Raw genomic sequence first — 144,179 nt, forward strand, 5'->3', positions numbered from 1 at the left:
AATAAATCTTCTGGATGTCAAGTTAATCCTGGAAACTTGAAGCCTACATGTAAACGCGGAATTAGGGGGGAACTACAATGATTCCTTCTTTTCCAAAATTTACTGTACACTGCTTGTCTCCCCTTCGTCCCTGTTCAGTCAGCGGTACACATTGAACTTTTGCGACTCGTGTTCTAGGGAAGGATTGGAACGTCTTGAAAACTGATCGTCTGTCTTTAAAAAAGCAATACTTGTGCAGTCAGTAAGCATAAATGTATCCTTTCTAAGTCATCTTCAGCTCACTGTGGAATTATGCATATATCTAAGCCATCCATTCTTCTTTTGTTTTTCTTTTTCGTCTTTTCCTTTTCCCTTCTTTTAGCTTCCTTTCTTTCCTTTTTCCCATTTCTTTTTCCTTTTTCTTTCTAGCGTTCTTTTTTCCTCCATTTTCTTTTTATTTTACTAGTTTCCTTTTTTTTCCTTTTTCCTCATCCTCTTCTCAACTTCCCGTGGCCTCGTAACCGAAACAAAACGTGAATAAAAAAATACTGACCCATAACGAGGACACACCGTACTGTTATTTTTGAGATGTGCGTTGTCTCTGATCTCTCTAGAGTGATCTGTTATACATCTTCCCTCAAGTACAATCAGGTGCGGGGATGGCTTCAGCTTCCTCGCCAGTATTTATAAGCTTCTTTGGCCCGTATTCTTGTCAGCATAGGAGGCTTCCGAGCACCCCTTTGTCAGCGATTTATTTTGAATACTACACCTCAGTATTATCTCCCATGCTGGTGTATTATCTTTCATGTTATATTTTCTTGTAGGCTTCGTAGCACCTCTATCTCGGCGATTTATCTTGAATATTATCTCAGTATTATCTTCCATGCTACTGTAGGCTTTCTAGCACATCTTTCTCAGCTATTTACCTTTAATATTGCGCCTAAGTATTATCTCTCATACTCCCACAGGCTTCCTAGCACTCTCTTCTTGGCGACTTATCCTGAATATTGCACCTCAGTATTATCCTTCAAATTATTTACTTCATTTTAACACCGGCATAGATTGCATAAATAAAAAACAAGAATATATTAACGCGTCGTAGGCTGAATTAAACTTGTAAGGAAGGGGTGACAAAAAAGCCTCCCAAACTAACGCTAATATGGGCCTGTGTGTACTACTTTTTAGCTCCCTGTAACACCTTCAGCCCGATGATGTCTCGTGTTAGTCTTGCAATTTCCAGACGTTCTCTCTCTCTCTCTCTCTCTCTCTCTCTCTCTCACTTAGGAGACACCTTTAAAATTGGAGAAAATGAAGAGAACGTTTATATTCCTTTCTCGTTACCTCCTGACGATTTAATGCAGTTTTGGCGGGAAATTTGAAACTGGAGGATAAAGCTGAGATTTTTTATATTCTCATCTTGCTGCCTTCAGACGATTTTATGCAGCTTGGAAGGGAGTTTTGGAGCTGGAGGGGTTAGATGCAGCCCCCGTTAACCCAGGAATACTAGAGAAAGAGAGAGAAGGCCCTAGCTTTTTTTTTTCTTTTTTTTTTATTGCTACCAGATAGTTGTTCATAAGTTCAGTAAAGCTGTTCAATTTAGTAAAGCACCTTAGTAGTAAAGGGGTTAATGAAAGCCTCGTTTAAACGTGAAAAAAAAAAAATCGTCTGGTTGTGGCAAGATTAATAAAAGAAAAATGTATACTATGATCGAAAGGGTTTATACCATGGCGTCATTTATTATCATCATTATTATTATTATTATTATTATTATTATTATTATTATTATTATTATTTCCTTTCTATCTTGAGACGATTTTGTTCACATCCGTTGTCCATTTCATTCCATACCTTTTGCCCATTTCATTCCATACATTTTGTCCGTTTCAGCCCATACCTTTTGTCCATTTCAGTCCATACCTTTTGTCCATTTCAGTCCATACCTTTTGCCCATTTCAGTCCATACCTTTTGCCCATTTCAGTCCATACTTTTTGTCCATTTCAGTCCATACCTTTTGTCCATTTCAGTCCATACCTTTTGTCCACAGTTAAGAATATTCCTCTGAAGGCGTAACAAGCAGTAGCAATTTTTACATCATCTTGGTGAAGGGATCGTCTGCTTTAACCCTTTCCGTGTGACGTGTGATTTTTGTATATCACTCTACTCATAATTATCCCCAGACGATTTTATTCAGCTACAGAAACCCCCCCATAGCGAGAGTGTAACCTGCTGACCCAAGTGAAGTATCATCTTAGTCTTGCCATCTTCTATATCCTCCATTTCATCTTACTCTCGCGCTCTCCTTACGATTTTCCTCAGCTTAGGGTAGGCCTTTCGAACTGGAGGGGTTAGTTGAGGCCTCAGTATACCCCCTCAGTACGCCAAGGCTTTCCAGAGCTGAGCAAAATCGTCTGGAAGCAGCAAGAGGAGATAAAAAAGACTGTCACCTGCGTTCAGAGGATTACTATCTGTTTTAACTCAAGTAAACTGGAGACTTTTTTCGTTAATTGACTTTTTTCGTTAATTTTACTTCTAACAGACGATTTTATCCAAATAGTCTTCCCTAGACTTTAGAAAATCGTCTGGAGAGAGAAAGAGTAAAATAAAAAAAATATGCGTCCTCGTTGTGGTTATGCTGTCACTTATTCATGCTGTCCCCATACGATTTTATTCAGCTGAGAGAGAGAGAGAGAGAATGATGAGGATTACAAGCAGCCATCATTAACCCCTGTATTGGTAACTAACTTCCAAGCTAAATAAAAATCAGTTTGACGTTAGCTAGAACAAAAGACGCCGTGGATCTGAAGTGGTTGCTCTCACCTTCTCTTACACCCTCGTCTGATATTACACCCCCACTTAATCTTCCGTGTTCACCTAATTTCTAACACACCGTCACCTAATCTTGCTTTTAATCTTACACCCTCACCTGACCTTACACCCTCAGCTGATCTTGCACCTTCACCTGATCATGCCCCTTCATCTAATCATCCTAATCTTACACCCTCAATTAATATTACACCCTCTCCCTAATCTCACACCTTCACCTGATCATGCCCTTTCATCTAATCATCCCAATCTTACATCTTCAATTAATTTTACACCCTCACCTAATCTCACACCTTCACCTAATCATGCGTCTTCGTCAAATCTTTTCTTTCGCTCTCATTTAAACTTTACTTACACTCTCAACAAGTCTTTCATTCTCACCTGATATTTTTTGCACCTTCATCTGATCACACCCTCACCTGATTTCACACCTTCACCTAAACATGCCCATTCGTCTAATCTTCCGTCTTCATCTGAATTTACTCACCTACTGTAAGTTTACACCTTCACCTACTTTTACTCCCTCACCTCGTCTTAATCACCCCACAACGATAACTTTTACAATTTCAATTCTTGGTATCTTCAGACGATTTCATTGATCGTAGGAGAGGCTTTAGAACTGGAGGGTTGGATATAGCCATCATTAACCCTTCAAAGTAATGCCTTCTTAAGGTTGAAGAAAATCGTCTGGAGATACTAGAATTAAACTAGACCAAGATTTCACCTATCGTGTTCCCCTTCCTCTTTTCAAATCTTACACTGTTATGGAAGGTTGATTTTAAAGGTTATATGCTTAAACCCAAAATTGAAAAATGTAATGCAAACTCCCAATTATTGAAGATCATTTTTGGAACGCATGTGGTCATTAGGTGTAGTTAGCCTGCATCCCATATTACAGAACGCATTTAGCCGCCATATAGGAAGGCCAGGTACGTTCCTTCATCATCATGCAACTCTGAAATTATCATTAAAAAATATTTGGTTCTGCATCCCACCGCGATTTCACGTTTTAGCATACGGCCCTTATTATTATTATTATTATTATTATTATTATTATTATTATTATTATTTTACCTCGGGTGACATCCCTTTAAACTTAGTCATGCTTCCCCAGAGGCTCCTTTACTCAGTTTAGGGAAGGTCTTATTTTGGTAGAGGTGAATTTGAGCCATATCATATCCCTCCAGTTAGAGAAGTGTATCCTAAGTTAAATAAAACCGTAAAGAGAATGGAAAAATGCAATAAAAAAAGACATCCTCGGGCTCTGGTATTTCTGTCGATGTATTTTTCTTTTAATTTTTACTCTATTTTTAATGACTTGTTGAATTCTCGTTCCCCACTAAATTTTCTACCCCCTTTTCCCCAGGGTACTTTAAGAGTCCACTGTGATCCTCTTAGGAACCCAGTGTTTTTAAGATGTATTTTTGTATTTTTATTCTTGTCCATATATAAACCATGTGATGTAAGTACTTAGTTATCTCATTATATTGCGGTAAAGAGAATAATGTGTTGCCATGAATGTAATCGTGAGTGATGGGAGCAGCATTTGTGAGGCTTGGGTACTTTTTATCATTAAGTTTTTATCTTCTGGGAATGTATGTGTGTGTGTATATTTCTTGAGACCTGGCGCAATACATGACCCGAGGCCTCTCTTTTGATGCTCCCATCACGTCATCTCAAACCAGTTGTGAATCTGTTCCGGCGCCATTTTCTTCTGGCTTCGGTCGCAGTAACTTATTTGGTTTTTTATATATTATGCTTTTAATACTCTGATTCTCAAGAAAGACAACAAAGGCTCTGGGTAGGATGCAGCCACCAGACACTTCCACTATTTCCTGTAAACTATAGTCCAGTTTATGTGTCCTGGCGAAGATGCCTCGCCCCTCCATGCACCTGATTGGCTGATAGATTTGAGGGATAGGTAATGCTACAGCTCTCCCTTGCTTTTCTTATATTTCATTTTATTTATTCTTTTGCGTCACAGTAACCTGCACATCACCATCTAGTTTATCTCTATATTCTCATGAGACGAGAGACGTGAGTTACCGAGTATGTTGATGGTGAAAATAACGGAGGTGGGAAATAAGTGTCATATACTTGATGCGTGTAGCCCCTCAAGGTTCGTCCAGTCACGGCTCAGCATGCAGATTGGGGGTGTGGCTTAGTTTTGCCAAGGTGAAATAAACTGACTGTACAACTTATAAACCACATTACAGTCCTCTGCCCTTCCAGATGTCTACGAGTATGGCGTTGCTCAGACACTTTTCTTCAATAAAGGAAAGACTTTTTGTTGCCCAATTTTGTGTAATGTTATATTATTAAATAAGGAATTTTATACCGTGTCCTACGCTGGCACATGTTCCCCACAACATGGTTGTTTTTGTGTGTTCCTCCATAATGGATGGTACCATCGTGTTGTATAGTTTATCTGTCGACTTGAAATAATTTTAATGCTAAAGGATGCCATATGTAGATTAATAATAAAAAATCTTAACTAGGAACATGTTTTTGTAAACCACTAATATAAACACGAACTCCCATCACAAGAATATAAAACAGGATAACAGCAGTGGGCCGACTATCATCACCATCATCATCATATCATCTTCAAAGACCAATTTCCTACTGTTACAATGGAATGAGTAGCATCGATATCGGCACTAATTTAAGTTAATCACCTTTTTTGTTTTTTGTTTGTTTACAAAAGACAACCTTAGAAGAGCAGACCATATTTTAATAACATTTTTCACCAAGTTGACGTCTGTTTTATCTTACCCTTGCTATCTCCAAACAATGTTATTCAGCTTAGGAGAGACTTTTCGACCTGCAAGGGATATAATCTCTTCAGTGGTAGGTGGTGGCGACCATCATCCACTCACTTAATGTAGTGCTGCCTATCTGATCCATAGGTGATTCTACACTCAGTGACAAGCCTAATGGTTTCCTGTAACCCAGGAAGTCATTTACAACGCTGGATGGTAACTATATAACTAATAACGGGGTGATGTAGAACCTACTATGATGCCCCTGTTAACTGGATGGAGAGACGCAAATGTGGCATCCATCCGGGAACCAAGCTTCCACACTTCCTCGAGCCTCTCGCTGTTGCATGCAGCTGTTCATTGCAAGGGGGAACATAGGTTCCCTGAACAGGACTACCCTGCAGAGGCGACTGCTTGCCTGTGGTTGATGGGTCTGCTCGGCTAGACAGACTGGAGTTTACTACAGTACTACTCCCACTTACCGCTTCATTACTAGAGGGCGCTCCTTAACTGACTGTAGAGTTGTAACGAGATTATCACTACAATATGATGCTAGTCACAAAGAAGTGCCATGGAAAGGATGTAGAGCTGTATCATTGTCTTGTTCTGCCACTGAGCTACGTGAAATAAACTGTAAAGAATGAAAATCTGGGCCAAGTTCGAGTAAAAGGAGTATAATGAAGGTGTTTGCGGTGACTATCTCATAAAGTTCTTTTTTTTTTTTTTTTCAAGCTGAATCATGTATTCTAGCAGCTGTAAGGATTAAATAAAATAATTGTACAGGAGTTTAAAACACACACACACACACACACACACACACACACACACACACCTTTTTCACACCATTTTACGCGAAACTAAAACCCCAAACATCAATAGTTTCAAAACTGCGTGGGAAACTGAAGCCCAGGCGAAGAAAATCCACACTGTTAGCCAATTTTTTACACAAGTTTCAGCAAAATTTACCAGGGAGGTCTATGATGACACAAGGTCGCTTTTATCACGTTATCAGTAATTTTATATTCCACACAAAATTACACCATCAAAAGCTTTTATTTGTTACCACGATATCCCATGCTCGTAATTCACAGGTGCTTTCACAAATTTATATATATTTTACTTGGTGTGTTTGTTAAGTTGTTTTGTGTGTGTGTGTGTGTGTGTGTGTGTGTGTGTGTGTGTGTGTGTGTGTGTGTGTGTGTGTGTGCGTGTGTGTCTTCATTCAAGGGTTATGACTCGAATTTTTGTTTATACTGGCTCGTGGGCTTAAGTGACTCAAAAGACCTCCTTAGAGAGATAGATAGATAATTAGATAGATAGATAGATGGGTTTTAGAGAGAAATCGTGGTACGGAGAGGGTTAATGGAGACTTTTAAATCATTTTCATTACCCTATGCTAATATAATCGTCACGGCATTCAAGCACTCGCTGGCCAACTCTTCCTAACATTCTGTTTAAAGACTAATTAAGTTTCCTTTTTTTTATTTTTATGCAAGGAAGAAGGAACCAAAGACCAGAAGGTGACTTACTATACCTTTAATTACATTTTAGTACACTTCTGACCCTTTCATTTATCATTTATACTGCTGATTGTAAGGGAATTATAAAACTACTGAATTAAGTATAATGTATTAAGTATTCATTAAAGAACATAAACAGTATTGAAATTCAATAAAACTAAAAATCAAGAAATGGAGAAATGAATTCCCCTAGCTAGGCAACTAAGGCCATATAGCCGCGCTAGGTTACAGGAGAGCGCTACCCCTCCCGGCACGGCAGACCCGGGCTCGGCTCGAACTCACGATCGCCCGGCCCCGAGCTCGATGATCTACCACTGAGCTACTGTGCCCCCAGTATAAACCAAGAGGTAACTTTGTACATCACACACTAAAAGACATCTCACTTCCCGGCCACTTTCCTTATGCTTCGGTTCAGTCAGCGAGATCAGAAGCCACTTTTGTGACTTTGGTTTCGACTGAGTGAAATGAACTACATACCCTACATCGTATGTTTCAAAATTCGTAAAGTACCTTTTTCAATTTAAGGTGCTACTGTTTTCTTCTTAGCATTTTACGTACCAAAAAAGGAAACTTTTAGAAGAAGAGCTATAAGCGAATATCTTGCATGGTTGGGCCAATGCAAAGCTATCACAGGACCACTTTTTTTTTTTTTTTTATTCCGAACCATGAATCTGCATAATAAAGCACAGCATTTGTGTGAAGATAACTTTTAAAAAAGTAATATAAGGTGGCCCTATCTCCTCAGCAGCAACAGGAGAGCCAGACGGTGGTAGGCCTGCTGCAGAAGGGGTGCTGAGAATTTATGGTACGTTCAGGTTGCCTCTGGAAACTGAACTTTGCAATGTATGTGTACAACTTCCTGACTGTAGCTAGTGAATCACACTGAACTGCATTTTCTTAAAGAAATGGGAAATATATCATAGGCTTTATAGGCTGTAATATTTTAGTGAGGTTACAGTATATCATATTAATTTCCATCACCTCGAAAAATGCAAAAAAAAAAAAAAAAGTTTTTCTGCAAACAACAAAATACTGTCAGACGAACTCAAATGCAACATCGAGTGGAATCCTTTATATATTCCCGAATTTCCCGCCCTCTCGCTTAGAGGTGGACAAAAGTATAATTGTTTAGTAACTTCATTTAATTAACCAAGATTTTATAGAAGAATATCATAGAATGAGATGAACTATTTAACAGCTTACAAAACGTTGAGAATTATAATCCTAATACAGATGGTACTATTATATATACTATCCTTTACTTCAAGATTTGTCAACAAACATGGCAAGACCTGACGCTGAGGCTCAAGATTTAAAACAAATCTGGAGTGTGATTGATAAAGTGTTTTGCTTAAGCGGAAATTTTTCATCTGTGAGTAAATCACTGGTATTTTTATAATGATACTGAGAGTAGAAGGCAATGTAACATAAAAACTTGGAAGGGATACCTAACTGAACATACTGAATGACAGGATTTAGGTATTCCTGATTTGGGCTCGTTTAGGTAGGTTTCTATTAGTATTCTAGGAATCCTAACAGCGTTTTGGGTTGCACTTTATGGATCGAAGCTGTAGGTACTTGTGAAGATTCATTTTCATGTGACATGATTATTCCGTTTCACTCATTTGTTCCACAGTGCAATCGTACCCTTGAACTTATGAAAATTGGTTTTTGAGGTTGCTTCATACTGGCGTTTGCTTACCAGTAAAACCTTGTGGTATTTTTTCTTAACTGACACAAAACATTTTCATGATATTGTTTGGTGTGCTGTGTGACAGTCAAATTAGGGGGTCTTCTCTGTGGACTTTCCTTCGGAAATGCATCTGTATTTTTGTTTAATTTTCGCCATGTAAATTACGGGGATTAACTTCACCTCATGCTATAATTTGTCCAGTTACATTAAAAGTGTTCAGTGGAGGTCTCACCTTTTCAAACACTTTCTCCTATGGCATTTTCATCTGCAATCAAGAATCATGGAGCTTTAATATGTTATCAGCTACTATCACATCATTTACCCAGCCACTCACTGGCCTAGTTGCTTTGTGGCAACTCAGTTTCACCACTGGTCTGTGAAAATAATATGCACCTCCCATTCCTGCTATTGTTTTTTTAATGGAAACTGAGACCAGTAACTAAGCTAAAGTAGATTTGTTTTGGTTTTGGTTAGGGTAAGATATATAATGCCCAAAGTGGCATGTATTTCACTTTTTCAGGGAGGGGACCATATCTCAAAAACTGGTAATTTCAGATGGAATTTCTGAAGCAAATCAAATTCATCACATTTAAAAAAAAAAAAAAAAGGAAAACCATAAATATATTGCCAAGTCGAGTATGGGCTGAAATGCAAAAATTGTCAAATTACAGCCTCAGCTTATGGTGGAAACTTTTAATCTGCGAGGACTGGGACTGCTTTAAAATTATTTTTGATCATGCTGCCTCTGCAATCTTTCTCAAATAATTTCTGAGTGCTGTCCCCATCATTCTTTTTATTCTTATTCGTGGAAGCTGCTTTAAATAAGCCAAAAAAAAAAAAAAAAGATGAATGAGAGGGCAACCTAGCTGAAGCATAACCCTTGACCAGTAAGCGTTGACCTTTCACAGCATTTTCGCCTGTGTGTGACCCAAGCCAACTGTTAGTCTAGGGTTAACTTGTGACTAATGTTGCCTATTGCATGCCTCTGTACCATGAGCTTTAACCCAATTATTATTCTTTACTAAAGCAATTTTAAAGAAAAGACAGCAAGTAGAACTATTGTTTGAACTCAGGACACATGTAGTAGAGTCCCACACTGCTCCCTGTCGTACTGCTGGTATATATTGCCTCCTTACAAAGTTATCTCCAGACACCACGTGAGATTTCAAACTGCTGTAGTCCATGCAAGGCATGGTCTTCACCCACTGCAAGGTTATACAGATGTCCCTCAACATTCATCCCTTCATATTGCTTCGAAAAGGGATGGTGGACTGCAGAAGGGTACCTTTAGTCTCCAGTCCAACGGGTTCATGTCCTGATGAGCTTTGGGCCACAACAGACGCTGATGCAGAGTTGGAGGAGTGCCTTTGCAACAGCCCTGCTCTATCTAGAAGAGTTTATCCTAATGTACCGTACTGAAAAGGTCTGCCACTTTGGGACCTGAGTTTTCTGGTAGGTTAAGTTACTGTATTTTGACTTGATTTGTTATTCCTTTTAGTGCCACATGTTGTGATGCTAAAGGCAGAGCAGAAGAATGGGCAGAAGGTGTTTGGTTCAATAGGATGTGCCGGGTCAGGTCTGATTTTTTTTTTTTTTTTTTTTTTTTTTTTTTTTTAATGGTACAGCTTTCCAGTCAGAATATTTAAAAGTGCATCACATCACAATAAGATTAGGCTACCCTACTCACATTGCAACCATGCCATTTCAGTCCAGATTCATATTACACAAGAAATCTAGGTTTTTATAATTGTTGTGGTGTGATTCATATGAATTTGTCATTCATTTCATTTGGAGATGACTCATTTTTGAGGGCTAAGCTTTTCAACAGTTACATTTCTATGGTAACCCTCACACAAAGTTAGGAAGGTTTTGAAGATCAGGAAAAATGTGGGGTTAAGTATATAAATACAGTACATCAAAAATTCAAAACACTGAATATCCAAGCCAAGCTTAGATTTTCAGGATGTGAACCTAACCAGTCACTTCCTCTGAGCCTAAACTTGGCATTCTTTGGTCCTAACCTTTATACTGTACTTTTTAAACAGTCGTTTATGTGCACAGACCAAACCTATCCCAGAAAGCCACATCCAGCTTTCTTAACCTTGACAGTATTTTGAAACATGTAGCAATATCCTATTGTGTCTTTAGTTTCAGGTCTGTAGATTTAACTCAGATTTCCAGATACTGAATTTTCATGTGTGTTACTGTAATTATGTCTCCCTTATGATGAATATATAGTAGTAGCTGTAGTAGTGAAGTAGCTGCGATCTCTCTGGATGAACAGACCCATCAATTGCAGGCAAGCAGTTGTGCTTTTTAGGGCCATCCCATTCAGTGAACCAATTTCCCTTCATGATGGAAAGCCCCTTGCCACAGCAAGGTGAATTTGTAGTGCCTAGAAGTGTTACTAAGAAAAAATTATGTCCATAACAAGATATAGCTGTAGAATACTGAACATTCTTTACTTCATTGATGTTTTTATGGTGCTGAAAGTATAAAATCTTGCAATATTGTTGTGAAATCTAAAGAGAAATTAAAAGAAAATAATGAAAGATTATTGAAATAATTACACTTATTTGGGGGGCATTATTATTTTATCTAACCTTACCTTGTCATTAACCCCTAAAGACCTGTGTCTGCCAAATGACAGTTTCGGAAAATGTAGCATAAAGTCCTATGTCTGTCGATGGTACAGAGCCTACCCAAAACTGGCGGTAGGTAGCACTGCCTCTTTCATGACATATATGGGACCAAGCCATTGGGAACTGCAGTATCTTGTGGGGTATGGCCTCTAGAGGGTGGGGGAGCAACACCACCCCCCACTATCTCTCTGTCAACCTCTGCCCCACTGGGCCCTCTCCTCATTATGGCCTCCCAGCCACCTATACCCCCATATATACCCTCTGGATACCATAGTTGGTGTGCATAGCAAGCATACATCCTTCCTTCACTCCTTCTCACCCCCAACACCTTCCTTCCTCCCTTCATCCACCACCACACTCCCTCCACCTTTATCCTTTCCCTTTGTTTCCAGGCACATGGGGTTTTCCCTTGCTACGCACCACTATAAACTTTATTTTCCTTTCATGATCATTATTTCACCTTGTTTTATGCCTAGGAATATATATTATATTGTTTACAGTTTGTTTGTATGGTTATTAGCCATTCTCTGGCAGATTGATTTTTTTTTTTTTTTTTTTTTTTTTTTTTTTTTTTTTTTTTACAGTCACTAGTACGGTAACCATTAGACATATGAGCATGAGATATACATTTTCATGTGTGTAAATTCAAGCTCTTGAACTCTGTAAGAAAAAATTACAATCCTACCTACCTACCTACTGCCAGACGCCATAATCCCATAAGGGGTGGCCATTTGACTTTGAGTTAGTTGTTTTATGGGGAGGGGCATTAACCCTCCACCAACCCACCTGTTGACACGTAGGGAGCACGTATGGTTTGGTTATATGGTTACCACCCAGCGTTGTAAATGGTTTCTTGGCTTACAGGAAACCATTTGGCTTGTCACTCAATGTAAAGCCACCTGTAAAGGAAAGAAAAGCAATAAGAAGTGACAGGAAAGATGGGAGAAATAGGAAGAAAGGAGGGCAGGCACAGAAAAAGAATGATACAGGCTAAGGAAGGAGTAGGCAGCAATACATCAAGTGAGTGGATGATGGTCGCCACACAATCCGAGTGTTAAAAAATCGGACCCTAGTTGTGGTTCTGGGAAGAGTGTTCTGAGAAATTTGCCATTAGGGGTTAAGAGTCTTTGTTAGAGTGACTGTATGGTATAGTAATATTGGTAAAATGGAAACAAAGGATTGAGTAGCCTGCCGTACTTTATACTCTGACAGATTTTTCAGTTTCTACATCCCACTGAGATCCCAAGTCCAGTAGAATTGATGGAATGAGGCATTTTCAAAAGTTAATAAAAGAGTGATTCCTGGAATTTGGACCTGAGCTTGGTACTATGAGCCGATAGGCGGAGGACAGAACCTTAAGTACTCTTCCAGCAACACCCCACCTGTAGGAACCATGGAACTCTGTGATATATTATCAAGGACTTTTTTTTTTTTTATAGTACGGGATTTATAAATTCATCAGACTGCATTGGAATTTAATCTGTTAGTGCCACCCTTTGCTGAGAGGGTCTGTTTCTTAAAGACAGAAAATTTTTGCTGATAAGGATGATTATGAAATTTTTTTGTTTGCTCATTCAGTAAGAACAAATATTGTACTAGTATTTACTGTTCTGACTATACAGTAACCTCCATAGTTGGAGAGAAATTAAGTCCTTTATTATATGATTAAATTTTATCCTGAGTATTGTAACAAAAGAATGATTGATGCCACCCATATTTTAGATGTGCTGTACTAAATTAATTAGCATATTCTTGAGTTGCAGGTTGGCGAAACTGGGGAAGATATGAATGAAGTGGTGAGGCTGGTGCAGCAAGTTGGAGCAGGACAGCTAGTCCTGGACTTGGCACTTGATGCTATTTGGGTATCTCTAAGGTAACATTGTCGCCACTTATGAGTATTGCCTCAGCTAATTGCTAGGTGAATGCTTTTTCCCTGTGTTGGGTAAATGCAACAGTATATTGATACTTTAAAGTATTTTTCATGTCATTAACTATGCACATCCATATATAAGTAATTACAAACTTTGATGAAGATTTAATAGTGATACGTATGGTTAATAACAGTATGTTTCTTCCCAGTTATTCATTATGGTACTGCAAAAAAAAGTGTTGTGACAGACCAGCTTGAATATTTGGTATTAATCTCTTTGGTGCTTCACGTAGATAAATACATACAGTATTAGGAAAATCGAAAAACAGAAGTGATTAAACCTGCACTGTAAATATGCTAAAATTTTACTCTCAGCACATAACTTGCAATTTTTAATGGACAAGGGTAATGTCAGACAGCTAATAATGGATGAGGTGATGTCAAAAGAGGTGGCTTTGAGGGGAAGGGGTAGCAGTGAGGGAGAGGGGGTCAGCTTTGAGTGTGAAGGACGATTGAGACGAAGGGGGTTGCTTTGAGTGCAAAGGGTGACCTTGAAGGGAGAGGGTGGCTTTGTGTGTGGGATAGTGTGGTTGTCAGAGCCAGCTGTTTGTTATAGTCTGGAAGTGGGGACCTATGAAAAATTGCAAGGTAACTCAGTGTTTTAGGATATTCAGTACTGTATGTTTATGATGCATGGAATTTGATCATGCTTTCTAAAATACTTGTCATTGAACCAGATTCAGTGCTCATATTTGTTGTTGGTTATGTTTTTTTGTTTTTATTGTATGTAGAAATGTTGTGCTGTATTTCCAAGTATTGTATGTCAAATTTACTTGGTAAAATGGTAACACATATCACCACAGATTCACCATAGATATCTTGGCATTTTTTCAAAGCCCAGAAATGCCCAAAGTCTCACCATACACGCCACAAGTTATTTCATGATAGCTATTGTCTGTTTACGTGCAAAATTTACATCTGTCCAAAATCATCTCATAAGTGGCGGGAATCATCCCTTGTTCGGGTTGGTGTTTAATACTTATGCCATTATGTGTGATACCAAAAATAGCTTAAGAGGGAAAATTTTTATGGTTATTTCACGAGAGGCCATTTGGCTGTTGGTCAGTTGTATACGTAGCATCTGCTTTTGATCTCCTTATGGAGAAAGAAAAGTGAAGTCACTGGTTTAGAGTGTACAGTATCACTACCATCTCCACAAACAAGAGCTGTACCTCAGTGAATCTTGTCAGTATTTGATATATGTATCAACGGTGCAGCTGTACACAAACATGTTTGGTCCTTTTGGAAACAAACTGAGAAAAAATAAGATAGCTCATATGCCATTGGATCTCACAAAATTGATACGCTTATACAGGTTGTTCAACTTTTTTTTTTTTTAAATAGTATTTCTGAAGTGATGTGGGCAGGTGAAAGTGAGAAGAATTGATGGATCTGACATATCGTAGCAGTCAGGTCTTGCATCACAAGAGAATAGCCTCAGGGTTGCCAGATACCTTAACTGTTCTGAGGACTTTGGCAAATGAAATTGACACCTGGCAACCCAGGCTTACAGTGTGGTACTCTGTGGCTGTTCTGTAGTGATGCAAAAAGTGATTGCCATGATGTGTCAGGACCATCGATTCTTCTTACTTTCACCCATCCACATCACTTCAGAAAAACTCAACCTGAAAAAGAAACAGCTACATAATCATCTTGTATAGATAGTGTCATCAGGGGGAGGGGGAGTTTCATTCCTTTTGGGCAGGTGAGGGGGCCAAGGTGGTTGAATACCCTGTAGTTAACAGCCAGTAACTAAGAGATGTCTGTTAAATCAGCCGTATGGAGAAGAGGTCTGATGTCACAAAAACTAGCAGTGTACTTTGCATGTGGAGAGTTACATCCTTGCGTAGGTAATAATGTAACTTCTTTACAGGAAAAATATCGTGCCCAAATTCTGGAGCCATTTTATGACATACAGTGAACAAAAGAGCAAAAGAAGTGATGATTTTGATGAGGGCAGTGTGGAGGTTATGTCCAGAGTTGCCACAGCCGTCAGTGAACTATATGACAGCGCTGTTTCCTTCATTCCTCAGATACACAAGTAAGTACCGTACTATAAGATAATGAAACTTACTACGTTGGTGTATTTCTGTAGCTACGATATAATATTGTTCGTAGATATGTAATAGTGTGGTAGGTGGGGGGCGCTCACCATCCACTCACTCGATGTAGTGCTGCTCTTGGGTGTCTGCCCTTTCCTCTCCTCCATCCTTCTTTCCTACCATCCTCTTCTGTCTTTCCTTCATTCGTTCCTCGTCCTTTTGCCTACGGGTGACTTTACACTCTCTTTTCTGTTTTTCTTTCCTTCATTCTTTCCTCTTCCTTCTGCTTGTGGGTGACTCTACACTGAGTGACAAGCCAAATGGTTTCTTGTACACCAGGGAGCCATTTACTATGCTGGGTGGTAACCTTATAACCAGATTTGGCGCATGGTGGTTTAATAGGTAATTATGGTACTCCAGTCAGATTGAGCCGGTGAACATTTATATCCAAGGGGTGGTTTGGGTTTATTGTGCACGTAATGCCACTCAGGGATGAGAGAGGCTGGTCACTCTCTTCTTAAATGTCAGGGCCAACTTGCCTAGCCCCGGGCTCCTCCGCTCTTCATGGGGCAATGTAGGATTGGATGATGAATGAATGAATGAGATATGCAATACAGTTAGTTTTTGATTTGCTATGGGTGATCAGTAGTTTTGAGTTGAAATTCTCGGAGTAAATATGGATATATGTATGCATGTATGAGCAGTGGTTGTATACTGTTTCACTTAGTGCGAGATCACCAGACTTGGTGTTCCAGAATACTGGTACCGTAAATAATAAACTGACTGGGTAAGTGTATTTACATTTATCTAAATGCAGTTAGGCCTGTTAGATGATGACCACCATCCTCTTGCTTGATGTATTGCTGCCTGCTTCATCCTTCGCTGTTATCATTTTTTTTTTTTTTTTTTTTTCTGCCCTCTTGTTTGCCATGATTAAATGATTTTAGATAGGGGAATCTGGGGGACACTTATCCCGGCCAAAAACCTCGGTTATATGGGTACCATTCAGAGTAGTAAATGGTTTCCTGGGTACAGGAAACCATTTGGCTTGCCACTCAGTGTAGAAACCATAAGGCATCCCTACATTGAGTGAGTGGATGATGGGTGCCACCACCTACCACGAAGACTCTATTAGATACATTTATGTGACGCTACAGAATGTGGTGAAAGTTTTTGGTGTATCAGATAGAGCTAGGATTCCTGGGGCTCGAATGATGAGTGAATGGAAACGTGACCCATTGGATTAGGCAAACTGGGCTGTCGGGATGTTTTTACACCTCACCCTGCCCAAGGGTGGGAAAGGAGGTCCGCATGATGTTGATGATGTCTGCCCTCTCTTGCTATTTTTATCTGCGGTGATTGCCAGCAGGTCAGTGAGTGGCCAGCGTTCTTCTTCTGCCTCTGGCGACTTTGTTAAAAGTAGGCCTTTGGACACATAAAAGTGGTACCATGTAAGGTAATTTGACATGGAGAAGCCAAATCTTCCATCAGCTGACACCTGAGGTGGTGCCATCTAGCAACAGCTTTAATAAAAGTGCCTAATATAAGCCTATTGAGACATAAAAGTGATCCCCTGTGGGGTTATTTGACATGGAGAATCCAAATTTGTTGTTAGCTGACACCTGTGGTGGTGCTATCTAGCAGCAACTTTAGTAAATGTTCTTCATTAATACCCATTGAGACATAAAAGTGGTCCCACATTAGGTAGATAGGTAAATTGTGTGAGGCAAGAGCCTTGTCACAAATATCAGAGCAATTCTACTCTTGTTCCCATCTTTCCTGCCACTTATTATTACTGGTACTCTTCTTTCCTTTTCAGGTGGCTCTACATTGAGTAACAAGCCTAATGGTTTCCTGTAAGCCAGGAAACCATTTACAACACTGGGTGGTAACCACATAACCAACCCATACATGTTCCCTTTGTGTTAACTAGTGGGTTGGTGGAGGGTTAGTGCCCCCCCCCCCATAAAACAACTAACTCGAAGTCAAATGGCCACCCTTTACGAGATTATGTCATCTGGCTATAGTTAGTTTATGATCTAGAGACAGGTGGTGTGACTTGGCACCTATGGTTTAGAGTGTAGCAGACCGACTTACCCTTAGTTGTCAAGATTTTTCTGATGAAGAGTGTGTTATTATTCATGTGTACTTTACAGCCCATAAGGTGAGAAATACCAGATGTTGCTTGTGTGCCAAGAAACATGTTTCTGTAACTGTACAGTACAGTGTTCATCATCAAATAACATACTGAGTATTGTTATTGCTCTTGGGGAGGAATTAGCTACAGTAATTTCTTTGTAGTGTTTAGTTTAAGAGCACACAAATGCATAGCTACAGTATACTGTACTGTTGGGATAGATAGTTTAAATTTAGTTTCTTGTACTGAAATTTGACTGTGAATCATTTTGTAGATAAAATTACATAACAAAGAATGCCCATCCAAAAATAGAAACAGCATTCTAGTTATACCTTTGAATGTGCTTGTATTTATAGTATGTGGTTTTGTTTTGTCAGGTGTGAGATGGTGGTGGAGCATACAGGAGCACAGTACGAGGCATGTGTGTCTGGGGGTCTGATGGAACACTTCAAACTTCACCTGCGTGCAACGCTTCACAGTCAAATGCCCGCATCATTCACACATCTCATACATAAGTTTTATGGTGCAGCCTTCAAAGTCTTTTATCATGCTGAAGTTGGTACTCAAGGTGATGTCCAGTATTGGCTCGTATATTTTTCTTATAAAGAAAAATAGGGTGAACTGTAGAGTATGCAGATGAGTCACTTTAGGAGGAAGATATCTTTAAAAGTCTTGGAGCTGTGTTGTGTAAATAATTATCTGTACATTAAAAAAAAGGTAAATTTGCAGGTTTGACCACACAATGATTGGACCATGAAACCTTGGTTTTATTCAATGATTTTTTTTATGTGATATATTGGAAATTGATATTCATTTTTATCACAAGTGATGCATATTTTAAATAAGCCCCCCCTTCCACCTGTATGAACAATGTTTGATTTTTTAGGAGGGGTAGATGAGGAAATTTAGTGGCTAATCAGAGTAAAAAATAATGTGTTTTGACATTAAACTAACCTAACCTAACAAATGCCTAACTATATTACAGTAAACTCTCAGTTCATTCATCCATCTATCAACCAGTCCTATGTTGCCCCATGAGGAATGTAGGAGCCCGGGGCTAGGCAGGTTGGTCGTGACATTTAAGATGAGAAGGATCAGCCTCACTCATCCTTGAGTGGCATTACATGAGCAATAAACCCCAACCACCCGTTGGACATAAACCTACACAGGCTCAATCCGACTGGAGCGCCTTAATTACTCACTAAACCATCAGGCGCCATAATTTGGTTATGTGGTTACCACCCAGCGTGGTAAATGGTTTCCTGGTGTACAGGAAACCATGTGGCTTGTCACTCAGTGTAGAGTCACCAGTATTGTAATTCAGCCAAGCCCTACGTCAAATAATGTGAAACGCCAGATATTGCATATCCGGCTCAACATTCGACTTTGAGCCAGAGATTGTGATTCAGTCTGTCTCAACCCACTATCCTAAAACTGTACTATGAGTAAAAAATGAAAACTAAGCAAGTAGAAACAGTACAGTAATTAGTGAGGGGGTGTGATCTGGGGGGAGGGCAGTGAAATGGCAGGGGACAGGGTGATATGGAAGCGATTTGTTTGTGGGTACTCCTTACAGGATTAAGGCATCTGGCAGTTGAGAGATAGTAATGATTCAGTTCACTAATACATTACTGTGCATAGTGTACTATTGTATGTACTCACCAAGTGTTGGCATCAATGGGGAGAAACAGCACTGGGGGGTTCGCACTCATAAACAGTACAGTACACAATACAGCACAGGAGTAGTTTAACAAGCACAAAAGAGCACTAGGACATGAGCACTGACAGGCCATTAGCATTGCAATACAGTACAGTACAGGACACCACAGAGTTAGTCAAAGCACCAGGATTTTGCAACCGCATGGTCAGAAGAGCAGAGTGCACAGGCACGTCTTGACTCTAAAACATCCATGGGCAAGAATGAGAGTGCAGCAGTATTCTTGGCATGCTGGATGAGCCACACCCACGACGGATTTTGATTGGCAGGCACATAGCGGACATTTTCATTTGCTCCCAAGTTTTGGGATTTCCCCTGGCGCCAGTTAGCTACTGCTTATGAGCCATTTGAGATGCCTCAACGCCAGATATTACGTTGGACTGCTGGTTATGTTCCGTTTCAGCACTGGATTTTGCATGATTTAGCTGGATACTGCCATAATAGAGTCAAGATAACTGTGCCAGATATTACATTGGGCCAGATATTGCAACGATGGATAATGGAGGGTTTCCTGTACATTATTTTGTCTGGGAGGGATGCAGGAAAATAGCTGACTCTGAGTACGAAGACATCATGTCTAGTGTCATTAAATCTGAATGTGATGTATGGTTGGTGGGGGCACTCACCATTCACTTACTCGATGTAGTGCTGCTCTCGGTTGCCTGCCCTTTCCTCTCTTTCCTCCTTCTTTCCATCCTTCCTCTTCTGTCTTTCTTTCCTTCATGCTTTCCTCTTCCTTCTGTCTGCAGGTGACTCTACACTGAGTGACAAGCCAGATGGTTTCCTGTACACCAGGAAACTATTATCTGTGCTGGGTGGTAATCATATAACCAGATTATGGCACCTGGTGGTTTAGTGGGCAATTAAAGCGCACCAATCGAATTGAACCTGTGCAGGTTTATATCCAAGGGATGGTTGGGGTTTGTTGCAAACATAATGCCACTCAGGGATGAGTGAGGCTTGTCCCTCTCATCTTAAATGTCAGGACCAACTTGCTTAGCTCTGGGGTCCTATGCTCGTCATGGAGCAACACTGGATTAGATGATGGATGGATTGATGGAAAAAAGTTGATCTGAAATGGAAGTGGTTTTAATAAGAATTGTTGTTAAGACTGAAATAAAGCTGATAAGTAATATCAAGTAATATCAAGTGTAGCTGGTGGGTGGTTGAAACTGCAGTTATATCATAAGAAAGGATCATTGCATAGGAGAATAGCTATTGAAGAACATGGCAGTATGGAACCATACTCCATGAATGAAAGTGTGCTACTTCTGATATTATGACTGAGAGTAAGCTAAGTATGCTGTTTTTAACATTATGTACAAGAATGGAATTGGGCATGTTGCTTTTGGTATTGTGTTTGATACTGAAACTTGGTGTGTTGCCTCTGATATTTTGTATGGTATTGAACTTGGGTATGCTGCTTCTGATAATTTATGTATAAGTGTGACCCTGGGTGGGCAGCTTTTGATATCATGCACAGCATGTAAGTGAGCTTGGCCATGCTGCTTTTGATATTGTTGATGATATTGTAATTAGATTGTGATTAATAGAGTACTGTATATTTAAAAGTCCTGGTTGTAGAAATGATATTTTTCAGTCTTCCTGCCATTAGCAGCAAGATTGCTGGTGCAACAAATTACTGCACCAGTTAAAAGTCTTTTATGAAATGCTTGTAGGGTATGGCATATTGGAAAGAAGTGTATGATTGAGTTGTGGCTTGACAGGACGGATAATGAGATAAACCAGGTCCTTGAGTGGATATGGGCATATTCATAGAATGTGGGGGTGGCCCTAATGAATGAGGGTGAGTTTTGGAAGCTTCCGGTGTTGCTATTTGCTGATGATACAGTATTGTTGAGTGAAGATGAATGGGAGTTGCAAGGTTTGGTGAATGAATTTGGGACAGTGTGTAGGAGGAGGAAGCTGAAAGTTAATGTAAACAAAAGTAAAGTTATGGTGTTTGAGAGGAATGAAGTCACAGAGTGTGCAGTGAGGTTGGATGGTGAGGATATGGAGAATGTGAGTGCATTCAAGTACTTGGGTAGTGTGATGAGTAAGGATGGAACTTTGGGGGATGAAGTGCGTGAAAGGGTACAGCAGGGAAGGAAGGTTGTTGGCACACTGAAAGCAGTGATGAGAAATAGGGAGGTGAGTATGGAAGTTAAGAAGTCACTGCATGATGGTATTGTGATCCCTACCCTGACGTATGGAAGCGAGGCGTGGACCTTGCAAGAGGGGAACAAGTCAAGAGTGAGAGCAGTGGAAATGAGTTACTTGAGAGGAGCATGTGGAGTGACATGGAGGGACAGGTTGACGAATGAAGAAGTGAAGGAACGTTGTGGGGTAGATGTGGATGTGGTTGAAAAGATTAGGAGAAATACACTGAGGTGGTTTGGACATGTGGAGAGGATGGAGAATGAAAGACTGACTAAGAGGGTGTATGTAGGTGAGGTGGAGGGAGGGAGAGGGAGGGGTAGACCGAGGATGAGGTGGAGGGATGGAGTTGAGAGGTATATGAGGGAGGGGGGGGTGAGTTGGGGGGAGGGGAGTCAAATGGTGGGTGACAGAGTGACTTGGAGGCGTTTTGTCTGCGGCCACCCTTTGCGGGATTAGGGCGTCGGGCTATAGATAGATAGATAGACATTGGTATTGTAATGAAGCAAGTTTCTGAAAGCAAATTAGCATATTCCATTAGTTTAGAGGGAATATGAGGGGCAGTACTGTGTTTTAATGAGAGATGAAAAGGTGAGAGAAACACATTACTGTAAAGACAAAGTAGCATTACTTAGAGAGAAGGAAGAGGAGGAGAGAGGTGGCATAAATTAAGAAAAGTGCAGCATGTAAAAAAGATGAACCATGAAGTATTTTTGCCACAACAGTCTTGTGTTGGAGATGTCCTAGTAAGCTGCAAGATGGAACAGATGAGGATTTTTCAATAAGCAGTTTATGTCATGACAGATGTAATGAAAAAACCCTATTGATGTGCTGATGAAATTTTCACTCCCCCAAACCTCTTCCTTCCATTATATATTATTAAGATTCACATTTACCCTTACTGCTTCGTCATTCAGTCACTTCATGTGTTTTGACAGCCTTTGTAATTTTTATTAGGTGATGAGTCAGATGATACAGCAGATGAGCCCATCCAGTGTGGAGGATGTGATGCAGCTGCTGATGCATGCCACTGCCAGGCGATAACAAACACATTTTGTCAAGTTAATAGGTGAGTTATACAGTTTAGTTGTTCTTATCAGATATTTTCTTAGTCATTTTTTTTTTTTAATTATAATATATATATATATATATTTATTTGTGGTAGGTGGGAGTGCTCACCATCATATATAAATATATATTTGTGGTAGATGGGGGCGCTCACCATCCACTCACTCGATGTAATGCTTCTGTTGGGTGTCTGCCCTTGCCTCTCCTCCATCCTTCTTTCCTTCCATCTTCTTCTGTCTTTGTTTCCTTCACTCTTTCCTTGTCCTTCTGCTTACGGGTAACTTTACACTCCCTCTTCTTTTTTTCTTTCCTTCGTTCTTTCCTCTTCCTTCTGCCTGTGGGTGACTCTACACTGAGTGATAAGCCAAATGGTTTCCTGTACACCAGGAAACCATTTAATACGCTGGGTGGTAACCATACAACCAGATTTTGGTGTCTGGTGGTTTAGTGGGTAATCATTGCGCTCCAGTCGGATTGAACTGGTGAAGGTTTATATCCAAGTGGTGGTTGGGGTTGATTGCTCATGTAATACCACTCAGGGATGAGTGAGGCTGGTCACTCTCATCTTAAATGTCGGGACCAACTGCCTAGCCCCAGTCTCCTAAGCTCCTCATGGGGCAGTGTAGATTGGATGATGGATGGATGGATGGATGGATATATATATATATATATATATATATATATATATACACTCAGTCCTCGTAAACCGCGGCAAATTGGGTCTGGACCATTGCTGCGATTTACAAATTCCGCGGTTTATAAATAATAACTCTTATGTGAAAAATTAATTAGGGTCTGGACTTTGGCCAACCACCCCCTAAAGCACCCTACTTACACCTATCTAGGCACCATCAAACACAAACATACAAATTTAGGAATATTCAGTGCATGTATTTAATAGAAATAAGCAATGTTAAGGGATCTCACCTTAATCCTATGACAATATTGCTTAAGTGAATGGAGTGAGGTGGTGTTGGGAAGAACTTAGAACCTCTCAGCATGAGGTGGTGGTGCTCCCTCATGCTGTTCTCCCTTCTCCAGCTCCTCTGCCTCCCTCAGGAAGCCTTTAAAGTCTGCCTCAGAGATGACAGATGCTACGTTATCCACGTCCTCAGTGTGTGAAGGGCCGGGCTGTGGTTCAGGCTCAGCTTCTCCCCTTACCCGGGCAAAATACTGGGTGATGAGTTCCTGATGTTTCTCATTAACCCTGCGGCATTAGTATGCACACTTGCCACCAGGGACGGGTGGTGATTGGTTGTTGGGTCGTGATTTTCAAATTGAATCCCGCGGTTTACGATTCTCCTCAGAAAAGGCCCACTTCGGTGCCTAGATCCGCGATTTTCGTGACTTAACAGCGGTTTAAGGGTGCTGGCAGTCTGTCAGCCACTTTGCCGCGGATTACGAATCCGTGGTTTATAAACACGCGGTTTACGAGGATTGAGTGTATATAATGTATACTGTATATCCATCAATCCATCATCCAATCCTACATTGCCCCATGAGGAGTGTAGGAGCCAGGGGCTAGGCAGTTGGTCCCGACATTTACGATGAGAGTGACCAGCCTCACTCATCCCTGAGTGACATTACATGAGCAATGAACTCCAACCACCCCTTGGATATAAACCTTCACCAGCTCAATCCAATTGGAGCGCAGTAATTACCCACTAAACCACCAGGTGCCAAAATTTTTTTATATGGTTACCATCCAGCATAGTAAATGGTTTCCTGGTGTACAGGAAACCATTCAGCTTCTCACTCAGTGTAGAGTCACCCACAGGCAGAAGGAACAGGAAAGAAAGTTCTTCATGTTACATTTTCTCTTTGGCTTTTGTTATTATTATCTGACCCTGCCCTAGGGTGGGAAAGCAGGTCCGGATGATGATGATGTTTTCAGAAATTTTCACCCAGTTAATTTTTTGCTATTAATTACAAGTAGCAATACTGTATACGATATGCGCCAGAATCCATGGTAGTTGATAGTGTTTCATGTGACAACCACCATTAAAAGTGTCACTTTCAGTCACCATTACTTACTGAAATTAGTGTTCATATGCTGATGATTTCAGTTTTAAGTTTTGATGATATACATGGTACTGGAGAGGGATGCCTTCATGTCATGGCACATGTATAATCACTACCCAGTTGTCCAAGTGTCCCTTGGCTTCCTCTCTATCCTCCAAAAGGACGGTTGACTGCAGAAAAGGGCAGTCTACTGGGTTCATCTAGATGAGCTTAGGACCACATCAACAACAACAGAGTATGCAAGACATGTCTGGCTGTACAAAGCAAATTTTGTTTGCTGATTCTTTTCAACCAATTTTGCAGACAGCTGATAGAGCTGGAATTGCTTGAGCGTATTGCTGGAGATGCAGTGTCATCGCTCCTCCTGTCTGCTATCACTGACCATGTAACTACTACCTGTCGCGACTCCTATGATCAATCTCGCATCAGTCAACTTGAGAAGGTATACAGCTCAAAGGAGCCTTATGAATTGTAAATAAAGTGTCTGGTAGATAGAGAAGAGGAATAAGTCAACAGAGTGGCCATCCCACAGGTGTACCAGTATATGAAATTCCAAACAGATTATCCATCCATCCATCATCCAATCCTATGTTTCCTCATGAGGAGCGTAGGAGGCTTGGGCTAGGCGAAGTTGGTCCTGACATTTAAGATGAGAGTGACTGGCTTCACTCATCCTGAGTGGCATTATGTAAGCAATAAACCCCAACCACCCTTTGGATATAAACCTGCACAGGCTCAATCTGACTGGAGCACCTTAATTACCCACTAAACCACCAGGTGCCATAATTTGGTTATATGGTTACCACCCAGATTATTGTCATCATTATTTGGTTCTTAATTCCCTCACAAGGTATGAAATGTGTAGGATCAAAAAATCAAAGAAGGAAAAAGCACAGAAGTAGGCAAACTGTCAAACAGCATGGCCTTTGAAATGGGTCACACATAATCATTCAGTATCCAGGATGTGCAAGTTGTCTGCTGTGTGAGGTAAACTAGGATTTCAAAGGCTCAGATGGTGTTCTAGATAATGATGTAGGTTGTAGCCCATTTCACAAGGCGTGCAGTTTAATTTAACAGTTCTGCATTTGTCTTACACATTCTTAGCTCGTGAATCATACTTCACGTGTATCACAGGTGAAATTAGGGTGGCAGTGATGATGATGTGCACTACTACAGTCAATGTCCAATTGAAATACAGCATGTGTGTCAGCAAAAATGCTACTTTTAGTGGAACACCTTTAAGGAAGAAAATTTTTGTTTCATAATTAAGGGGTTAAAGCACGAAAAAAATCACTAATTTCTGACATAGCAACTGTATAACAAATCAAGAGTAACCAAGTGAAGAATAGGTGTTGTTTCATCATCAGCTCAGTAGTGAGACATAAGTGAAATCATTTTAAAAGTGGACTAACTGTATTATGTTTCTGTGATATTATGTTCATATATTTATGTTTAAAGACCATTAACCATACCAGCATGTGGAAATGTTGACATGATGGCAGCTCTGCATTGCTACCAGACCTTTAGGGATGAAATGACTAGTATAGGGTCATACATCATCATTGATCTGAGACAGATTTCACTAACATATTTACTATCAATCACCTTTGTAACTCAGATTTGTTTTTGTCTCATGTTCCTCCAGATAAAACAAACCTGGAATTAGAATAGGGAATATATTGTAAATATAATTTATGATTCTGGCTTCTGCATTCTGTTAAGTGATATATGAACCTGCTGAATCTTGTCTTGTACACCAACAGTGGGTGGAGAACATGGTCGTTGGATGGTTGGAGGTAGTGTACTGTGGGGGTCGAGGCCAACTAGCCCATGCAGAACCATCCATCCAGACCCTTATCACCAACAATCTCAACAACACCTACATCACTGCACTCTACCACACCTATACCACCACCAGGATTGACCAGCTGTTTAATATTGTTATTGGTGGGTACAGTATCATAAATTATATCTTGTATATTTTTCTTGTTGCTGCCAGATATGATTCGGTTCAGCTTGTGGTAGGGGAGACATCTCGTAGTGAGGGGTTTAGAATTTTGTCCATTAACCCTATCAGGTTTATGGGCAGGGAAATTTATGTCTGTGCTAGTCAGCTGGTCTTGTGCTGACCCACATCGTTCTGCGATATTTTTCTTTGATCACTCTGTATAAATACACTTTTCTTGATAAAATGTTGGTTTTTAGTGTCATTTTAAAGCTAAATACAGGTAGTTGAATTTTATTGTAGTATGTTATAAAAAGAAGAACAAAGAAAATAGAGAGTCAAGATGGCGAGTTGAAGTTAGGTGAAACCAAAACTTTTATACTTTGCTGTAGAAAAATTTTTGGCAGAAAAAAAAAGTAATAAAGATATATAAATCTGGTTTAAATCATGCAAAACTACAGTAAATCACCATTACAGTGATAAATAGAATATGGTTCTTGCTGCATTTTATTGTGTGGTGAAGAGAAAGGAAAAAGATGTACGGATACAATTTTTTATGAGTTTTGGCCGCATATTCGCTCCGAGATCTTTTTCTTTGAATGTCGGTGTAAATATACTTTTTATGATAGGAGACTGGTTGTGGTGTTATTTTGAAGCTGAAGAGTTGTACTTTATCGTACAGTAGTATGTTCAAAAAAGGAAAACAAAGAAAACTAAAAGTCAAAATGAAAGTTGAAGTTGCAAAAGCCAAAAACTTTATACCCTGTCATAGAAAAAATATATATATATATATATATATATATATATAAATCTGGTTTAAACCATGCAGAACTAAAAACTACAGCCGCCACACACAGAGCAAACATTCTGCGATGTCATGCCCAAGTCTCTTTGTTATGACACGTAAATGCGATTTATGGTAAATGTTCTACAAAAGTATCTTTAAATGATGCAGAAATGCGTCATCGGAATCTCTGAGATTTGATATGAAATGATGCAAAAACGTGTCTTCGGAATCTCACGGGTTTATCCCCTTAGTCTGAGTATGGTGGTGTCCATTTTAATTATTCTCACTGCTGCCAGATGATTTTGCCAGCCAGGGAAACCTTTCTTCCGGAAAGAGTTGATGTTGTTCGTAGTATCAGTATTATGTACATGTTGCTTTGTACAGGGATTGGATGATGATGATTTAATTTCTCAGTGGTGCTGGAGAGGGATGCCCCAATAAGGTAGCACCTATGTAGGTGAAAGACTGCTGCCTGGATATATATATATACTGTATATATATCATATATATATATATATATATATATATATGCAGTATATATATATAGATATATATATATATATATATATATATATATATATATATATATATATATATACATATATATATATATATATATATATATATATATATATATATATATATATATATATATTCATTCATTGCCAGACGTCATGTATTCCAAACGGGGTGGCCAAGGGCTTAGAGTTAATTGTTTTACAGGGAGGGGCACTAATCCTCCACCAACCCCACTTGACATGTAGGGATGCCAGCAGCATCTGGTGTTCCCAGGCAGTCACCCATCCAAGTACTAACCAGACCCAACGTTGCTTAACTTCGCTGATCGGACGGGAAGCGGTGTACTCAACGTGGTATGGCTGTAATATATTTATATATATATACTCGAGTTTGGGGAGGCAACGGACATGATTGTGTGTAACACATATTTTAGGGAAAGAGAGAGTAGGTTAATTACGTATGAGTCTGGGGGAAATAGCAGTCAGATAGATTATTTTCTGGTTAGGAGGGCTGATAGGAGGTTAGTGTGGGATGTTAAAGTTATAGGAAGTGAGGAGTGTGTGCAGCAGCACAAACTATTGATTTGTGATATGGTGCTTAAAGAATGAGTGATGAAAAAGAGGACTTATGTACCTAGACCTAGGGAGAAATATGGAAGCTGGAAAACCAAGTAGTAAGGGATGCCTTCTATAGCAAGATGAGGAGAGTGATGACTGAACAGGGAGCCGTAAACAGAGGCATTGATGAAATGTACAGAGCCCTCAAGAACAATCTCTTGAGAGTTACTGATGTAATATGCGGTTGGACAAGACGACCACCAAGACATAAAGCAACCTGGTGGTGGGATGAGGGTGTAGAAGCTGCAGTTAAGGAGAAAAGAAGGCTTTTCCGGGAATGGAAGAAGGGTGGTAGCAAGGAAGAATACTTGGCTGCCAAGCATAGGGCTAGAAGAGAGGTATACAGGGCGACATCTGAGTCACAGAGACTTTTACTTTTACTGTATAAGCTAAATCATGGGGAAAGGAAAAACATGATATTTAAGGTGGCAGATCAGATGAAGAGGGATAATTGGGATATTATAGGTGAGCAGTGTGTGAAGAATGATGATGGAAGGGTAGTGGTGAACATTGAAGATATTAAAGATGCATGGAGAGAGCATTATAGCCGGTTGAATGAGGAGTTTGACTGGGACAGGGAAGGTTTGGAGCCAGCAGATCCAGTGTTTGGCCCTTGGCCTTTGATTGATGCTGCTACTGGGAGTGAGGCAATAGGCAGGATGAAGGTGGGGAAGGCAGCAGGTGTGTCTGGGCTAACTGCTGAAATGTTGAAGGCCTCAGGAGATATACGGGTGAGGTTAGTCACTGACCTGATAAATATGATTATTTGTGAGTGTGTTGTCCCAGATGATTGGCTGACGAGTGTTATTGTAAATGTGTATAAAGGGAAGGGTGATGCCCTGGAAAGAGGAAATTATAGAGATATAAAGCTTTTAGATCAGATAATGAAGGTAATGGAGAGAGTTTTAGAAGGTATGATTAGAGAAAGGGTGAATATTGATGAGATTCAGTTTGGGTTTATGCCAGGTAGGGGGACCACTGACAGCTTCAGGAAAAATATATTGGTAAGAAAAGGGAGCTGTATTTTGATTTTGTTGATTTGGAAAGGCCTTTGACAAAGTCCCTAGAGAGGTGGTGAAGTGGGCAATGAGAAAACTTGGCTTGGAGGAGTGGCTGATTAGGGTGGTTATGGCTATGTATGTGGGTGCTTGCACCCAGGTAAGAGTGAATGGAGATTTGAGTGATGAGTTTTCCATGAACGTTGGTGTGCATCAGGGGTCAGTTTTGAGTCCCATGTTGTTTATCATGGTACTTGAAGCCCTCTCACGTGACTTCAGAAATGGACTCCCATGGAAGATGTTGTATGCTGATGATTTGGTGTTGATTGCAGAGAACGAAAGGGAGGTGGAGGAAAGGTTTAGGAAGTGGAGAGATGGTATGGGGCACAACTGCTTAAGGGTAAATGAGGATAAAACAAAAGCAATGATATCTGGGGTTGGTGGCGGTACTGTCAAAGACGAGGGAGAGTGGCCACGTGCAGTTTGCCACAAGGGCGTGGGAAGTAATTCCATCTTGTGTGGTGTTTGTGATAAATGGGTTCACAAGAGATGTAGTGGTATCAGAGGTAGACTGCGAGATAATGCTGATTTTATGTGTACAGCGTGTCGGGGAGAGCAGGTGGAGATTGTCAGGCGTGAAAGGATTGAACTTGCTGGTGAATTTCTTGAGTGTGTGGAAGAGTTTTGTTATTTGGGAGACATGTTGTGTGCTGGAGCTGGGGCTGGAGCTAGCTCTGTGGCAAGGGTGAGAAGTGGTTGGAAGAAATTCAGGGAGCTCTTGCCTCGCCTGACATTGAGAGGACTCTCCCTACGTGCTAAGGGGTCTTTGTATGCAGCTTGTGTTAGGAGTGTAATGCTGTATGGTAGTGAGACCTGGGCAGTAAAGGAGGAGGATATTCGCAGGCTCAGACATACAGAAATGACAATGATTAGGTGGATGTGTAGTGCATCCCTGCGTGCAAGGTCTGGGGGAGCTGGGTTTACGATGGAAGAGTTGAGAGGTAGGATGGGACTGAAGTGTATTGGTTTTGTGATGAGGAGAGGTGGATGGAGATGGTTTGGGTATGTGGAGAGGATGGGGGATGATAATTGGGTGAGGAAGATGAGAAGTGTTAATATTTGGGGTGGGGTTATGAGGGATAGACCGAGAAAGACGTGGGTCGAGGTCATTAAGTGTGACCTCAGGGTTAAGGGACTGAACAGGGAGGCTGCATTAGATCGTGCAGAATGGAGAGCTGCCATTAGGTGACCAAGGCTACGCATGCAAGCATGTTGGAGCCTTTAAAAAAGAAACAAAACAAAACGATATATACTGCATGTATGTCAGTCTATCTGTCTATTGCCATACGCCTTAATCCCGTAGTGGGTGGCCACAAACAAATCACCTCCATGTCACCCTGTCCTCCACCATTTCACTGCCCTGCTCCCAGCTCACACCCCCCTCTCTCATATACATCTCCACTCCATCCCTCCATTTCATCCTTGGCCTCCCCCTTCCTCTTCCCCTCTCCACCTCACACACATACTGTACACTCTTCTCGTCAGTCTGTCATTCTCCACCCTCTCCACATGGCTAAACCACCTCAGTATTTCTCCTAACACTTCCTATCACATCCACATCCACACCACCACCATATATATATATATATATATATATATATATATATATATATATATATATATATATATATATATATATATATATATCCATCCATCCTACATTGCCCCATGAGGAGGGTAGGAGCCTGGGGCTAGGCAGTTGGTCCCGACATTTAAGATGAGAGTGACCAGCCTCACTCATCCCTGAGTGGCATTACATGAGCAAACAACCCCAACCACCCCTTGGATATAAACCTTCAACGGCTCAATCCGATTGGAGCGCAGTAATTACCCACTAAACCACCAGGCGCCAAAATTTGGTTATATGGTTATCACCCAGCGTAGTAAATGGTTTCCTGGTGCACAGGAAACCATTTGGCTTGTCACTCAGTGTAGAGTCACCCACAGGCTGAAGGAAGTGGAAAGAATGAAGGAAAGAAAGACAGAAGAGGGAGTGTAAAGTCACCCGTAGGCAGAAGGACAAGGAAAGAATGAAGGAAAGACAGAAGAGAATGGAAGGAATGAAGGATGGAGAGGAAAGGGCAGACACCCAAGAGCAGCACTACATCGAGTGAGTGATGGTGAGCGCCCACACCTACCACAAATATATATACTGTGTGTATATATATATATATATATATATATATATATATATATATATATATATATATATATATAAAGAGAGTTAGATAGGGTACAGAGGGAGTGATTGGTGATGAGCGTATGGCTTTAGGAGAGGGATGGGATGTGTGGATCAGGTGTTTGCTGTGAGACAAATGTGTGAAAAGTATTTAGTGAAAGGCAAGGATGTGTTTTGGGCACTCATGAATTTAGAAAAAGCTTATGATTGAATTGATAGGGAGGCTGTGTGGACTGTTTTAAGATTGTATGGACTTGATGGTAGGTTACTAAAAGGAGTGAAAAGTTTTTATGTAAATAGTAGAGCGTGTGTAAGAGTGGAAATTACTGTGAGTGATTGGTTTCCTGTGAGAGTGGGGCTGCGGCAGGGATGTGTGATGTTGCCTTGGTTATGTAATATTTATATGGATGATGTTATAAGGGAGGTGAATGCAAGAGTTTTAGGTGGAGGTCTGAGTCTGATAAATGTTGATGATATAGAGTGGAATCTGAAGCAGCTGCTGTTTGCAGATGATAATGCACTGGTGGCTGATTCAGAGGAGAGATTGAGACAGTTGGTAGAGGAGTCTGGAAGGGTGTGTGAAAGGAGGAAATTAAAAGTAAAGTGATGAAGTGTACATGGTCGGTAGATGGTAGGGGGATGAATATAGTTTTGAATGGTGAGTTGCTTGAGGAGGTAGAGTGTTTTAAGTATTTAGGGTCACAGGTTGCTGTGGATGAAAGAATAGATGCAGAAGTGAAGTTTAGAATGAATGAAGTAGGAAAGGTGCTGGCAGGAATGAAATAAGTGTTTAGGTGATGTTCGCTTAGAATGGACGTAAAGAGGAGGCTGTATGAGGGTGTTGTGGTACCGACTGCATTATATGGGGCTGAAACATGGAATATGGGTGTAGCAGAGAGGAAAAGTTTGACTGTACTGGAGATGAGGTGTCTGAGGAGTATGTGTGGAGTGACGCGTATGGATCGAGTGAGAAATGATGAAGTGCGAAGGAGAACTGGAGTTGTTCGGGAGATGGCTGATCGAGTTGAGCAGAGAGTGTTGTGATGGTTTGGGCATATGGAGAGAATGGATAATGAGCGATTGGTGAAAAAAATAACTAGATCTGATGTGAGAGGTGTAAGGCTGAGTGGGAGACCACGAATAGGATGGATGGACAGTGTGAAGAGAGCTTTGGGTGCGAGAGGGGTGTAACTTTTTTGTTATTGTTGTAGCGAATTATCGTATACCGGTTCAACGTATAATGAGTAGTGACTGCTGTATATATATATATACAGTATATGTGCCTCATATCTCTCCTTATTCGCTGAAAGGAAGATGCACTTCATTATACCCAACCTATTCAAAGTAAAAATAATGTTAATAATAAAGCCTTCCTTTCCTAATTCAGATTATTGTATACTTTTGTAAGACTGAAGTGAATGTTTTTTGGCATATCCGAGAGCCAGGATTCCAGGGGCTTGAATAATGAGCGAATGGAAGCATGGCCCATTGGATTGGGCAAATATGGGCTGTCTGGACATTGCTACTCCTCACCCTGCCCTAGGGTGGGAAAGGAGGTCTGGATGATGGTGATGACTGATGATGGTAGTTTAGTGGTCTTTTCTTGATAATAGTCTACCCACCTCATTTATATTAGTAGGAATAAAGTAATAATAATAATAATAATAATGAGGGATGAGTGAGGCTGGTCACTCTCATCTTATATGTCGGGACCAACTGCTTAGCCCCGGGCTCCTATGCTCCTCATGGGGCAATGTAGGATTGGATGATGGATGGATGGATGGAAAAATAATGATAATAATAATGTACAGCACGCCCTCGTTTTACAGTGAGGATGCATTTGAAAAAATAATTTATCATCTGTCAAGTCAGTTGTAACTTAGGTTCAATGGGAATACATTTTAGGCATCCATCATCCACTCACTTGATGTAGTGCTGCCTGCTTCCTTCATGTTCATCATTCTTTTTCTGTGTCTGTCCTCTTCTTTTCATATTTTTCCCATCCTTCCTGTCACTATTTAATACTCTTCATTCCACATCAGTTGGTTTTACACTGAGTGACAAACCATATAGTTTCCTGTAACTCAGAAAACCATTTATAATGTTGGGTGTTAACCATGTAGCCAGTTAACGGGGTGACTCGGAGCTTACTATGGTACCCCTGTTAAATGGGCGGAGAGATGCAAATGTGGCATCAGTCTAGGAACAGCTTCCATGCTGATCCCCATGCCTCACTGTGGCGAAACGTTGTTAACCACATAGAAACATCAATTCATGACACAGGATGGCCCTGCATGAGAGGTTGATTCGCTGCGATTGATGGGTCTGCTCGATCACAGCACAACAATAACTATAACAACTCAACAAAGTAAAAAAAAATGTTTCCATCATCATCATCATTATCCGGTAGTTATTTCACTTAACTGCACTTTGCTTGCTGCTTGAACTCTAACACCAAGATATTGTTCCATCACAGATATTAACACACTCAATAACGATGAGTTCAAAGGCCATTGTGAAACAAACAGATGACGGTAAGCTTGTGTATTGGCATCATATAAATAAAAATAGCAGTCAAACATTGGCCAGTACAGTTTCAAATGGAATTATAGTGATAATATAGGCGAAATTGCTGTTGTATATCGAAAAAGGGTTTTAACTTTTTCATTATAATTTAAGTGATTTATCATATCCCGGTTCATTGTGTCTACAGTAATGTCAGTTACCTGATTCAGAATAATTTACCCACTACATTCATAACAGTGAGCATATGTTGATAATTATGATGGTAATGTATGTTCCTTTCTGTATTCAGAGTATCCAGAATCTCAGCCTGCCCTGGAGGACATCAGGGACTGCCTGGAACGCACACACCTAAGAGACCGCCTGGTTCAGTCTCTCCGATCAGCAATACAGGTTGGTAACTTTATAATGTTTAACAAAAATGTGACTGTTTGATTCAAACTTTAAGTTGCCACATTCCCTCCAGGAGTTATGCTCAGGTGACTGTTATACTACTTGTTGATGCTAAGATGTATTGTGCATTTACCATGGACTCATAATTGCACATTAGAGACTTGCTTAAGATTTAGAGTGCCACAGTTTGAGGGTTAACTGATATTTCTTTTTTTGATACAGTTTATCTCATTTTAGTTAATCATGATTTCATCAACTGTGTCCAAGGTCAGTTCTGCCTTGGACATTGTACTCTGTACTTACATTGAGTTACATTTGCATTTAAAGTAAGAGACCACTAACCAGCTTGGCATGTGTATGTCTTTTTCCCTGATGACAACTCTCCATGTCTTATGATCTTGAGATAATATTTTGCATGGGGCATTACCTGTTCTTCTTTTGCTTTCTTCGGAATCTGAAAGCATCCCTACTTTTCTTTATGGTCCATATGTAATCAAATTAATTTTCATCTGATCTGGTAGTTTCTCATCATTAATTCCAACACAGTGTGGTGTTCCTCAGGATTCTGTCCTGTAACCAATTCTCTTCTTTCTGTTCATCATTGACCTTCTAAGCTATATTGTACATCTAACCCTATCTACTTATACACTGATGACTCCACCCTTTATATTTCAATTTGCTTCTTGCAGTGTTCACAGCAGTTACTTCAACAAACATGGGATGAGGGTATGGCACACATGATTTCTGACTTGGCTCATTTCTTTGATTGGAGTAATTTAACTTGTTTTTATTAATCAGAAATTCAGTTCTTGGATCTTTTGACCAGCCAGAATCTTACAGAGGAGTATCTTTTAGTATTTAACAGCATCCAGCTCAGTCCTGCAACGTCTTTGAATGTAATTGGGGTTTCATTCTCTCTGTATTTATCATGGAAAGATCATATTTCCACTCATACAAAATCTGCTACCCAGAGATTAGGTGTGTTATGCCAATGCTGTGCCTTCTTTACTCCCATACAATTGTTGACTTTATGCAGGGGTTTTATTCACCTACGTATTGATTATAGCTCTTATTATCTGGGGGGCCTTCCCACATACAGGTCATCTCAACAGGATGGAGTCAGAAGCTTTTTATCTCATGTACTCTCCTCATACTGTAGTTGCTCCCTTCAGCCTCTTTCTCTTCACTGCACTGTTGGATCTTTATACCTTTTGTATTGCTACTTCATTGGGCATTGCTCTCCAGAATTGTCTGCCGGTATCCTTCCATTATACAGGGGTTGTGTAGCATCCATCTAGCAGCAAACTCTCACCCCTTTTCTGTTTTCTGTCCCGACTCTCTAATGCAAGAGTTAGCCAATACTCCCAGTCCTTCATGAATGCAACAGGTCATCTCTGAAACTGTCTTCCTCTGTCTGTATTTCCTTCTGCCTCTGACCTCCAATCTTTTAAATCCAGTGTGTCCAGGCATCTCAAAATGAATGGATCTTGAATTTGACTCCTATTTATGCATTTTTTAATCATCATCATCATCATCCGGACCTCCTTTCCCACCCAAGGGCAGGGTGAGGAGTAGCAGTGTCCAGACAGCCCAATTTTGCCCAGTCCAATGGGCCACACTTCCATTCACTCATCATTCAAGTCCCCGGAATCCTGGCTCTATCAAACACGCTAACAACACTCACCACGTTCTGTAGCTTCACATAAACATATCTGAGAGTCAGTCCGTACGCTGCCATGTTAAAAGGGGTGCCAGAATCCCTAATCATGCACTTCTCACAACATTCATCAAGCCAGCTCGATCTCTTGTCAGTTCCTTAGCCTCAGTGACTTCTAAACCTCTCTTCCTCACACATTCATCCACCATATCTCTCCACCTTCTCCTTGGCCTACCTCGCCTCCTCCCTCCTTCAAATTCGCCCAGATATGCCTTTTTCACCACTCTGTTGTTATCCATTCTCTCCACATGACCATATCATACTGTCTTCATTTCTGGTGTCCACTGACTTCTCACTCCACATCTTTCACGAATCACTCATTTCGTATCCTGTCCACCCTTTGTACTCCACATACATTGCTCAGCAGTCCCATCTCCACTGCTCTTACTCTTGACTTTTCATTTTCATGCCACACCATAGGCTCATGTCCAAATGTTAAAGTTGGCACTAACACTCCCTCATGTAAGCCTCGTGCAGCTGCAACATTCAAGCCTGTTTCTTATCAAGGCCTTCATTGCACCAGCTACTTTTCTTCCTGGTGTCACTCTACTTTCAACTTCTTTTGCACATTTTCCTCTCTTTACTATCACTGTACCCAGGTATTTGAACTCTTGCAGTAATTCCAGTCTCTCCATTCATTGTAACATCACACTGGGAGTCACCGTTCCCCTCAATAACCATCACTTTACTCTTTTCTACGTTTACTTCTCAAGGCATGATGCCCACAGACATCAGCAAAACTCTGCACTAGCCTACCAAGTTCTTGTCCGGTGTTTGCAAGCAGTACCGCATCTTCAGCATACAGCAAATTTGAGATATTCCATCCATCACCATTCAATACCAATGCCATCCCTCTCTCCATTACTCGTGTACTGGAGAGAGGGATGGTGTTGGTAATGTAGAGAGAGAAAACAATCTTGATGGCTTTTAGCCTTTGGTTTCAGTACATACTATCACCATCCTCCTCCTCCTCCTCCTCCTCCTTCTTCTTCTTGTTAATTATCTAGAACAGTGTTTCTCAACTGGTGGTCCATGGTGACATTTTGGGTGGTCCACAGGACATTCACTATACAGTATTTGGTATTAAACTGGAGATTGGTGCATATATATTTAAATTTATTGAAAATGCAGTACGATAAATTTTATCAAAATAAATAATTAGCCATTCATTTTATTGTATTATTCTTAGTTAAGAAATATTTTTCAAACCAAAATGTTTGTTGGTTATGCTTTATTTATCATTACTCAAAAATGAAATGGTCCTCAATATTTTTTTTAATTGGGCTGGTGGTCTGTGGCCTGAAACGAGTCTAGAACCACTGATCTAGAAGAAAATAATATAATTAAAGACTCGCAGCATGGATTCGAACATCGTCGTTCATGCTTAACTAACTTATTGGTTTTCTTCCATGATGTTTACAAATCATATGATGACTCAAGAGCAGTAGATATACAGTACTCGTCAGAAGTATTCAGCGTTGTCCGCCAGGCGCGTAATTCTTATGGCCCAAAAAGAATCACCCATTTTGGGGGGTAAGAATTGAGCCACAAGTTTGAGCTCCGAGCATGACGTCATGGTAGCCTGAGGCCTTCCGACGCGCTGGTTGGTTCCCGCCTCAGTCGCCCACGGGCTGCCTGAGAGAGAGGAACTCCGCCGAGTGTCCCTCTCAAATTGCGCCATTTTTTACCGAGTGTCCCGCAGTGTTCTGGCCTTCACAACTTTGTTATGGCACCTACCCGTGAACTATCGAGTGAAATCATATCCCAGATCATTGCTCTAAAGGAGGCAGGCCACCAGACAAAGGAAATTAGTGAATTGGTTGGTGTGGCACGATCGACAGTGCGTCGTTGGTGTGCGCGGTTTCGGGAGGAAAACAGTGGTGCAGTTCCCACAAAGAAACCGCGGTCTGGTAGGCCTAGGAAAACTTCCCCAAGGTCTCATAATGTTTTAAAACGTGCAGTGGAGTTTAATCCTCGTGTGAGTGCAAGGAAAATTAAGGAGAGCAACCCGGAAGTGTTTGGTGAAGTGTCAGTGAGAACAGTGTCTCGTAGGGTGCATGAGCTTGGTTACACAAGTCACAGGCCTGTGAAAAAGCCTCTTCTCACCAAGAGCCAGAGAATTCGTAGGCTTGCCTTTGCTAATAAATATCTAACCTGGGGTGAGGAGCAATGGTTGTCAGTGTTGTGGTCTGATGAGGCAACGTTTAGTGTTACCTGTAACAGAGGAGCACGTGTGTATCGACGCAAAGGTAGTGACCCACTTGACCCACGGTATGTAGAAAGCACAGTTAAACATCCTGATTCACTCATGGTATGGGGTTGTTTCTCAGGGAAGGGTTTGGGGAAGCTTGTTGTACTTCCCAAGAACATCAGAGTGAATCAGGATGTTTACCTGGAGCTTCTGTGTGATCATTTACCAGACTCCTTCGAGCTAACAGGTGCACGAGTGTTTCAGCAGGACGGTGCACCTGCTCACAAGGCCAAATCGGTCACCAATTGGCTTCGTGACTGCGAGGTATCATTCATGACAGACTGGCCAGGAAATAGCCCAGACCTCAACCCCATTGAAAACCTCTGGTACCTCGTAAAGAAGAGTCTCCAAGGGAAAGACGTGAGCTCTCTGCCTAAGTTGGAAGCCGCCATTCGTGACTCCTGGGACAAAATACCCCTCCAGCACCTCAGGAGCCTCGCCCTTTCACTTCCAAGACGTCTCAGGTCCGTGAAGAAACGTAAAGGCTACCCTACGAAGCACTAAAGGTAAATAAAATGCATTATTTATATGTTTTTTCAATGTTGAAAGGTTTGTTTCTGAGGAGGGACGCAGGGCGCTCTATACTTCTGACGAGCACTGTAATTTACCTCGACTTTCAGAAAGCATTTGACACTGTCCCTCACAAACGTCTCATGAGCAAAATAGAAGCACATAGAATAAAAGGAATTACGCAGATATGGTTACAAGACTGGCTTTCAGACTGAAAACAGCGAGTTGTGATAAACGGAAAAGACTCCAAATGGCGTAATGTGACTAGTGGCGTTCCCCAAGGCTCAGTACTTGGACCAATACTTTTTATTATCTGTATAAACGATATTGATGAGGGTCTAAATTGTAAAGTAGTGTATCCAAATTTGCATATGGTACTAAAATAACCAGTAAAGTAACTTCAAAATTACAGTGGCAACAGTTACAAAATGGCCTTAATACTTTAGCAAGCTGGGTAGAAAAATGGCAATTGAAATTAACACTGAAAAATGTAAAGTACTTCATTTTGAAGTAACAGCGTCCATGTGAATTATAAAATGAATAATATCCAGTTATCAAGTACAGACAATGAAAAGGATCTTGGCGTAATAATATCAAATGATCTAAAACCGAGTAAGTAGTGCACTGAGGTGGTTAAAATTGCAAACAAACTGGTAGGTTTTATTGGAAGAACTTCTGAGTTTAAATCAGAAAAAGTCATACTTATCTTGTACAGTTTGTTAGTACGACCCCATCTTGAGTATTGTGTGCAATTCTGGTCTCTGTACTACAGAAAGGACATTGAAAAATTAGAGAAATTACAGCGATGAATCACAAAATTGGTACCACGACTTAGAAACAAACCATATGAGGAATGCCTTGAAAAACTAAAATTATTTAGCCTGATGAAGTGCTGGGTAGGAGGTGACCTTATTGAAGTTTTCAAAATCATGAAGAGATATGACAACTTAGACATGAATAAATATTTTGAAGTAGACCAGTTGAGTCAAACCAGAAGTAATGGCTGCAAAATTATGGGAAAGCATTTCCAATCTCATGAAGCAAAATACTTCTTCTTCAACAGAGTTGTAAATATCTGGAACAGATTACCCTCAGATACCGTGAACAGTATCTCAGTTAAGACATTCAAAAACAAAATAGACAAGTATTTGCACGAGAATCCTCACCTGACTCTTTTTCTGTCCGAATAACTTGCTTTTATATATACGTGTAAGTTCATTCCCCTTTTGTCTACAAGACACCCCGTAAACAGCATACCCATACATAGCGTTGCATCATGTTACTACAAATTTTTCAATTCATTCAATCCAAGTAAAGTATTATAAGCACAGATTAGGATCTGCACAGATAGTCCTGAGTTAATGGTCAATACTCATAATTCCAACCTGTGATGGACTGTGAATCACGGAAGGTTCCTGTTCGCCAAGTGACCACCATTAGAATTATTTTAATGTACCAGGGGTCACTGCTTCAGGAGGAAACTTGTGTACTTGTCCCACTTGGGAGAGTTCCTTGTCTCAGTGGAGTGAACGGAGCTAGGGCGTGATTGACTGCTGTCTACCTTAGAAGTGCCAGGCAAGGCTGCTGCACCACCCCTAAACATCCACACTGTGCACTGTGTAGTTTCCATGTTATGTCCACAGATGCCCCATTAACACAACATACCCATTTATAATGTCATGCTGTAACTATTAGTTTATTTGATTACTTTCTCTTTCAGGTTACTCAGACGGGTAGCTTATAGACAGAGTATTATAGAAGTGTGACTTTAATTTTCCAGTATTTCCTGTGAAATTTCCATGTCAGTTTTTCCATGCTGCATGGTGGTTTTTCTCACTTTTTACTGGAGGGTTTGGAGGTGGAGGGAGCCTTCTTGCTTTTACTATCCTTATCCATCAGCATGTAGAGTTAGATCTTGAAAGCATAGTCTTCTCTGTAACAAGCAGCCTTAAAGGACCATGAGGTCTGTTGCTGTTTGCCTTCCTCCTCCTCCTCCTCCTTCTCCTCCTTATCCTCCTCCTCCTCCTCCTCCTCCTCATCATCATCATCATCATCATCATCATCAGATTACTGTATACCATTTCCTACAAGTACTTTTCACCATCATCATCCTAACGTCATTTCTTAATCATCATCTTATCGTTTCCTTTCTCACCTGCAGATTGGGTGAGGAAGGGTCCAGAAAGCAAGAAAAAGGAAAGAACATGACTCAGGGAAAACGTATCAACAGCATGCCCAGTGAAACGGGCCATACACCCATTCAGTCACCGTTCAAATGCCCAGAATCTTGGCTTCTTCTCATTTCCTTGCAGAACTTCATAATTACATGCCAGGAGGAGTCAGTTAACGATTGTCAGTTTTAAAAAAGGGGGATGCCAAACTCTTGTCAAGCACTCTTCTGTACAAAATTTATTCAACTAACTTGACCCTTGTCAGTTCCCAAGCCTTCTCAGCATCAACAGTAGACCACTCTTTTTCACACAGTCATTTACCATATCTGTCAACTTTCTTTGCCTGCCATACCTCCTTCCACATTCAGGTTCACTCACTTATGCCCTTTTCATCACCCTGTTCAGATCCATTCTTTCTGTATGACCATACTGCATAAGTACACTCACTTTAATTTTGTTGTCCACAGACTTCCTTACTCTTCATCTTTCAGGACTCACTGTCGTTCTTATTGTCTAGTCTCAGACTTCACACACTTATGATTTGTCTGAGTAAAACATATTTGGATTTTAAAAAAACTGCGAATTAGATATTTTCCCTTTATTATCAGCATACGATTACAGTACTTGTGATTTTCTTGCTGTTTAAGGATGCCACAGATTGTGCATTACACGTATCTGCCCACTAATATGTGTCTCAATATCCATCATTTGGAGATTAAAGCCTTGTGTATCAAAAGCATTATGATTATGCTTATTCTTTGTATTGCATGTTGATCTTGCTGTGCTTAAGGTAGACTTCTCATCATAAATGGTAGAGCAAATGGCTTCTACGGGCCTCTCCAGCAAGATAATAGTTATAGCACTTCACGGTCATTTCTTCGTTAGTGATCAAAAGTAATTTCTTGGATCAGTTTTCATTATTTTAGTGGATTATATTTATTTTTGCTGATTGTTGAGAATTTTAGATGTAATGACATCGTTTTTTGAATGTCAGTTCTGAAAAGTAACCTCTAACCTCTGTTCACCCAGACACGGCTTTTACATCCGGGTGTCAACACAACAGATGTCCTCCATGCTTATATCTCTGCCATCAAAGCTTTACGGGTACTGGACCCAAAAGGAGTCCTCCTTGAGCTGGTTTCAGAGCCTGTGAGGTAAGGATATTAGTAAATTTAGTGAGCATAAGTGTTTGTATTAGATGACATGAACTTGAAAATTATGATGAGGTGGGAGCTGTCCTACAGTTAACTGAGGCACCAGATTATACATAATTCCCATTATCACAAGTGTCTTAAGTTTTTCTATGCTTTCATGTGTGATCTATAGTTTAGATTTACCCTAGGGCTGCCAACCAAGACAGAAGTTCATTCCTACTTGAAGACTCTTGCTTGAGGTCAGGAAGGATCTCAAGTTGCAAAGGGCCACAAGGACCAATTAACCCCTTAACCGCGGGGCGTCACTTTCGTGACGCTCGGCTACAATGGATCATACCGCGGGGCGTCACTTTTGTGATTCTGTGTTATTTTGAATTATCCCGGGCTCTCAAGTGGTGGCTTGTATCATATATCAGTACTGCCAATGTTCAACACTAGTCAGCACTCCAAATCTCATCTGTACTCCCATCCATTGTTGACATTTTAGCTATTTTAACCCCTTCCTGACTCCCCTCCCTACCTGCCCTCCATTACCCTCTCCTCTCACCTCCCACGCCGCGCTGCGCTACGGAAATTTCCCCCTTCTCTTTCCACAGATTTCATCCATTGAAATAAGGCCTATGCCCTATATTTTTACCCAATAATATATACCAAAAAAAAAACAGGTAAGTGATAGTGTTATACTCCAGAAATTGCCTAATTATCACCTGACAACACCTCACGTGCATTCATTCGCTACATTACCACGGTAATTTCCCCTTTGATTTATGCCTTGTAATCGATGTCTGTAATAAAAATATATATCAGAAAGGAAGGGAGAATCCTAATTGACATTTACAGTCACCTGGAACTACCTATTTCTATATTTATTGCCGAGATTTTCTACCTATAAAAAATTAGCATGTAAGTTAGCAGCAGTAAGCCTAAAGTGTCATTGTCAACCCTTCCCTTCTCAGATAATTTACCCCCTTCTTGACTCCCTCCCTACTTGCCCTCCATTACCCTCTCTCCTCTCACCTCCCACGCCGCGCTGCGCTACGGAAATTTCCCTCTTCTTTTCCACAGATTTCATCCATTGAAATAAGCTCCTATGCCCAATATTTTTACCCAATAATATATACCAAAAAAAACAGGTAAGTGATAGTGTTATACTCCTGAAATTGCCCAATTATCACCTGACAAAACCTCACGTGCATTCATTCGCTACATTACCACGGTAATTTCCCCTTTGATTTATGCCTTGTAATCGATGTCTGTAATAAAAATATATATCAGAAAGGAAGGGAGAATCCTAATTGACATTTACATTCACCTGGAAGTACCTATTTCTTTATTTATTGCCGAGATTTTCTACCTATAAAAAATTAGCCTGTAAGTTAGCAGCAGTCAGCCTAAAGTGTCATTGTCAACCCTTCCCTTCTCAGATAAGTCATGCATTTAGTTCCTTGTCCTCCACTGCAGAGACAACATGTCGCACTCGCGCCTCGCCATTCCTGCCGCTTCTGCGCCCATTGCAAAGGGTCCCGTGACCTCTACCCCCAAGAAAAGTGTTGAGGCAAGCAGGAAAGGCCTCAGTGACTCTGCAGTGGCACGAGAACTTGCTGAATTGTCGATGATAATAATGGACAGCGATTTTGACGATTCCGGTGAATCGTGTGATGAGCCGGGTGAACTTATCGCGCCAGAAACAGCGACAACAAGTGCTCCTACCAGTGAATCTGTGTGTAGCTCCAAGGGAAAGGAGCCTTTAGTGCAGGAAGGAAAAGAATTTGGGAAGGGAGTGAAAAGGCGGCGTGTTAGCCCCAGAACAATGCCCCCACGTGACCCAGCCCGCCATGAGTCACGAGATCATTCACCTCCCCGTTCCCCAAGCCCCGCTTACTCATCTCGTCATCATCGTCGGCTGAGTTATCTCCGGAGTCTTCGGCTGCCGGAGTCACCACCAGCATCAACAGTGAAGGCCGGCCGTAGAGGTAGAGGTAGATCTAAGAGAGTGAGAAGTAGTGTAGCTAGTAGGGTAAGGGCTGCTAGTGCTGTACGGCAACCTAGGGTCAGTGCGAGTGACCTTGACCGTGATAAGCCTCCCTCTCAGCCAACCTCCACCACCACCATCCCTCCACCGCCACGCCAGGGAATCCTGGACGCCTTCGCGTGGACGGAAGGGTCAGATTTTGTCCCCGAAAACCTGGTTTTCGATGAGAGCTCAGGAGTTCAGCCTGCCTTCACTATGGACGAAAATGCTGAGTGTGTCGACTACCTTTTGGCCTTCCTAGATGACGAAGTCATGCAGCACATATGTGATGAGACTAACAGGTTCGAATCACAACGTGCTGCTAGTGGTACAGGTGCAGCCAAGATGCAACAGTGGACCATGCTGGGAGTGCAGGAGCTGTATGTGTTCTTTGCCCTCATGCTTCTTATGCCACACTCCAAGAAGCATGAGTTGGAAGAATACTGGTCCGTGGACTCCCTTACTACCCTCACCGACCTTCAACAAGTACATGGCCAGAGATCGCTTCCGGAACATCATGGGAAACCTGCACTTTGCCGACAACGATGTACCTTCCCAAACCGACCCACTCTGAAGATCCGGGAGATTCTGAACAGAATGAAGGATAAGTTCATGTCATTCTTCCACCCATTTCAGAAGGTTGTCATTGATGAGTCCTTGGTTCTGTTCAGAGGACGTCTTCGGTTTGTTCAGTACATTCCAAGCAAACGCCATCGCTTTGGAATTAAGTTCTTTGTACTGTGCGACTGTAAGACGGGGTACATCCTTGACTTCGTCATATATTCAGCCAGCACTGTCGATCTCGATAAAACACACCCCCTTGGCTTCTCAGGCTGTGTAGTGAAAGTGCTCCTAGAAAAGTATTTTGGTGGGAATCATGTGCTGTATACAGACAACTACTATACAGCACCGAAACTTGCCAAATACCTTTCTGAGCACGGCATTGGCTCCTGCGGCACTGTCAAAGTAATCGTGCCAACTTCACCAAATTCCCAGAGGCAGGAAACTCGCAGCGAGGAGACGTGCACCTACGCAAGTCTGAGAAGATGCTGGCAATACGGTGGCATGACAAGAGAGTCGTGCACATGCTCACCACCGTACATAAGGGGGAGATGAGAGACAGTGGGAAGGTCGACCGTAGGACAGGCGAACCTGTGATGAAACCTGATGCTGTGTTGGACTATAATATAAACATGCGGCTGGTGGACAAGTCCGACATGATGATTGGTGAGATCGACTGCCTCAGGAAGAATACTAGGTGGTACAGGAAAGTTTTTCTGCATCTCATAGATATGACGATGCTGAACGCCTTCATCCTGTACAAGATGAAGGTAAAGCCACCCAAGTCCTTCTCCCTGAGGTTGTTCGCCAGGACTTGTGTCCAGCAGCTGCTGGAAAAATATGGTAAGGTGCAAGCAGCAACTCCAAGGCGCCATCCAGTTACACTTCCCGACCGACTTGAGCAGAGGGCGTATATGGAGCGGCACAGACTTGAGCTAATGCCTGCCACAGGGAAAAGGAAGGCTGCGATTCGCAGGTGTCAGGTATGTGCGCATACCACACGCCGCACACCTGAGCATAAACGCACCTCTTGGCAGTGCGCTGAATGCCAGGTTCCCCTCTGTGTAACCTGCTTCTTCGATTATCACAGCCAGAAGCAGTTCTAACAGTGCAAGTGTGGAAGCAGAATTATTTGGAAATAATGTGTAAATAATGTGTAAATAATGTGTAAATAGCAGGTGAAAGCAATGGATGTTCAGTTCATATGATTGAACAGTGTACTATAGTTTCATCTTACTGAAAGTGACAGTGAATAACATATTGTAAGTAAAATAGAAGGGTAAATATTGAAAATAGAATAGAAAATGTAAATAGTAATGTAAGTAATTAGTAATATAAGAATATGAGTACAAATAATTTATGTTATAACAGTGAGAGTGAATCCGTGGCTCTTCATTATTTTACTGACTGAAAAATAGAATGACTTCAGTGACAATAAAATAATACGACTGAATGAAACTTATGGAGAAAAGACTCCAGATATATATAAGTGTGATATAGTAATAGAAATATAAAGTGTGAGGGGTTTTATGAATAATAAATGACAGAGTGCCTAGAGCGAACTAGCGCAAGTGCGGCGATCAGACGCGCTCGTAATTTCCATTGCTTTCACACTGTTTTTTTTTTAGTATGGATCCCAAACTACTTGAAAATGGTAGAATAGTGTTTATAGTGTTTGTATCTGGCTGTGGTAATCATATAACGGGTTGTCGGGAAGTGTAAAGTGGAGACTTAGTTACCCTACTTCAGAGGTCTCCACAAGTCCTACGGAAACTGACGAAGGCTCAACAATCATTCCAGGAGAAAGCTGAAGGTATGTGCTATAAGCATATATAATTTTATTATTCTAGGACTAATAACTGATTTTTAGCAAATATTTTTTGAGAGTCTCTCGGAGCCCAAATAACCCCGCGGGACACGCAAGTAATTGGTAAACAAGCCCGCGGTGTAGGGGTTAAAGTCCTCTAGGGACAGTGCCCCAGTATCCAAGAGAGGAGTGCATGGTGTAAAATTGTGTCATCATTTTTCCAAGCCATATAATTTCTTGCACTTTCCTAGGCAAATATGTATGTTTAGTTTCAGCGTGGTGACATCTTTCGTATATTGACTCTTTCTACCACCAGAATGTTATTTAGCTTAGATGACGTCTCTGACTGTAAGAGAGTTAGAAAACGCTTTTTTCTTTTTCTTTACTTCTTTTCTATTTTTTTTCTCCAAAGCCACTGTGACTCAGCATTTATCATGTTTTCCTTCTGTTGTGGTTCAGATCAAGCCATGGCAGACATTACAACTGGGTGCTTGTAGCGTGTCCATTCACATGTTTGTAATTGTCCATTTAAGTACATGTATATTTTTACAGTCTGTCATTTTATACCAGTGACCTATAAATCCTGACACACACAAACATAGCCAATACAGTTCTTCATCTTTCACATGCACTGCTTTCACTACAGATGCCCCTTCCTGACTTGTACATGGCAAACATGAGGAGAGGTTATTGTGATTTTCACTCACCCTAAAGGTCTGGTTCTTTTTATCACAAGATGATTTTTTATGACTAGAAGTACACCTTTGAAGTCATTGGATTAATCCCATCATGCCAGGGATGTCTGATTTTATTTTGTTTTAACACCAGACATTACTATTCAGCTGAAAAAAAAACTGCAACTTTGATACCAGAATTCTGGATGTTTCACTATATCTGAAGTGCCAGCACAAATGTTAACAAAATAAATGTTTACAGCAGTACTGTATATGTATTGTCAGTAGAAGAAGAACCACAGAAATTGTTTACAGTGTTGCTCAGTATGTTATTTTTTTTTCTTTGTTTGATTGTGTTAGAGGAAGGGATGAAAATATGATACCTGGAAAGGCTGTTGGAAGTTTAGTAAGCAACAGTGTCAAGAGATTAAAGCCACTTGTATGAGAGTGGAAAATAGTCCAGTATAATACTGGGTACAGGAAGAAAAATTTAGAAAATACAAGGGGAATAATACAAGGACAGAATACTCTGGATACATGTATTTTATGGACTTCACTGGATGGAAGATTCCAGTAGCTGCATGGAATACAGTACTATACTGTACTGAACATAATTATAATAGAAGTAGGTTTGTGTGTCTGTCCATCTAAGTCCTTGTTTGCCTTGTCAGGAATGTAGAGCACCAGAACTAGGCTACTTATTCCTGACATTTAAGGTGACCAGCCTCACTCTTAAATGGCATTGCATGAGCAGTAAACCCCAACCATCCCTCAGATGGAAACCATTTCAGACCCAATCTGATTGGAGTGTTGTAACTTACCAGACCACCAAGCATCTGTTTGGTTATACTGTATAGTTACCACCCAACATAGTAAATGGTTCAGGAAACCCTTTGGCTTGAATCACTTGAAGGTTGCACTACATCAAGTGAATGGGTGGGAAGCATAGTCACCTACCTGGATACTGTATATTCTAAACTTTCATAACTCGACTTTGTACTCTTATGCCCCAAGTGGATAATATGAGATGGACTACAGTGTCATAAAGTAGGTGGTGATAGTATGGTATATTGAGGAATACAGTATTAATAACTCAGTGCATTGACATATTATTTGTTTTTACCACCACCAGACGATTTGTTCAGTTTAGGAAAGCCCTTTCCTACTGAATGGGTTATGGAAGGCCACATCTAATCCCTTCAGTTGTAAAAGTCTCTCATAGTCTACAAAAAATTTCTTGGTGGTAATATGAAGATTTTTTTTTCTCCCTGAGTGAAGAGGTTAAGTGTTACGGTGTTTCAGACAGTACCTGCGAGGGCGTGAGGACACAGTGAGGTACATAGTAACGAGCCTTACAGATGAAAGCTGCTCTGAGCTTTGTGAGGAGCTGCTAGTGGCCACACCTTTGGTGCTGGATGACTGCCCCACTGAGGATGACCCCAAGGACCCCTGGCAGACTTGGACCCCTGACCCTGTACATGCACAAGCATGTAAGTTGCCAATATTTACCTTATAAATTTAGTTTCTTGCATTCCAGTAAGTTCTTGTCCAGATGAGCATAAGGTTGTAACAGTAACAATAATAATTTTATAGCCCATCACTACCCAATACCTTAAAGGCTGTAACACACTAGTGCCTTGTTTCCCCAGCTTTTAGTGTTGTCTTAAGAAGATAATTTCCTTTCCCTCATAATATATGAAGGTGTTAGAAGGGGTGAGAAAACATATTGCACTTAACATGCAAGATGGCAGAATGGTATGCTTCTTGAATACTGTGCTGAATAATATGCAAGTCATTTGAATTTTCATGTAACAAAGAAATTTCAGATTATTCTCACTGAAATATTCCTCATAGTTCCATCTTTCACTTACATCAAGAATGATTGGGTAGTAAGTACACTACCTTTGCCATTTTTTTCATTCATCATCCAATCCTACGTTGCCCCATGAGGAGCGTAGGAGTCCGGGGCTAGGCAAGTTGGTCCTGATTTTTAAGATGAGAGTGACCAGCCTTACTCATCCCTGAGTGGCATTACGTGAGCAAGTAAACTCCAACCACCCCTTGGATAGAAACTTTCACCGACTCATCCGACTGGAGCGCCATACTTACCCACTAAACCACCAGGCACCAAAATTTGGTTATATGGTTACCATCCAGCATAGTAAACAGTTTCCTGGTGTATTAGGAAACCATTTGGCTTGTCACTCAGTGTAGAGTCATCCACAGGCAGAAGGAAGAGGAAAGCATGAAGGAAAGACAGAAGAGGGAGTGTAAAGTCACCCTTAGGCAGAAGGATGAGGAAAGAATGAAGGAAAGAAAGACAGAAGAGGATGGAAGGAGAGAAGGATGGAGAAGATGAAAGGGCAGACACCTGAGAGCAGCACTACATTGAGTGAGTGGATGGTGAGTGCTCCCACCTACCACTGCCCTTGCCTTTTCAAAAATTCCCTTCCTCTTCGCCAGGAATTCTATATTTACTGATAGATACTTGTCACAGAGGAAGTAGTTAATCAGGATGCATTTCTTGCACAGCAGCACAGGTATATTCATAGTTTGTCCACTTCATTTGACAGAGATTTTCATCATTTCTAGTTTTTGTAGCTTACTGGCATAACATGATACCATATCCTTTCTATGCACTTCTTTGTGACTGATGCAGTGTTTTAGTGTGAGTCTTTCTCTTGTTCAAGCTCAGCATTCAAGATGAAGTAATGGCAGTTTTAGCTGCATTACAGAATTCAGGGTGTAGATATGTAGCATTGGACTTACATTATTCTTTCTGTCTTTTTAGTGAAATCAAAGTCACAGCGTACAGCAGACATCATTTCAATGCTGGTGAACATTTATGGCAGTAAGGATGTGTTCATCACAGAGTACCGAACCATCCTGGCTGATCGCATCTTATCACAGTTCAATTACAACACTGAACGGGAAGTGCGGTACCTTGAACATCTTAAAGTCAGGTCAGTCCAGTGGCATCCCTATACCTGTTTGGTGTTTTTGTGTGAAATAGTGTGATTTTATATTCCTAATTTACCAGGAGCTGTGTAGTTTCTTTATATTAAAGTTACTAAGATCTTCTATTTTTTGTGTACTTAATACAGTGAACTTAACTGCTTCACTTGAATGTCATCTTGTTTTGTTGTATTGCTGTCTGCAGACAATTTATGCTGCTTAAGAAAGGGTTGTTGTTCCTAATGGATAAGAATGCGGTCTTCAGTAATCTCTTACTAAAAGGTGTCTCTGCCAGCTTGTACAGTATGATATTCCACAGTTTCATTAAATCCACTGGGGCATGCAGTAGTCTGTAAATTACTTATTCCTAACACAACACCATCTGATGGCACCAAAGGAAGACACAGGAGAGTTTATGAAAATGGTGTACATTATTGAATTGTTGGCTGTAGAAAATTACTTGGTAACAGAGAGATGAGCAACTTATAACTCTGCAGGTGAGAGACTTGTCAGATGAGGAGTGACTGAGAGAGTGTAATAGATGTGTAAGGACAGAACAGCGTAAGGGCTCTCAATACGGCACACCCCTGTGGAAGAATTCTCAGAAAATGGCAGAGATTTGGTGGGTTAGATTACCTGATAGAAAGGATAGATGAGAGGTAATGTAGTGAATCTGGTTGAGCAGGTAGAGGGAAAACTCCTCTTATATCAATTTTTATGACAACCCTTTCATAGAACTTGATGCATGCATTGCAGTACATACAGTATGTTCATGTCTACTTTACAGTGATGCAGATGTTACATCAGGTTTTATGTATATTGTTCCTAAGGGAAGAAGTTTCAATTATTTCTTGTCATATTCTAATGCATCATGATGGGGACATACGTGGAACAAAAAGAAGCAGTCGGCAAGTCTCTACTCCTTCTCGGGCGTAGAGGAGAGGTGCCAAAAGCTAGTGGCTCATTTGTCTCGCTGTGACAGACTTTCATTTTCATTTTTTTCATTGAGAATTGTTTGTTGTGTCAAAAATATGAAAACGCCATTTGAAAACTCATGAAAGACAGAATATATGTGAATAATGCTTTTCTTCATTCATTGCACAAAGGAAGCCATAGCCTCATCTTTTCAGTTTGATCTGAGTTTGCAACACAGCAGACATTTAGGAAGCCACTAATTATGCGGCACCAATATGCCATTAAAACCATATTATGATACTTTTGGTGAGGTGAAATCAGCCAAGACTGAAAATACAGAATATTCACCGGGCAGTGTATACAAATGCGTTTATTTTATTCATAAAATAGTTACTGGGGTGAGCATGAAAGTGTTAATTATGCATCCAGGCAGTCCTTATTTTAAGTTAGAGGGCTGTTCTAAAATAGGCCTACTACAACTTTTTGTATACATCTGGTACTGCAAGTTTGGTGAAGCTGACAGTTTTATAGGTAGGAATGAAACTTTTAATAGCACTCTTGCCATAATTTACTGTGGCTTTAATTTAAAAAAAGAAAAAATGCAAGAAAACTACCCTTTAACATGAGAGGAAAAGAGCACTTGAAATAATATCTTGCTTAATAATAAATTTCAGTGTTTACTAGTGAGGTAGTTGGTTAGTTACCTGATGGTGATGTGTAAAATTTGTATTTTATTTTTTCCAGATTTGGGGAGACACTTGCATTATTACATAAGTGTGAAGTGATGGTTAAAGATGTGGCAGATTCCAAGCGCATCAACAGTTCCATAAATTCAGATGAGAATCCCCGGAGAGAGAAGCAAAAGTTCCCAGTCTGGTGCATGATTCTTTCAGCACAGTTCTGGCCTTCATTCAAGGAGGAGCGTCTCAAACTGCCTGAGGAGGTCACACGGGAGTTAGACATCTACACAGAGGCATTCCAGGAGCTGAAAGGCAATAGGACTCTCAACTGGAAGCCTCATTTAGGACAGGTATTTATAAGTACACCTTTAAGGTGTACATCTTTTGCATGATCATTGTCATTGTTGTCTGTGTTGTCCAGTTTTCATTATCATCAATGCTGTAACAAAGATCTGAACCATAAGTTAAAACAGAAGAAATACAATATGTTAATTTATTCAATTTTTATTTTATAACAAAGACAGTATACACTGCATGATCCAGTTATATTGACAAAAAGCCCTCAATCCCAGTCCTGTTCTTTGACTATAATCATTGTCATGAACTAGATCATATAAATTGCCTCTCCTCAGTACATAGTATGCTTGTATTTTATTTCCAGTTTATACTGGCCATAGGACTGGATGATGGTTGGATGGATTGAACCTAATATCCTCGTCCTTTACTGCCCAGGTCTCACTACCACACAGCATAACACATGCCACATACAAAGATCTGGCATGTGTTAGGAGTGTAATGTTGTATGGTAGTGAGATATGGACAGTAAAAGAAGAGGATGCAGTGGTAAGAATGATGTTGATAAGAATGAAATAGAAAGGGCACCATTGTTATTATGGGTTTAAGATTATGGATTCAGGTACAGTCAGGGACAAAAGTTTGACTGATATTTCACCTCTTCTGATTCTCACTTTCTTCAGCTGGGTGATATTCCTAAGCTGAGAGAGACTTGCTAGGTATGTCAGCATATATATGTCTCTTTGATATGATGTGTTGGGGAGGAAAGTGATGGATATTTCTTAACCCCTAAAGACCCTGACTATTCCCCCAGCCACATTTCGGGTCCTATTTTTCAGCTTTCACTGAAGTCAGTTTTGGTCTTACAGATTTCAAAAGCTTGAATTTACACACCTGTAAATGTATATGTCACTGTCATATGTCTAATGGATAGTTGCACCATCAGCTGTCAAAGATAAAAAAAAGTCACTCCTCGCATAAAATGAAAATAGGAAAGTTTTGGAAAATACATTATTTTTGCCAAATAACATTACAGAAATCACTACAATTAGTATGAATTATGTGCCTAGGTGTGAAACAAGTTGAAAGAATGAACATTAAAAAAAAATAAATATGCAAGATAAATATAAAAGGAATGTTCAGCCTGTCCAAGATCGTCAGTGTTAGGACTTTATGTAGTACAACCCAAAACTGACAACCTTCAGACATCGATTTTTAGGGTTTAAATGCAAAGTAGAACAGAGGAATAGCAGTCAGTCTTTGTCTGTAGTTGTACAGGGTGTGAGAAAGCAAGGTAGCTATGGAAGTTGCTGAGACATGGTAATTGATAGGGAGTCAAATTGACAAAATTACACTCCTCATGGGGCAGTGTAGGATTGGATGATGGATGGGTGGATGGATTATTATTACTACTATTATTATTATTTTAATTTTTTTGTAGAAACATGTGAGAAAGATTTAGCACTTTTTTTTTTAAATAATAAATCAGCCATGTGCATGTGGAGTGCATCTGTAAAGAAGTAAAAATATGGGCAGATGATTAGGCCTCTGAGATGGAGCCAGGATTTTGGAGCTTAAATGATAAGTGAATGATTGTGTGGTTCTTTTCACTGGGCATAGTGTTAATAATTCTCACACTTTTCTAATTCTTTTCTAGATCCTACCTTATGCCATCCTTAGCTTGTAAAAAAAAAGTTGATGATGATGACTTACTTTCTTCAACAGGTGCAGATTGAAGTGGAATTGAAGAATCGCACTCTGAACCTGACCGTGACCCCCACACAAGCCACCATCATCTACCACTTCCAAGAAAGGAGTCGTTGGTCAATTGAGGATCTTAGTTCAGTGACTCAGGTACCAAAGACAGTGCTCAGGAGGAAGATTACATACTGGCAGACTCAGGTGAGGAGAGTGATATGAGTTTTTTTTTATTTTTTTCCCCTGACACTGGGCAAAAGCTTCACAGCATGCTACCAAGGCCCAGTAGTCCTCCTGCATGCCATTCACCATTATATGTCACCACTTCGGCGCTAACATCTACCGTCGATACTGAACACATTCTAGGGCTGTCTCACACAGGACTGGTATTAGCGGGGTATTTTTACGACATGTCGGTGGGTCTTCTGGTAGGTCAGTAAAGTCTGATTTAGTGAAATTCAGATCCTTAAACTGTTCCCTTCCCCAGCGGGGATTTGAACCTGGGTCCGATGGGACTGCAGGCCACCTCTCTACCGATTGAACCACCGCCTCCCCCAGATATGCCAGCTTTTATCTGTAAACTGCAGTATAGGTACCGTAATTTTTATTCAAGAATTGCTGTGATATGAATTAATGCACTGTTTTTTCATAGCTTTTCATTGAATACAGATGTGTTCCTGGAATCTATAATGATAAATGAAAATTATTTACCTTAAATTAACAGTATTGATCAGTATTGGAATTTATTACTGAAGCATTTCTAGGAATGGCCCAGTGAGTCAGTCAGTCATGCCTGATTTTCACACATAAAATACATAATTTTTAACAAAACCCATATGGTGCATCATTTCATGGAAGCACCATATGACCCTGCATCTTTTGGTACAGTAATTCTATATGTACATATTCTCTCAAGTTGGAACATTCATATATGGCTAAAATTTAGCACCATCACCACCACCACCACCGCCATCATCATCATCATTATCATCATCATCATCATCATCCCAGTTCCAATTTCTGCTTATGTAGGAAGGCCATCAGATAGCTTAGTGAAATGGGCAGCCCAGTCATTGACATATTATTCAGTCCATTGACATCCTGGCTCCCTCTCAAAAGCTTAGCCATCACCCCCCCCCCTTTTTTTTTCTTTTTTACATGTGCTTTTTATACACCTGTAGGATGGTAATTCTTTTGACTCCTGAGTTTAAAAATACATACCAAACCCTTGTCCCGTGCATCTCCATATGTATCTCAGGACACAATGGCAGGGAGGTGTGTTATGTTTGTGGCCACCCCCTCCAGAATTAAGGCTTCTGTCTGTAGGCCTAAATAGATTCATAGTTGATTGGAGATTTTATAATTGCATATTGCTACCAGGAGCATAGTTGAACTCCTGCCCATAAATATACTGGACTGTATTAACCAAGCATCATGTCCCTACATTCCAAAGGAGGTAATGGAGAACTGGCTGTTACCATTATGTACCAGTGTTCCTGGCATTGACAAAGAGCCTACACATTGTGGCGCTGTGCACCCTAGGTTAACCAAGGCAATTGCACTCAGGATCCAAACCTCCTTATATTTCCGTGCACCTTGCCATGGGGTAAGACTCTGGCTCGGCCCTGGTGAGGTACTGCGTACTGAAAGGGGATGCTGATTCCCTGCAAGGTATATGTATATTGCATATGTTGCCCATAGAACAGCCCACAGAAGAAGTTGTTTACTAGTGATCGACAGGTCTGCTTTGCCAGGCCGACCAGGGCTGAGCAACAGTAAGAGCAACCAATGTTTCAAGGACAGTTTACAAGAATTTGTTTTTTATAAATATTTTAAATGTTATACTGGATATCCTTATCATATCCCTAGGTGGGAAAAAGAGCGATGCTACTGATGATAATAATGACACAGTGAGTGTTTTTATATTTTCAGGGTGTGCTGCAGGAGGTGGAGACAGATGTGTTTGTACTGGTGGAGGGAGAGAAGGCAGGTGAGGAGAGGGAGGCAACAGTGGCAGGAGTGTCTTCACCCAGCTTGGCTCCCCCAGCCATAGAAGAAGATGAGGCAGAAAGTGTGATGGCATCTGCACAGGATCAGAGGGAAGAGGAACTCCAGGTAATTATCAGAGTGTATATGAGGGAATGATGGATGGGTACTTGCTGTTGTAATTCACCATAAATTGCAGGTATGTCATTGTTTTCATCATCATCATCATCGTACTTACTCAGTGCTCTGAATCTTAGAGTGGGTAAGGCTTAGAAGTAAAGTGTCACAGGAAAAGTAGAAGACATAAGCCGAGTGCACAGCAAATTTGATAAATACAGTACGTCCTTTTATTCATATTAAGATCCTAGGAAGTCTTACCTCCAACCCATATGCTATGTTGTCCCTAAAGGCACTGTTTAACCCCATCTTTACCGAATTTCCGAAATGTGTGCCCCTGTACTCAAAATGAAATGTCGGCAGCGGAACCGAATACGATCATGAGTACTAGGGTACTCACGATCATTATAGGGGCCTATTGGGCTTCCTTTTCCTCGGTTTGGGTGCTTTGTGATCCCATGTGTGATGACATATGGCAATTTTGTCACTGATGCCGCACTCCCCTGCCATATGCCCCTTCCATGCCCCTGCCATGGGGCATAGTTTTGTGAAAATGACTCAGATATGTTGTGTAGGTCATTGTACCCTATATATTTTGAATTTGGTACATATTATGCCCTATAATACGTGATATAATATAGCCAGATAATGCTTCTTGGTAAGGGGACTCCCGCTAGCTTAGCAACAGTGGTGGTACCGCGGGAAAGTGTGTGAGAGCACGCCGTAGTGTTTTTCAAGCAGCCAAACGTGTCGGTGCTTTTGGATTTACTTCTGTGCCATGGCGTCCTACGGCAATGAATCTGACTTGGATAGTGACTTAGAAGTGTCTGACGATAACGAAACAATCAGACATAACTGTGAGCGACTCTGATGAGGAGTACATGCCCGAGAATGACGGTGAAGTGAGCGATAATAGTGGGGAAAGTGATACTGATTCTGGTATCAATTTGGCCTTGAAGCGCATCACCCCACCCCCACCTTTTTGACCTGCCTGTCTCCTACCTAATTCTTCATGGATCTTCTTCATACTTACAAGGTAAATTATACAATCATTATTCTCTTCCCTATTCATTGATTTATATCTCTATCTATTATATTTATCTGTATGATTGTATGTTTACTAAATCAGTTGGTTAGACATGTAATAGATAGATAGATAGATAGATAGACATTATCTTAACATATCATAAACACATCTCGTGGTCAATATCTACTTACCAATACAAAAATAGGGAATATAAAGCAAATAGAAACGATATAATGATAAAATAAATACTACCCCACGAAAGAGCCACGCCTGGGAGAAATTTGGTTTGGCAGGGAGGATAGCTGAGCAGGGGAGGGGGGGATGTGGTAGCGAAGGGGTTAAATGCCTGTTGGTAGAGTCATTCCACTGTCCCAAGTTGAAAAGAAATTTTGATATTAGAGCACTTTCTCGTGGATAACGAGTATTGCCAAACATATGATGACACCTACCCATACCTGCTTGCTGTATAAATGGAAACATTCTTTGAGAAGTTCTGATTCTCAGTGATTTTTATTTTGTGCCTTGGTTGACAGTTTGTTTTTTGCCAGCTGTAATTGTACCCCCTACCATCATGATGGAGTGGTTAGATTTCCCAGTGGAGAAAAAATGTGTTATAATGGCTTTAGACCATGGACTCAAGAGTTGTAAAATTGCAGGAAAAATATAGAAGCTCATGGGTGACCATTATGCAAGCGAAGAATGACACCAATGTATATTTTGCGAAACTTCAGCAGCATGCCAAATATTACAGTATAATGGCTGGATGAGAGCCAAGGATAAAATGACCAGGGACTAATGGTCATACATAATTACAATACTTTTGTTTCATCTTTCTGTAGAAATAATAAATGGAATGTATTGTTTGGTACAATGAGCAAGCCAACAAAACAGTATTTGCAGTAGACTTTTTTTTTTTTTTTTTTTTTTTCCAGGAAATTTCCATTTTTACAATATGGGTTTGGCAGGGTTCATTTTTTGGGAGTAGATTTTTGTTTTTATAATCACCATTATCTTTTTTTATTATTATGATCATCATCATCCAGACCTCTCTACCCACCTAAGGATGGGGGAGGTGTGATCCAGAAAACAAGGAAGGAGAAAGCATAAGAAAGGCAGAACTAGCAATCAACAGCATGCCCAGTGAAGTGGACCAGATGCTCAGTCACACACCATTCAAACCCCCAGAATCCTGGTTCCACCTCACAGGCTTTTTAATAAGATGCATTTCACATTACCTCCTAGATCAAATGAATATGCCAACTTTTTGAAGTGGGGGAGGGGGTGCCAAAGCTTTGTTTTGTGTTTCTCTGTGCATCATTCATCTAACCATGAGTCCTCACGTCAGTTCCCTAGCCTCATCAACTTGTCATCATATCATCCATCATCATCTCTGATGCTTTGTTCCCTCCTGTGAACCGCAAAACAGGAAATGGCCGTGATAGAAATGCCTCTGGGGTATCTTATCCTACACTCAACTCTCACTCTCTCAAACATTCCTCTTCCCTGTCCTCCTGTTTCACCAATATATCGTTCCACTCCCTCCTCCATACTACATAAGGTCTGCCTCTGCCAGTACTGTTCTCATTCTCACATCTTTTGCACCCTATCTGTGTAAATTCTAAGTACATGTCTGAAGTATTCCTCTCAGTCTACTCAACAATTCCACATCACCCTTATAGCTCCTTCTTCCATTCCATAATGCCCATAGTTCACTGTTGCGTACACCTTCCATCCTCCCCGTGCCTGCATCTGATCTAAGAAAAGTCGTTTCTACAGCCTACAACCTAGAATGCTCTCTTGTCACTCACTGTCCAGGTTTCATTCCCATGCAAGAGTATTGGTGGTAACACACTTTCACAGTGGGGTCTTCTAACCTCCATACTATTTCTCCTACCCTTCAATATGCAGCCAACCTCTTCAATTACTCTTCTCCCCTGAAGTGATCTCTCCATAACTTCAACCTCAGTTTGCCGTATTTACACAATATAGCTCCGTGGTACTTTAAAGCAGCAACCTCCTCAAGCATTTCACCTCCTGCAGTTCATTTTGTTTCTTCTTTCTGCCTTGAACTGCCTCCCAAAATCTGTCGTGTCATACTCTTTGTTTTCACGTGCCATTATCGTAAAGTACTTTCTTCATATTCACTTTCAGTTTTCTTCCTGTGTAGACTGTATCAGTCTCAGTCACCACATTTTGCAAGTCACTCTTACTTTCTGGCATCAAAACAGCTTCATCAGCATTCAGGCAAGCTACAAGACTCCATTCATTGCCATTTAGCTTCAGTTTTATTCTACAGTATACTTGCTGTCCTCACTTTCATCTCTTTAACTACTCCATTTATATACGCATATTGAACATGCATCCTCATTTACCATATCAGTCCACCATTTTGTTGGCCTACCATGCCTCTTCCCAGCTTCAGACTCATTGAAGAGTATGCTGTTCAACATCCATTCTACTCATAAATCCAGTAATCACACTTTTCAGTCATGTTGTCAACTGACATCCCAACTCCACATCTTTCACAAATCACATTATTTCGTATCCTGTTCATGTTATGCACTCCAGACTTATTCCACAATAATCCCAGCTTGACTGCTCATGTTCTTGATTTTTCATTTTTATATTACACCAAAATATCACACTCGTATATTAATATGGGTACCAGCACACCCTCTTGTAATCATCTTGCAGCCTCCAGGCTCAGAGTTCTATTTTGTATCAGGGTCTTCAAAGCACCACCCACATTTCTTCCTTCAGTCACTTTACTTTCCACTACCTTTGCACATTTACCCCTCTTTTCATGTCATTGCATGGTACGTGAGTTTGTGAGATACATAAACTCCCTCTCAAATTCAAGTTTATCTCCATACAACCAGAACATCAAAGTGAGAGTCACCTTCTCTCTCACTGACCATTAATTTACTTGTATCTGCATCTGCTTTCAAAGCACAACACTCACAAGTATCCACAGAGCTCTGTACCAGTATTCAGAGCTCCTGACCACCACTAGCAAGCAACACAGCTTTTTGTTGTAGTTGTTGTGACTCCATGGTCATCATGACATGAACTCAGTAAACTGCAGACTCAAGAAACCCTTCTCCAGCAGTCCATCATCTTCCTTTCAGGGAATAGGAGGGGAGGGGAGAGGAGGGACATTTGTATGACCAGGCATCGAATTGATATGTCAGTGCCATCACATGAAAGCATCCCTCTACAGCATCACTTTCTGTATTAGTAAAAGCTTTGGTTGCATTATAATGTTCATGAAGTGTTGCACAGTTGTTGTATAAGATGACACAGGCACTTTTCCATATACTGTCGAATTGCACAGTGAAACGTAGAAATTTTGTAAATCAAGATCATAATAGCATGGGTTCCCTGGGGATATGTCAGTTAGCCAGCCTGGGTTACTTTTATGTGATTTTACCTAACCATCCCAAGTCCAGACTTAGCCTACTAAATGTTCATAGTCACCTACAAGTGCTCGTGGGCCCTTCGGGCCCTCTCTCACTTGGTCCAGCGGAGGGCTCTTGCGCTGTGTGCTCACTTTCTTGTGCTTCGCACTTGTTTCCTCATTTTTCTCGCTCTTTGCACGCATGTTGCGATCACTTCAGGTAATCCGAGTAACGTTTATGTGCTGTTCTAGTCTCACGTTGTCACTATTGGCCATCAAGGCGACATCGAAGGGCCCCTGATGATCCGTTTATGTGCTGTTCAAGTCTAATGTTGTCACTTGGATTTTTTGCAGCTAACCAATTGATTGTGTTATTTGCAGCTTCGGGAATGGAACCCAAGTTGTCTGCACGCAAGTCCGAGATATTAACCACTCGGCCACGACAATCGACCGGATGCGGGGAGCCGCGTTTTTTGGTCAAAATTTGATCGTTCATGAATATAGTAAACGTTTTTCAATCGTGTTGGGACCAAGTTTATTCACATCAGCGAATTTTTTTTTATTTTTGTGCCAATTTTGGTGCGATTTGAATGTGTAGTTTCAGCTGCCCAAAATACACAGACACACACAGACACACGGCTACTGCTATAGTACTGTATACCTGTATTAGAAAGCACCACAATACTGCCATGATAAATGACTGCAGAAAGATTGTTGAGCATAAAACTTGGCAAACTTATAATTTTGTAAGTACAGTATACACACACTCCTAAGTCATAAACTGTTGGAGGACTTAGTCCTTTTGTATTACTCTTTACATGTGTCTCTTAATTTTAGTTAAAAGAAACATTATTGTCATTTTCAACTGTAATGCACAGATCATACTAAGGATAGCTACAAATGGTAAGCAAAACTTTGAACATGGATTATGCAGTCACTTTGTTTACAGAGTGACCAGCGGATTAGTTTTCTGGCTGTTCACACCTTTCAGTCAATTTCTGTCACCTTAAAACTCAGATAATATGAGTTGTCATTCAGATTTGTAATGCACAGACCCAATTGAGGAAGTGGTGATGATTGTTGTGATGATGGACTACAGAGTTCCTGCTGACCATAATGTTTTTCCAAAACATTTGTGAAACTAAAATCTGACTGGTTGCATGTGGAAACAGTGCATCAAAAGTTGAAGATCGTTAAAGCGAAAGACCATCTGGTATATCAGATGATCGTATAAAAGGAGGTTCCTATATGTTGTTCTCTGTTTAATGTTGTATGAGCCATAAGTGGTATTTTTTGCAGGTGTTCTGGTCTTATATAGTTGGGATGCTGACCAACCTAGACTCACTGCCTTTGGAAAGAATTCATGCTATGCTTAAGATGTTCGTACAAGGATCGGTGGAGTGCAGTCCTCAGGAACTTCGTGCCTTCCTCGACCGCAAAGTTAGACACCACCACCTTATCTTCACCAATGGACTTTACAAACTACCAAAAAATTAGATATGCATTACCTTCAGCATACCTTAATTGCTTTGTGGAAATAAAGTGTGCTTTAATTTGTGCTGGTAGTTTTATTACTGTATTATACTGCTCTTACAGTTTATGAGACTGAATGTGGTAAAATATACTAAGTGAAAAGTAATCCCTGGAATAGGGTGAAAGAATTTGCTCCTCATATCCCTTGCAGGCCTAGACAGACGGGAGTAGGTGGCATGAATTAGCAGTCATTTACTCTCTACTGTATTTCTTATGTGCTAGCAGAAGCACTGTACAGAGAACTTTGAATGTGAGCCACGTACATACCCAAAGCATGGAAAAAATAGACAGATTTGTATGGCCATGTGGAATGTGAAAGGCATGAACGAGGACTGTCAAGTGGTGGAAGCGGTGAATGTGTAATTTCACCATTCCTACAAGAAGTCAGAATTGGGCAACTGTCTCTTCATGAAAGGAATCACCAGCTTAATCTCTGCTGGTTTTGCAGCCAGTGTGTTTCATTTGCCAATGAAGCCGTGTGCCATAAGGGGACTTCCATAGACATTGAGAACTAAGTTAATGAGGTTGGTGCAGCAGTATTCGATGCTATGAAGGTTCTTTCAGATAAACTGAGTACATCAGAAACAAAGGTTTGGTTGCCAGCCAAAATTATGCCCAGACATTCACTTAAGTACTTTTGAAATCTCTTGAGGACAGTGAAAAAGATCTGCCAACAGACACTGTGGAGATTAGCAGTCATGGTGAAAAGAAAATGGTTCACAGCCAGCACCAGATTAAATTAGTATGGTTGTAACAAAGTGCAGAAATGTGGTGTGCAGAAATGTGGAAAGAGATGCTTATATGAAGTGGTCAGAATTCAAGGGGCTTCTATGAGAGTGTAAAAAATAAATTAGGTTTGTTGTTAATAAGTTCTCCCATTCTTTGATTTTTCATGCTCTCTGGATGCTACCTTATTTCTTCCTTGGGTGAGAAAAAGAGTTTGAGATGATAATGATTTTCATGTAAGTGTGAAGTGGAGGAAAGGAAAAGTAGGGACAGAGGGTGTCTTTAAAAAATCATATCCATGGTGTCCAGCAAGATTTTTGAGAAACAAGGAGGTAATTGTAGGGCAAATGTTGAATAAAAATTGTTTTATCAGCCTGTATCCAATTCTCATATATAGTATGACAGAGCTACAGTTACTTGCAGTCTTTTGGGTTCATTATGAGGGGAATTGTTTTCACCCAAAATGTCATCAATAATTGTAGCTCCATAACAGTCGAGATACAGCATTAGTTACTAAAATTTGGCCTCAAGAAATAACCTCATGAACTTGCTATAAAAAAAATTTTGCAGGACAGTCTTTTTAGTGCGAATAAGAGAGTGGAAGATTACATAAGTGAGAAAGAAGAAGTGAGGAAAGTTGACTGATGGTATAAAGTTGGTTTGTACTACTATTATTTTTTTGTGTGTGTGTGTGTGGGGGGGAAGCCTAATGACAGAGAATAGGGTGATATGGAGATAGTTTGTTCTTGGCTACCCCCTCTGAGATTAATGCATCTGTCTGTTGTTAGGTAGATACATAACTATTTCATAGGTCACTGCAAGCATATTAAAGCTTTTCCAAGGCTTGTCTTAGATTTCTGTCATAAAACCTTTGCATTCAGTAAATATTTTAGATACAGATTTTTCTGTGTAGCAGATGGGGTGCCCACCATCCATTCACTTGATGCAGAGCCACCATCAGGTGTAAACACTGAGCAGTAAGTGAAATGGTTTATTGTAGCCAGAAAACCATTTAATGTGTTGTGTGGTAACAACATCAAGGGACATTTGCTAGTCTAGTTGGTTAGGGCACTCCAACTGGATGTGGTCCAGAAAAGTTAGCTTATAGTGGATGAATGGGGTTTACTACTTATTTAATACTACTCAGGAAAGTTACTGGTCACCCTTGCCTTTAATATTGGTACTGTGTGTCCTAGTCCAGGCCCCCGTGCTCCTAGTGGGCCAGTAAAGGGCTGGACAATAGATAGAGAGATTTTGAAGGCTTGAATGATTTGTGTGTGAATGACTGTGTTGTCCATTTCACTGGGCATATTTTACTTTGTCAAGCAACGTTGGGTCTGGTTAGTACTTGGATGGGTGACCGGCTGGGAACACCAGATGCTGTTGGCATCCCTACGTCAAGTGGGGTTGGTGGAGGATTAGTGCCCCTCTCTGTAAAACAATTAACTCTAAGCCCTTGGCCACCCTGTCTGGGATACATGGCGTCTGGCAATGAATGAATGAATGAATATCTGTGCATCTCCATCCCACCCCACTTCATTTCTTTCATGAGCAGTGTGTTGGATGATGATATGTACATTTTTGGTCAATTTTATACCAATGTTCAACTTAATTCTGTGCTGCAGTATTGATATTCATGGTTTATTTTGTTGTTAAGCACATACTGTAAATGTGGAAGATTATACCTGTGACCCAGAGTCAGGTTTCTGGGGATTTGAATGGTGGGTGAGTGAGTGTGTGATCCAGTTCTTACTTTATCATGGTTTTCCGTTTTGCTTTCTGGACCCTGCCTCACTCCTTCCAGAATAGGAAAAAGAGAATGGGATGATGATGATCTTGTAAGCTGTTGAGATCTGGATGTATTTTGATCTGGACAAAATGAGATGAGTTGTATTTACTGAGAGTGATTCACTGAATATTGTGCAGTTAGGTAGGAAGGGGTACAAATGATGATGGTGATGTAAGCATGTTTAAATGTAAATACAGTAAAGTATGTTTTGTTACTCGTGGTCCCATGCCATACAGATATGAACCCAGTGAACTGTAGGCTGAACATGCCCTTCTGCAGTTTTACATCCTCCTTTTGGGGGTTGGGGAGGGAGTTGAGGGGTGTTTATAGAACCAGGCCAATGAAGCCATCTGTTTACATCAGTGCCACCATGTGAAGGCATCCCTCAGGAGCACCAGTAGTAACCAAATACAGTATCTAAAAAAATAGATGGTGATGGTATAGTGGGTAAAGGTGCTTCTACTAGACATACCGGTAGCCCGTAAAGGGTATAAATTAAGGAATGATTTGGAGTTGGTAGCATAAAGCCTCGGAGGGAAGAATTACCGGTCATCCTTGCCTTATATATCAGTACTCAGTAGCCTGTCCCTAACTACCTATACTCCAGGTGTGGCAATAAATGTCTATCTATCTATCTATAGCCCGACGCCCTAATCCCGCAAAGGGTGGCCGCAGACAAAACGCCTCCAAGTCACTCTGTCACCAACCATTTGACTCCCCTCCCCCCAAGTCACCCCCCCCTCACTCATATACCTCTCTACTCCATCCCTCCACCTCATCCTCGGTCTACCCCTCCCTCTCCCTCCCTCCACCTCACCTACATACACCCTCTTAGTCAGTCTTTCATTCTCCATTCTCTCCACATGTCCAAACCACCTCAGTGTATTTCTCCTAATCTTTTCAACCACATCCACATTTACCCCACAACGTTCCTTCACTTCTTCATTCGTCAACCTGTCCCTCCACGTCACTCCACATGCTCCTCTCAAGTAACTCATTTCCACTGCTCTCACTCTTGACTTGTTCCCCTCTTGCAAGGTCCACGCCTCGCTTCCGTATGTCAGGGTAGGGATCACAATACCATCATGCAATGACTTCTTAACTTCCATACTCACCTCCCTATTTCTCATCACTGCTTTCAGTGTACCAACAACCTTTCTTCCCTGCTGTACCCTTTCACGTACTTCATCCCCCAAAGTTCCATCCTTACTCATCACACTACCCAAGTACTTGAATGCACTCACATTCTCCATATCCTCACCATCCAACCTCACTGCACACTCTGTCTAAAGCAATAAAAAAAAAAAAAAAAATCTAAGCTTCCAAGGTGCTGGAAAGGCATGCCTTCACATGGTGGCACTGATAAAACAGGGCAGCTCACTGCCTGGTTATATACAGTAAATCTCACTTTATCCCCTTCATATGTCTCTAGAAAAGGATGATGGGCTTAAGGAGAAGGGCACCTTCAGCTTACAGTTCACCAGATTCATGTCCAGAATGAGCCGGAGCCATAACAGCAACAATTTTCCCCCAGAGCACTATCCAGTACATCCCAAAGGAGGAAGCAAGGGTCGGCAGCTTGCAAGAATCATTCCTTCTAAGGAAACCAGACAGTAGGGAGCTGGAATAAAGATCTGTTGATTTCTTTCATGCATTTAACCTGAAAAAGATCTCTGGCACCCACTAGCTCAGCTTATGACCAAATGAAAGGTAGTCAGATTGGAGGGTTAATTTAACCAGTAGTGTACTTGCTGAGACTCCTTCCTGCCTCATAATGGCTCATCAGAGGTCATGCAACTACTATTTAGCATTCAAGTTGTGGGAGTGGCATAGAACCATCAGATGAAAACAAACTGACTAGATGCCTTGATACAGTGTTCATAAAAACTTGGAGGTAATAGACAGGTGGAGTCGTTATTGTTGTTGTGGCCCAAAATTCATCTTCAAAATATGGAACTGATGGACTACTTACCAAACCTGCAGCCCTTCTCTTGCGGTGTGTCATCCTCTTTTTGGGAGATAGTGAGGTAGAGTGAGGGATGTTTGTATAACCAGTTAGCAGAGCAACTGGGCTATTGCAGTACCACACTATGAGGGCATCCAAAACAGTAACTCAGGAGAGGAAGGTATAATTAAGATGCATTAGTTTCTTTATGTCTGGACACCTTGAAAATTGAAGGTTGAGACAAGATTCTTTTTACTGATCTGTAGCAACTGATGAACACTAGAATATGGTACTGGTCACAAAGAAATGCTTTGAAAGGATGTATAGCCATAGCATTGTCCTTTTCTGTCACTGACCTACATGGAACAAAAGCTTAAGTGCAAAAAACTGCACCAAGCTAAGGTGAAATGAGTATAGTTGGCAAGTGGAATGACTAGATATAAAATGAAAACAGGCTAGTTAGATTTTAGAATTTAATGGAGGTGTGTGTGTGCTGTTTGTCAGTCTGAAAGTTAAGACATCTTGTGGCCCAAGGCATAGCTCTTATTTGAACACAGTGAACTGCTGACTTAACTCCCCCTTTTCTTGCAGTCCAGTTTTCTCCAAATGAGTTGATGAAAGCTCTAATTCCTCCAGCTTGAAAAGTTTGTTCAGCAGGGAAAAAAAAAAAAAAAAGGGGGGGGGAACTTCGCTGATTGCGTATTTTAAATGTTATTCTTGCCACATTTTGATGATTTTCTAGTTTTTAAGAGATTTTACTAAGTAGGAAGATTGACTATAGCCTTCATTAACCCCATCCTTACAACAGGTCATTCTTTAGTTGAATAAATCGTCATAAGAGAGCAAGAATAATAGGCTATACTTTGCTCTTTTCGTCCTAACGATCTAGATTAACCATTTGCAACCAGTTTGATTTAGCTCGGCAACAGCATAAGGCAGTAACTAACTGGCTTTGCATTCTCTGCATATGTCACTTCCTGAGTAGTGTCATTTTTTTTATTTTATAATTGATGTACTGTATTGTTATAACAGCGTGCAAAATTGGGAAATTGCAGTTTTAGGCAAACTTTGTGTAAAGCAGTTTTGACATAGGCCTACTGTTTTTATCTGATGGAACTGAACTACTCCCACAAGATGAATACTAAGTCGTGGTTACTTGATGTCTGATGAGCATTTTGAGGTAGGAATGAGTCTCATTGGTTACTATTATAGTTAATTCCACCTTCCAGTTTCATTATATTTGGCCATGACCCAAGTCAAAAGGCTTTAGAAATCGTTTTCAAGTTAGATAAACGCTCTGTAAGTCAAACTGAACGGGAATAAATTGTTTAAGGAGCAAGAATATTGTAAAAAGCACGTCGTGGTGCTGAAGGAGTTAAGGGAGACTTCATAGCGTGTCTTCCTTAGTGACATATTTAGTTTATTACACCCTGTCATTCCCTTGTATACTATTTATATCGTTTTAATATCGGCAAAGTTTGCTTCAGTAACATACAAGAGGACATTAGGGTGTAACATGCAGAAATAATTGCTAAATAAGTGACGTTAAGACCTCTGATTTTTCTCATCATCTGTAGTTTCCCCGGTGTCCTATGCACGGAGTGGCTTATGCTGAAAGTTACCGTTCCGCTCAGTGCGCATGCGCCAAGTGGCCATAACCCTGATACCGTCGGTAAAGACTTCGAAATTTTTGCTTTTGTAGGATTGTGTTAAAATTATCCCTTTATATTTTGCAATAGCTTCTTATCCGTATATCTTAGTCGTTATCTAGCGTGTGGCGTTGAAAGTTTTATATTTATTCCTCTTAACATCACGTCGGGACGATCAGGTAGGTGACTGGTCATCATTGGAACGTGAAGGTGAAGACTCTGGTGTCGGAGGGTGGGTGGTTGTTTGGTGAGTTGTCTTTGTTTTTATCCTGCAGAATCCAATATCTAACATTAGACTAAAGCAGCCACAAAGATAATAATTAGTGTTCCCTGTGGAGTTACGTGATGAGCTATTTTGAGGTCTTAAGGTGAAATTCTTGGAGACTTGGACGGCTGTTGATAAGTCTCAGTATGGCCGACGAAGCCCATGAATTAAGGCAAGCTGCTGCCCTTGCAGCGCCTTCCCGTATAGTCAGTCGATGTTCTCTTGCAGTTCACAGAGTCAGCGAGGCGCGGAGAAAAGTGTGGAGGTTTGATTCGTGGATGGATACTGCGTTTGCGTGTCCATCACTCCACCCAGTTAACAGGCACCAGTCCAGTACCCGGTAGTAGGCGTGGGATAAGCTTTTATAATGGCTCCCATTTTCTTATGATGATGATATTATTATTATTATTATTATAATGATAATTATTATTACAGTACGGTATTTTATGTACAATACTTTTTTCAGTTCTTGAAGTCTGTGTCCTCGCTTTGCACATCACAGATACGACTGACTTGTACTTCACAGCAATTCACATGGTATGTACGGTATTTGCTGACGTTTTGTTATAGCTATCATTAGTTCCTTACCAAACGGGTGCAGCCTTTCTACATTTTCTGTTGAAATGAGTCTCATAGGTTGCATGTTATTGTCCCTGGATTACCCCAGCTACTGGACATTTTTATAAGCTTACCTGTTAAAGCTATACATGAGGATTTAGAATGTGAAAATATTCTGCCAACGTCTGTCAGTAGCTGGCCATATTTAATGTTCCTGATGCCCATTTTTTAATTTGAATGCTGGTTGTCAAACGCAAGTAAGGTTAGGTTAGAGTAAGTTTGGTTTGGTTAAATCATTAAGTTTCCCATAGCTTTGACACAGGATACACTAATAGATCCTGTTGGAGCGATGGTTGGTAAAAAATGCAGCCAGCCGGAGTGATTGACAGTGAACACTGCCGCGGGTGACCTGGCTGCGTCCTTAACTACCCCAAAATAGGTATATTTTCGTTTTCCTATCCCTTGCAGTCTCAATTCAGCATTTAACTAGTTGCATATGTATTAAAACTACTTACCTGGAGATCATGAGTTTATGATGTAGGTAGGGTTGGGCTAATTAATTGGCAGGTAATTGGTAATTGACCTAGTTGGCCACATTACCAATTAACCCCTAAACTGCGGGGTTGTTTTGGCTCGACTTTCATGTCTCGCGGGCATATTCGCGCTCCGACAGACTCTCTAAAAATATTTGCCAAAAATCAGTTATTAGTCCTAGAATATTAAAATTACATATGCATATGGCACATACCTTCAGCTTTCTCCTGGGATGTTTGTTGAGCCTTCGTCGAGTACCGTAGGACTTGTGGAGACCTCTGAAGTTGGGTAACGAAGTCTCCACTTTACACTTCCTGACAACCCGTAATATGATTACCACTGACTGATATTATCACTAGAAACACTATTCTATGATTTTCAAATAGTTTTGAATCCATACTCCAAAAAAAAAAACACTGTGAAAGCAATGAAAATTACGAGCGCGTATGACCTTCCCACTTACTCTCGTTCGCCGCAGGTGTTCTGTCATTTATTATTCATAAAAACACTCTCACTTTATATTTCTTTTACTGTATAACACATATTTGCAGTCTTTATCCATAAGTTTCCTTCAGTAATAGTAGTTTATTGTCACTGTAGGCATTCAGTTTCTCTTTCAGTAAAATACGTAGCATTCACTTTCTCGTCTTGTATACTGGCGTTGAGAGCGAATCTGTCACTTTCACTTCCACTTTCATAACTCATAGTATTCATACATACTAGAGTGAAACTTTCACTTTCATTACTCCTAGTATATATACTCGTATTCTTATATTACTACTCGTTTACATTCTCTATTTTATTTACATTATTTACATTTCTATTTTATTTACACTGTGTTATGCACTGTCACTTGCAGTAACTTATAAAACTATTTTCCACTGTTCAGTTATACCAGTATTTACATTCATTGCTATCACTTGCTGTTTACACATTAATTACATTTCCACTTGCACTCTTTTAGTCACCAGAAAGATCGTAGTCACTTGCCATCATTTTCATTGATAAATTAGTCAGTTCACGTTCCACAGCAGTCACTTAGCCCTTTACCCCTTTCCACATGCGGTTTAGTAGGGGGTAGAGGTCACAGGGCCCTTTGCATGGGGCTAAAAAATGACGGAATTGGACAGGCGCAAATCCGACGTGGTTTCACCTTGAAAGACGACGGTAAACTGAGCACTGTGGTGGCCTAGGGGGAGTGCAATGCTGCCAATGTCAGCGTGGTGACAGCTGCCAATATATACGCTATGAAATGATTGGCAGGAAATCTAGACAATACATAATAAATAAGGTAGTTCCAGGTGAATGTAAATATCACTTAGGCTTCTCCCTTCCTTTCTTATATATATTTTTATTACGAGAATAGATTATACGGCATATTTCAAGGGGAAATAAACAGGGAAAATTAGTGAACGAGTGCACGTGAGGTGTTGTCGGGTGATAATTAGCCAATTCCAGGTGTATGGCACTATCACTTACCCTATTTCTTTTTTGTATATATTATTTGGTATAAGAATAGGGCATAGGGCTTATTTTGATGGATGAAACCAGTGGAAAATTCCGGGGAAGATTTACTTTGCGCAGCACGGCCGAGCAGGCGAGAGGGGAGGTAGGGAGGGGAGTCAAGAACGGGGAAAAATGGACAAATTGTCAACAAATGGATGGGATTACAGATGAAATTGGGAGTGCTGACTAGTGTTGGACACTGGGAGTACTGATAGATGATACAAGCCACCACTTGAAAGCCCGGGCGAATTCAAAATAACACAGAATCACAAAAGTGACACCCCGTGGTATGATCCCTTGCTCCCAAGCATCACAAAAGTGACGCCCCACGGTTAAGGGGTTAAATGGTTATCAGCCTTTTGTCCAGTTAATCGTTAATCGGCATTATGTCCGATTAATTGAAGAAGCTTATATCTTTCTTTTATACTGACTTGCATAATGCATTAATGTCAGTATGTTAGTATGGTGATGTTACCAAAACTCTGATACCCTCTCCAAAGTATTTGTTTCAAGCAAGTTCCCATTCAGATTTATATTACATACATTATCAATACCGGTATTGGTTTTATGTGCCCCATGTGTTTATTTTTACCATTTCCCATATTACGGAACAGATAGACAGATAATGAAAATTAACCCCTGCGGTCTGGGTGGCATGTATACCTGATGACCTGGGGACATCCGGGTGATATATATACAGCAAACTCGCCCGGAACAGGTTCTTGCCGAACGCGCTGGCAGTTATACACGATTAGTGCTGGGATATGTATACGATAACGTAAGATTGAAGAACCATTACGAAAACTATATATTTACGCAAGAGAGGCCTTTGATAAGCCAAATCCTCGAACATCAGCTCAGCACGTACGGTTTGTTTTGATCTCGTGAGGTGATTCGCTGTATTGCTTTTCCTCAGTGCTGTATTTGTAAGTTAAATATTTACAGTACTGTTCTGGTAAGTTTATGTGCAAGTTAACATATTATTAAATAACGTTCAAGCAAGAAATAAAGTCTTATAATCAGTTTTCTGATAGGCGTCAGAATATAACCTTTTTTATTTGTTTGTTAAATATTTGCTGTATTGCTTTTCCACTGTACTGTATTTGTAAGTTAAATATTTACAATTCTGGTATGCACCTGTAAGTTAAAGCACTTTAAGAAAGTTAAAGCATTAAATAAAGCCTTGTAACCAGGTATAGATTACACACGATCGGTGGGTTCCAAGACAATTCGCCATCATGTCAATTCCCCGTCAAAACATGAACGATTCCCCATCAGGACAATTTGCACCCTGTATGATTCCCCGTCATTCTGTAAGTATATTAATCAATACTTTTATAAATATACTTATTATTAATTAATCAATACTTTAATAACTATATTTCAGGCTCCATCAAAGTCTATGTTGTCTTGTTATTGTTGTGACGGCGAACTGGCTTGACAGCGAATGGTCCAGAAACCATTTTGCTCCCTAGACTCCCTAGGTGTGGTGTTTTGCTGTTGTCTGCCATTGGTGATCAATATGAGGCACTTTGGGTGGTTGGAGCGTTCATTTGGTGTTGTGGCTTGCAAGTACAGTGCTGCACAGCAAGGCTTCGACGTGCAGGTGCGTGGGCACGGGGCAACATTCCGACACCGACTGGTTTCGGCATCGGAATGTTGCCTTGTATTTGTGTGTCGGAGTTTTGCTGTGCAGTGCTGTGTTTGTGGATTGTGACATTGGATGGGCCTTCTGACCACTTGGGGTGCTTCATATTGATTACCAGTGGCAGATGGCAGCGAGGGACCACGTTTGGGAGATCTAGGGAGCAAAATAAGGAGTAGTTAAAACTTACGCGGTTTCGCGCCGAACGCGCCACATTAGGAACGAAACCCAAGCATTGGGGGCGAGCTTGCTGTACACGATATTGTGCAGTGGTTTCCAACCTGTGGGGCCTGCCTCCCTAGGGGGGCGCAAAGGCTTGATAAAGAGGATAATTATATTTGAAAACTGTGAATTATGATGGAATTCAGTAATTTCTAAATATGGAGAAAATATTTCAGATATGAATAAGAAATCTAGTTATCTGAATATATAAACAATTTCATAGATTAAGAATCAATGATATTTATTGACATGTGTCAACTATGCCAGTAAAATACAGGATTTGAGGAAGGGGGGCGCAGGGAATGTCATTCAGTGAGGGGGGGCGAGAATTAGAAAAGGTTGGAAACCACTGATCTAGTGTTTTGTAGTATTATTGTTATTGTTTTATTATTATGATTATTGCATCATATAAGAACATATTATACTATTATTTTGTATTATAGGTTTAGCTGAGAAATTATGGTTTAAATAACAGTGATTTTTAAGAAAAACACCTGATGGTGGTTTGAGTGGTGAAAACAACCCCCGGACATGATGGGTTAATGAACCAAGGTTTTCATCTTGTTACAGTTCTTTATAAAGATCGATACATTTTTTGTATATTGACATTTCTGTTACCATCTAGGATCACCACAAGAATAAGAAATAACAAATTACAGCCAAGATGCACAGAATGAGATGTTGCAACAAAGCAAAACTAGACAATAGAAGAGTGACAGTTGACTTAAACTATTTGCTGTCTGTACAGGAGATGGCAGTTGGGCGTAAACAGAGTCGAAAATAACATTAGGATGATGTCTTTAACTTTGTGCTACCAATAATTTTGTGAAGATTAATCACATTTAAAATTTCTTAATCGGCCGATTACTGACAGCCAATTACAGTAATTGGTAATCGGCAAAATTGTTTTATCAGGCCAACCCTGAATGTAGGTGGAATCACTGCGCCCTTTTGGTCAGTGTAATTTTTTATGTATCCATTTGGTAAAGAATTACCTAGTTATCATTGTACTTCTTAACTTATATTGTTTCTTTTTATCCAAATTTTATTCATGAAGTCCCTACTGATTTAAATTTCCTCATTTTGATATGCCAAATGCTAACATGTTTGCTAGTCTGTCTTATCTGCACCTACTTTGAATGTTTTATATGAACTGATTTTGCCATGTCATTGTATTCAGTACAGTCCAATAGTAGGCCCCACTTCACACCCAGATCTGGTCATATGGTTACCACCAGCTTGGGAATAATTTTCCTTCGTTGTTTCCAGATCCGTCGGTTATGTTTGTGGGCTCTGACATTATATACCAAAATTAGAAGTCTTCTTTGACATTTCCATCACAAATGCAATTATGAAGGTATCAGTGTTGTCCCATGAGCAATTTCTCTGATCATGATGTGCGACCACATTGCAATATCCCCCATCCTCAGCAGTGCCAAAGTGGCTGAAGAGGTCTAAATGCCCCCTCCCCCACCCACCCCCACCCCACCCCCCAGAAAAAAAAAAATTGTGGAGCTCTTTGTTGGATTTCCATTGCAAATGTATCTTTATGATGGTTTTAGTACCATCCCCTTAGTAAAATCTCCAATTGTGACGTTTGACCTTCACCCTGCGCATAGCTGAAATTGTTTGAACTCCGATGGTGCTGCCACTTGACATTCATTCTTGAACTGCCTCAGCGGCTTTAGGTTAGTTTGACACTGGGGGGAGAGGATTCTGGGAGGACAAGGGGGGAGGGGGTTCTGGGAGGACAAAGCCACTCAGTTAGGATAGGCATAGTTTGGTAATGATAGAATAGGTTAGGTTCGATGTGGGTAGGTTTTTAACATTTCGATCAACTTGGACTATTCCGTATCTGACCAGGTGACGTACTGTATTTTGATCTATTTTGTTGATTATATTCTGTATCTGACGTGCTGTAGTAGGGGTTGGAGTCGTTTGCGTCAAAATTGTCTCAGAATTGATCTCAGCTTTGTAAATGGTTTCCAGGGTTACAAGGAAGTAATAAGTTGTCTTGTCACCCAGTGAAATCTGACTTTAGAGCCACCTAAAGTGGTGAGATTAACTTGGGCTGATAAAAAGTGACAGAAAGGAAAGGGAGAAATAGGAAAAGATGAGGGCAGATACAAATAGTATGGTAAGGTGAAGGTTGAAGTAGGAAGGACTACATGAAGTGAGCAATTTATTACCTTAATGTGAGCCAGCAATGGAATTACTGTAAATAAATGAAAATGATTATTGATAATTTCAGATATCACAATATTTCTGCCATATTAGGTACTTTTGTGAGTGGATGGAAGAGTAGTAAATGATATTAGGGCTCCCAAGAACTTCTTTCTAACCAGTTCATTTGTCAGTATGGATGGTAATTTTGTTTAACTTTTGTGGACTGTATTTTATCTGACATTGGTTTTGCTTCTTATGTAGTTGTAAAAGGGCTGCGGTTGATCAGTACTTTTATTTAAATTGTCGCGTGTGTGTGATATCCCTTCTTTTGGATTACAGAGATTAATCATACTGAGCATTGTGGCAGACTCCGTTTGATGTTGAAACTTGGATGAATTTTTGGAATTACACTTGGCAAACTGTTGTTCCTCTCTTGCAGTGCACCATCCTCTTTTCTAGGGAGAGAGTTGAAGGAAGTTTGGTTGTATAATGGTACTTGGTGGTGTGGTTGTGGTAGTAGGTAATGATGGTAATAACAGGTGTGGTGTTAGGTGGTGTGATAATGTTGGCAGGTAAAGACAAATGTTAATGGTTGTAGGTGGTGGTAGCTGTTGTGATGTTGGTAGGTATAGGTATTTATGATTGTAGGCTGTGGTGGTAGTGGTCATATTGGTAGGTAAAGGTTATTGGTGGTAGGTAGTGGTTTTAATATTTATAGATGGTGGTGGTAATGGTGGTAATTGATGGTAATGGTTGTAGTTGGTGATGATGATTGTTGTTGTGGCGGTGGTGACGATGTAGTTGGTGGGAATGGTAACAGTGCTAGTTGATAGTGGTGGTAAGTGGTAGTTGGTGGTGGTGGTAACTGTGGTAGTTGAGATAAGAAAAAGAAATTGGTTTATCATCATCATACATATACATTGTGTGTGTGTGTGTGTGTGTGTGTGTGAATATTTAAAAGTCCCTTAATACCTGCCCCTAAAATATTAAATGTTCTAGAAAGCCAGAGAGAATGGGTGAATGAAGGGGGGGAGGAAGCCTGCATTTCCGGGAGGAGGATGAGGTGGAGGGATGGAGGAAGACAAGAGATTGAAGGACAAGAAGAATGGGAAATGGAGGAAAAGGTAGAAAAGAGGAAAGGGGAGAGAGCGGAGGAAAGTACGTAAAGTGGAAGAAATGATTTGGAGGGAGGGATTTGCTGGAAACAGGTTGGTTGTGAAGGGGAGGGGAAACTAGTGGGGGGGGGGGGAGATGGAATGGTTGGGGGGAACTTTCTGGTTAGACATGGGTCAGTCTGGCCCGACCTGTGACAGGGTGAAGGATCGCTCTGTCTTCTGGTACGCTGTGTTCACTTTGTTCCTGTCTAAGTACATGTATGCAGTAGTTAATGATTTTAGTTTTGCATAACACTCCATAGTATTTCTAAAGGTTGCTACCCCCCCCCTGGGGGTAGGGGGGTTTTTCAAGAATACTCCCCCGGTATCCCTGCTTGTCGTAAAAGGCGACTAAAAGGGTTGGCGGAGGGTTAGTGCCGCTCCCCGGAAAACAACTAACTAAAAAAACAAACAATAAGCCTTGGACAAGGACTGACCAAACGATGACGACCAAGGACCGGACAAAGGACACGGTTATCGGAACGTGGAATGTAAGGGGAGCGAATGATGAGGTGAAAGAGAGAGAGATGGTCCAGGTGCTTGAGGGTGCAAAAGTGGATGTGTATGGAATAACTGAAACAAAATGGAGAGGAGAAAGTGTGAGAGAATGGGAGTATGGATGGGGTATATGTGCAGGAGCAGGTGAGAATGAGATGGCAAAGGAAGGAGTATGTATAGTTGTGAGTAAAAGATGGAAGAGGAGCATAAGACAGTATGGATCAGTTGGGTCAAGGATTGTGTGGGTAAAGTTGAAAGTTGGAATACAAATGTGGGCGATTGTATGTGTGTATGCGCCAACGCAAGATTGTGTTAGAAGAGTGAGAGAAGAGTTCTAGACAAATGTAGAAGTGCATGGAAAAGTTTGGAAGGAATGAGAGAGTGTTTTTGATTGTTGATATGAATGGTAAAGTTGGGAATGTGAAGGTGGATGGAATAGTTGGTGAGTGGGGTGTGCCTGCTGAGATAGATGAGAATGGGAGTGCGTTAGTGGACATTTGTGCTGGGAGGGGGTTGGTGATAGCCAATACCCTCTTCAGGCATAAAATGATCCACAGGTATACATGGCGAGTGATGAGAAGGGTGGGTGGTGAACTGAATGAAAGGAAGGCAATGATTGATTGTGTGTGTGTGGATGAAAGGATGCGAAGATGTGTAATGGATGCAAGAGTTTATAGAGGTTGGGGGAGTGGACTTTCTGACCACTACTTGGTGGTGGACAGAATTAGAATTCAAGTAAGATGAAGGAATAGAAGAAGGGAAAGACGAGAGGAAGGAGTAGTTGCAAGGAGAGTGGAAAGGTTACAAGAGGATGAGAAAAAGGCAGAGTATAAGAGAGAAGTGGAGGAACGATTGGGCAAATATGAATTGGAGCAGATGGGAGACGTAGAAGGTGTGTGTAGGATATTTACAGAAGAAATATGTGCAGCATGTGATGTGGTGTGTGGAAGGAAGAGAAGACGGAGGGGGGTGCAAGGAACAGTGTGGTGGACTGAAGAGGTGAAACATGCGGTGGCACAAAGGAAGAAAGCATACAATGAATGGATGAGAAATAGGGGCGTGGAAGAAGTTGAGAGGCGGAAGAGAGAGGTGAAAAGATTAGTAAGAGAAAGAAGAGAGTGGATGAGGAATTTGGAAGGAATTTGAGTGTAAAGTGGAGGGACTGTAAGAAAATGTTCTGGAAAGAGGTGAAAAAAGTAAGACAGGGTGGAAGTGAAGTCAGCAGGGGAGTGAAAGATAAAAATGGTAGATTACTAGTGGAGAAGGGAGAAAAAGTGAGCAGATGGAGAGAACACTTTAAGGAATTGTTGAACGTAGAAGATGGAAGTAATGTGAGTATAAGTGGCTGGGGAATGGCTGGGAGAAGGAGGGAAGTGAGAAGACAGGAAGAAATCAGTAGGATAGAAGTTGTGGAAGCAATGAAGAAAGTTAAATTGGGGAAAGCTCCAGGAATTGATGGAGTGTGTGGTGAAATGCTGAAGCATGGGGGAGAGATAGTAGTAGAATGGATGTGGAAGATGTGCAGATTGGCCTGGGAGGAAGGTAGAGTCCCGGAGGATTGGAAGTCAGGTATAATTATTCCCTTGTACAAAGGAAAAGGGGAAAAAGAAGTGTGTGGTAATCATACGGGCATTTGTCTTCTTAGTATATTAGGAAAAGTGTATGGTAGGATACTTATTGACAGAGTTAAAGAACAGAGAAATTAGTTGGGGAAGAACAGGGAGGCTTCAGGAAGGGAAGAGGTTGTGTAGATCAGATATTCATTCTTAGATCTTTAGTGGAAAAGTTTCTAGAGAAGGGAAAGAAGTTGTATGTGGCTTTCATGGATTTGGAGAAAGCATATGACAGGGTGGATAGACAAGGATTATGGAAAGTGTTAAGAATATATGGAGTAGATGGGAAGTTGTTGAATGCTGTGAAGAGTATGTATGATGGTGCGTAGGCTGCAGTGCGTGTGGATGGTGAACTAAGTGAATTTTTCTCTTTGAAAGTTGGGTTGAAACAGGGATGTGTCATGTCTCCATGGTTGTTCAATCTGTACATGGATGGGGTAATAAAAGAGGTACAAGGTAGGGTAGTGGATGTTGGAGTGGCCCTGGTGAGAGAGGACAGTGTTTGGAAAGTCCCTGTACTGTTGTTTGCAGATGATACTGTGTTGTTGAGTGAAGACAAAGGGGAGCTGCAAGGCTTGGTGGATGAGTTTGGGAGAGTGTGTAAGAAACAGAATCTAAAGGTGAATGTAGGGAAGATTAAAGTGATGGTCTTTGAGAGAGGTTAAGTCAGTGAATGTACAGCGAGGTTAGATGGTGAGGAATTGGAAAATGTGAGTACGTTTAAGTATTTGGGTAGTGTGATGAGTAAGGATGGAGGTTTGGAGGGTGAATTGCTTGAAAGGGTACAGCAGGGAAGAAAGGTTGCTGGTTCCTTGAAAGCAGTGATAAGAAACAGGGAAGTGAGCATGGAAGTGAAAAAGTTACTACATGACAGTATTGTGATACCAACTCTAACGTACGTAAGTGAAGCTTGGACATTGTTGGAAGGACACAAGTCAAGAGTGAGAGCAGTGGAAATGAGTTATTTAAGAGGAGCCTGTGGAGTCACGTGGAGAGACAGGCTGACGAATGAGGATATAAAGGAGCGTTGTGGTGTGGATGTGGATGTGATAGGAAGCGTTATGAGGAACACACTGAGGTGGTTTGGCCATGTGGAGAGGATGGAGGGCGAAAGACTGACAAAGAGAGTGTATGTGAGTGAGGTGGAGGGGGAAAGAGGGAGGGGGAGGCCGAGGATGAGATGGAGGGATGGGGTGGAGAGGTATATGAGAGAGGGGGGTGTGAGTTGGGAGCAGGGCAGTGAAATGGCGGGGGACAGGGCGACTTGGAGGCGATTTGTTTGTGGCCACCCCAAATGGGATTGAGGCGTCTGGCAATAGATAGATTGAATAACCACGGGCAAGCAGGCTCCAGCTGGTATTGTCTATCAGTCCCGCCACCCGTGAGCTACGTTTAGCACACTTGACCTTTGTACTACTGACCTCGGTTGTTGCCAAGTATCATTTTTTTTACCCACTGACGCACCGATGCGCGGCCCTCCCTCGTCGTGCGATATGGCAACCGCGGACGGCTGATACGTGTCAATCTGGGGCGTCATCTCGCAAGCACTTTTTGCTATTGGGAAACGCTTGTTTCCCCAGTTGTCACACTGTCATTTTTTCGCGCGGTTTGCCCCAGAATAGCGTCAGTCCACGCAAATCTTCCACGGTGACACCATGTCAAACTCGAGCTCTTCCGAGTCTGTGCCTTCTAGCCCTCCGAAAAAGGGTTTTGTGACCTCAACCCCCTTCAAAACCTTACCAGGAACTACTAAGGGCCTAAGTGACTCTGCAATAGCCTCTGAACTTTTGAAAGCCTCAATGGACTATGGCAGTGACGTCGGTGTGTGGTCGAGCCTGGCCGAGTCTGACACACAATCCAGTGCAGAGTCCGGGCCAGAAGTAATTGTTTCTGTGCCGGAGGAGAGTGTGTCAGTGCCCAACACCTCAGCAGGGAAGGCTTCTGTGAGAAGGGGCCTTGAGTATGGGAAGGGGGAAAAACGGAAAAGGAGCGGTGACCCCAGCTCACCGCCATTGTCCCCTAAGCCAAGTCACGCCACCGCAAGCCCGCCACGTACTCCCAGCCCTATTCTCTTGTCCTCCTCCTCTGCTGCCCTGTCTCCTGAGTCGTCGGAGTCGCCTTCACCACCTCGAAAGGGAAGTAAACGTGCAACATTACGTTCTAGAGGTTTCCGTAGGCCTAGTGTTCATGTTGGTAGAGCAAAAACTTTGTCCCCTAGTATAAGGCTAGCTCGTAGGGAGGGAACTCGCACTAGGCAACTCGGCAGTCACGCCACCGCGAGTGACCTTGAGCCCAGTGATAATGTCCCCACCACCACCACCACCACAACACCAACACGACCTGGGATAGCCTCAGCCTCACATACTGTCGCACCGCCTGCCTCACCCACTCCCACACGACCTGCCTCACCCCCCGCCGCCCCAAGCACCTCCCAGCCTAGGCAGGGAACGCTGGATGCCTTCGTGTGGTCAGAGGGATCAGATTTTGTGCCGGAGGATCTGCCCTTTGACGACAGTGGGTGTAGACTTCAGGCTGACTTCCCTGTGGACGAAGATGGTGAATGCCTTGACTACCTGTTGGCCTTCCTTGACGACGAGGTTATGGAGCACATCTGTACCGAGACAAACAGGTACGAGGAGCAATGTGCTCCAGTTCGCGAAGGAGAAGGTGAGGCGGCCACGCCATCCACGTCGCGGATGGCAGCATGGGTGCCTCTTACGATCCGCGAACTTTTTGTATTTATTGGATTGATGTTGCTAATGCCGCACAACTGGAAACACAAGCTAGAAGAATACTGGACTTCCGACGAGCTGTGCCCAACACCCATTTTCAATAAATACATGAGCCGCGATCGTTTTAGGCAGCTGATGACTTACCTTCACTTCGCGAACAATGATGAGCCTTCCCAAACTGACCCATTATGGAAAGTGAGGGGAATCCTGAACATGATCAAGGATAAGTTTACGAGGTTCCTGCGCCCTTTCAAGAAAGTCGTGATTGACGAGTCCTTGGTATTGTTCAGGGGCCGTCTTTGGTTCGTCCAGTACATTCCAAGCAAACGGCACCGCTTTGGAATCAAGTTTTTCGTGCTGTGCGACTGCAAGACGGGGTTCATCCTTGACTTCGTCATTTACACCGCCAGCAATGTCGATTTGGATAAGACTGACCCCCTTGGATTCTCTGGTTCTGTGGTGAAAGTGCTTTTGGAAAAGTACTTTGGCGAGAATCATGTCCTGTATACGGACAATTACTATACCGCTCCTAAACTCGCCAAGTACCTTTCTGAACACGGCGTCGGCTCCTGTGGCACTGTCAGAAGCAAAAGGGCACATTACCCTGCCTTCCCCGAGGCTGAAAAGTCAAAGCGGGGAGACGTGCACCTGATGAAATCTGACAAGATGCTTGCGATCAGGTGGCATGATAAGAGAGTCGTGAACATGCTCACCACAGTACACAAGGGGGAAATGCTGGCAACAGGGAAGGTCGACAGAAGGACTGGCGAGCCTGTGATGAAGCCTGATGCTGTCATTGACTATAACGTCAATATGCGGCTGGTGGACAAGTCTGATATGATGATTGGAGAGATTGACTGCCTGAGGAAAAATCGTCGTTGGTACAGGAAGGTGTTCTTGCACTTGATTGATATGTGCATGTTGAACGCCTTCATCCTGTATAAAATCAAGAACAGGAAGCTAGCTAACTACTCTCTCAGACGATTTTCCAAGACTTGTGTCTACCAGCTGCTTCAGCGTTACGGCCAGGTTCTTTCAACAGGTCCCAAACGCCACCCTCACACACCTCCAGACCGCCTACAGTGTATGGCCTACCTTCAGCGACACCGCCTGGAGCCACTGCCAGCCACTGCAAAGAGGGGGAAAGCACTGAGGAGGTGTCATGTGTGCAGCCACACTACCAGGCAGGACAGAACCTTTAGGCACACCTCCTTGCAGTGCAAAGAGTGCAAAGTTCCCCTCTGTGCTTACCCGTGTTTCTTTGACTACCACAGCCTAAGTAGATTTTGAAAATAAGGGTAAGATTCTTTGAAATAATACTGAGAGTGACAGTGATAATATTGTTTAGTTTTCTTTTACGTGCTGACAGTGACAGCCGGATGAGTGTAAATTAGTGTATGTACTTGTAAAAGCACTGACAGTGACAGTGTTTTTGGTGTAAATAATTGTACATAGTAATAATATAAGTATTCAGTGACAGTCACTCCAGTGTAAGAAGATGAAAACATATTTTCCTATTCTATGTTCTGACAGTGACAGTTTGTTGTGTAGAAAATATTATTTTTATAACACTGGACAGTGACACTGATGAATAAGGCAAAAAAAAGAACAGATACAGTGAAAGTGAGCGATAGAAATGAAGTGCGAGTGGCCGACAGGAGCGAGAATAAAGTGCCTGCCGTAAGGCTGAATAAACTCGCGCCGCGGTGGTCTTCCTCGGTCCCAATCCACAATACTGGCAGTGACAGTGATTTTTATGGCCGTAATAGTGACAGGCAAACGTTTGCGAAGTCCTATGATGAAAAAAAATGTAGTATACGTGTTTTTTGCCGAGAAAAGGCAAATGTGACAATAGTGGCGGGAAGATCACCACCGCGCTGCATGTCGGCCGTGCGCTCCGTTCATTTTAGCCTTATTTTCAGTGCTTATTTACAAATACGGATTCCAAACAACCTGTACGTTGTTGTATAAAGTGTACTGTGACAGATTGAGGCTGTGGTAGAAAGAAAACCGGGTTTCTGGAGGTGTGAGAGTGAAGACTTTGTTACCCAACTTTGCAAGTCTTCACAAGTCCTTTGGTAGTCAACGAAGGCTCAACATGTGGCTCAGGAGAAAGCTGAATATAAGTACTATATGCCATAAAAATTTTAATGCTCTAGGGTTAATCTATGATTTTTGGCAAATATTTTTCCACAGGTACTCAGACCCTGCTACAACCCCGCCACAGCGGGGGGGATCGCCCGTACACAGCCGCGTTTTAGGAGTTAAGTACTTGGGTAGTGTGATGAGCAAGGATGGAGGTTTGGAGGGTGAAGTGCTTGAAAGGGTACAGCAGGGAAGAAAGGTTGCTGGTTCTTTGAAAGCAGTGATAAGAAACAGGGAAGTGAGCATGGAAGTGAAAAAGTTACTACATGACAGTATTGTGATACCAACTCTAACGTACGGAAGTGAAGCTTGGATGTTATTGGAAGGACACAAGTCAAGAGTGAGAGCAGTGGAAATGAGTCATTTAAGAGGAGCCTGTGGAGTCACATGGAGAGACAGGCTGACGAATGAGGATATAAAGGGGCGTTGTGGTGTGGATGTGGATGTGATAGGAAGCGTTATGGGGAATACACTGAGGTGGTTTGGCCATGTGGAGAGGATGGAGGGTGAAAGACTGACGAAGAGAGTGTATGTGAGTGAGGTGGAGGGGGGAAGAGGGAGGGGGAGGCCGAGGATGAGATGGAGGGATGGGGTGGAGAGGTATATGAGAGAGGGGGGTGTGAGTTGGGAGCAGGGCAGTGAAATGGCGGGGGACAGGGCGACTTGGAGGCGATTTGTTTGTGGCCACCCCAAACGGGATTGAGGCGTCTGGCAATAGATAGATAGATAGTAATTGCTCCAGGTGAAAGGACAACAGGGCTGAGTAGTGTGTGTGAAGTTTGAGGTTTTTTGTGTGGGGTTTTGGGTTTTGTGTGGTTTGGGGTTGTGTGTGTGTGTGTGTGTGGAGTTTGGGAGTTGTCTGTTAAGGAGTTGGTGTGGTGCTCAAGGTTTGGTTTTCAGTGTGTGTTGTAGGGGTTGGGGGGAAGTTTGGGGTTGTCTGTTAGGGAGTTGGTGTGGTGCTCAGGTTTTGGATCAGTGTGTGTGTGTGTGTGTGTGTGTGTGTGTGTGTGTGTGTGTGTGTGTGTGCAGCTGACAGAACTACCACTGCGACTTCTAGCACAACCACAATCGTCGCTACAGTATATATATGTTTATATGCTGTCGATGGAGAGGGCATTTAACTGGATACTTAATTTGACATAGCACTATCAGTGTTATATATGTGGCTGGTTAGGGTGGTTATGGCCATGTATGTGGGTGCTCACACCCAGGTGAGAGTGAATGGAGATTTGAGTGATGAGTTTTCCGTGAATGTTGGTGTGCATCAGGGGTCAGTCTTGAGTCCCATGTTGTTTATCATGGTACTTGAAGCCCTTTCACGTGACTTTAGAAACGGACTCCCGTGGGAGTTGTTGTATGCTGATGATTTGGTGTTGATTGCAGAGAATGAAAGGGAGGTGGAGGAAAGGTTTAGGAAGTGGAGAGATGGTATGGGGCAAAAGGGTTTAAGGGTAAATGCAGATAAAACAAAAGTGATGATATCTAGGGTTGGTGGCGGTACTGTCAAAGACGAGGGAGAGTGGCCATGTGCAGTTTGCCACAAGGGCGTGGGAAGTAATTCCATCTTGTGCGGTGTGTGTGATAAATGGGTGCATAAGAGATGTAGTGGTATCAGAGGTAGACTGCGAGATAATGCTGATTTTATGTGTACGGCGTGCCGGGGTGAGCAGGTGGAGATCGTCAGACGTGAAAGAATTGAACTTGCTGGTGAATCTCTTGAGTGTGTGGAAGAGTTTTGTTATTTAGGAGACATGTTGTGTGCTGGAGGTGGGGCTGGAGCTAGCTCTGTGGCTAGGGTGAGAAGTGGTTGGAAGAAGTTCAGGGAGCTCTTGCCTCTCCTGACATTGAGGGGGCTCTCCCTACGTGCTAAGGGGTCTTTGTATGCAGCGTGTGTTAGGAGTGTAATGCTGTATGGCAGTGAGACCTGGGCAGTGAAGGAGGAAGACATTCGCCGGCTCAGACGTACAGAAATGACAATGATTAGGTGGATGTGCAGTGCGTCCCTGCGTCCAAGGCCTGGAGGGGCTGGGTTTACAATGGAAGAGTTGAGAGGTAGGATGGGACTGGAGTGTATTGGTGTTGTGATGAGGAGAGGTAGATTAAGGTGGTTTGGACATGTGGAGAGGATGGGGGATGATAGTTGGGTGAGGAAGGTGAGAAGTGTTAATATCGGGGGTGGGGTTATGAGGGGTAGACCGAGAAAGACATGGGACGAGGTCATTAAGTGTGACCTTAGGGTTAAGGGACTGAACAGGGAGGCTGCAATGGATCGTGCAGCATGGAGAGCCGCCATTAGGTGACCAAGGCCGACACATGCAAGCATGTTGGAGCCTTTAAAAACGAAAACGATATATATATATACAAAATATATAATTTTGCTTGCAACTTTCATATGATTTTGTAGCTAAAGATGGGCTTCTCTGGGGGTGTTTGGTATATTAACTTTCACAACTAGATTCTAAAAATCATTTGATATAGTGAGTGTCTCATGCTAAAGATCATGATTGGATCCAGGGGTGTGATCAAGATGTTGCCCATTCTGCCTGGGCAACGCCCCACCTTTATTACACTGAATAATAAGATACAGTAATTTACATACATAGAATGCATATTTACTGGCTCTCATATTCATTTCTCCCATGCAAATGTCATGCAGACCATCCTAGGGATGCCATACCCTTGTTACTTTGGAAATCGGGATGGGCAACACCTCAGAAATATTCCTAGATCCTCCCCTGAAGATATGTAGCTCCCTCTGTTTCTTAGTCTGGTGTCTGAGTGGAAGGATGAAATGACAATAGATCTTTCACGTTGACGTTGCTCAGATTTTTGTTCCTTTGTGGAATATTTCAGGTAGCGCTTTGGGGGAAAAAAGATAAGAGTATGAATCTACATTCTTCCCATATCACTTGTTTCACTAACCACATACTGTTGTGTAAATATAGTACTACAACTTATTATTCAAGATGGAGAGATGGCAATTTTAGACCTAGTAAGAGTACAAGCATTATAGTAACCAAGGACTCATTCCTGTCTTCTGACAAAGGCTCTTCAAATTCCTTGCAATCACAACTTGATATTTGAGTTGTGGGAATGACGCATTGTCAGGAAAATCGGCTATAGGAACAAGAATATTGTGTTAATGGAATCATCATCACCAAGACTCTTTTCACTGCAAGGTAGGGTGAGGTAGGGTTCAGCCAGAAAAAATAGGTACTAACCAAAGTTTGCCCTGTTGAATGAAGCACACTTTCCTCTAATTTCAGGCCCCCAGAATCCTGGAATCAGAGGCAAATATGTTTGCATGGCCTAGAATTCCCTCCCATGAATATGGAGTTTTCATAATAGACTAACACTAAAATGTAATGGTTATTCATTTTTATTTGGTTTAAAATCACAACTTCCCGTCATGAATACTGATGTGTAACAGAAGATTAGTAGTCGAATATTGTTCAGTACTCTAGCATGGCATAAATTTATGATCTAAACATGTTAATGTGGAGTTATAACAGTACAACACGAGTGATGCTTGTCATGAAGAAGGAAGTGCTGTGGAAAAGATATTTAGCAGTTGCATTATCTCTGTTATGCCACTTGGCTGTGTGAAATGGGCTGCATAAAACAAAATCTAGGGCAAGTTTAGGTATGAGGTCAAAATAGTAATCTTATCTGCTGTGTATTTCTGGTATATACATGTCTTCTGTAAATGTAATTATACTATGTTTCTACAGTACTTGCAATGGTGTTCCTGTGATGGTCCTGGGCATGTGTAGATGTGAACGATGTGTCAAGCTAATCTGGTTTCATAGAGAATGGCCTGATTGGCTCAGGAGTGATGGGAGGTTTGCAGGAGATGAGTGGTGGATGTCTGTTCAAGTAAGTATAGTACAGTAGTGCATTTGGTCTAATCTGATATCATCCCTAAGCATTTTAAGCTGTGTTAGCCTTTAAAGGGTCAGCTGCCTGTATCATTGATATGTTCTGTCAGCAAAAATTGATGTTGGCTTTTGTGATATAGTGGCTAAAAAAGTGTATTTTTGCCCAGCAAACACAAAAACATTTTAACATTCGAACCATTTTATGGCTCCCAAACTCCCACACTGTATAAATCATGTGGCCTAGGCAGCAGAAAGCTTGTACTATGGGTCACAAAAGTATCAGTGCGCAAGGAGTCTGATGCCTACCAAAAACATTGTCAACTGCTGTTATTTAGCAACATATATGTTTGCAAGAGGATATTGCTAGTTGGCGTTATGACACTTCCTGACATAAGGGCTACCAACGTTTGGTAGGTCAGACACTATTTCAGTGACCTTAGTTCTCTGGTCCCAAATACTGTACTGTATATATATATATATATATATATATATACATATATGGTTACAGCATTGCGGTGTATGCATTTAAACTTATTGATACTGGGTACATAATTGAATAACTGTTCCAAATATTCATCTAATATTAACCAAAACAGTGCAGTGCAAATTAGAAAATGCTTTATCTTGTACAGTTTGACAAAACTTCACCTTGGATTTCATCTCCCACTTTCCTCTGCTGGCTATTATTCTCAGCTGAGAGAGTTTTGATGTATTTATATATCTGCCCATAGATAATTCTGATAATCAGGAGCCAGGTAACAGACATATCCCTAAGTGTGAAATAGATGCAGTAGACACCAATGAACATTGGGTAAACTATGTCCTTAACCCGCGGCGTCCCGTCGACGTTCTTTAACGTCCACACGTTTTGTCACTGCCAATCCCGTCGACGTACATAAATGCGAAAAAATTGCAAGGTCCCTAATTTGCACAATTTTCAATTTTCGCGAGTCATTTTTGGTACGTATACACATGACACCTTCCTCAACAAGATGCCAGGCAGGGACAATGCCTTACCCAGCATGACCTCCTCCCTCCCCCTGCATGCCATTGTCTCAGCAATTCACCTGTTATCAATGACCTGGCCAGTATAGCCATGTCATGCCACGGTACAAAATTCAGGGCCAGAGTGATTCCCCAATCAATGACAATGTGGAGGACAGACTTTACATAGCATTAGAGGAAGAAACAGTTAGAAATGATGATCAGGTAATGTGGCAAAAAAAGATCAGGTATTAGTGAGTGAAACAATGCTTATAATGCCTATATTACTGCTTGAAAACCAATATACTCTCGTACTACATATAAATTCGTACCAAGTAAATAAATAAATACCGTTTATGAGTGGTGTGAAATACTTATCCTCCCATAGAACTCGTTTTCTTTGGTGTCAGCCTGATAGAAAACCCAGTAAGGTAAGGAGGTACTCCTACCTGTAATGAGTATTTTAAACCTCAGGTGAGCGATTTCTCTATGAATTTTCGATGTTTCTCACCAAAAGCGAAGGTTTGAGCCAAAAAAAAAAAATTTCCTAAAATGGTCGGGACTGGGGGGAGTCAGTGATGGAAAAGTGGTCAGGATGGGGCAGGTTAAATGTACTGTACATGTTCTTTCTCACAAAAAAGCTCATGGATTTTCATCCAACCAGCTCTTCATCTCACTGCAACTTTGGTATGGGAATAATGTAAGCTATAATGACAGTCTGTTGCCATAACTTTTTTTTTTCTCCCATGCTGTAGCTCAACGGTAATCTTAATACTGTGGCGGGAACATTCTTTTCATAGCAGTTTTCCGTGTTGTTGAAAACCCAGTCACATCCTACTGTTGACTGCAGGAAATTGGTGACTTCAACTGGTCACTCTCAGAGGTCTTTTTTTGAGGTTATGTTGAAAGAATTGTCTGTTTTGTGATGTTATGGTGCATGTAGTAAGTGTGCTGTGGTGTGGGAGTCTGCATTGCAGTGTGGGCTAAGTGTATTTTTTCATGAGTTTCATTTTATGTTGGTTTTGTAGCAGGGAAAGGTGGCGGCCACATTGAAGTTTGGCTATAATAGGTTTACTTTCATCTTATGGGAATGGGCTACCCAAGCAAATTGAATGCTAAGTCATGGTTGCATTAAATTAATGACGTTTAGTTATGTCCTTCATTACTGAAGTTGGTTTGTGTTTGTCCTATGAAATTTTGCCAGTTCAACAACTTGATTGCCAAATCATGCTTTCATGAAATTCAGTGAGCCTTAGTTATAAAGTGGAAATGAATCTCATTGGTTGCTGGTCAAATCAGCATTCTAATCTGACAACTCGTGGCCATCAATTGGGCTAAGAGGAACACTTTTGTCTTTGGGTAGGGTTGGAAAGATTTATGCCGTGCTTATACAGTTATAGGTGGTGGCGACCATCATCCACTCGCTTGATGTAGTCCTGCCTACTTCTTCCTTAGCCTGTATCATTCTTTTTCTGTGCCTGCCTTCCTCTCTTCCTATTTGTCCCCTCTTTCCTGTCACTTCTTATTGCTTTTCTTTCCTTTACAGATGGCTTTACATTGACAAGCCAAATGGTTTCCTGTAAGCCAAGAAACCATTTACAATGCTGGGTGGTAACCATATAACCAAACCATACGTGCTCCCTACGTGTCGGCAAGTGGGTTGGTGGAGGGTTAGTGCCCCTCCCCATAAAACAAATAACTCAAAGTCAAACGGCCACCCCTTTCGGGATTATGGCGTCTGGCAATAGATAGATAGATTATACAGTTAAGAAAGCTGTATCCAAGAGCTCTTCATTTTGAGATACCTGAACACATTGGCTTTAAAAGACTAGAGACTGAAGCTTCCCTTGTGTAGTCAGCTATCTGCCTTTTGTGGGATAGGGGGTAAGTTTGAGGTAATGGTATAGTTGGTGGGGAGTCAGGTTGCCCCCCCTCCCTCAAAAAAAAAAAAAGTAGGAGGGGGGGGAATTTGCTGCATATTGTATTGCCATATGTAATGGATAGAGAGATGTCATTTGCATGGTACAAGTTTGGTTATTATACATTTGCTTTATATTGTGAAAGAGCATTTGTACAGCAGCAATCTGTTACTGGGAAAAACCTGTTGATGTTATTTTTTAAATTTTTTATTTTATTTTTTCCCCCCCTCAGTCATACTTCCTCAAGGTTTCATTTTAATCAAGCTCTCAAGGAAATGTTAATTGCTAGTTTGTGTGTCTGGGGAAAAGTTATGGCAGGAAAGCTCAGAGATTTGTTAATTTAAGGGAACACAGTGGAAGTAGAACAGTACAGTGTTACGGCATTAGAAGGAAGACAGGGAAATACTGTAAATTGAAGCAAATTGGATGAAGGCTAGGAAGCATAGTTTTAGGTGGGGAAGCACTCATGCACAGTGATGATAGGGTCACATGAAGAAAGACCTTAGGAACCATAGTGAAGGTATACAGAGATTACAAGCAGTTGTGGTGAAGCCGTGGTATCAGAAAGTTGGGAAGCATTTTAAAGTTAGTAATGCACAGTAAGCAGACCACAGAACAAGTAAAGCAGGGCCTCAAAATCTTGGGACTGTACTGCAGTATAAAGGAATATGGCTCTCTGATAAATTTACACAGTGAAAGTTGCGTCCGTGGTGCCACCTCTCCATGCCTTCCCTCGTGCTACACGGGCATCTGGTAGCGCTCATGACTGGAATGTCACTCATCCATATTGCAGAACTTCTGCCTATCTGAATTCTTTCATTCCCTGAACTGCATATCTCTGGAACTCACTTCCCCAGAGTTGTTTTCCTCCAAATTTCAACCCACAACTGTTCAAGTCTAACTGTTACAGATATTTTATGAACAGAGGACACCTGTAATCTGGTGTATGGATTATTTTTTTTTTTACCCATTTGTTTTTCCTTCCTCCGTTCTGTTATTTACAAAGGGAAAAAAAAAAAAAGACACAAAGTTTATTTGTGCTTCTGGCATAGTCTTGGCTGTGTATTGCTGAGTGGGCTGCAGTTCTAGCAGCAAGTTTTTGCTTTGTGATCCTCTTTCACTGAAAATTTTGTGTTGCAGTTCACTGCATGATAGTATTGTGATCCCTACCCTGACGTATGGAAGCAAGGCGTGGACCTTGCAAGAGGGGAACAAGTCAACGAGTGAGAGCAGTGGAAATGAGTTACTTGAGAGGAGCATGTGGAGTGACGTGGAGGGACAGGTTGATGAATGAAGAAGTGAAGGAGCGTTGTGGGGTGGATGTGGATGTGGTTGAGAAGATTAGGAGAAATACACTGAGATGGTTTGGACATATGGAGAGAATGGAGAATGAAAGACTGACTAAGAGGGTGTATGTAGGTGAAGTGGAGGGAGGGAGAGGGAGGGGTAGACCGAGGATGAGGTGGAGGGATGGAGTTGAGAGTTATATGAGGGAGGGGGGGGGGCTGAGTTGGGGGGAGGGTAGTCAAATTGTGGGTGACAGAGTGACTTTGAGGCGTTTTGTCTGTGGCCACCCTTTGTGGGATTAGGGCGTCGGGCTATAGATAGATAGATACAGTAGTTCAGCAACATCTGAGGTGACATGTACTGTACTTTTACTGCTGGACATTTTGATTCTCAGTAAAAAGTAAATAAATAATAAATAATGCCACAATCAGGGAGCCATAACATAATATTACTAATACTTGCAGGACTATAAGGTCTAGCCAAAGGACTGGTACGTACTGTAAATTTAATTGGCTAGCACTCGAGTTGAAGCATTGAGCAGTTAATGCTTGGGATGATGAAAACATAATGCTAAGACAGCTCAGAAAGGATGGAACTAGGCATAAGCATGGATGGAACAGGCTGTACAACCTGTTCCCAAGAATCCATTTTGGTGTTGGAGGTATAATATAACAAAGTAATGAAAAGCTTTTTTCAGTTTATGGTGAATCAGATTAGGGAATTGTCTAAAGAAAATCATTGCAAAAGTTGTGTGCATGCGTGCGTGCGTGTACCTATTTGTATTTACCCAGTTGTGATATACAGGAAATGAGCTGCGCTTATGGGGTCCTGTCTCTTTTTCTCATTAAGTCAAATTTTGCTTTGAACTCATTTAAGTTTTTAGACTGAACGATCTCTTTGTCCAGGCTGTTCCACAGGTTTATGCATCTGTATGGAAAGCTATATTTCTTGATATCCTTCAGCAACATGGCTTTTTCAGTTTCATTCCATGTCCTCTTGTTACTCTCCCATCCCATACAAACAGATCATTTTTATCAATTTTATCTAGTCCCATCATGGCCCTGAACACTGCGGTCGTGTCGCCCCTTTCTCCTTTCTTTTAGTGCTGGCAGGTCCAGCTTTTCCAGCCTCTCTCCGTAAGACATATCTGCCAGGCTGGGGACCGTCTTGGTTGCTGTTCTTTGTATTCTCTCGATCTTATTTATATCTTTCTTCTTGTGTGGGGACCACACTACTGCCACATATATTTTTCCAACCTGGGGCAGATCATAGCCATAGTGTGTGTGTGTGTCTGAATCTGGGCAAAGGCTTCAGGGCCTGTCCTCACGTGTGTGTGTGTGTGTGTGTGTGTGTGTGTGTGTGTGTGTGTCCACCTCTGGGCAAAGGCTTCAGGGCATATCCCCAAGGCCCTGTAGTCCTACATCACCAAATGTTACCACTTTGACACTAACACCCACTGTCCATAGTGAATACATGCTAGGGCTGTCTCATACAGGACTGGTGTATTGGTAATAGAAGAGGGGTTTGTACATGTCAGTGGGTATTCTGATAGATCAGTAAAGCCTGCTTTTTTATGAAATTCAAATTCATAAATTGTTCCCTCCCTCGGCGAGGATTTGAACTGGGGTCTGTTAGGACTGTAAGTCACCTCTCTACCGATTGATCCACTGCCTCTCCCAATTAAAAGTATTGTAAGAAATGTAAAATAATTTTATTGTTGTTTTGATACAGCTTCCTTGCCTTTTTCAGTCACTTTAATTGGATTATCCTTATTCAGGAAAATGGAAACAAGAAATTTTGACTGAAACGGGGACTGTGTCAGTATGAATAGACGGCCCGTTTGTAAAGGCTCCAGCATGCTTGAATCCATCGGCCTAAGTCACCCAGTGGCGGCTCTCCAGGCTGCTTGATAGATTGAAAAATAATAAAAACAAAAAATGCATTATCTGAATTCATACTAAGAGTACATCCTTCTAAAGTTCTCAGTTATTTCTAAAATTTAAACACAGCTTCAACCCAAGGAGTTTGAACTTAGTATGGTTGACTGTATTGTAGTGTCAGTCTGTTATTGCAACTTTGTTTTCAGCATGGAAGGATGGCAAATTTAGGCTAATTAAAAATAAAAGGAGTTTAGGTAATGTAAATGTGAAAAATTCAGCTGTACTCTACCTTTTTGTTGGCATCATTGGGCTGCAGTTCAAGCTGTTTTATGGTCCTGAAGGGCACAGATCTTAATAAGACTTGGTTTCTTTATGCTGATATTTGTTTCCTTGTAAAGACTCCATCATGCATGCATCGGCCTTGGTCACCCAATGGCAACTCTTCACGCTGGTTGATTTCCTGCAGCCATTCTGTTCAGTTGCTGATCCCTGGTGTCACACTGATGTTGTCCCAGTCTATTTTTGGTGTGCCTGTCACAGTAGACATAGCACATTGCTGTTCGTTATTGAGTTTTAAGGCTCATAGGTGCATGGTTAGGTTTTACTTACAGGACCTTTTGCTAAACTCCTTTTCGTTGTCATTTTTTCTGGTATTGCTTGAAGGAAATTATATGGTAATTTTCATTTATAGTTCACAGCATTGACCTAGCTGTGGTCTTTGTCCATTTTCAGCATATTTCCCATAGGTGAATTGTGATTAAGACAGTGCTGTGGCTCTACACCGTTTTTGTAACTTTTCTTTTTGTGACTAGCACCATAAACAAGTGTTAATAACTTGCACAGTAAGAGCTCATTGCCAGAACAAGAGTACAGTATTTTACTATAGGTTTGTTCTCATTCCAAAACACTTCCCATAGTCACTAGAACAGTTGGTTACAGGTCATTGTCAGATTAAAAATGTATTATACTATAGGTCTGATCTCATTCCATAGCACTTCAATTAATCACTAGCACCGTATGTTACAGGATGTTGCCAGATTAAGAGTGCATGTTACTGTAGGTAGATCTCATTCCATAACACTTCCAGTAGTCACTACCACCATATGTTGCGGATCATTGGCAGAGTAAGACATTTTCTTTTGTTTTCACCATACCATAATCTGTTGTAACAGCTTACCTTTCAAGATGGAGAGATGGCAGTTTAAGGCACAGTTACAGGGGAGAGCATAGATAAAGCCTTTCCATCCATCATCACTTCACTCTGTGAGAGTCAATGGCCAAATGATTTGCCTGACTCATTGCAGACTCAGGTTTGAAGCTTACACTCATTCTTAGTTCCATGGCACTGAAGCATAATTCTCGTATAAAATAGCCACTCTGAACAGGGATTTATTTTACATGAAGCTTCGCATCAGTTTCATCAGCCAGTATCTCTCTCCTTTCTATCCCCATATTTAGGTGGGAGTAGAGGTCAAAGAAATGATAATGATGATGATAATCTTGCTTTTTTTACTCCCCCTTTCCTTGATTTTAGTGGAGTTATTCCAGTTCTCCCTCAGTGAATCTATTTTTCCCTCATTCATCCATCTTCCTCCACACCTCTGTTCCTCCCCCCCCCCCAAGTGGTTTATTGTCCCCCAATGGGCCTACTTTCCCCAATAAACCCATTTTTCCTCAGGGTCCTATTTCGCCTTGCACCTTCTTTTCCCATGGACCTGCTTTCACCCAGTGATTTTTTTTTTTATTTCCACTCATGGATTTATTGTCGCTGATGGACCTATTTTTTTTATTTCTATTCAGGGATTTATTCACTCATAGACCTATTTTATTTCCACTCAGGGATTTATTGTCACTGATGGACCTATTTTATTTCCACTCAGGGATTTATTGTCACTGATGGACCTATTTTATGTCCACTCATGGATTTATTGTCGCTAATGGACCTATTTTATTTCCACTCCTGGATTTATTGTCAACCATGGACCTGTTTTATTTCCACTTGTGGATTTATTGTCACTCATGGACCTAATTTATTTTCACTCATGGATTTAGTCACCTGTGGACCCATTTTCACCCTTGCATGTATTCCCTTCGTGGACGTACTTTCCACAGACTTATTCTCCCCACTGAGAGGCAACTGTATCTTTCGTGGACCTATATCCTTCCTTGGATCTATTTTTGACATTGGACCAGTGTTTTCACTTGGATCCATTTCGCTGAAGAACCTGTTCCTCCTTACACACACACACACACGCACGCACGCACGCACGCACGCACGCACGCACGCACGCACGCACGCACACACACACACACACACACACACACACACACACACACACACACACACACACACACACACACACACACACACACACACACACACACACACACACACACACACACATGGACAGAGTGACAGCATTCTAGATAAATCAGTGGCCGTTTTACATATACAGAGGTCCCACATCTATTTACCTGTCCCATGAAGGGAGAAAGGTGGACTGCAAGAGGAAGCTGCATAAGTCTGGAGTCCACTATACTCAGTTCCTTTTATTGAGGGAAAGATGCACGTGACAGGTTGGTGATGATTGGCTGAATGCAACATGTCCGAATAATGTATTTCAAATAATTTCCGGTAATGCAAATAGAAACTTATTGGCTAACTCTAATACAACAGCGTTATTCAGACATATTGCATTCAGACAGTCATCATCAACCTATCAAGTGCACCTTTGCCTCTATTTAAAAAAGAAAAAAAAGTATAGTTTCATAGCTCAGATGAGCCTTGGGTTGTAACTGCTACCCTCAGCATACATACCTGTGACCCTCTTCAGCCAGTCACCCTCCCCCTTCCTTTCATCATTTCTAAACAAACCAGCTTACATCTCATCCCTCGTGGTACTCATGCCGTTTCTGTCACAGCACACTTTTCTCAGATCTGTCACACCTTGGGACCCAGCAGTTCTTTGTACGCCTTTACTTGGCAAAGGATTTTCCTCTTGCAGCTTGTTTCCCCAAGCTCAGTGGCAGTGGAGCCTCCCTGTTGTATCAATACCACCACATGAAGGCATCCCCCACCAGCACTGGTTTACACTTCCCAGACCAACACAGCTGATAGTGGAGGGGCTGGTTGTGCAGGAACTTAACCCGTCACGTCCCGAGGTTTTCCGCCCCTCCGACATCCCCCAGTCCCGAGGTATTTTCGAAAAAAATTTTTTTGGCTAAAACCTTCGCTTTTGGTGAGAAACATCGAAAATTCATAGAGAAATCGCTCACCTGAGGTTTAAAATACTCATTCCAGGTAGGAGTTCCTCCTTACCTGACTGGGTTTTCTAACATGCTGGCACCAAAGAAAACGAGTTCTATGGGAGGGTAACTATTTTATCCACTCATAAACGGTATTTATTTATTTACTTGGTACGAATTTATATGTAGTATGAGAGTATATTGGTTTTCAAGCAGTAATATAGGCATTATAAGCATTGTTTCACTCACTAACTAATCACCATTCATGACCTTTTTTTTCCCACATTACCTGATCATCATTTCTGACTCTTTCTTCCTGTAATGCTATGTAAACCTTGTCCTCCACATTGTCATCGATTGGGGAATCACTCTGGCCCTGAATGTCTTTATTGGCCAGGTCACTGGTAACAGGTGAATTGCAGAGACAATGGCATGAGGGGGGAGGTTATGCAGTGTAAGGCATTGTCCCTGCTTGGCATCTTGTAAAGGAATAGAGGAAGGTGTCCCGTGTATACATGTGAAAAATCACGCGCGAAAATTGAAAATTGTGCAAATTAGGGACCTTGCAATTGCACGACATACCGGTACGTCGCCGGGACTGGCAGATGCAAATCGTTGCAACGTACCCATACGTCGACGGGACGGGGCGGGTTAAAGCATTTTTGAGTGATGGTTGCACGACATACCGGTACGTCGCCGGGACTGGCAGATGCAAATCGTTGCAACGTACCCATACGTTGACGGGACAGGGCGGGTTAAAGCATTTTTGAGTGATGGTATAGGGTGTTGAAAATGGTTGACATTTTATAGGTAATACTGAAAGTTCATATGTTTATTTATTCATTTATTTTCTTTACAATACAGAAAAATTGGATATTAAAGCAAATTTGGTGCATATAAATGCTGAATTGGCAATGTCACCAAGTTTCCAGTTCTAGATGTCTGAAAAAGGTGTGAAATATTGATACATGTTGTTGATGCCGCAGGTTCATCTGGATGATAAAACGTAATGGACTGGAGGCTCAAATTGCTCCTCTCCTGCAGCCCACCATAACTTGTTCTGGGGATAGGAAAGTGGTTGAGGGATGTTAGTATAACCAGGCAGTGGAGCCACCTGGTTAATGTATCCATTGAGCATTGAGGTCTTACTGTACAAGGTGTTAAAAAAAAATGGTTGTCTACATATTAAAAAAAAAAAAAAAATCAATGTGTGTGGGTCTGTAAGCATTTGTATGAACCCAGTATATTTCAGAGGACTCTATTGTGCATCATTATCATAAAATGTATATTATGTGTGTAGGAATTCTGTAAGCATTTGTATGTTTTCATTCATTCATCGCCAGACGCTATGTATCCCAGACGGGGTGGCCAAGGGCTTAGAGTTAATTGTTTTACAGGGAGGGGCACTAATCCTCCACCAACCCCACTTGACATGTAGGGATGCCAACAGCATCTGGTGTTCCCAGACGGTCACCCATCCAAGTACTAACCAGACCCAACGTTGCTTAACTTCGCTGATCGGACGGGAAGTGGTGTACTCAACGTTGTATGGCTGTTGGCATTAAATATTGCGAGGATTCGAACCAGCGCTTACAACTGCGTGAGTACAGCAGCTTACCAAGTAAGCTATATAGGAACCCATTTGTATGTACCCAGTATATTATTTCTTAAGCATCTGTTGTTCATCTTCATAAAATGTATATTATATATTATCATGGAAAGGCTTGAATGAAGACTGGGATGTGTGAAATCAATGGTTATCAGTACTGTATTTCACTAGGCTGCCTTGTTATACCCATACATTATACCATTGCTCAAGTAAATAATGCTGCATATTATAGAAAACTTATGGCTTTACATTTAAATTTCCACCTGAATTCCATTTAATGCTCAGCTGACATCTAACCATTTGTTAGTGTTGTGGCCTAAGCGTCATTTTATATAAACCCAGTGTATTGCTGGTTGAAATGGTCACCTCTGCAGCCCACCATTCTTCTTTAGGGGGATTGGTAGAGAGTTGAAGGGCATTTGCATAATTATGCAGTATCCATTTTGTGGATTTTTTTTTTTTTCCAGGTTGAAGACAAACCATTGCTTAAAGTCATAGCACTCCAGTATTATATGTATAATTTTGTTAACTTTTTTTCATCATCCAAATTGCTTTTTCCCAGCAAAGGATGGAGTAAGGTTTAATTACCTTTATACTTGTTAATTGTGATACTGAAATGTTTTGGTAGCTATGTTAGTGAAGTGTAGTACACTGTACTGTTTACTTAATTTTCCTAACACAAGAGCATAGAGAGAGAGGGATGTAGAGGTTTATCTGATTATATGACTGTGGTATGTATTGTAAAACTGAGAGGAGTGTGGTGAATATAGGGAGAGAGGAGTACTTTGTGTGAAACTGAAGTGGAGAAGCTGAGAAAGAAGCAGTGCTAGATGAATACTAGCTAAAGGTACTAGAGAGTTGGTTAACACTAAGAATCTCCCTGGTTACTAGTCATATCATACCTCTTTCCTGCTGTCATACTCTAGAATCTCTCTGGTTACTAGTCAGATCAGACTCATTCCTGCTATCATACTCTTGAATCTACTTGGTTACTAGTCAAATCAGACCTCTATATCTTGCAGTCAAGCTTTAGAATATCCTTGGTTACTAGTCAGATCACAACCTCTCCAGCAATCACACTTTAGAATCTCCATGGTTACTAGTAAAATCAAACTTCTATTTCATGCAGTCAAGTTTTAGAATCTCCTTGGTTACTAGTCAAACTTCTGTTTCCTTCAGTCAGGTTTTAGACTTTCCTTAGTTACCAGTGAGATCAAACCTCTTTCCTGCAATCATACTATAGAATCTCCATGGTTACAAGTCAAATCAAACCTCTGTTTTCTGCAGTCAAGCTTTAGAATTTCCCTAGTTATTAGTCGGATCAAACTTCTGCTTCCTGCGACCAAGCTTCATGTTGTTGGCATTGTTGACTTTTAACTCCACATCGTCAGAGTGAGTCTTTGGAGATGGAGGGATTTAAGTAACCTCTCCATGGATTTATTCCCTCCTTTTATTTCTGTCATAGATTTCATGGTACATTTCCTCTTTTTGCCTCATGTGCTGTTTTTGAATTTATCGAAGTTACGTCCTATTTCTCTGATTGTTTATGGATGGATGGGAGTAAAAGTACAGTTTTAGGAAAAGTTAGATTGAAAGGAGCATATGACATTTTAACCCAGCCATTGAGTTGCGTTTGATCCCAGGAGGAAGCCAGCTCAACTCAATGCCGGTCCCAAGCCCGGATAAATAGGGGAGGGTTGGTGTCAGGATTGGGCATTCGGCCGTAAAAATTTGCCAAGCCCAGACACGGTATGCTTCATTACTGTATCGTATATCTTACTGAATATCAGGTGTTTTCAGTGGCTAAATTGAGTAAATGTCCCCCCCCCCCCTTCCCTTCCATCTTTATCTCTTTCACTGTCTCTTTATGTGAAGTCTGGGTGGCTGGGTCGTTTAGAATAGTCCACACATACACACCCCGCCAGTTTCTGTCAATTTGATGTCGATCCGCCATGCGTGTGGTGGTTGTGTGGGGATGGGCATCTTAGCAGGGGGTCGCTAAGAAGGGGTCTTAAATGTGATGCCCTGGCCCTAGGGTGTACTGTGCGAACCCACAACAGGCACGTAAGGTGAACGGCGAGATGTCACAAAGGTGGGACGTTCCAGCCATCACATGCACTCGGCCCTTGGGTGTGACAATCACGTGGTTGCTTGTTTTTTATTTTTTTCCATTGAATAATGTCTTTTCAATTTTGATTTTAATAATTTTTATCTAAAATGTTTATTATATGCCGTGTGGGTGTTGGATGTACCTGAGAGGACGCTTTTGAGGCCATAACCCTTGGGCACAACAAACAATCGGGCTATATGCCATTTTCACCCTGCCTGGCACCATATCTGTGAGGTCATCAACATCTGAGGCACTGATGTCATTCCTGATGGTGTCGGACTTGTTGAATTGAGTATAGTCTGGGCCGATGTGTTGCTCATTAATCAGGGCACCAGCACTTATCTGAATGTCATACGTGGGATGCTGATACATAGGCACATCCTCTCAGTCTTCACGTTCCCTTACACAGTTGGGCAAGAAACCCCAACCACCCATCATGATTTAGATCTGTTTCGTCCACATCTACATGCAGCACCTGAATATTCTACATAACAATCCTAGGGTGCCTCCATTCTTTTAGGTATCTAAATGGGTGAAATTGTTTTATATATAATATAAAACATCCTCCATCCTACTTAATATGTGTCACCAAACGATAAGGTTTCCAAATTGGACAAACTTTTCTATATTAGAAAAGTAGGTTTCCAAATTGGACGAACTTTTCTGTATTAGAAAAGTAAGATGTCACCAAACTGTCACCAAGCTACACCTTACAAAAGTAACTGCACAAAGGCCGTGCTATGGCTGGCATGATTCGCTCAGTAGAACCCTCGATGTAGATAAGTTGGGTAGAAGATGCTACGTGTGCGTGACCGGAAATTTGTTTGCGGCAGGTGTTCGATCCTGTTCTCGGTGTGAGCTTACCATTCCACACCAGTTCCTGTTCTTGGTGTTTTCTTTGTCTCAGGCACACCAGTTCCTGTTGGTGTGTTTTCTCCACAAACACCAGTTCCTGTTCTTGGTGTGTTTTCTTCGTCTCAGGCACACCAGTTCTTGTGTTAGTGTGTTTTCACCTTCTCACACACACCTGTTCCTGTTGGTGTGTTTTTTTCCTTCTCACATACATCAGTTCCTGTGGGTGTGTTTTCTCCTCACACACCGGTTCCTGTGGGTGTGTTTTCTCCACACACACCAGTTCCTGTTCTTGGTGTGTTTTCTTCGTCTCAGGCACACCAGTTCCTGTGTTAGTGTGTTTTCACCTTCTCACACACACCAGTTCCTGTTGGTGTGTTTTTTCCTTCTCACATACATCAGTTCCTGTGCGTGTGTTTTCTCCTCACACACCAGTTCCTGTGGGTGTGTTTTCTCCTCACATGCACCAGTTCCTGTTCTTGGTGTATTCTAAAGATCAAAATGAAGATCAGGAAGAAATTGAAGGCTATATTTAATGCCTCCAGTTTGAAACGTTTCTCCTAAAATCAGACGTTTACTGCCATCAGTCAACATACAGACAGACTAACATGTAAAACTGCAAGGCCTTTGCAGTGATGATGATGGCAGCATGTCCAATGGTAGGGTGGTTGGGATGGGCATGGTGTGGGTCCGAGCAGCTTACCTCCTCGTGGTGGACCTGGGTAGAGTGATCTTCATGTATATATTGTTGCTTTGGCTCCAGGTTCATTGGAAATATGAACCCTGTGAGTGCAGCCTGAAAATATCCCCCTGCATCCCACAACCCTTGTTTGGGAGATGAGTTGAGGGATGTTTGTCCTGCAGCCCACAACCCTTGTTTTGGAGAGAAGAGTTGACGGATGTTGAAATTGTCCTCCTACAATTCACGACTCCCATTTGGGAGATAAGACTCGAGGGATGTTTAAATTGTCCTCCTGCAGCCCACAACCTTTATTTGGGAGATGAATCGAGGGATGTTTGTGTAGGTGGGCAGTAGAAGCACCCAGTATGTCAGTGCCACTACATGAATTCATTCCTCTCCACAACCATATATTAGAGCTACCAGAAGCACATGAATGAAGATGACTCTAGCTGAAAGCTGCAATTTATTGACAAACTTTGTCTAGCAACACACAGTTACTTAGTGGCATTAAAATATGGTTGTTGGCATTAACATATATGCTTGGTGACATTAAACTATATGGTTGGTGACAAACTATGTTTGGTGACAGTATGATATATGCTTAGTGATATTACAGTATACTCTTTGCTTGGTAACTAACTTATATGACTGGTAACACAGAGAGGTTCTTAGTGACAGGTTGTGATGTTTGGTAACATAATACTTTGTGACATAGTGGTTTAATGATGAAGAGGTACTGTACTTGGATTACTTTTTAGTTTGGTGACATCCAAAAATAATGTTGACATCCTACAGAGAATCAGTTTCATTTAAAAAAAATAAAAAAAAACATGCAGCAAAGCATAGTGTAATAATATTGTATTTTAAATGTACATGTTTGAGATGGACTTTTCTAGGGCAGTATGAAGGTACAGTATTTATCTCATTATACCAAAAAATTCCTTTTTGTTATTTTCTGTTATACCGCAAGGCCAGTATTATTTTTTTTATATTTTTCAGATATATTTTGCCTTGTTACACCACATACTTGTTTCTGGTATATTTCCTGTTATGCCACAAGTATGGTATTATGCTTGTTATATTTTTCTGATAAATGTTGACTTGTTATACCTCATATCGCATATTTTTGTATATTTCCTGTTATACCACAAGTCCAGTATTATGCTTGTTATACTGTATTTTTCAGGTATATTTTGTCTTATACCCCATATCACTTCTTTTACTATATTTTATTTATACCAAAAGTCTGGTATTATGCTTGTAATATTTTTCAGATATATTTTGTCTCTTACCTCAAATAGCTTCTTTTGATATATTTCCTGTTGTACCACGAAAATGGTGGTAGGTGGTGGTGACCATCATCCACTCACTTTATGTAGTGCTGCCTACTTCTTCCTTAGCCTTTATCATTCTTTTTCTGTGCCTCCCCTCCTCTCTTCCTACTTCTCGCATCTTTCCTGTCACTTCTTATTGCTTTTCTTTCCTTTACAGGTGGCTTTACATTGAGTGACAAGCCAAATGGTTTCCTGTAAGCCAAGGAACCATTTACAACGCTGGGTGGTAACCATATAACCAAACCATACGTGCTTCCTACGTGTGAACAAGTGGGTTGGTGGAGGGTTAGTGCCCCTCCCCTTAAAACAAATAACTCAAAGTCAAATGGCCACCCCTTAAGGGATTATGGTGTCTGGCAATAGATAGATAGATAGTACCACGAATTTAATCTCATGAACGTAGCTGTGTGTGGAATATTTATCTGTATTATGGACAAGATTTGCAGTGCTTGTAGCATTGCAACTCTGAATTTCTGGCTTTGTGTAGGTTGGCTGTTATGACTGTAGGCTATGCTGTTTTGAAATCTGAAGTGTTTGCTAAGAGTAGTATTCAGACCTGTGGAATACACAGGATGCAACTCTGACAGCTTGTCTTAATTGGGAGAAGAATATAGAAAATTTGTAAAATGCATACTGTAGCCATTCTCATAGATGTTTTGTTGAGTTTTATGTTCAAAGATTGCTTGTGTTATGACTGTGTGGTACCTGGTGTGAGAAAGTGTGTTGTGGTGTGAGAGGTTGCATTGCAGTTTGTGCATATTAAATTATCTGAGTTGTATTTTGTGTTGGCATTGTAGCAGACATGGGTGGTGACTGTGTTGCATTCTGGTTAGGTGTAGTCTTGTCTTCTGAGTTGGATAGTTTCTTAGGGGTGTTGTCTGGTGGAGGTGTGTGAAGGGTGTTATTTGGTTGAAGTTTTTTTTTTTTTTTTTTTGTGTGTGTGTGTGGTGTGTGTGTGTGTGTGTGTGGTGTGTGTGTGTGGTGTGTGTGTGTGGTGTGTGTGTGTGGTGTGTGTGTGTGTGTGTGTGTGTGTGTGTGTGTGTGTGTGTGTGTGAATATTGTGCTGGGTGGAGAATGACGAATGTTGGTGAAGCAATTTTTATAGTGTTTGGTGGTTTTCTTCTTTGTTTCTCTGTGGTGGAAGATGATGCAACATACAGTTGCAGGGTTGAGAAGAGTGTTAACCTGAAATGATGAATTGTCCCTCTCATATGATCCTTGTTTGGGAGTACTTTTGTTTCTTGATAGAAGTGAGCTGAATTTGTGGCCTTTGTGCATCCATTCATTATTCCAAAGGCTTTGTTTTGTGTTGTCTTAAGCTTTTCCACTTTTGTGCCCGTTAAATAGGGGGCTCATATTTTGATAGCGTAAATCACTGTTCTAATGAATTGTTCATAGAATTTGTTGTATGAAGGTGGTACTTCTTGTTTTCAGGACATTGAGTTTATGATATGCCTTTGCTCTGATGTTATCTGTGTATTGAGAAAAGGTCATGTGTGCCCTTAGTAGATCTTAGAACTTTAGGTGTTTTTCCAGTGGGAGTGGTTGCTTGAGTAGGTAACATGAGTGTGTGTTTGAGTTGGGAGGGTGATTATCTGCTAACTGTTGAGTTTGTGTTGTGAAACAGTTGCTAGGTTATTGGGACTGAATAGGGAAGTTGCGAGAGATCGAGCAGCATGGAGAGCTGACGTTAGGTGCCCAAGGCTGACACGTGCAAGAATGTGTGAGCCTTTATATCTGAGACAATTATTTCATTATTTTTTAGATGGTAAAAAATATACTTTAGTGAGTGAAAGTGAGAGGAGGTATTATAGGCCAAAAATTTTGATGGATATGATGAACAAGTACTGTATGCAAAAACAGGTAAAGTATGTGGGGGCTAGGGAATGGACTGGGTTGAGTTGGTTGGACGAATTATGTATGGAGGAGCATATAAATGTTTAATGTCCCATATTCAACTTTATTAAATTTTACAGTCATCAGAATGAATTGTTTTCATTGTAATGTGAAGTGCATCTGTTTCAAAATGTACAATATACATCCGCCTGTGAAGCAGAATGTAGGATTCTTGGGCTTGAATAGTGAGTGTGTTAGTATCTGGCTCTCTTCATTGGTAATTTTGTTGATCATTTATTCCACTTACATGTTATCCGTCCTTGTGCTCTGGACCTCACTGTACTCCATCCTTAAGTGGGAAAAAGAATGTGGGATGATAACAATGATTAACTTTTAGTGTGTCAGTCTTTTGAGTCTTGGTAATATCATTTTCAGTTTGTTCTTTCTGCAACAAGATTGTTCTGTTCAACTGAGGAATGTCTTTAATTATGAAAGTTTTTACCAATGCTGTATTGTTTTATTCAACTTAGGAAAGGTTTAATTATGAAAGGTTTAATTGAAGCTGCATTGAACTCCTACAGTTTAAAGAGCTTATCCCAAGATGGAATAAAATACTACTACTACTAATGATGATAATAAGAATAGTACTGTAACATGAAAATGACATCATCTTTCTCAGTGGGTTCATATTTATAATAAGAATCGTTTTAGTAGATCTTTTCAGCTATTATGGTACACTGGTATGTAGATGTTATTTTTGTTGTAACATAAGCATCACACTGGTCTAATTAATGCAGTTTATGGGTCACACCCTCCATGATTGCCAAATGTCTTTACATGATTATTTTGAACAGAAAAAAGGAAGCTGTCTGCATTTGTGCATTACTCTGCACCTACCCCAGAAAGTATCATCAGTCCGATGGCTGATAGTTGTGTAGTAAGCAGTATTTATTTTTTTTCCTCAGAGTATTTGTGAATAGATTTTGTTAAAGAAAATTAACTCTTGGTGTATTAAAAATGCCCGTCAATTTCTCCCTCAGCCTTTTGCCCTCTTCCCCCATCCTCTTCACTCTCCCTTTTCTCCCCATCCTCTTCCTCTCTTACCCTCCCTCCTCCCTTTGCCTCTCCTTCCTCTCCTCCTACTACATCCTCTCCTCTCCTCCCACTCCTTTTTTTCCTCCTCTTCCCTCTTCCTCTCCTCCTCCCATTTCCTTTCTTTCCTCCTCTTCCCTCTTCCTCTCCTCCCCCTCCCTCTTCCTTTCCTCCCCTTCCTTCAACCTTTCCTCCCCGTCCTTCTGCCTATTCTCCCTCCTCCTCCTTCCTCTCCTCCCCTCCTCCTCCTTCCTCTCCTTCCCTCCTACTTCCTGTTGTCCCTTCCTCTCCTCTTCCTGTTGTTCCTTCCTCCTCCTCATTCCTTATGTCTCTCTCCCTCTTCTGTCTTCCTCTCCGTCTCTTCCCAATCCCTCTCCCTCTCCTCCTCCTCCATCTTCTACTCATCTTCTTCCTTTCTTCCCCTCCTTCCTCCCCATCCTTCTGCCTCTTCTCCCTCCTTTCCTCTCCTCTCCGTACCTCCTCCCTCTTCTCCACCTACTTCCTTCTCCTCCTCTCCTTCCCTCCCTCTTCTCCACCTACTTCCTCCTCCTCCTCTCCTTCCCTCCCTCTTCTCCTCCTCCTCTCCTTCTTCTCTCCTTCCCTCTTCTCCTCCCCCTTCCCTCCCTCTTCTCCTTCTCCTCTCCTTCCCTCTTCTCCTCCTCTCCTTCCCTCTTCTCCTCCCCCTTCCCTCCCTTCCTCTCCCCCCCCTCGTCCTCCCTCCTCTTTCCCCTGTCCTCCTCCTCATCCCCCCCTCCTTCTCTTGGCAATATCCTTTTCAATTTGTTCTTACTGCAATAAGAGTGTTCCATTCAACCGAGGAATGTCTTTATGTTATGAAAGTTTGTCAATGCTGTGTTGTTTTGTTTAACTTAGGAAAGGTTTAATTTTGAAAGTTTTAACTGAAGTTGCAGTGAACTCCTTAAATTTAAAGAGCTTATCCAAGATGGAATAAAAGACTAATAAAAATAATAATAAGAATAGTACTGTAACATGAAAATGACATCATCTTGCTCAGTGGGTTCATGTTTATAATAAAAATCTTTTTATCAGATCTTTTCAACTATCATGTTGTAACATAAGTATCACACTGGTCAAGTTAATGCAGTTTATGGTTCACACCATCCATGATATCCAGATGTCTTTAGCCTGCATGATTATTTGTTGATAACTCTTAATATTGTCAGCACTGTAATGTAGTATGCAGACGTAAATACTGATCTAATTAAGGTAATAATGATTCAGCAATTGCTTTCAAATGCCAATAATGCAGTTTAGGAGAGTTTTTTAAATAGAAAAAAGGAAACTGTCTTCATTTGTGCATTACTGTGCACCAATTCCAGAAAGTATCATCAGGCAGGTGGTTGATAGTTGTACAGTAAGCAGTATTTACTTATATATTTATTTCCTCGGGGTATTTGTGAATGGATTTTGTTAAAGAAAATTAATTCTTGATATATTAAAAATGCCCCTGTCAATTTTTCCCTCTGCCTTTTGCCCTCTTCACTCTCCCTTTTCTCCCCATCCTCTTCCCCTCTTACCCTCCCTCCTCCCTCTGCCTCTCCTCTCCTCCCCCTCCCTCCTCCTCCTCCTCCCTCTTCCTCTCCTCCCCCTCCCCCTCCCTCTTCCTCTCCTTCCCCTTCCTCTTCCTCCCCTACTCCCCCTCCCTCTTCCTCTCCTCCCCATCCTTTTACCTCCCCTCCCCTCCTCATCCTTCTTCCTCTCCTTGTTCTGTTGTTCCCTCCACCTCATTCTTTCTGTCCCCTCGTCCTCTTCCGTTTTGCTCTCCTCTTCCCTCCTCCTTTCCTCCCCTCCTTCCTATTCTTCTACCTCTCCTCCCCTCCTTCCCATTCTTCTACCTCTCCTCCCTCTTCCACGCATCCCCCCACCCTCCTTCATTTGTTCCCCTCCTTCCCTCCCTCCCATCCTTCTACCTCTTCTCCCCTGCCCTCTTCCTCTTCTCCCCTCCCCATTCCTCCTCCTCTTCTCCTTCCTTCTTCCCTTTTCTCCTCCCCCCCTCCTACTCCCTCTTCCTCTCTCCCTCCTCCTTCCTTTCTTCCCCTCCATACCTCCTTCTCCTTCCTCCCCATCCTTCTAACCCTTCTTCCCTTCCTCTTCCTGTCCTCCCCTCCTCCTCCCATTTGTCTCCTCTCATCATCTTTACTCCCCCTTCCTCCTGTTCTCTCCCCCTCCTCCCTCCCCATCTTACTACCTATTCTCCCCTTCCTCTCCTCTTCCCGTCTCCTTCCCCTTTCCTCTCCTCCCTTCTCTTCCCCTGCTCCTCCTCTCTCCCTCGTACCCCTCCCTCCTCCTCCTCTCTCCCTCGTACCCCTCCCTCCTCCTCCTCTCTCCCTCGTACCCCTCCCTCCTCCTCCTCTCTCCCTCGTACCCCTCCCTCCTCCTCCTCCTCTCCCTCGTACCCCTCCCTCCTCCTCCTCCTCCTCTCTCCCTCCTACCCCTCCCTCCCTCCTCCTCCTCCTCTCTCCCTCCTACCCCTCCCTTCCTCCTCCTCCTCCTCTCTCCCTCCTACCCCTCCCTCCCTCCTCCTCCTCTCTCCCTCCTACCCCTCCCTCCTCCTCCTCCTCCTCTCTCCCTCCTACCCCTCCCTCCCTCCTCCTCCTCCTCCTCCTCCCTCCCTCCTACCCCCCCCTCCCTCCTCCTCCTCCTCTCTCCCTCCTACCCCTCCCCCCCTCCTCCTCCTCCTCCTCTCTCCCTCCTACCCCTCCCTCCCTCCTCCTCCTCCTCCTCTCTCCCTCCTACCCCTCCCACCTCCTCTCCCTCCTCCTCTCCCTCCTACCCCTCCCTCCCTCCCTCCTCCTCCTCCCTCCCTCCTCCTCTCTCCCTCCCTCCTCCTCCTCCTCTCTCCCTCCTACCCCTCCCTCCCTCCTCCTCCTCTCTCCCTCCTACCACTCCCTCCCTCCTCCTCCTCCTCTCTCCCTCCGACCCCTCCCTACCTCCTCCTCCTCCTCTCTCCCTCCTACCCCTCCCTCCTCCTCCTCCTCCTCCTCTCTCCCTCCTACCCCTCCCTCCTCCTCCACCTCCTCCCCCCCTCGTACCCCTCCCTCCTCCTCCTCCTCCTCTCTCCCTCCTACCGCTCCCTCCTCCTCCTCCTCCTCCTCTCTCCCTCGTACCCCTCCCTCCTCCTCCTCCTCCTCTCTCCCTCGTACCCCTCCCTCCTCCTCCTCCTCCTCTCTCCCTCGTACCCCTCCCTCCTCCTCCTCCTCCTCTCTCCCTCGTACCCCTCCCTCCTCCTCCTCCTCCTCTCTCCCTCGTACCCCTCCCTCCTCCTCCTCCTCCTCTCTCCCTCGTACCCCTCCCTCCTCCTCCTCCTCCTCTCTCCCTCGTACCCCTCCCTCCTCCTCCTCCTCCTCTCTCCCTCGTACCCCTCCCTCCTCCTCCTCCTCCTCTCTCCCTCCTACCCCTCCCTCCCTCCTCCTCCTCCTCTCTCCCTCCTACCCCTCCCTCCCTCCTCCTCCTCCTCCTCTCTCCCTCCTCCACCTCCTCCTCCTCCTCTCCCTCCTCCCCCCTTCTCTCCCTCCTCCTCCTCCTCCTCTCTCCTCCTACCCTCCCGCCCTCCTCCTCCTCTGTTCCTCCTACCCCTCCCTCCCTCCTCCTCCTCCTCCTCTCTCCCTCCTACCCCTCCCTCCCTCCTCCTCCTCCTCTCTCCCTCCTACCCCTCCCTCCCTCCTCCTCCTCCTCTCTCCCTCCTACCCCTCCCTCCCTCCTCCTCCTCCTCTCTCCCTCCTACCCCTCCCTCCTCCTCCTCCTCCTCTCACCCTCCTACCCCTCCCTCCCTCCTCCTCCTCCTCCTCTCTCCCTCGTACCCCTCCCTCCTCCTCCTCCTCCTCTCTCCCTCGTACCCCTCCCCCTCCTCTTCCTCCTCCTCTCTCCCTCGTCCACCTCCCTCCTCCTCCTCCTCCTCTCTCCCTCGTACCCCTCCCTCCTCCTCCTCCTCCTCTCTCCCTCGTACCCCTCCCTCCTCCTCCTCCTCTCTCCCTCCCTCCTCCCTCCTCCTCCTCCTCCTCTCTCCCTCGTACCCCTCCCTCCTCCTCCTCCTCCTCTCTCCCTCGTACCCCTCCCTCCTCCTCCTCCTCCTCTCCCTCGTACCCCTCCCTCCTCCTCCTCCTCCTCTCTCCCTCGTACCCCTCCCTCCTCCTCCTCCTCCTCTCTCCCTCGTACCCCTCCCTCCTCCTCCTCCTCCTCCTCTCTCCCTCGTACCCCTCCCTCCCTCCTCCTCCTCCTCTCCCTCGTACCCCTCCCTCCTCCTCTCTCCCTCGTACCCCTCCCTCCTCCTCCTCTCTCCCTCGTACCCCTCCCTCCTCCTCCTCCTCCTCTCTCCCTCGTACCCCTCCCTCCTCCTCCTCCTCCTCTCTCCCTCGTACCCCTCCCTCCTCCTCCTCCTCCTCCTCCTCTCTCCCTCGTACTCCTCCCTCCTCCCTCCTCCTCTCTCCCTCCTCTCCTCCCTCCTCCTCCTCTCCCTCGTACCCCTCCCTCCTCCTCTCTCCCTCGTACTCCCTCCCTCCTCCTCCTCCTCCTCCTCTCTCCCTCGTACCCCTCCCTCCTCCTCCTCCTCTCTCCCTCCTCTCCCTCCCTCCTCCTCCTCCCTCCCTCCTACCCCTCCCTCCTCCACCTCTCTCCCTCCTACCCCTCCCTCCTCCTCCTCTCTCCCTCCTACCCCTCCCTCCTCCTCCTACCCCTCCCTCCTCCTCCTCTCTCCCTCCTACCCCTCCCTCCTCCTCCTCCTCCTCCCTCCTACCCCTCCCCCCATTCCTTCCCACCACTCTTCCTATCCCTCCCCCATCTAAGAGTGAATAAAGCCTGTAGGTGTTAGCAAGAATTAAATAAAATCGTCTGGTGTCAGCAAGAATTAAATAAAATCGTCTGGCATCAGCAAGAATTAAATAAAATCGTCTGGCGTCAGCAAGAATTGAATTAAAATCGTCTGGCATCAGCAAGAATTGAATTAAAATCGTCTGGCATCAGCAAGAATTAAATTAAAATCGTCTGGCGTCAGCAAGAATTAAATAAAATCGTCTGGCGTCAGCAGGAATTAAATAAAATCGTCTGGCGTCAGCAGGAATTAAATAAAATCGTCTGGCATTAGCAAGAATTGGATTAATAACCCTACCTTTATTCTCTCAACACACAGAAGAAGCTACACGAAAGTAGTTTGATAAAAATATTTAGGAAGAAGGAGGGGGAAGGTTGAAGGGTAGCAGAAAGGAGGGTAGATGAGATGAAGGAGGGGTAGAAGAGGAGAGGAAGGGGGAGGGTAGAAGAGGAGAGGAAGGGGGGGGGTAGAAGAGGAGAGGAAGGGGGAGGGTAGAAAAGGAGAGAATGGATGGGAAGAACAGGAGAGGAAGAAGGAATAGAAAAGTAGAGGAAAGGGGGGGAGGGTAGAAAAGGAGAGAATGGGTGGGAAGAACAGGAGAGGAAGAAGGAATAGAAAAGTAGAGGAAAGGGGGGGGGGATAGAACAGGAGAAGGGGGTTGGAAGAGGGGAGTAGAAGAAGAGAAGAGGAAGGGGTACAAAATGAGAGAGAAATTGTAGGAGCGGAAAAGTATAAAGCGAATGGTGAAGGTGGAAGGGAAAAGGTGAGCAAGGGAGGGTAGAAGAGAAGAAATATGGGATAGGGAAGACGGGGTAGGAAAGGAATGAAGGTGGAGAGGAACGGGAAAGAGGAGAAAAGGGGGTGCAAAAAGGAAAGGATGGGAAAGAGGAGAAAAGGGGGTGCAAAAAGGAAAGGATGGGAAAAAGAAGAACAAGGGAGAGGGGGGAGGGGGAGGAAGAGGGTGAAGGAGGAGGAGGATGTGGAAGAAAAAAAGAGAAGGAAAATGAAAACACTGGGAAGGAAGAATAGCAGAAAGGAGGAGGAGAGAGAGCAGAAGAGGAAGAACAGAGTGACAGAAGAGAAAGATAAAGATGGAGGAGACAGGGGAAGGGGGAAAGTGAGAGGAGATGGACAGGAGGAGAAGGAAAGTGAGAGGAGATGGACAGGAGGAGAAGGAAAGTTGGAGGAGTGGAAGGAGAGAAGCAGGATAGGAAAGGAAGAAGGTGAAGAAAGTAGATTAGGTGGAGGATGAGATGGAAAAAAAAGATTAGAAAGTGGAAGAACGGGTGGAAAAGACAAGAAGCAGAAGGAAGGAGGGGTACAAGAGGAAAGGAAGAGAGCAAGGAGGAAGAGGGTAAAGACAAGATGGGATGAAGGATATGTTGAAAGAGTGATGAACATGACAGGGCCGGACAGGACAGAGCAAGGCAAGAACAGCAGAGACGGCAGGACAGGACAGAGCAAGGCAAGAATACCATAGATGGCAGAACAGGACAGAGCAAGGCAAGAACAGTAAAACATAGCAGAGATGACACGGCAGGTCAAAGCTAGGCAAGAATAGCAGGGATGACAGGGCACAGCAAGTGTGCGAAGGAGAGTATGACTGCGTACAGGGATGGCAGGGCATAGCAAGGGTGCAGAGGAAGTAAGAGATAGCATGACAGGGTTGGCAGGATACAACAGGACAGGGATAGCAGGACATTGTAAGAGTGCAGGGAAGGGCATGGCATAGCATGGGTGCAAGGTAGGGTATGGTTGGATATGGCAATGGTGCAAGGGAAGGAATGGCTGTTTATTGCAGGGGAGACATTGCAGGCAATAGCATGAGTGCAAGGGAGAGCATGGCTTTGTATTGCAAGGATGCAGGGGAGGGCATGGCTGTGTATTGCATGGGTGTAGGGCAGGGCATGGCTGTGTATTCCAAGGGTGCAGGGCAGGGCATGGCTGTGTATTGCAAGGGTACAAGGGAGGGCATGGTGGTGTATTGCAAGGGTACAGGGGAGGGCATGGCTGTGTATTGCAAGGGTACAGGGGAGGGCATGGCTGTGTATGGCAAGGGCACAGGGGAGGGCATGGCGGCATATTGCAAGGATGCAGGGGAGGGCATGGCTGTGTATGGCAAAGGCACAGGGGAGGGCATGGCGGCGTATTGCAAGGATGCAGGGGAGGGCATGGCTGTGTATTGCATGGGTGCAGGGGAGGGCATGGTTGTGTATTGCAAGGGTGCAGGGCAGGGCATGACTGTGTATGGCAAGGGTGCAGGGCAGGGCATTGGAGTGTATTGCTGGGTGCAGGGCAGGGCATGGCTGTAGCCTACTGCAAGGGTGCAGGGCAGGGAATGACTGTAGCCTACTGCAAGGGTGCAGAGGAGGTTATTGCTGTTGCCTACTGCAAGGGTGCAGGGGAGGGCATGGCTGTGTATTGCAGGGTGCAGGGAAGGGTATGAATATTGCAAGGGAGGTTATGGTGAGGCATAGCATTGGTGCAGGGAAGGGGAGGACTATGCAGGGCAGGTAAGAGATGGCAGGACAAGAAAAGAATGGCAGGACTAGCAGGGCAGGGGAAACATGGCAAGGCATAGGAAGGGTGCAGGGGAGGGCATGGCTGTGTATTGCAATGGTGAAGGGGAGTGCATGACTGTGTATTGCAAGGGTGCAGGGGAGGACGTGGCTGTGTATTGCAAGGGTGCAGGGGAGGGCATGGCTGTGTATTGCAAGGGTGCAGGGAGGGCATGGTTGTGTATTGCAAGGGTGCAGGGGAGGGCATGGCTGTGTATGGGAAGGGTGAAGAGGAGGGCATGGCTGTATTGCAAGGGTGCAGAGGTGACGGGACAGGATAGGGATGGCAGGACAGGACTAGGATAACAGGACAGGACAAGGATAACAGGACAGGACAGGGATGCCAGGACAGTGGTGACAACGATAACAGGACAGGAAAGAAACGACAGGAGAGTGATAGAAGGGTAAGTATGGGATTGCAGGAATAGCAAGAGTGCAGGGGAGACATAGCAGGGGTGAGCATGGCTTTGTATTGCAAGGATACAGGGGAGGGCATGGCAGCATATTGCAAAGGGTGCAGGAGAGGGCATGGCTTTGTATTGCAAGGGTGCAGGAGAGGGCATGGCTGTGTATTGCAAGGGTGCAGGGGAGGGCATGGTTGTAGCCTACCGCAAGGGTGCAGAGGAGGTCATGGCTGTAGCCTACTACAAGGGTGCAAGGGAGGGCATGGCTGTGTATCGTAAGGGTGCAGGGAAGGGTATGACTATTGCAAGGGAGGTTATGGTGGGGCATAGCAAGGATGCAGGGAAGGGGAGGACTATGCATGGATGCAGGGCAGGGGAAACATGCCAAGGCATAAGAATGGTGCAGGGGAGAGCATGACTATTGCAAGGGTGCAGGGGAGGGCATGACTGTGTATTGCAAGGGTGCAGGGGAGGGCATGACTGTGTATTGCAAGGGTGCATGGGTGGGCATGACTGTATTGCATGGGTGCAGGGGAGGGCATGGCTGTGTATTGCAAGGGTGCAGGGGAGGGTGTGGCTATGTATTGCAAGGGTGCAGGGGAGGGCATGACTGTATTGCATGGGTGCAGGGGAGGGTGTGGCTATGTATTGCAAGGGTGCAGAGGAGGGCATGACTGTATTGCAAGGGTGCAGGGGAGGGCATGACTGTGTATTGCAAGGGTGGGCATGACTGTATTGCATGGGTGCAGGGGAGGGCATGGCTATGTATTGCAAGGGTGCAGGGGAGAGCATGGCTATATATTGCAAGGTTGCAGGGGAGGGCATGGCTGTGTATGGCAAGGGTGCAGGGGAGGGCATGGCTGTGTATGGCAAGGATGCAGGGGAGGGCACGGCTGTGTATTGCAAGGGTGCAGGGCAGGATGGGGATGGCAGAGCAGGGCTGACAGGACAGGATAGGGATGGCAGGACAGGACCAGGATGACTGGACAGGACAAGGATGACAGGACAGGACAGGGATGGCAGGACAGTGGTAAGAAACGACAGGAGAGTGATAGCAGAACAGGTAAGGGATTGCAGGAATAGCAAGAGTGCAGGGGAGACATCGCAGGACAGAGTAGGGGTGCAGGGGAGAGCATGGTTTTGTATTGCAAGGGTACAGGGGAGGGCATGGCTGTGTATTGCAAGGGTACAAGGGAGGGGAAGATGGTGCCAGGGTGCAGGGCAGGTGAGTGACAGCAGGACAGGACAGGAGTAACAGGCCATGGATGACAGGACAGTGATGGAAGGACAAGACAGGGATGGCAAGAATAGCGAGGGACATCTGGCAGGGCATAGCAAGGGTGGGTTGCACAGTGGTGGTGGTAGGGTGGGTTGCAGGGTGGTGGTGGTAGAGTGGACTGCAGGGTGGTGGTGGAAGGGTGGGTTGCAGGGTGGTGGTGGAAGGGTGGGTTGCAGGGTGGTGGTGGAAGGGTGGGTTGCAGGGTGGTGGTGGAAGGGTGGGTTGCAGGGTGGTGGTGGAAGGGTGGGTTGCAGGGTGGTGGTGGAAGGGTGGGTTGCAGGGTGGTGGTGGAAGGGTGGGTTGCAGGGTGGTGGTGGTTGAGAGGTTGGATGGGTGGTAAGGTGAGAAGGAGGAGGACGAAGGAAGAGAGGAAAAGGATGGAAGAAGAGGAAGGAAAAGGATGGAAGAAGAGGAAGGAAGAGAAGAACAAAGAGTTGAAGTGGAAGCAGATGGAGGGGGGAGCCTAATACAATACTTAACTATATGAAATACTAAAACACAGAGAATAAACATTCAATTTTGTTTTCATTTGTAGAATAATGCCAACAGGGGGTATCATTAAGCTTCAGAAACTGCTTGTTAGTCAAATAATAACAATAATAACTTACTGGCAAACCCCTGTCAGCAATTCCCCATTTAAGATACTTTCACTAAGCAGTTTCTCTCTTAATCTGTCAGTTAAAAATACAAACACTGTTCACATAATATGCTTCTTAATCTCAAGGGTGTGCTGTGAAATGTTAAGATTAATTCATCTGAAAATATTAATTTAAATTTAACACAAATATGTATCTTGATAGTTACTGTCTTGTGTATGATCCTTAAATGCCTGAGAAAAAGTCCCTCTTGCTGGGATCTAACCCTAAATTCACGCAATGTTCACCTATCAGCAATTTATGGCAATATATATATATAAATTATTAAATGAGGAATTACTTTTGGCTGGCATTATACACAAACAAAACTCACAATTTACACATATTTAGTTTGTAGTAGTGTGGAAAATGTGACTTTGCATCTCAGATGATGTGTTTTAATATAATTCAGTCCTATGTATTGATATATACTGAGCTTCTTAACCTTGAAATTAAGAGTGCATGATGGGCCTGTAGAAGTGGTTCAGTATTTTTGTATTGCCCCAACATGCTTGTGATGGCCTTGGTCACCTAATGGCTGCTTGATCTCTGGCAGCCTCCCAATTCAGTTCCTTATCTCTTGAGTTCACACACTATGACCTCATTCCAGATCTTTTTCAGTCTGCCTCTCGCAACCTTACCCCCGATTCTCATCTTCCGCACCCAATTGTTATAAAAATGTGGTGCTAGGCAGACACTTTCGTGTGGTGGCACTGATATAACCAGGCCATGTCCAGTAAAAAGGGCCAGATGCTCACTCACTGACATTGAAGCTCCTGGAATCCTGACTACCTCACACATTTTTTTCTACATAAGTGCTTCATAATTATCAACTCCATGACTTTCCCATTCAGCATCAACACCAATACTATACAGTGCCAAAGATCCCATGTGGCTAAACACAGACATGGGACAACCAAGGGACTCTCAATTCAGAAAAAAAAACAAAATCATAATCCACCACCACACCCCAACATGACCTCCACACAAACTTATATGGCTGCCTCCTTCCCCAGCATCACTATGTACCTCTTCATAATAAGCTATTTTTATCTGAGAGAACTGTATCAATCCCATGAAACATAGAGAAATTTAGTAATGAGACAGGAATGAGTCTCCTTGATTACTAGTTAAACTGACCCTCCAGTCTGGCACCACTTTGTCAGAGGAAAATAAAAGCATTATGGCCATTCAAACCACCTAGGAAGTTGTACTAGACCTATCACTTGACCACTGTCCCAAATTAATTTAAGAAGTGACCTCCATCCAGATTAAACATGCAACCATTTTTGTTTTATTTTTCCTCATTTTTTTTCTCTTCTTTTTTTATTAATAATTTATCCTGCACATACTCAGTACCTGGCCACTACAGCCATTCAAAACCTTCAGCACTACATGCACTGCTTCAACAACATCCCTCTTCCTCCTCTAACTAATAGCATATTTTCCTCTCCTACTCAAAACACCTCCCTCTTCCTCCTCTACCCAGCACTATACTTCCCTCTTCCTCCTATACCCACCACAACACTTCCCTCTTCTTCCTATACCCAGCACTACACTTCCCTTCTTCCTACACCCAGCACTACACTTCTCTCTTCTTCCTCTACCTAACATAACACCTCACAATTTTTTTCCCCTATCTAAACGACCTCCATCCTAAAGGAACTGTGTTCAGGAAACCATATTTTTTTCATACTGCTGAGTGGCTAAAATAAGTATCTGTGCATACTACATGATTTTTTTTTATGCAGAAGAAAAAAATAAAAATAAAACAGAGGGCCAAATTCAAGATCTGTTCATTTTGAGATGCCTGGACAAACTGCCTTAAAACTAAAGATTTAGGGTGATAATTTCTGGGGCATCAAGCTTGTAATATTGTAAACAGCTTTATGATATTATTCACACTAATACATTTTACGATGCAACAATCTCGTAAAAGCCTGACCTTAAATTTTCGTAGTGGCTTATATCTTGCATTAATTGGTAACCACTCTTTCTAACCAGTATAACATGTCTCTCTGTACTGATAACCATCTGATATGGCATCATAAATAAGTGTTAATACTGTGAAATGTGATACTGCCACAAGCTGGTCCTGGCAGAGCTCCGGCAGTGGGATGTTTTGTGAATCAGGTTCCTGAATAACAAACTTCGTCTTATGATTCAATTACTATGTAGCATTCAGTGTCACGGCAATCTGTATGCAATAACTCCGGGGCAATATAAATACACTGTCACTTTTTATTACTCTTTTCTTTTCAGGTGGCTTTATGTTGAGTTACAAGACCAAAGGTTTCCTGTAAAACAGGAAACCATTTACAACGCTGGGTGGTAACTATATAACCAACTCCTGTGTGTTCCCAACAAGTCAGCAAGTGGGTTGGCAGAGGGTTAGTGCCCCTCCCTGTAAAATAACCAACTCAAAGACAAACGACCACTCCTTATGGGATTATGCCATCTGGCTATAGAGTCAAACAATATAATCCAACTATTAGCTGTGGTAAGAACTTTCTCCCTATACTGAAAGACAGTAATCATAAAGCGTTTCTTATAAGGCAACAGTAAACACAGGTGGGTGAGATCATGTGTATCAACTCTCCTGAGATATCATTTGTTGCATTCAGAATTTTGGGAACAATGACCCTCTCCTGCACAGATACTTGCTTTAGCTAATGTGTAGTCATTACCCAGCAAATACACCCACTCAAAACCTACACTAGTGCTTCAAAAACATCTGTTCTCATCCTACACCCAGCATTAAATTTCAAAAAAATATATCTGATAAATTTTTTTTCTCCCCCCTAAAATGGCCCCCATTCAGAAGGAGCAGTGCTGCGAAAATATATGGAATTTCATAGTACAGGCCATCAGCTCCGACCACCTGCACTATTCGCAGTCCGCTGATGACTGTAGCCGTCAGGCTTCTTCCTCTTTTTTTTTTTTTTCCAGATTGTACATAGCTACTACCTATACACACAAGGCCACTACAGACATCCAAAAATCTCCAGCCAAACAGGAACCTTCAAAAACCATCAACAGACACCCCACCCTTCAGAAACAACCCTACCCAGAGAAACATGAATACACCTATGCTCTCTCTCTCTCCCTCTCTTTACTCTAACTTGGTCTAAAAATGCCTTGTGCTCTCTCATGGATGCTGAGTTGTAAGAAGATATATATAAGTACTAAAATGTGATGCTGGTTATGAAGAAATGCGTTGGCAAGAATGTAATCAAAACCTACACTACACAGAGTGCTCAAAAAACATCTGTTCTCATCCTATACCCAACACTTAATTTCACAAGGATACATATTTTTTTCCTACCCTCTTAAAATGGTCCCCATTCCAACGGAACTGTGCTGTGAAAAGCATATGGAGTTTCACAGTACAGGTCACCGGCTCCGACCATCTGCAATACCAGTAGCCTAAGTGCAGTCCGCCAGTGGCTGTGACCGTCATCCATTTTTTTTTTTTTTTTCCAACTTCATTTCTACTGTTTCAGATTGTACATAGCTACTAAATATACATGGCCACTACAGGCACACAATAGAAGCCTTCAAAAACCATCATGAGACACTCACCCTTCAGACACAACCATACCCAGAGAAACACAATTACACCTATACTATACTCTCTCTCTCTCTCGCTCTTTAACTTGGTTTAATCCATTCACTGCATCAGTGTTTGTTTACATGTACATCCCATGTGCGGCAGTTTTCAAATATTTAGAAAAAAATATTAGAAAAAAAATAATAGTCAAAAGATAGAGAAAAAAAATCTTGAGTTCAGTGGTATATAACACAATAAGCAAACAAAAAAATAACCTCTGATACAGGTCCGTGAAGTAATAAATATTCCCTGTGCGATGGTGCCAGGCGAACGATGTGTTATGGTTGCACTGTGTCGTCAGTGTCAATCCTGCGATCTGATAAGGTGTAAAACAGCATCTGAAACATCCTTGTCATCATCTAACAACAAATCACTATCATTATTACACTCATCCAGAGATTTCATCCAATATTTGCTTCGGCTACTGCTAGCGGCGGCATGGAGAAGATTTCGTACCTTTACCTTCGGCATTTTGTAGGTAACTGAGCTGAGCTCTGCACCTCATAAAAATGCATAATCTATGTATGGCAATATTCTATAGGGTGCCATGAATTGCTAGCTGATTTATTTCGTGCCATTTCTGACAGCGGAATTTTTGAAAGCAGGAAATCATATATGATACAGCCGCAGTCAATGTGTTAAAAATGGCATATGCTCTCTCATGAATGCTGAGTCGTAAGAATATGGTAAACAAGCATTAAAATATGCCAGTCAAGATGAAAATCTATGGAAAGAATGTAGGTCTGAAATATTTTTCCGCCAGTAGGAAATGTTCAAAAAAGCAGCGAAAACATGAAAATTTGTGCCAAGTAACGAGTGAAATGAGTATAACCAAACTTCAACACAATCATCTTTCTCTACTTCAGTGCCAACACAATATACAACTCACAGACAATACACTTATGCCCAAACTGTAATACCTCCTCCCACACCACACCACACTCACCACACACACTATCACACCACACTACCACAAAACACTCACCACATTTACCACTGCATATGGCCTCCTCCCACACCACAACACACTCACCACACTACCACAACAGACAATCCTTCAACATATATCTCTGGGACTGCCAGGATTTCTGCAGTCAGTCAAGTGGGATTACAAGCCAAGATTTACTAATACATAGCAAATATTCTTCCAAACTGCATAATCTTGACCTAATAGGTTTTTCATGTACCGACAAACGAAGAAGATGAAAGAATTAACTTTCATGCTATGGGAAGGCAGGGGGAAACACTCTCAGTACAGGTGATGGGAAGGTCAAAGGCCTGAAATTATTTTTAGCACTAGGGCAAGGTTTCTCTCCTGATTTCTCTCTCTTTCAATTTTATTTCCAGTGAGCAAGGAACAAAGAATGAACAAGCTTTAAAGTGAGAAAACTATCAGTACCACGCCTAGTGAAGTGAATTAATCATCATCATCATCTTTGTAACCAATTATTATAACTAATCATTGTAACCATTTTTTTCTTTTTTTTCAAGCAGTCATCCCCAATTCATTTTTTTTTTTTTTTTTTACAGATGGATGAAATGTACAGGGCCCATAAAGCAAAGAGGAAACGCAACAGAGAGAGAAACTGGCCAACCGCAAACCCAATGAAATGGCTCAAAAGCTCATTCACTCACCATTCAAATCCCAAATCTTCAGTGCACACACACACACCCATGGGGACTTCACACATCCTTACTCACTGCAACACTGATATTAAACTACTGTCATTTACATACCGGTACTTCACTCTCTATCTCTCCAGAATTATAAACCACCACAACCTAATCCAACAGACACCAACACCATCACAACAACAGAAAGACAAAGAAAATGCAAGAACGTAGAAGAAACACCAGCATAGCCTAAGAATAAGCATATAGTAATTCTTAAAATGAATAAACAAATGACTGTGATGTTTGAGAGCTTACAACTTTACACAACACTGACCAGCACAGCATACCGCACATATGGCAATAATCTGCTTAACACATAATACTGCTGATTTCTGAGATACCATGGGTTAATAGACGATAGGGACTTGACAGGCAAATTAGTTCTTGCACACGCTTGAGAAATATGGCAAATGACTAGATGCTCAGTCCACTGGGCACCTTAGGACCCATATAGCTATAAAATTTTAAACACCTGAAGAGACGTTACAAAGGCACATTTTCCAACCCCAACACAAATACAGATATAAAAATGACATATTACAATTCAACATATACATAACTTTTGTCAGTTTGTTTTCATCTGACAAAACCAGCCAACTTTAAAAATTCAGTACTAATTCATGGGTGTATAAAATTCAATAATCCTTTGTTTTGAGGTAGAGATAAGGCTCCTTGATTACTATTCAAATTAACTCTCAGGTCTGACTACACTTGGCCATAATCCAAGCTAAGATGTTATGAATCTCTGTGGCTACATAAAATCTGATAAGCCTTAGTGATGAAGTAAGGATGAGACTCCTTGGTTATTATTCAAATTAACTCTCCAGTCTGACTACACTTGGCCATAATCCAAGCAAGAGGTTATGAATCTCTCGTCAGGTAAAGGCAAACTGACTATAGAATAAATCAACAGAAATAAGCATGCACCAAAAAACACACCCACATCAATACATAAACATACAGTCAGCCACAGAAAAAATAAATAAATAAATAAAAACATACACCATATTAATGATAAATGTTCGTATATATGCAGGGAAAAATCTCAACCCATTAATCTCTGGCATAAATGAGAGAATCAACTGGGGATGTTTAATGAAGATAATCAACTCAGAATGAATGTTATTCTTGGATAACTAAGGATGCTTGTTAGTTTTAAATTCTCAGTGCTATTTAGCACAATGGATTTTTCTTTTTACTGCAGACATGAAAAAAATAAAGGCTGCAAGAAATAATACACAAAAGAGAGCCAAATTCAAGATCTCTTAATCTGAAATTCCTGCACACGTTGCATTTAAAAGACTGAAGGTCATAGGCAGGGGGAAATACAGATTGAGGATGACACTTTTCATTGTTGACCTGTTACCACCTAAAATCTTCAAAACAAGGACTATAGGTGCATATTTTTAAAGCACATTTTATCCTGTGGCAGACTGTGTAGTAAATCACATGACATGGCAATAATAATAATAATAATGCAAAAATAACACATCATTACATGAAAATAGGCATAAAAATATGCATACAAATATAACAACCAAAATCAATACTTCGGGAAGGATAATATATGCAACACACCTACTTTTATTGTTCAGTAAAAAAGCACTACGGCTTTTTGTGCAGGTCCTTTTATATGCCACATTTATTTATGATCTTTTGGGCTGATAATACTTGCTGTTGTTATGGTGGCCCCAGGCTCATTTTAACTATAGCACTCCCAAGAATCAGAGTCAATGCTTTAGAAACTAAATGCTGGAATTTAATGAAAGAAGAGAGGCACTATGAGCTTTATGGTGAGTTAAGTTCCAACCTTATCCCTACAGTAAATTTCCCTCTAATATTCTTTTTCAGCTGTGTGTGTGAATCTTACTATCATCAATCTGCTTTGGAAAATGACATGTATATATCCTTAGCAAAATTTCTCAGCTCATTTAGCCACATCTCATTCAAGAAGGAAGATGATCAGCGCATACAGATAAGCTACAAACAACTGACACTGTTTTATTTAGTCAGGGAGCAAATACTGTATAGGCAAAAATGCTGAAATCGATGCTGTATTGGTTCAGAGAAGTGGTTCAGTTACAACACTACCACAGAGGAATACAGGACCACAGCAACAGCAGCCCACAATTTACTAAACCAAAATACAGGGCTGGCCGCATATATCTGGTGTGTTGTCGGCTCAGTTTGCTGATATGGGGAATGCAGGTATTTTGACAACTTTCAGAAATAGCTATTCAAATGTCGCTGAACTGGGGATTAAATTACCATCTTTCCTTTCTAAATGCTTGTTGACACAAGACTAATATAATGCTAGACATGAAGAAGTGCTATGGAAAGGATGTTGGGCCACAGTGCTATCTTATTCTGCCAGTGAGGTATGGGAATGAATCTGCATAAGGACAAAAATCTCATGTCTCCTTGAGTCATGTTTGTGTCATGCCTGTGTCATACCTAGTGTCATGCTTTTGTGTGTCATGTCTGTGTCATGTTTCCTTGTGTCATGTTCCTGCATGTCATGTCTCTGTGGTTGTTCAATTTGTATATGGATGGGGTATAAGAGAGATAATAGGAAGGGAGGTGAATATATTGGTGTCTTATGAGGGAGGGTAAGATGTGGAAACTTCCTGAACTGTTGCTTGCTTATGATACTGTATTGTGAGGAATGTGAACTGCAAGGCTTGGTGAATGAGTATGGGGGTGTATGTAGGAAACGGAATGTAAAAGAGAATGTATATATGAGTCAAGTTATGATCTTTGAGGGAAAAGAAGTCACATCATACACAATAAGACTAGATGGTGAGGAAACAGAGAATGAGAGTGCATCAAAGTACTTAAGTAATGTGATGAGTAAGGATGGAAGGAAGTGTCTGAATGGGTACAGCAGGGTAGAAAGGTTGCTGGATCACTGAAAGCTGTGATAAGCGGTAGGGAAGTGAGCATGGAAGTGAGGCTTGGATCCTGTTGGAAGGACACAAGTCAAGAGTGAGTGCAGTGGAAATGAAGTGAGAAGTGTGTGGAGCTTTATGGACAGACAGATATACAGATGAGGAAGTAAAGATGCATTGTGGTGCTATAAAGAGAAACACTTTGAGATAGTCTGGCTATGTAGAGGATGGAGAATGAGAGACCGACTAGAAGAAGGTATGTGTATGATGTGGAGGGGGATGGGAGGAGGGGAGACCATGGATGAGATGGAAGAATGGAGTGGAGAGATACAAGGGAGGGGTGTGTGTTGGAGAAAGGGCAGTCAAATGGCTGATGACAGTGCAACATGGAGTAAACTTGTTTGTGGCGTCCCCTTATCGGACTGAGATGTCTGGCAATAGACAGATAAAAGTCAGAGGAGGGTAAAAATTTCTGCTTACTAAAATAAATGACCTTTAAGCAATAACTGAAGCAAATGCAAGAGTTATTTAATTACTTTATAAAAAATGCAAACACTGGATGCAAACAAGCAATTACTATAAAGTAAGAAAGGGTTATGGGAATCAGAAAATGGTGCAGGGTTGAGATGGTAATGTTGACTGAGCCTTCCCCATATCAATTATCATCAATACTGAATTTAATAATCACCATTCATTATTATTAAAACCATCATCGCAATCATCATTGTCATCATCCTAACCTCTTCTTCCCATCTAAGGATGGGGTAAGGTGTGGTTTAAAAGGCAACAACAAAGCACACGGGATCAGACATGTTATATATGAACCACCCTGTATTTTTTAGCATCTGTGGCATATAACCAGGACTGCATCTGTTTGTGATGTACAGGCATGTGCAAAAGTATGCCAACAATACTCTGCCAGCACTAACTTGTATGTCATATTTATCACTCTCTCCCAAATGACTAGAGAGTAACATTCCATCTCTTGCTTGTTTTACTGATGCTTGGAACAGACACCTTCATATGGTACTGATCAGATATTGAAGTTGTAACGTTATACTAACAGCCTTCAGTTCCTTTACAATCCCCCTAAAGGAGAATGGTGGACTACAAAAGAATGCAGTCCTTACCACATAAAATAATTCAAACACCTTCCATTCCTACAGCCGGCAGAGAAGTGCCTACATACTTTTGCTCATGCTAAGGACAGGAGTCTTGCTAAACATTTCATAGCCTATGGCTGCTGGCCAGTTGTCTATAACTTGAGTTGCTTTACTCGAATCTGGCAAAGGCGTCTTCTTTCAGAGCTGACAGCAGGACATAATGAAACTGGTTGTTTGTTGCAACTAATCAAAGTGGACATCTCATGATTACGATAAGTGACAACCCAAGTGGCTTCTTGCTACCCAAGATATAAGTTAGTACAATTGGTGGTAGCATACAACTAGGCAGTCACATGGTGGTGTAAGGAGTTACGGCACTCCCATAAGGTATGACGTTAGTCAGTAGCTAGTCCCAGGGGAAACAAAAAATTGGTGAATGAATGGGTGGCTGTGAATGTTTGGTCCAGCATCTCATAGATGTGAACAAAGTGTGCAACGTCTGGCTTGCAATATCCACTTAAGAGCGTATGCCCAATCCTTGAGGCATTGCCTGGGCCGTAAAAAATAAAAAACAAAACAACCTTGCACACAACCCCCTCATAGAGCATTCTGCCCCCTTACTGTACGGCCACAACGTGGTTATTGCAAGCAAGGGCTGCGTGCATGTTAACTTATATAATCATCCACCTGTGTGCCACTTATCCTTCCAACATATGCAATGAGGACCCCTTCTCTTTGAACTCTGGAAGCTCCCATTACAGATGTTGGAACCGATATATATCATGGCATACAATGGTGGGTTGTGTGTGCTGTAAAAGTGATTTACCCAACCACCCAGTCATCCCCAAACCCCACTAGCAGCAAAGGGACTTGGGGGCCATGCTACATAACAGTAAAATAGCAACTAACTCAGCAAGAAATTTTTAAAGTTTATTTTTACAATGCAGACTTTTCGTTCATTTACTGCCGGCATAATACTTTAATCTCCTCAGTCTGATTTGGCGCTTATTTTTTTACAAGCGTACTGGTACTTAGTGTCCTAACTTCCACACAAGGAAATCGATAGGACTGGGGTTCATAAACAACGAGTAATGCCAACACTGCAGGGTCAATTGGTGTGGGTGATTGAAACAGAAACCACAGCAACAATCTGTACGAGTACCTGAAACAACTGGCCAAACCACAGGCAATATCTGTCCACTGTGCATCAATTATAATAAACAATCATAATAATAATCAGTCGATAATCATATGCATAATTCACTTGGGAGTCTTTTAGGTGGCTCAGGAGGCTTGCTACGAAATCATATCAGGAAATCACCACAACCACAAAGAGGACAAGCCATTTTCACTGAAGTAATATGAAATCACCACAGCCACAAAGAAGACAAGCCACTTTCACTGAACTAACACCAGACATTGTTTAACTCAGAGAAATACTGTACTAGCAGTCAAAGGCATAAAAAATAACATAAGGCACCTTTCTATCACAAAATTCTTGCAGTATATCTATCTAGCTAACACTTTGGCTACTGCAGTCTATCTACTATCCAAGTGTATCTGTGTAATGTTTATCTATCTGTGTACTTGTCTGTCTATCATCAACTTGAAATAATGCTGAGCTGAGGGAATAGCTTAGCAAGGAGACAAGCTAATCATGAAGAAGTGCAATGGAAAGGTTTCAAAACTATAATCATGAAGAAGTGCAATGGAAAGGTTTCAAAACTATCTGCTATTGGTACACCTGGGGAATTTACTTACTGTACTCTAGTTATTTTAACCTGGTATAAAATAAGCATTCCAGCAATAGTTTATCAAGCAGAATGCAAGTCATGAAGAGGGCAATGGGATGGATGTAGACCTGTAGTATTGTGTTATTCTACCACTGAGATATATGAAAAAGCTGGTGAATGGACAAATCCTGGGCCAAGTTAAGGTGCAAGAACTATGATAATTGGGCACAGACTAATATAAATAAATAAATAAGAAAAATAAAGGTCATTATTATCCTTAGACCCCAAAACATCACTCTCAGTTGAATAAAACCATATGGTGTTAGTTGGAATCAAGACAGTTGCTCTCCCACTTACGAACATCTGATCTATAAACTACTGTTGTTGACAAGATTAAAGACTTACCATCCTGAAAGTTCATTAAGCTTTGTGACCGCCAGCCTGACAGTGCCAGGGATTGATTCCTGGCACTGCGGCATCCTATCCTATCATCATCATCGTTGTCGTCATCACTGTCGTAGATTAGCAAATAAAATGAGTACCTAGATTAAGTTAACTAGCCCAGTATACCCTTGTGGTGGAATGATCTAGTTATGGACCCTAGCACTGCCACTGATCATAATTATCATCATCATTAGGCATTAACATTATTATCAGTCCTAACTCCTTTTCCCACCCAAGGATGGGGTGAGGAATTCTCTATTAAAATTTCTTAAGTAGGGGAGCAACTGCTATACTCTGTCCATCTCAACTTGACTTAAAAGTGACTTGGAAAGGATGCAGAGCCAAAATATTGCTATCCTCGTCTTATTCTGCTTCTGGGCTATGGGGATTAGGCTGCCAAAGAGAAAAATCTCCACCAAGTCAAGGTGAACAAACAAAAAAATTTCTAACTCACATTTCAGAAGAACGGTAGTAGCTGTGGCTATGGCTGTAGTTGCAGTTGTAGTAAATAAGATTTGAAGCCAGATGGCCCATGGGAACCTCTTTCGCACAGTCAGATGTACTTTCCCAGAGGTTAGAGGCCACTGTGTAATGGTGAGCCTGCAGCACCAAACCCCAAGGCAGCATTGCCATCCATCGCAGCATCGTCATCGATCGCAGTGTCACTAACTCCAACGCAGCATTGTCGTTGATCACGCCATCACTAACCCCATTGCAGCATCTTCATCAAATGTAGCATCACTAACCCCACTGCAGCACTGTCACCCATCGCAGCATCGACATCAATTGCAGCATCACCAGCCCCATCAGTAGTGGTAACAACACAGCAGCAACAAGAACAGCAACATGAGTAGCACAGGCGACCCCTGAAAATAAGGCAAGATTTTAGGAGATAATCTCAGGCCCGTTGATAATTTAACCCTTCTTCTGTGGAGGAGTTCAATACAGATCTTAACCCTTAGTGTATTTCTTTAATTAACACCTACAGTATATAATGGTGCTGGAGTGGCACTACTAGGTTGGAGGGGGGGGGGGTAGCTGCCTGAATATATTAACATTCTCAATCCCATACCTAGCCCCCACCAGGAGAACGGTGGACTACAGAAGGGTAGCTCAGCCTGCAGTCCACTGGGTTCCTGTTCTGACGAGCCTGGGGTTGCAACTACTACAACTACGACCTTAGACAAACTGATCCATATTATGTCATTTGCCAGGCTCAATTCCCTGATTTTTTTCCCTCAAGTACTTCCTTATTCCCAGAAAGGAAGATGATGGACTGCAGCAGAACAAGGTAATACTAAGGCTCAGCACTATTTAAAGTTGCCAACTCTTCATGACTGGCATTATTCTTGTGTTAATCTCTTGTTACAACTCAGTACTGAATAGAAGCTAGAGTATACTGGGAAACAGGGCTGCAGATAGCTTGATTTCCTAATATGAATATAAGTTTGATGATAGCAAGGAAACCATTTACTACACTGGGTGGTAACCATATAACCTAATTTTGGCGCCTGGTGGTTTAGTGGGTAATTACGGAGCTCCAGCTGCACTGAGAAAGTGAAGGTTTATATCCAAGGGGTCGTTGGGGTTTATTGCTCACGTAATGCCACTCAGGGATGAGTGAGGCTGGTCACTCTCATCTTAAATGTCAGGACCAACTTGCCTAGCCCCGGGCTCCTTTGCTCATGTGGCAACGTAGGATTGGTTGATAAATGGATGCATGCATGGTGGCAAGAATACAATACATGGCAACATCAGGAGGTCCCATACTATAGGTCCCTTATGAAAAATAAAAGATGTCATAGTCAAATAATACTAATAAAAGAATAATAATAATAATAATAATACAGTAATCCCGCATATTTCGCGGTAGTTACGTTCTTGTAACCCCCGCGAAAATTTAAATTCGCGAATACTCTATTAACAATTGAATCTTGCACTTGTGTCCACCATGCTGCCCATCACACAGTCCACGTCCATACTGATTGCAAGACACCCGTCAGACAATTCCCCGTCAAAACATGGACGATTCCCCTTCAGAACAATTCGCACCCTGGACGATTCCCCGCCATTCTATAAATATACTAATCAATACTTTGATAAATATACTTATTATTAATTAATCAATACTTTAATAACTATATTTCAGGGGGATCCAGAAAAGTCTATGTTCAGTAGCGTAGGTTCTGGATATTATTTATTAGTTGCACCTTTAGTCAATAATTAACTTGTTTCTTCCTCACTGTAGTCGCCTTTGAATTATATTCTAGCGTCACCCATAGCTATCTTCATTAATGAAGGCGAATTATCTTGTGTTTGTTGTGACTGTGAATTGTTCCGAAACCTCCATACTCATCACGAAATACCTTCTTACAAGATTGAAAGCACATACTTCATTTTGAAGGAAAAACGTAAACACCGTACTGTAATACACAATTATCTACACATTTATTCACAAAACAGTACAAAATGAAAAGATGCATTAACTGGTGATAGCAAACACTCGCACGGTCGCTTCTTAGCTTGTCCAGTAACACAATTTTCTCTGCTAAGGTCATAACTTTTCTTGATCGTTTTGTCACTTTGGAGTTCTTACTAATTGTATTATTAGCCTTTGGTGAGGCTGGCTTACGTCCTGGGGCCATGTGGAAAGCAAGTGGGAGGCAAGAGGCTCATATCATAGTACGGTTACAAGAACACCAGACACGTGAGCCAGTCAGGCGTGGACTGAGGATTGTGCGGGGCAGAGAGCAGTGTTGCCATACCCAAACAACGAAATTATGCTAGGGCAGTGAAAAAATTATGCTAGATTGAGCAAATTTGTTCCAAGTAAAAAATGAATTATGCTAACTTGAAGCTAAATGATAAAATTCTATACGTATTCATGCTATATATTAATTATGTACTGTTTACTATGAAAATATTAAAATAACCTACATACAGTAAGAGGGTAAATATCGGTTTTCTGCCCATACTGCTTTTTCCCACGAAACTTACGTTTTTCTGATGGATTTTGATGTGATTCATTCGATTTTGAGCATCATTTCCGTCGGAAATAACCAGATTTTGAGATATGACCCCCCCCCATCCCCCTGCAACAATGGGGGATCTTTGGGGAATCGGGGGTTATAGGGAGGGGGGGAAACACAGAAAATGGTCATTTCCCACTGAAATGAAGCTGAAAATCGAATGAATCATACCAAAATCCATCGGAAAAACCTAGGTTTCATGGGTAAAATACAAAGCTCAAACTTATCCTAACCAAACCTAACCGAACCAAACCGAACCTAACCTAACCTAAAACCTAACCTAATCCAACCTAACCTAACCTAATCCAACCCAACCAAGCCCAAACTGAAAGTAACCAACTATTCAAACCTTACATCTTCTTACCTTATTCGTTTCTCTCTCTCTCTCTCTCTCTCTGATTCGTAGCTTTTATAAAATTATTCCAAAAATATTCCATTTCATTCTAAATTATGCTAGAATGATGCTAAAACTTCTAATATGCTAAAAAATATTCCAGACTCGAAAATTTTATCAAAATTATGCTAAAAGAATAAAATTATGCTAGATATGGTAACACTGGTAGAGGGGCCGCGGGAAAGGGACAGAGGGTGGCGTGAGTTTACCACGCTACAATTGGAAGTTGCGGGAATTTCAAATTTTTTGTTTTCTGTATATTCAAGGATATTTTAGTTGAACTTATTAATGCTAAGAAAATCCGCGAGAGGGCAAAACCGTAGACAAAAAATCCGCAAAAAATGCGGGATTACTGTAATAATAGTGAAACTACTCTGCATCAATGGCATGCTACATGGACAACACCCCCACATAACATTCAAGCCCCTGGAATCCTGATACCACCACACATGTCTAACACTCCACACCTATATGCACTTCATAAAACCCATCAGATAATCCATCCAACGCCTTTCAAGTTAAGTAAGTGCTGTCAACCAACCCTCGTCATGTACTCCCCCAAACAGAACTCATCCACTTATCGTTATCTACTCCAGTCATCTTTCACCTACTCCTACCATCTTCTAAGCAAAAAATCAACATACACCAAAATGTGATACTGGTCCCTGGTTTGAATAAATCTACACTACCTAACTACGGTATCTGTCTATATATGGCCAGACTCCTTAACCCGCCCCGTCCCGTCGACGTATGGGTACGTTGCAACGATTTGCATTTGTCAGTCCCGGCGACGTACCAGTACGTCGTGCAATTGCAAGGTCCCTAAGTTGCACAATTTTCAATTTTCGCATGTGATTTTTCCTATGTACACGGGACACCTTCCTCTATTCCTCTACAAGATGCCAAGCAGGGACAATGCCTTACACCGCATAACCTCCCCCCTCCCCCCCTCATGCCATTGTCTCTGCAATTCACCTGTTACCAGTGACCTGACTAGTAAAGATATTCAGGGCCAGAGTGATTCCCCAATAGATGACAATGTGGAGGACAATGTTTACATAGCATTAGAAGAAGAAACAGCCAGAAATAATGATCAGGTAATGTGGCAAAAAAAGGTCAGGTATGGTGATTAGTTAGTGAGTGAAACAATGCTTATAATGCCTTTATTACTGCTTGAAAACCAATATACTCTCATACTACATATACATTCATACCAAGTAAATAAATAAATACCGTTTATGAGTGGATAAAATAGTTACCCTCCCATAGAACTCGTTTTCTTTGGTGCCAGCATGTTAGAAAACCCAGTCAGGTAAGGAGGAACTCCTACCTGGATTGGGTATTTTAAACCTCAGGTGAGCGATTTCTCTATGAATTTTCGATGTTTCTCACCAAAAGCGAAGGTTTTAGCCAAAATATTTTTTTTCGAAAATACCTCGGGACTGGGGGATGTCGGAGGTGCGGAAAACCTCGGGAAGTGACGGGTTAATCCTGTATGGGGTGGCCACAAACAAACTGCCTCCATGTCACCCTGTCCCCTGCCATTTCACTGCCCTCCACCCCAACTCATACCTCACTCCCATATACTTCTCCACTCGTCCATCTCATCCTTGGTCTCCCCTTCCCTCAACTCCTTATTCCAAAAAAGGATGGTGGACTGCAGGAGAAAGGTAACTTCTGGTTTCCTGCCCAGATGGGCTTCAGACCAAGAAAAAAAAAAAAAAAAAATAGCCACATTTGGACTCTTACCAGAGAAAGGACGCAGATGGTTAGAATTACCATGATTTAGCAGCTGGATGGTACTGTATTAATTTGGCTGCTGGTTGGTATTTGGCTTTCTTCTCCCCTTTCCCCATCTCTGTATGCAGTTTCCACAACTGAGTCACATGCACCTGCAAAATAATATTATATATTAGCCCTTTCCTTCTAAGCTTTGTCTTATAAAATTGCCTGACTGGTGGCAAGAACATCATCATCTGGGGATAACAAGAGCTGAACCACCTGACAGTAGCAAAAAAAAAAAAAAAAAGTCTGCAGTCTACCAGACTTACATGCTGGGTGGACCTGGGTTGACAGGAACAAAATCCATATACTGTACAGTATTCACTGGCAACAGTTTACATATTAAAGAAAAACAGTATGACAATGGTGTGTCTAATGAGGACACAACAAAGGAGCCTGACCTATGCAAATCATTCTTCAGAGAGGTGAATGACAGGAGGGATAGAGAAAATAATGTTGTGATATATGGTGTACCCGAATCTACCTCTCAGGTGAGCAGAGAGAATAGAATGTCAGGGAATTTTTGAAAAATCTGATGCAGGCATGCAATGTGGGATAGGATGCAAACAAGATTCATTGAGTGTTTAGGCTGGGAAAGCCAGCAAGCGGCAAGTCTAGGCCTATACATACTAGTGACGCAAACAGACAGTAGTATGAATAAAGCCATATTCAAAAATGTAAAAAAAATTGCTGGATAATACACTATATGATAAAGTGAGGATTTCTCATGATCTCAACAGGAAAGAGAGGGAACAGTGGAGACGAAGGATTGTGAAAGCCAAGGAGCCTCAAAACCCAACAGAGCGCGGGACTCTAGGAACGCCAAACAGGACTACAACAGAGACCGCGAATCAAGGGCAGCAATACAGGACCACAGCAGAGACCAGGAATCAAGGGCAACCAAACAAGACCATAGCAGCAGAAGCCGGGAAACAAGAACCACAAAAGGATCCCGGTATTCGAGGAGAGAAATGAGCCCCACTGTGAAATCACAGGATAATGTAAATAACAAGGATATAATTACTATGTTTAGCAATGCTCATACATTTAGTTTAGATAAAAGACTTAAGCTGAGGCATTGGCTGGAGGAAATGGATAAACCACCAAAGATTATCGCTCTACAGGAGGTGAAGCCAAAAACCTACAGGTACAAAGGGCCTACAGCAGCATATTCTTTGGATGGATATGAGATTGTTGAACAAAACCTGCACAATGAACCAGGGAGGGGGTTGATTATCTATATTAACCAGCCGCGTCCCGTTGACGTATGGATACGTCACCACATTTTGTCACAGTAACACCCGATGACGTATCCATATGTTTTGCAACTGCGAGGTCCGTCATTTGCACATTTTCAAGTTTCACCGGTGATTTTTGATAGGCATATGTGGGATACCTTCCTCTACCCAATGCCAGGCAGGGATAATGCCTGGCCCCACCTGACTCCCCCTCCCCCCTCCTGCACGCCATGTTCTCGGCAACTCACCTGTTAGCAGTGACCTGGCCAGTAAAGACATGTCGCACAACGGTCTCTCCAATGACGAAATTCAAGGCGAAAATGATTCCGGAAGACAAAGGAAAAAAGAAGCCAGAGGAAGAAACAAGCAGAAGTGATGAGGCGGTAACATCGTAAAGGAAAGTGCCATATGTTGATGTTTTTGGTGAGTGAACAATGCTTATATCACCTACATTGTTGTGTGAAAAGCAATATACTCTTGTACTACATATAAATTTATACCAAATAAATATTTACATATAATGAGTGGTTTGAAATAGTTACCCCTCCCAAGACGACATTTTCTCTGGAGCCTGGCATGAGAGAACACAGACAACTGAGCACTTTCTCTCTGAATTTTGTGATGTTTCTCATAAAAAGCGGAGGTTTTAGGGGGGGGGGGGGAAATGCCAGGATTGGGGTGGGGGTGGGGGGGGATTGGTGAAAAATTTGCCGGGATGGGGCAGGTTAACCCATCGCGTCCTGTTGACGTATATATACGTCCAAACGTTTTGTCACTGTGAGTCCCATTGACGTGTATGAACACACCACAATTGCAAGATCTGTCATTTGCACATTTTTCAAGCTTCGCGCGTGATTTTTGGTACGTATACACAGGACACCTTCCTTTACAAGATGCCAGGCAGGGACAATGCCTTACCCTGCATGACCTCCCCCCCTCCCTCCTGCATGCCATTGTTTCAGCAATTCACCTGTTACCAGTGACCTGGCCAGTAAAGACATGTCATGCCACGGTATGAAAGTCAAGGCCACAGTGATTCTCCAATCGATGACAATGTGGAGGACAAAGTTTACGTAGTATTAGAGGAAGAAACAGTCAGAAATGATGATCAGGTAATGTCGCCAAAGGTCAGGTATGTTGATGTGTTTGGTGAGTGAAACAATGCTTATATTGCCTATATTACTGTGTGAAAACCAATATACTCTCGTACTACATATAAATTCATCCCAAATAAATAAATAAATACTGTTTATGAGTGGTGTGGAATAATTACCCTCCCACTGAACTTGTTTTCTTTGGAGCTAGCCTGATAGAAAATCCAGTAAGACACGGGGTACTTCTACCTGTATTCAGTATTTCCAACCTCAGGTAAGCGATTTCTCTATGAGTTTTTGATTTCTCACCAAAAGTGGAGGTTTGAGCCAAAAGAACTGTTTCCAAAATTGGTCGGGATTGGGGGGAGTCAGTAGTGGAAAATCGGTCAGGACGGGGCAGGTTAAGAGAGATACAGTATAGGCTTCAATGTTATAGAACTGAAGACCAAATATTGTGAGTACAGTAATCCCGCATATTTCGCGGTAGTTACGTTCTTGTAACCCCCGCGAAAAGTCAATTCCGCGAATACTCTATTAACAATTGAATCTTACACTTGTGTCCACCATGCTGCCCATCACACAGTCCATGTCCATACTGATTGCGAGACAATTCGCCGTCAGACAATTCCCCGTCAAAACATGGACGATTCCCCTTCAGAACAATTCGCACCCTGGACGATTCCCCGCTATTCTATAAATATACTAATCAATACTTTTATCAATATACTTATTAATTAATCAATACTTTAATAGCTATATTTCAAGGGGATCCAACAAAGTCTATGTTCAGTAGCGTAGGTTCTGGATATTATTTATTAGTTGCTCCTTTAGTCAATAATTAACTTGTTTCTTCCTTGCTGTAGTTGCCTTTGAATTATATTCTAGCATCACCCATAGCTATCTTCATTAATGAAGGTGAATTGTTATGTGTTTGTTGTGACTGCGAATTGTCCCGAAACCTCCATACTCATCCCGAAATACCTTCTTACAAGATTGAAAGCACATACTCTATTATGAAGGAAAAACGTAAACACCGTACTGTAATACACAGTTATCTACACATTTATTCACAAAACAGTACAAAATAAAAAGATGCATCAACTGGCGATAGCACACACTCGCACAGTCGTTTCTTAGCTTGTCCAGTAACACAATTTTCTCTGCTAAGGTCATAACTTTTCTTGATCGTTTTGTCACTTTGGAGTTCTTTCTAATTGTATTATTAGCCTTTGGTGAGGCTGGCTTACGTCCTGGGGCCATGTGGAAAGCAAGTGGGAGGCAAGAGGCTCATATCATAGTGCGGTTACAAGAACAACATACACGTGAGGCAGTCAGGCTTGGACTGAAGAATGCGGGTCAGAGAGCAGTGTTGCCATATCCAAACAACGAAATTATGCTAGGGCAATGAAAAATTATGCTAGATTGAGCAAATTTGTTCCAAGTATAAAATGAATTACGCTAACTTGAAGCTAAATGATAAAATTCTATACATATTCGTGCTACATATTAATTATGTATTGTTTACTATGAAAATATTAAAATGAACCTACATACAGTAAGAGGATAAGTATCGGTTTTCTGCCCATACTGCTTTTTCCCACGAAACTTACGTTTTTCTGATGGATTTTGATGTGATTCATTCAATTTTGAGCATCATTTCCGTCGGAAATAACCAGATTTTGAGATATGACCCCCCCCCCCATCCCCCTGCAATAATGGGGGATCTTTGGGGAATCGGCGGTTATAGAGAGGGGGGGAAACACAGAAAATGGCCATTTCCGACTGAAATGAAGCTGAAACTCGAATGAATCATACCAAAATCCATCGGAAAAACCTAGGTTTCATGGGTAAAATACAAAGCTCCAACTTATCCTAACCTAACCTAACCGAACCAAACCGAACCTAACCTAACCTAACCTAAAACCTAACCTAACCGAACCTAAAACCTAACCTAACCTAATCCAACCTAACCTAACCTAACCTAATCCAACCCAACCAAGCCCAAACTGAAAGTAACCAACTATTCAAACATCTTCTTACCTTATCTCTCTCTCTCTCTCTCTCTCTCTCTCATTTGTAGCTTTTATAAAATTATTCCAAAAATATTCCACTCCATTCTAAATTATGCTAGAATGATGCTAAAACTTCTAATATGCTAAAAAATATTCCAGACTCGAAAATTTGGTCAAAATTATGCTAAAAGAATAAAATTATGCTACATATGGTAACACTGGCAGAGGGGCCGTGGGAAAGGGTCAGAGGGTGGCGTGGGTTTACCGCGCTACAATTGGAAGCTGCGGGAATTTCAAATTTTTTGTTTTCTCTATATTCAAGGATATTTTAGTTGAACTTATTAATGCTAAGAAAATCCGCGAGAGGGCAAAACCGTAGACAAAAAATCCGCAAAAAATGCGGGATTACTGTACTGTTGTGTTGAGGCTGTATACTATGGTGGGAAATTACTAACTGCCTCTATCTACAGATGTCCCAACAGCAACATAGAAAATAACAACAGTTTCCTTCGACTGATGCAGGAAATAAGTGATATGAATGTGCAATATAAAATATTCGTAGGAGATTTTAACCTTCCTCACATCAGGTGAAGTAACTGCACATTGGAAACTGGAGCTACGGAGATCAACATCCTACTCATCAAGAAGGTGCGAGATTGTTTTCTCACCCAACATACTAGCAACATATCTAGGATAAGAGGTAATGATACAGGCAATACCCTTGATCCGTTATTTAGCAATGAAGAATCAATAGTCGAGATCAAAATAGCTAGTCCACTTGGGAAAAGCGATCATGCTTGTATCCTTTTCAGCGTGGATATCCAGGAGCTGGAGAATAATAGCAAAAGGAAGATCTATACGTAGGAAAAGGCGGACTATCAAATAATGAAAAGGCGACGATACAGATTGGACACAATATCTGTCTCAGGATGAAAACACAGAACATAAGTGAAAGAAATCTATCAGCAAGCTACAAGAAGTCGTGGAGGAGGGCGTACCCCAGAAACATTATGTTGGTGTTAAAAAGACGAGAAAAAGAATGAATGAAAATCTGCCATCAACAGAAAACTCTGGTCAAAATTTGAGAGAAAACAGCGATTGTGGGAAAGGGTTAAGGAAATACAGAAAAAATAACGATGTACGTGGAATGGACAGGGATCTCAAGAAGGAGTACAAAAGGCTGAACAACCAGGTTAGACGACAAACGAGAAATGCAGTGAAAAGTAAGGAGAAAGAAATAGCAAAATATGTAAAAGAAATCCCCAAAGTGTTCTGGAAGTATGTAATGTCAAAGATTAAAACTAAATCTCGCACTGGTGATCTATATAAGGATGTGGGAAAATCTGAAAAGGCAACAAGTGACAAAGAAAAGGCTGACATACTTTTGGAGCAATTTGCAGGGGCCTTCATTAGAGAACCAGATGGAGATTCACAGCCTGCAACCACAAGAGATGTACCGAGTTTGGACCACACAGAAACAACACATGACAAAATATGAAAGGTTCTACAAAGGCTTAAGAGAAGTAAGTCACCTGGACCAGATGGGATACACCCTAAAATAATCAAGGGGTTGATGAAAGAATTGGTGAAGCCCCTAAGGATACCGTACAGTTGCTCACTGCTGAAGGGTGTGGTATCAGAGGACTGGAAAATTGCTCACATCACAGCCATTTTCAAGAAAGGGGACAAATGTGATCCAGGAAACTACAGACCAGTCAGCCTGACAAGTGTGTTCTGCAAAATAATGGAGTCACTGTTGAAGGAGGGAATAATTTCACATATGAAAGAGAACAAGCTATTCAGTAATAAGCAGTTTCTGGTACATCAACAGTGCTACAACTCATCCGGGTGCTTATGCATGGACTGAGCCTACTGAAAATGGGCTGGCTGTGGATGTGGTCTACTTGGATTTCGTGAAGGCTTTTGACAAGAGTACCTCACAAACGACTGCTTGAAAAAGTGTCCAGCTATAAGACTGGCGATGAGGTATTGAAGTGGATCCAGATCTTCATGACAGGTTGTAAACAGAGGGTGATGGTGAATGGCGAGGCATTAGACTGGAGGAACGTATCAAGTGGCGTCCCACAGGGCTGTATTGGGTCCCTTGCTCTTTGTCATGTTCATCAATGACCTACCAGAAGCAGTCAGGCATGGCAACGAGGTATTTCTGTATGCAGATGACACCAAGATTTTTAGGAAGATAGAGCATGGAGGACTGTACCAAGCTGCAGGAAGACCTGGATGAGCTCAGGGGATGGACGGGAAAGTGGCCCTTAAGTTTTCATCCAGAGAAGAGCAGGTACATGAGAAAAGGAAGGACTCCTGTTGAGGACAAAGGATACTACATGTACACTAGCATCGACAGGACCGAAACGGAAAAGGATATCGGTGTGGTCATTAATGACAAGCTTGCATTCTCCAACCATCTAGCCAAGAAAATCAACAAGGCAAATAAAATTGTGAGGCTTATAAGATTATTTGTTCACCTGGAACCAGCAGTCTTCAAGCAATTACATACAGCTTTGGTAAGGCCGCATCTGGAATATGCCAACCAGATATGGTGTCCCCACCTTGTGAAGGACGTAGAGGCTATGACGCAACAAAGCTGGTGCCTAACGTAAAAGTCCTTCCCTACAATGAAGACTGAGAAAGCTAGATCAACCCACACTGGCATACAGATCCCGGGACGACCAAATTGAAACCTATCAAATCGTCACTGGTATATATGACAGCGACTGCACCAAGGGTGAGAGAAAGCAACACTACAACGGAGACCACTAATGCCACATTTTTGCAGGCCACTTTGAACCAGTTTAGACCGGTCTGGACTCATAAGTGATCGCGAGAACGGGCTAATGTCGGTCCGATCCTGCTACTGGCTGTAAGAGTGACTGGGCGTGGCCTAGAAGAATGTAAACAAATGTCAGAGAGTAGCGTTGATCATACAAATTTCATGCTTCCCCTAGATTTCTATCTCGGTCATTAACCCCTACACCGCGGGCTTGTTTACCAATGACTTGCGTGTCCCGCGGGGTTATTTGGGCTCCGACAGACTCTCAAAAAATATTTGCCAAAAATCAGTTATTAGTCCTAGAATAATAAAATTAAATATGCTTATGGCACATACCTTCAGCTTTCTCCTGGAATGATTGTTGAGCCTTCGTCGGTTACCGTAGGACTTGTGGAGACCTCTGAAGTAGGGTAACGAAGTCTCCACTTTACACTTCCCAACAACCCGTAATATGATTACCACAGCCAGATACAAACACTATAAACACTATTCTACAATTTTCAAGTAGTTTGGGATCCATACTCAAAAAAAAAAACACTGTGAAAGCAATGGAAATTACGAGCGCGTCTGATCGTCGCACTGGCACTAGTTCGCTCTTGGTGCTCTGTCATTTATTATTCATAAAACCCCTCACACTTTATATTTCTATTACTATATAACACTTATATATATCTACAGTCTTTATCCATAAGTTTCCTTCAGTAGTATTAATTTATTGTCACTGTAGGGATTCAATTTCTTTCAGTAAAATACGTAGCATTCACTTTCTCGTCCTGTATACTAGCATTGAGAGTGATGTCACTTTCATCTTCACTCTCATAACTCATAGCACTCAGACATGCTAGAGTGAAACTTTCACTTTCATTACTCCTAGGGTATATACTCGTATTCTTATAATACTACTCATTTACATTTCTATTTACGTTATTTACATTACTGACGAAGAAAGTGTATGTGAGTGAGGTGGAGGGGGAAAGAGGGAGGGGGAGGCCGAGGATGAGATGGAGAGATGGGGTGGAGAGGTATATGAGAGAGGGGGGTGTGAGTTGGGAGCAGGGCAGTGAAATGGCGGGGGACAGGGCGACTTGGAGGCAATTTGTTTGTGGCCACCCCAAACGGGATTGAGGCGTCTGGCAATAGATAGATAGATAGACATTTCTATTTTATTTACACTGTGTTATGCACTGTCACTTGAAGTAACTTATAAAACTATTTTCCATTGTTCACGTATATTTACATTCATTACTTTCACTTGCTGTTTACACATTATTTACAATTCCACTTGCACTGTTTTACTCAATAAAAAGATCGTAGTCACTCTTTTATCAATTGTCAGCCCTTTACCTCTTTCCACACGAGGTTTAGTAGGGGGTAAAGGTCACAGGGCCCTTAGCATAGGGGTGAAAAAGTCCTTGAAGTCAGCAAGAAGAAACATACGTACCCTCACTTCGGAAGATGAGAGGAAACTGATAATGGAGGGCCGGGGTAAAGGCCTACTGAGGGGATATTCAAAGCTACCAATGTTAGCTCTTGAAACAGCTATGTCTAGCACTGAAATGATTGGCAGGAAATCTAGACAATACATTATAAATTAGGTAGTTCCAGGTGAATGTAAATATCACTTAGGCTTCTCCCTTCCCTCCTTACATGTATATTTATTACGAAAATAGATTATACGGCATATTTCAAGGGGAAAAAAACAGCGAAAATTAGCGAAAGAGTGCACGTGAGGTGTTGTCAGGTGATAATTAGCCAATTCCAGGTGTATGGCACTCTCACTTACCTTTTTTCTTTCGTGTATATATTATTTGGTATAAGAATAGGACATAGGGCTTATTTCAATGGATGAAATCAGTGAAAAATTCCAGGGAAGATTTACTTAGCGTAGCACGGCCGGGCAGGCGAGAAGATAGGGTAATGGAGGGGGGGTAGGGAGTGGAGTCAAGAACGGGGAGAAATGGCTAAATTGTCAACAATGGATGGGAGTACAGATGAGATTAGGAGTGCTGACTAGTGTTGGACATTGGCAGTACTGATAGATGATACAAGCCCCCACTTGGAAGCCCGGGTGAATTCAAAATAACACAGAATCACAAAAGCGACGCCCCGCGGTTTGATCCCTTGCTCCCAAGCGTCACAAAAGTGACGCCCCACGGTTAAGGGGTTAATGCTTTAATACTCCTATTTCGTGCATTCTATAGTAATAAAAAGCCTCTACTTCATGGTGAGATTTATTTGGTTCCCTTCTTGGATGATCACAGGCTTCTGCTAGTGCTAAAAATGTAATTTAAAACAAACCTTATTCCCAAGTCTACCATTGTTGACCCTGCCACAGACGCTCCTTGCCTCCTTCTTGGCTGTTGCCGACGCGCATACATTTCTGTGCAGACTGGTCTCGCCTAGGCTAGCTTGTGTGGCAGGACTGCTTTGGACTAGTCTGTGCCAGTCTAATTATCTTGCCAGAACAGCAATAATACCAGTCTACACTGATCGATACCAGTCTAAAAGCCTCACGAAAATGCGGATTTAGAAAATCTAGAAGTCAAGAGCTAGGCTGGATCTGAGAAAGTTTTCATTTCCCAACCGTGTTGTTAACAACTGGAATGAGCTGCCAGAATGGGTTGTGAGTGCTGACTCAGTTGAAAAGTTTGACTCTGGGCTAGACAAATTTTGGAAAAACCAGGGCCAGAAATACAATTACAAAGCACAGATTAACACCACATGCAGCCAACAAACAATCAGAGTTCAGGCTGACATACTGGAGCCACAGGCCCCCTAGGGCCTCTTCCAGAGAACCTTGTGTGAGTATCTGTATCAGAGAAAGAATCAACAGGAACTTCTTTACCACCATGTAAATAGTTTTAAAAATACAAAGCCAAACTGGAGTAACAGCAACTGAATTGGTCTTTCTTCTGCTTAAAGCGAAATGTACATTTATCAGACAATCTTTAGTAACAAAAATTTGCGCAGACTCTGTCATAAATGAATTTACAAATACGAAAGATTATTCATCCATCCATCCATCATCCAATCCTACGTTGCCCCACGAAGGGCGTAGGAGCCCGGGGCTAGGCAGTTGGTCCTGACATTTAAGATGAGAGTGACCAACCTCACTCATCCCTGAGTGGCATTACATGAGCAGTAAACCCCAATCACCCCTTGGATATAAACCTTCACCGGCTCAATCCGATTGGAGTGCAATAATTACCCACTAAACCACCAGGCGCCAAAATTTGGTTATATGGTTACCACCCAGCGTAGTAAATGGTTTCCTGGTGTACAGGAAACCATTTGGCTTGTCACTCAGTGTAGAGCCACCCACAGGCAGAAGGAAGAGGAAAGAATGAAGGAAAGAAAGACAAAGAGGGAGCGCAAAATCACCCGTCCTTCTGCCTACGGGTAATTTTGCGCTCCCTCTTCTGTCTTTCCTTCATTCTTTCCTCTTCCTTCTGCCTGTGGGTGGCTCTACACTGAGTGACAAGCCAAATGGCTTCCCGTACACCAGGAAACCATTTACTACACTGAGTGGTAACCATATAACCAAATTTTGGCGCCTGGTGGTTTAGTGGGTAATTATTGCGCTCCAATTGGATTGAGCCGGTGAAGGTTTATATCCAAGGGGTGATTGGGGTTTACTGCTCATGTAATGCCACTCAGGGATAAGTGAGGTTGGTCACTCTCATCTTAAATGTCAGGACCAACTGCCTAGCCCCGGGCTCCTACGCTCTTCGTGGGGGCAACGTAGGATTGGATGATGGATGAATGGATGAATAATCTTTCGTATTTGTAAATTCATTTATGAAAGAGTCTGCGCAAAATTTTTGTTAACTATCATAAAAATTTCATTTGTTACTGAGGGTTCTACTGCAGTTTGTCCCATTATCCCAGTAATAAATTCACAATATTTTGTGTCTTCTAACCGTGCCTTGCTAAGGCTTATGGAAAGTTTTTTAAAATAAACTGAACATCATATATCCAATAATTAATACATTTGGTAATTATATGGCAAAACTGTGCAATACATATACATCTAGTATAGCTTTCAAGGAAGTTCCTGATAATCTATTACCTCTATTTGTACACAAAATAAACTGAACATGTTATATCCAATAACTAATACATTTGGTAATTATATGGGAAAACTGTGAAATACATATCCTTATACATCTAGTATAGCTTTCAAGTAAGTTCCTGATAATCTATTACCTCCATTTGTACATACATACCTGGTTTGGATGGAAGAGAAATAAATTTGTGGTCTGGATGGAAGATTTTTTTCAGGATCATCTGCCATTACATATGAGTTAAGCCATCATGATCTCATCGAACTTCTTTGTTTCACCTGTAAATAACAAACTTAATGAACCTTCAGATGACCGTGATACATTAACTGAGGTCCTAGTTTATTTCTAGCATGCTCTAGTCATGACATTATCAGTAAAATAAAAGCAAAATAAATAAAACAAATCCCCAAATTCCTCCACTTACCGCTGCTGCTCAGTCCTTTGTTCCAATAATGATCCAATTCAAAATGTTATTAAAATATTCTTGACTGATTTTTTGTAGCAGCAGATTTACACGTAGAAATTACTGCAAACTGTGAATAACATTCTTGCAAGAACAATTTAATTAAATAAATGCTAAAATATTCAAGTATTTGAGTTTACGTAGGATTTGATGATCGCTAAGCGAGTTCTGGCGACCGTCAACCAGTCATTGCTGTGTAGCCAGGATTTTTCACTACACCGGTCTAAACCGATCGATGCCGATCTAAAAGCCTCACGAAAACGCGGCATAAGTATGTGAATTAATGAGGGGAGGAATGAAAAAGTTAGGAACAAGCATTCTTATGACC

General features: G+C 42.0%; 1 protein-coding gene and 2 non-coding genes across 3 annotated transcripts; 1 reads left to right on the forward strand and 2 right to left on the reverse strand.

Annotated features, from left to right (window-relative positions):
* The first annotated feature begins 8,368 nt into the window (after positions 1-8,368).
* mr (anaphase promoting complex subunit morula) lies at positions 8,369-61,936 on the forward strand. Its single transcript, XM_080279516.1, has 15 exons — positions 8,369-8,457; positions 13,184-13,293; positions 15,224-15,391; positions 17,907-18,097; positions 22,361-22,472; positions 24,797-24,935; positions 26,257-26,440; positions 34,414-34,514; positions 42,193-42,317; positions 48,673-48,860; positions 50,162-50,333; positions 51,985-52,270; positions 53,940-54,116; positions 55,845-56,027; positions 61,739-61,936. Exons 2-15 carry the CDS (start codon positions 13,205-13,207, stop codon positions 61,934-61,936), a joined length of 2,313 nt encoding a protein of 770 aa, XP_080135642.1. The 5' UTR covers positions 8,369-8,457; positions 13,184-13,204.
* Positions 27,993-28,111, reverse strand: LOC145409144 (5S ribosomal RNA). The gene has a single exon (XR_013899066.1). It is a non-coding gene; the product is annotated as a 5S ribosomal RNA (ribosomal RNA).
* Positions 61,937-97,754: 35,818 nt separating the features above from the next.
* Positions 97,755-97,873, reverse strand: LOC145409135 (5S ribosomal RNA). The gene has a single exon (XR_013899058.1). It is a non-coding gene; the product is annotated as a 5S ribosomal RNA (ribosomal RNA).
* Positions 97,874-144,179: the final 46,306 nt, after the last annotated feature.

Source organism: Coenobita brevimanus, chromosome 79, assembly GCF_032717465.1.
Source record: "Coenobita brevimanus isolate Jiangsu-jjx chromosome 79, ASM3271746v2, whole genome shotgun sequence".
NCBI classification, from domain to species: Eukaryota; Metazoa; Arthropoda; class Malacostraca; order Decapoda; family Coenobitidae; genus Coenobita; species Coenobita brevimanus.

What these genes read in the sequence shown, in the direction of transcription:
- mr (XM_080279516.1), top strand. Translation starts at nt 13,205, where the DNA reads ATGAATGAAGTGGTGAGGCTGGTGCAGCAAGTTGGAGCAGGACAGCTA. An exon ending in GGAAGCCTCATTTAGGACAG is followed by an intron (nt 52,271 to 53,939) that starts GTATTTATAAGT and finishes TTTCTTCAACAG; the next exon opens with GTGCAGATTGAAGTGGAATT. An exon ending in AGAGGGAAGAGGAACTCCAG is followed by an intron (nt 56,028 to 61,738) that starts GTAATTATCAGA and finishes TATTTTTTGCAG; the next exon opens with GTGTTCTGGTCTTATATAGT.